This window comes from Filicampus tigris, chromosome 7 (assembly GCF_054856515.1).
Source record: "Filicampus tigris isolate MCC_2025a chromosome 7, RoL_Ftig_1.0, whole genome shotgun sequence".
In the NCBI taxonomy this organism is placed as follows: domain Eukaryota; kingdom Metazoa; phylum Chordata; class Actinopteri; order Syngnathiformes; family Syngnathidae; genus Filicampus; species Filicampus tigris.
Window position 1 is genome coordinate 12,937,498 of NC_141223.1, and position 107,918 is coordinate 13,045,415.

General features: G+C 41.0%; 4 protein-coding genes across 11 annotated transcripts in view; 2 read left to right on the top strand and 2 right to left on the bottom strand.

Annotated features, from left to right (window-relative positions):
• Positions 1 to 2,754: 2,754 nt before the first annotated feature.
• On the bottom strand, positions 2,755 to 8,030 carry mlnr (motilin receptor). Its single transcript, XM_086035159.1, has 3 exons — positions 7,998 to 8,030; positions 6,224 to 7,028; positions 2,755 to 3,634 (listed from the first exon to the last, which is right to left on the bottom strand). Exons 2-3 carry the CDS (start codon positions 7,011 to 7,013, stop codon positions 3,291 to 3,293), a joined length of 1,134 nt encoding a protein of 377 aa, XP_085891285.1. The 5' UTR covers positions 7,014 to 7,028; positions 7,998 to 8,030; the 3' UTR covers positions 2,755 to 3,290.
• A 4,958-nt stretch (positions 8,031 to 12,988) lies between these two features.
• On the bottom strand, positions 12,989 to 84,038 carry fndc3a (fibronectin type III domain containing 3A). 7 transcript variants are annotated; one of them, XM_086035154.1, is made up of 27 exons: positions 83,964 to 84,038; positions 83,348 to 83,488; positions 75,379 to 75,521; positions 57,952 to 58,027; positions 42,121 to 42,197; positions 40,229 to 40,475; positions 38,794 to 39,078; positions 36,800 to 36,858; positions 31,442 to 31,584; positions 30,770 to 30,829; positions 30,543 to 30,681; positions 29,159 to 29,212; positions 28,490 to 28,614; positions 27,066 to 27,240; positions 26,650 to 26,736; positions 25,076 to 25,214; positions 24,941 to 25,009; positions 24,737 to 24,855; positions 22,627 to 22,732; positions 21,480 to 21,655; positions 20,257 to 20,370; positions 19,761 to 19,910; positions 18,995 to 19,347; positions 17,937 to 18,149; positions 17,491 to 17,657; positions 17,251 to 17,375; positions 12,989 to 16,382 (listed from the first exon to the last, which is right to left on the bottom strand). In XM_086035154.1, exons 3-27 carry the CDS (start codon positions 75,487 to 75,489, stop codon positions 16,035 to 16,037), a joined length of 3,717 nt encoding a protein of 1,238 aa, XP_085891280.1. In that variant the 5' UTR covers positions 75,490 to 75,521; positions 83,348 to 83,488; positions 83,964 to 84,038; the 3' UTR covers positions 12,989 to 16,034. The 7 variants fall into 7 exon arrangements, with proteins under 7 accessions (XP_085891280.1, XP_085891279.1, XP_085891281.1 ...); XM_086035153.1 differs by lacking the exon at positions 83,964 to 84,038 and adding an exon at positions 83,717 to 83,834; XM_086035155.1 differs by lacking the exon at positions 83,964 to 84,038 and adding an exon at positions 83,648 to 83,834 and having other exon boundaries at positions 38,794 to 39,069.
• An 839-nt stretch (positions 84,039 to 84,877) lies between these two features.
• On the top strand, positions 84,878 to 100,762 carry rcbtb2 (regulator of chromosome condensation (RCC1) and BTB (POZ) domain containing protein 2). The gene is made up of 12 exons (XM_086036332.1): positions 84,878 to 85,115; positions 87,061 to 87,202; positions 88,395 to 88,545; positions 88,905 to 89,071; positions 89,163 to 89,321; positions 89,485 to 89,592; positions 89,664 to 89,806; positions 90,080 to 90,270; positions 91,853 to 91,979; positions 94,406 to 94,545; positions 94,618 to 94,748; positions 97,956 to 100,762. Exons 2-12 carry the CDS (start codon positions 87,077 to 87,079, stop codon positions 98,094 to 98,096), a joined length of 1,584 nt encoding a protein of 527 aa, XP_085892458.1. The 5' UTR covers positions 84,878 to 85,115; positions 87,061 to 87,076; the 3' UTR covers positions 98,097 to 100,762.
• A 1,728-nt stretch (positions 100,763 to 102,490) lies between these two features.
• The window catches only part of lpar6a (lysophosphatidic acid receptor 6a), an 8,623-nt gene continuing 3,195 nt past the window's right edge, over positions 102,491 to 107,918 (top strand). The window contains exons 1-2 of one of the 2 annotated variants that reach the window (XM_086036726.1): positions 102,491 to 105,936; positions 106,072 to 107,918. The exon at positions 106,072 to 107,918 is cut by the window's right edge and continues 3,195 nt beyond it. In XM_086036726.1, coding sequence (XP_085892852.1) covers positions 105,250 to 105,936; positions 106,072 to 106,338 — 954 coding nt within the window. In that variant the 5' untranslated portion in view covers positions 102,491 to 105,249 and the 3' untranslated portion in view covers positions 106,339 to 107,918. The other variant, XM_086036725.1, reaches the window with a different exon arrangement.

Consider the following 107,918-nt stretch of genomic DNA (forward strand, 5'->3'; position numbering starts at 1 on the left):
ATTTTATGAATCTGTCTTGTTAGTTTATGCTTCGATAAGTGTATGTGTAATTGTAAATGGACAATTCATTTATTTATAGCGTTTGTAAATGAGTGGATGGGTATTTTATTTCTTTTTATTTCTTTTTCGTGCATTTCGGTGATTCATTTTACAATGTCTATCCGTCACGTCTTGGACCGGTATTTCATTTAATTGTATTTGACTTTCCTGTCTTGCATTGGAATATTAATTGTATCACATCGACCGGTCTTCTGTCTCGTAATGGATCTGTTATCTCTAGTAAACGTACATCACCATCTGCTAGTGAAGAAGAATGTGTACATGCAACTGCATTTCTTGTGCACATCCACATACCATCTGGGAGTATCATGAGTGGATTGAATTGTTTACAACTGTTTAACCAAGATAGCGTTTAGCTGCCAAAACAGCCAGGTCGGGCACTATACCGGCGTCCGCCAGGTAGAATCACAAAAATATTTAAGATTCCTTAGTAACGCAATACTATTGCATTTTATTGCTAAACTTGTCAAGTTTTCAGTTTTTAATGTATTATTTTTACAATTAAATAATTATCGCAAAACCACTGCGAAACGAAGACTTCCACTTTCAGACCGTTCCGTTCCTGGGATGGAATGGCCATCTCTGACTAATACCCTCTAGCAAAAAAGCCTCAGCCTAATTTTTTGATGAACACTTTGGTCTACTATGCTACTGTTTTTGAATATCAGTCAAGATGGTGGTACTTGGTTTTAAAAGGTCGAGAACCACTGCTTGTATTTCACATGAAGTTAACACTTTTCAGGTGAAAACGAAAATGCACTTGCTTTGCCAGAAAAGTAGAGGACATTAGCTCACACTGGTGTGGAGCCGGTCCTGCGCTGACAAGCTGACATCATTTTACCGCTGCCCAAATGCACTTAGAGGGGCCATTACTTTGAATATGGTGATGTGGATGGGAGTCAGGGCCTCGGTAATGTGATCACCGTGTCACATTATGTGCCGTTCCAGGCACGTACGTGGCGGGCCCAAAAGGACCTCGGGGATCAGCTGGCACTGGCACACATGCTCGCAAGCCCACAAACACACACACACACACACACACACACACACTTGACTTATACAACTTGCTTTGTTTGATACACCAGACGACGGTAGCCCGACGGACTTACTGTCAGTGTCTTGAGCAAATAAACACATGGATGAGAGAGAATTTTCTACAATAATGTGAAGACAAAACTGACATTATTTTGGTTGGCAGTAAAGAGAAGGGGGTCACTATTAGTAAACATCCCGAAAAACCACCGAGCAAGTCACAAACAGCCACATCGAAGCTGTCACCGAATCAGCTTTTTACCATTTGAAAAACATCAACGGAATTAAAAGTTTTCTCTCCCAGAAAGACCAGGAGAAACTCATCCATGCGTTCATCTCTAGTAGACTGTATTACTGGAATGGCCTTTTAACAGAACTTTCCTTTCAAACCTGATCTTTGGTTCCCCGATTCATGTTACCATAAATTTGTTAATATGTGCACACACAGACACATATCTTCTGATCTGATTTATTTCAAAGCAAACCTATCACAACGTTAAGACATTGTCATCCATCATTAAAACATAATATTGCAGATCTTGTCAATTCCACAGACTTTAATATTGTGACGATAAATCCAATGAAGACAAAAGCACGTAAACAACTTTCGACGCGTGTTTGAACAATAAGATTTGAAGGATAATCATGTAACACGTCAACATAGACAAGGTCAGGCATAATATAAACACCAGGGCCACAATATTAGGTACTCAATCTACACAGGTGGGCATACCGCCTATGTGACGGACCGATCCGCCTATGACGGACGCCCATTTTGTAGGCGATAAACGATAGACGGGAAACTTCACTATATTTCCCGTTTTTTTTCCCATCTATGTAATCGTCTATTTTTGTGGCCTCCAGGGGGCGCCACAAAATCAAGGCATGCCATATTCAACTGCGTCTTTATCTTTACATCTGCTAATCAACATTTCACTGTAATGATGAAGTTGTTTATAATTTAATATATATTACACATTACTTAAAAAATTACAGTTAAAGTTGCATATTATACATGCATTGTAGACAACATGTTATCTATTAGGTTTTTCAATTTTAGATTTTAAATGATAAAACAGTGCTACCTTGAGGTGCAAGTGACTCAGTTTACAAGTTTTATTAAGCATACAAGCCGTCGTTCGGCCGACTATTTTTTCCTTGACAAAGATAATGACTTTCTAACACCCCATTTTTTATTTATTTATTTAAAAAAAAAAAAAAAAAAAAGCGCTCCCGCAGACTTGAGATGTGAGCGCTTTTCAACTCAAGTCACTAGTTTAACACACACAATAAGGAGCACTTTGGCAAATAGTCAACAAATCATAAAAAAAGAGGCTTCAAGCTGTTTGCCATCCCCAGCTGAGGTTTACTGTCAAACTAAACCTAAAACCAAGAGAATGACACTTTGTGTTCTGAAAACAATCACATATCTTAGCCTTTTAGTCAGTTAACTTGAGGCTAATTAGCAACCAAGCTGCGACGCGATAAACCTTCAAGCAACACATTGAACACAAACAGTGCAGCAACACATGTAGAAAGATAACAGTACTCACAGTCATATAGTCTTTATCCTCAATGAAGAACGACTAGTTAGCGCCTACCAACAAGCTGAGAGGAATAGAGACATCTCAATAAATAGCATATCGGTTTGTCTGTCTTATACTGCCTACAGGTGGCCAAGGTGGACACACCAGAAAAAGTAGCAACATGGATATTCAATTGATGCAATATGATAACAACTGTTAAAGTTCTTTCTTAATTGTATTTGTCATGACTGTATGCTTTTATAAAGTACAATTATATGGAGTGCTAATTTTCCTCATTAAAGTATATGTTACAATATTTGTTTGTTTCTTGGGGGGGCTTGAATTCATTAATGGCATTTCCATTCTTTTCAATGGGAAAAGATTATTTCAGATATAAGCAGCCATGGAACAAAATAAACTGTCTCAAAGGGCCACTGTAAAAAAAATATTTCAGATTTCAAATTGGGTGATGTTATTTTATTTATTTATTTTTAAATCAATGCTATTGGATTTCTTTTGTAAGTGAACGTAAATCGCCAACGTAGGGGGTGCCATTTTGAGTCTCGGCATATTGAAAAGAGCCGGCCGGCTCTGTGTTCAGTTCTTGTTTTTTTTTTTTTTCCTGCCTTAAGCAGCAAATCTCCTCGTGTGGCCTTTCGTTCGCCGTCTCCTTCAGCGCTCAATGGCGGCAAGGCGTAGACGTTGGGCGGCGGATCCGGTCAGGCTCTCAACGGTGTCGGCGGTGGTCAGATGGCTCTGGTGACCTCGGTGGTGGTCTCGGGGGCGTCCGGGCTGCCAGTGGAGGAGGAAGAGGCGCTTGGCAGCGGAGCGGTACTTGCGTGACATTAGGTTGTAGACCACTGGGTTGATGGAGGCGCTCAGGTAGCACAACACCATAGAGGCCATATTGAAGTTCTGGCTCAACATAGCTGTGTCGTAGTTGTCCACCTGGGCAAACAGGTTGCGGCCGATGTGGTAGGGAAGCCAGCAGATGATGAAGGCCAACACCACCACCACTGGGGGTTACATACAGAAAATGCTGTACCGCAAGGTTTTCTTATCTAGCCGGCCCACTGAATCGATTTAATCAGCTCATATTAATTGCTTCTTTTGAAATCTGCAAAAATCAGATGATTTTTAAAAAAAAATAAAATAAATAAATAAATAAGTCTTTATCTTTGTCATACATTGTAATGTGTTCAAAAAAATTATTTAAAAAAAAGAAAAGGAAACATGCAAAAAAATAATAATTGAAAAAAAAATTGTTGGTGATTCACTGCAGAAAATCACCTTATTTTTGTCAATTTTTTGAAAAGGATGTTTGAATGTTATCTGTCTTAAATTGTGATGTGTTAATGTGTAAAAAAAATCTGGGGGAAAAATTGGCTGATTTTAGCAGATTTTTGGGTGGAATGTTTATACGTCATCTTTGTCTTGTATATGTGTAAAAAAAAAAAAGATTTTTGCAGATTTTTTGGTGGCGATGTTTGAATGTCATTATCTTTGTCTTATACTGTAAAGTGTTAATGTGTAAATAAAATAAAATAGAATCAACAAACATCTACCGGAAAAAAAAGAAAATCAGCCGGCCAATTAATGGGTGGTGCCTTTAATGTTGATTATGTCTGATTTGTCACATCTAATTTAGAATCATTTACCTGTTGAAATGTAACTCATCCAGCGTTCCGTCACCCTTCCTAGCAGTTTACCTCCGGTATCATCATTTTTACGAATGACACGTCACCTATTCAAACTACAGTACGGGCGTCGAGAAGAAGACTAAAACCCTCATTTAAGCCGCTGACCTTGTTTACCCAAATGACATGGAAAGGTTTTTGTTTCTTCGTGTCACCCGGATGAGTGAAACGCTTTCTACAAGCTGTAAACCTTCCTTGAAAGAGATTTACTGCGCATGTGACGTTACGTGAGCGCAACGAGTGCCGGTGGATTAGATGAGAGTGAAAAGCGTCGTTAGCGCTGATTGATGATCATTCATGCGGGATGATCCAATTGGACGATCGGACGCCATCAATATTTTCATGCAAGGCGATGACAATATGCGAAGAACAAAGCAATATTGGAAAAGAATAAAGTTGCCGTCACGCTGCTTTTACAGTGAACAATTAGCGCGCGCACACACATTATTCAATGTGTGTGACAGGACAGCACAAAGTGAAAGCAGTGAGACAAAGGTTGACAAATCACTTGTGGAATCCAACAACAACAATAATAATAGCAACCAACCAACCACAAACTACAATTTTGAAACACCACCTCTGGCTTGAAACCCTAAAACTGTCTTGGAACCCTGCTTTGACCCAAACCCTTGTTTGATACCCTACCCTTAGCTTTGAACTCTAATTTGAAACTGTAACCATGGCTTGAGACCCTATTTTGAAACAATAATCCCCTCCTTGGAACCTAATTTGGTACCCTGGCCCTTCTTTTAAACCTTAACCCAAAATTGGAGCCCTAATTTGAGTTTGAGAACCTGATTTGAAAACTCTGGTTTGAAACCCTAATCCTGCCTTGAATATGTCATTTCCAAGACTAATTTGAGGTGAAACACTTGCTTCAAGCAATAATCTAGACTTGGAACCCTAATTTGAAACCCTAACCCAGTCTTGAAACCGTACTGGGATGGAAATCGACCGAAATGGAATTTTCTCTTCAAATGATAGGTTTGGCCTCATGTCCCTCAAACAGAAAATCGAGGATGTTGATGGTCTGCTTACTGCAAGCATAACTTTTTGATGTTTCATTTCTTATTTTTTAATTTGTTTTGAATTTAGTTTTTCAAATCCAGTTACTTTTAACTTGTTTTTGGATTACGTTTGCTAGTTTTGATTTTTCAAAAATGCTATGCTTTAGTTTTGATGATTGTTTTTTAAAATAAACGGAGTAGTGGCAGACCTATATGTTTTTTTCAGGGACGATACGATACGGATTACTAGTAGTCAAGGGGGCTGATAATCAATATTTGGAGCTGAGATTCATTTGCGGTAAAAGTGAAATTATTGCGGTCAAAGTTTTGAGTAATACAAACTCCCAAAACTTGAATTTGTTTAGATACCTTCAAGACATGTTTATTAACCAGCTTTTAAGATTTGCAACATGTCAACATCTTTTTTAATCTTTCAAACATGTCAACATCAACAAATAAATAGCTCCCTAAAGTTTTGTACTGTAAATTAAGATTTCGAAAAATGTAATAGAATTGACATTTTAATCAATACTTGTTATTATCTTTATTTTGAGTTCAAAAACCAAAAGTCCATCCTAAACTCAGCTACAGGTCAGCAGGTCTCCGGTGTGAAGTGCCTGCCGAGAACATAACATCTCAAAATAATCCAGTTTTGATCGCATATCGGCCGTTGGATTTTAAAAAAACGAGCGATGCTGATACGCGTCAAAATGTCGACTAGCGGCCCAATTATCGGCTCGGCCGATAATTGTTCTGCCACTAACTAACATGACGCATTTGTTGGGTTCAAGAAAAAAACACAAGGTCAATTAGGATTACATTGACTAAGTATTTGAATTTTGGGAATACCGCTGTACACCATTTTATTTCCAGGTGTGAATTCCTGAGCGCATCCACTCACCGAGGATCTTGACGGTCTGCCTGTGCGAGCGTTCCCTGGCGAGCGCGCCGGGTCCCCTCACGTCGTCCCGGCTCCTCCACAGCTTGAGTCCGATGGAGCCGTAGAGGAAGACTAGGCAGAGCATGGGGCACAGGAAGTAGCCGGTGGACACCCACAGCATGATGTGCAGCCGGCCCGAGTGGATGGCGCCGTCCGTGTGCTTGCACTGGCCTCCCGGCGCCCCCGTCCCGTTGTCGTACTCTACGCCCACCAGGAAGAGCGTGGGCGTGGAGGAGGCCAGGGCGAAGCCCCACAGGGCGGCGATGATGTAGTGGACGCGGCGTTTGGTCACCAGGACCTTCGTGCGAAGCGGGAAGCTGATGGCCAGGTAGCGCTCCACGCTTAAGGCGGCGATGTGCAAAATGGTGGCCGACGTGCAGCCTTCGAAAACGTAGTGGTAGAGGAGGCACACGGCCTCGCCGAACAGCCACGGGACGTACTTCCACAGGCGGTAGAGATCGAAGGGCAAGCACAGGAAGATCAGCAGGTCGGACACGGCCATGCTGGACAGGTAGAGGTTTGTGGTGGTCTTCATGTCCTTGAAGTGCTGGATGATGAGGATGGTCATGGTGTTGCCCGCCACGCCCACCACCAAAATGGCCACGCAGATCACCGTCACGGGGATCAGCGTGGAGGTGGGGAATAGGGAGCCCTCGTAGTGGTGGTCGCCCACGGCGCCGTCGCCCACGCCGCCCGGAGGGTCAGCCACCTCGGGCGACTGGAGCTCCACCTGGGGTCTGGTCCAGGGCATCTTCACTTCGGATGCCTACAAGAAAATACATTACTGAGGTGCAATGTGCTGACAAAAAATATTTAAAATCTTTGAGAGGAAGTTAAAATAACTCAAATAATGCATTTGCACAAGTGTGCACTCTCTCTTATAACTACAGATTATGGTTGTGTTCAGAATGAACCAATCAAATTCAAAGTCCTGTTCAATGGAAGGCAGCACACGCCTGCCACCATTTAAGAACCTATGATTAACCCCAAATCAAGTTCAGATGTTCTAGTATTTTTATTCACTGTCATCACTGGAAGTGTTTTCACAAGCAAAAACACAACTGTGAGTACAGTTGAAACATTATTTAAATAATGAAATAATAATAAATGATTTCCAACTCAAACAAAAAGAAAAGAAATACAAAAACAATACACATTTATAACAGTAATTCAAAATTAATATGAAAAATAACTAAAAAATAGCACAAAAATAAATACTGGCATCATGAAAAAAATAAGAAATAATAAAGTTAAACTCATTCAGCACCAGACTTTATTAGACCCATTGTGAAATGACAAATATGTCATTGGGATAGAATGAGTTAATGAATAACAAAAATAAAAATATACAATAGGTGAATAAAAATGAAGTAAAATAGAAGAACAAAAAATAAGCATGAAACACTAATAACAATATAAAATAAAAATAAAATAAATAAATAAAATAAAATACAGAAAAATCAGTCATAAAAATAAGGTAAAAAAGCTAAAAATATATAAATACAAAGCCATAAAAACACAAAGTAACAATGAATGTCCAATAAACAATGCATGTCCAAATAAGAATGACAGAAAATAACGAATGATAATAGTATAAATAATAATGACAAAATACAAATAAAAGTCCCCACTGGCCACACCATTAGGTACATTATAACACTGGCAAAACAGGTCACTTTATTAGGTACACTTTCACAATCTTCACAACGACGTGCTGCATAATAAATGGATTTACCTGTAAAATCGAAGAGAGGACCTCAACCTGCAGTCCGGCGATAAACGACGATTTGGATGATCTGGCGACAAGAGCGAAGAGCAGCTCCTCATCCTCTCGATTCTCCTCCTCCTCCTCGTCCTCCTCCCAAAGGGGAGCTTGTCCCCTAATTGAATGATGACAATGGGAAGAAGTTAACATGCATGTGTAGGAGGGGAATATGCTAAATCGGCTTACTAGTACGCTCTTTTTCCACACTACTAAACACAATTGAACGCACTAGTAGGATACGGAATAAAGAATTTTGAGTATTGGTTTAGTATTAATTCTTTCTGCCATTGAAATGAAGAGAGAAAAGGTCTTATCTCTTATTTCTATAATTTATCTCTGAGATAAATTATTGTCTAAATCGAGGTTTACTTTCAAATCCTTTATTGCACTCGGCACTTAACCTGATTCATCAGTGCAGCACTGGGCCAACTCCCATTTCCAAGATGGCTGCGCCCGTGAAACCAGACTAAAGCTTACCAGAAAGTGAGTTTCAGAGATCGATAGACAAATATCATCTTATTAATAATTTTCATGAAAAAAAATTATGGAATTAACCAATGTTTGGTCTTAGACCTCTAATGCACTAATGCTTCTAGGGCAACTATCTACATCGGGGATGGGCAACTTCAATGCTGGAGGGAAGCACAATTTTTCATCAGTGCTACTGGGGGGCCACGTAGGACCGTGCATTTCCTAACCAGACGCGTGACAAAAATGCCATTTTAAAATTGGATGAAAATACGTGCTCTTAATATATTTCATGTTTGATAGTACATTTCTCAATGCATGTATAAAATATCTACCATTGTAACCCATCAACAAAGGGTTTGAAGCAAACAACAAAATAAAAACACACCGTAGATTATTTTCCAGTGCAAAGGGCTCTCTTGCAGAAAAAATACCATTCAAGGGTGGCACAAAACTGCTCATCAAGAAATCAGCATTAAGTGCAAAACCCTTTGCACATTTTTTACACAAAAATCAACTCACTCAAAAATGTCATTATTATTGTGGTACTAGGTTTGTCCTGCAAACCATTCCAAATGCACAAAAAATTGATCAGGCCTACTCATGTTGTAGTACAGGGCAATATAAGAGCCAGTATAAGTGCAACTAAGACATGTCTGCCATCTAGTGGTGAATGGTACAACTTAAAACTACACAGTTCCTCCAGGATTTGGCAAAGTTGCGATTGCAACTATTAACGCAAAATCAAGAAAATCCAGCGAAATCACATATTCCAGCAACTTTGTTTGAACACCGCAACAACAACTACATTTTAAAAATGAGTATTTCATGTAAGTTGGAGGCAGGGCTGCTCGATTAAGCGATTTTGAACGTAACCGAATTTTCTGGATAAAACAATGTTAAAAACGTTCAAATCCGCACGTTCGATTTTGTTATTTTTGGTGTATCTAAACCACCGTAGTTTCCTCTGCATTTACACTTCCTCCCACGAGCGCTCAGTCCGAAACAACGACAGCATCCATGGCTACCGGCGATTCTGCTATTTGCTCAGGCAAGTGAGCGTTTAGTTAATAAATCGGGCAAAAATACATCTGTACTCTAGCGTGTGCCCCACATGTACAATACAACCCGTGAGCAAGTAACTCAACGTCTGAAAGGCGTCCCTTTTTTTTCTCCTCTACAACGGACCTCTGGCCAGCCCGGTGCTCACGTACCTAAGCTTGACAGTGCATTGTATTATTGAGTGACAGTTTTGCACTAATCATTGATTTATGTTTAAGTAAGACCAGGGAGAAAGTTGAAAGGCTAGTCACTAGCTGGTTGGCAAAATGACTTGCTTGACAGACCTGACTGTCTACCTTCTCTCATGTTGATGATTTCGTTTCAGATGGTATATGCACTTTCTTCTTTCATTATTGGTTTGATTAAGAACAGATCTGAAATCTATTGTGTAAGTAAAATGCTGTTAATCCCAATGGATTGTTCTGTGTGTATTAAGTTAAATTGACTGGCATTTTGAGTTCAAAGAAAGAAAAATTAAGTTGAAATTGAAATACATTCAAAATACGTCATTTTTCATTATTTTTTATTTTACAAAGAAATCATCACGTCACACCCTGTTTCAGACGATGAGCAACGATGACGGCAAAGAGATCGGGTGCAGAGAAAACATGAAGCATTTACCAACATAGGGCCGTGAAAACCAATATCCGGACCTCCTGCACGAAAGCAGGGGTAAACTATTTTATTCTAAATTCAGTGTAATAAGAGATTACAAAATAAAGTCATCCATCGACAAACACTTCACAACTGTGTCGTTCCAATTATACGTGAAAAGCTTTGAAAGAACACACACATTTTTTCCTCAATATTCAGGATTTTTTCTGGTTGTTCTGGGAATTTTCATCGCCATTTCCCCATTTTTGGGGTTTAAAACCAAGATTCAAAAATTAATCAAGGGGCCTGTGGGCCCCCAATTGCGCTTCCATTGATCTATTTGTTAGTCTTCATCAATGTTAAAACCTTAATCGAAATATTGACACATTTGACAATCTCTGGGGATTTGTTTTCCCAATACATTTGGCGATGTAGATAATACTGACCTGGGATCCAACCTACGGAACTGACAATGACAGCAACGATCCAACACGATCCAAGTCCAGGATCGTGATATTTGGCAACATGCCAAAATCTGAGTATACTAGTAAAAAAACAAAACAAAACTAAGCAGAAGAAGTAAACATTCGCTCTCCTGCAAAATTACCAAAAAACGAGTTTGCCCACTATAGTTCTCACAGGTCTTACTAGTGATGAAAAAGAGCGTATTAGTACATGGACCTTTAAGTAGATGTCAATCTGAGGGAAGACCAGCATCACGGTTATCCCTCCTCTTCCTCGTCATCGCCTCAGCCTGGTGACAGCTGCGTGCAAAACGACTGGGCCATTCATTAATGAACGCATCCATCAAGTGAAATGTCTTCTTGTTTGCTGGCCCTGTTACGACACCAGCTCTGTCTTTGCTACATAGTGACTAAACCGTCCTCCTTCTCAAGTCCAGCCTGTTTGGGCAAACTCCCAAAATGGGGAAAGAAAAAAGTATAGTTATATATTTTCAAGGAAAAAGATGTGTCATTTCAAAGAAAGACTAGTACCTTTTTGAAAAACAACAAAACAAACAAAAACCCCCAAAACCCCTAATTATCATATAAAAAATGAGAACAAATGTCATAAAAAAAAATCTGAAAGAGAAAAAAACAAACAAACTTAAGAACAAAGTATTTTGGGGGAGAAATATATTTTTGCTGAAAAAAATAGATCTTTTCAAGAATAAAATTTTTTTGAAAAAAAAAAAAAAAGCCCCAAGGAGACCTTAAGGCAGGGGTATCCAAACTTTTGGCAAAGAGGGCCAGTTTTGGTGTGAAAATGGGTGGGGGCCGACCATTCACCTTCAAGTTACTGACATTTTTCACGGCATTTGTTACCATTCAACTTGTTGTAGTTTGCATGTTTTGTCTGGTAGGGACTCTAAATATTGAATTTCTTGAAAACAGCTACAGTCTCTAACACAACTTTGACAGTGGTGTTTTTGGAGAGGCAAAGCGCGCTTGGAGCGTGTTTCCAAATGCACCTGAGAGGGCAGCCACAGGTCTGCTGCCATCTGGTGGTGAAATATAAACCCGCTTTTTTTTTCTTTTTCTTTTTACATTTGTATTTTGTACTGTGGTCAACACTACTGATGGGCCACTCATTAATTTTATGCCAGAGGCTGTGGGACGGTAGAAATTTGAACACAGGCCACATGTGGCCCCCGGGCAAGACTTTGGACATGTCTGCCTTAAGGGGAATTATCTCTCACGAAAAAAATATATTTAAGAAAACTTTTGTGTATTTAAAAAAAAAAAAAACAATCTGAGAAATTTTTTATCAATTTATATTTGAGAAAAAAATGCATATTTTCTCAGAAAGAAAGTCTCATCATTTTGAGAATTTTTAAAAACACTTTCAAGAAAAAAAAAGTTCTTCCTGGGATGAAAAATATTTTTTGAAAGCAGATGTGTAGTTTTTAAGGGTTTGTATATTTAAAAAGGTTATTGTGTTATATGGACCATTACGCATACCATATTAATAGGCAAAACAATCATACATAAGGCGCATGGGATTAAAAGGCACATTTTTGTGAAGCATTGAATGTTGAATAGCTAATTGTACCGGATGTTTATTTGATAGATTTAGCACCATCCTGCTAGGTTCAGACCGGTCGTAACCAATCGGGTAGGGCCGTGTCTCGCTTGCTTTTGTTCGCTGTGCAACTACACAGGAGTTCCTTCAAGCGGAGGAGGGGAACCTTCAAAAAATAGGGGCAAGGGGGGTGAGAACAAAAGAAAGAGCATGCCAATCAATCTGGTGACTTTTACTAATGCTAAATGCTACCTTGGTTGACAGCTCAACAGCTGTAAACAAGTCAGTGCCACTCACCATTATCCAACATTTTGTGCTCAGTCCCGGAAGCTGGTGTTTACTTTGTGCTGGTCCGATCCCACATTGTAACATTGGAAATACGCCACCAGAAAAGCTCAGCTTGCGTTGGACTACATTTCCCATGTTCTGGTACGAACGGCCAACGGGAAACCTTGGAACTTGGAGCGGTCATTGAAGCATCATTGCGAAAATAGACGGTAGACGATGACATAGAAAAATGGGCTTCCAACTATGCGTAATCCGTTTAAAGGTTCCCGTCTATCGCCTATGAAATGGGCATCTGCCATTGGCGGATAGACGGACCGGTCCCTCACATTGGCGGAATGCCCAGGGGCACTGTCGATTTTTTTTTTTTTTTTTTTGCCATTTTACAAAACTAAAGGATTTTAAGTGCATCTTATGGTCTGGAAAATATGGTAGAAGTCATGGTTCTACCAAGTGGTGAAAAGTGGAAAATGCCACAAATCTAGCCTTTTAAAACAGGTTTATTATTAGGGGAAAAAAAAAAAGACACATTTAAGAATAATAAATCTTTTATTGTGCATGGATTTTTTTGTTGTAGACATCATGGCTATACATATACACGTTAAATACATTTCTATGATTCCATTCCATTTCCCCGCCCACATAATCAACATTTGGAAAGTGATGTCTCGTTAGCTAAGTATGTTTCGTATAACAAATTGTCACTTTTGGAATGTATGGTGAATGAGGTATAACTGCAAAGATTAAAATGACATAAAAATGGTTGTTTCTCCATTTTTGTGCATAATTAACTTTTTTTTTGTTTTAATCTCTCCAAACTGAACAGGTAACATTTGAATGGCACACGTTGCTATCAAAAGATCATATCAAGCTAGAGAAGACATTTGAGGACATTTTTGCAAGGTACCGATGGATTTTTTTTTTTTTTCTCAATATAGCTGCAATTTTTGGACTGAAAACAAGAAAAGTCTGAAATGTTTTGATTTCAACATTGGAAGTACACAGAAGTCATAATTACAATTATGTGACGGATGGGGTACGCACGGCATATCGTTTTTCACCTCAATTTATATTATCACATATGATATAAAAAAATAGATATTATATATATACTTCACACATAACCCTGGACGAGCCAAAAGTAAAAACAAAAGTCCAACGAAACACGCATAAACGACTACTGTGTTCTTCTCTTTACTGACGGCAAATAAAAGGTAGCAACATATTAAATGAAAAGGAAAGAAAACACCTTGCTTTCTAACTAAAAAAAGGAAGGAAAAAACAAAACAAATACGAAGCCTCAACATGAAATTAATATTATTTTCCCCCCCTAAGGCCTCTGAAACAACAACTTTTGATATTTTTTAAATTTCTGACATTTGCTCAGTTGTTTCAGCGACGACGACTTTCTTAAAAAAGTGTGTGTTTGTGGCGTAAAAAGCGGAACCGGATGCAGTCAGCCAAGGTTTTTGTTTTCCATTTGCTAAAGTGCCATAAACAAAATCAAGAAAGAAAAAACCCAACAACATCAAGGAAACAAAAGAGGTGGACATTTTTTTGTGCTGAACATGATTTACGGAGTAAAGCAGCTGCTGCATGATTGTAAAAACAAGCTACATTAGGGAGTAAAAAATAGTTGGATTTGTTAGTTTCCTTTCTATTTTTTCTTCCAATTTTGAAACCCAAGCCATTTTTTTGTCATCCTCCGCCACTGTCGCTGTACAAAAATAGGGTTTCTCCTCTCACGTTTTCTTATCCTTCAACATTCCCCACATGAACGAAAACAAATCAAAAGTGCTATATCATCTTCCTACAATGTGGATTTCCTCGCCTTAAAAATCCAGCCTGGTTTTCAGTTTTGTATAGATTTTTGGGAGATTTAGATAAAAGTCCCTTCATGTGGTCCACAAGCCCTCAATGTGCAACTCACAAGGCAGGTCCTGCAGATACTAACCCCCCCAAAAAAACCTGCTTCATACGGACAGGACTGCACATATAAATAAGGGTTATACACAAACAGTACTCCCAAAAAGTTGGGGATATTGGGGTGAAATTTCACACTGAGCCTAAGATAAAAATGCACTACATTGATTGTCAGTTCAGTTGTATTTAACTTTAAAGTTCAATACATTTGCATTTGTTTTCAAAACATTTATTTAGGTGCAATCTTGATTGCTTGATGTTGGTCCTGGTGATGGAGAGACAAGTTTTTTTTTTTTAATGAAATAAAGGTTTGACAACCAGGGCACTCTAATCTCTACAGGTGAATTTAATTTGAGCATCAGTCATTATTGAACATCCACTGTCCAGTGTTTCAGTCCATTTTAAAATTCACAACAGGTGAAAGGTACCTCTTCCATGCCTTTCTTGCCCCCTCCAGTCTCTCCGTCACATGATTTTTTTTTTGTGGCTAACAAAAGCAAATCAACTAAGATTGCAGCTATCAAATATTCTTAAAATTGATTATTCTATAGAACATTCCATCAATTAATGGAATAAAAATTCAATTCACATTGAAGTTATTTGCAAAATAATCCCCCCCCTCTGCGACTACAGTTCAGCAAATTATGATTTTTTGGGTGTTGTTTAATGACTCAACAAATCGAAATAAATGACAAGCAATATAAGAAGAGATTAATGTAGTATGAGGTACTTTCTTTCTGTAATGGATTAAATTGACTTTTTACATTTTTTTTACTAGTTCGATCCATAACACGAAGTACGTGTTTTCAAATGTCTTATTTTGATTAGACACAAAGATAATAACTCTGCTTTCATGAAGTCGACAGAAATCGTAGAATATTTACAGTTGAAAGGCTGAAATCAGATGACAATTGGACAATTTAAAGTTAACGGCTCTAGGCTAAACAGTTATTCCATTAAATATCAAAGTAGATTAATTTGCAAATCAATTGTCTATTAATCTATTACTTGTTGCAACTCTACAATAAAGTGTATCTAGTACTGTCTACTTCATGTTTGTTAAATTGAATTGTTTTTTGATTTGCAATTTGGTGGGGAAAAAATCTATCTTGTATCTAATCACAATTTTTCCATGACGTGTCATTTCAAACTATTTGTTGTTAAAACACTATAACAATGAATACAGGGCAATTGTGTATATTTAACCATACAAAGATTATACATTTATACGAGTGATGAGTTTGACAATCCTGGTCAAATTTCAGTGGCCACTTAACAGAGACTGGATGAGTCACAGAAAGGCATTAAATGGACGAACTTGGAGACTACATTAAAAAACTAACAAAAAAGAAACATCCACTCGGCTCCTTGTTGGAAATAGCCAAAAGCACTGAAACTGAAAAGTTTGAAATTCAAAAGTTGAGAGGTCAAATTAAGTTACCTTTAGGTTTTGTTTGTGTGTATTATAGATTCATCCCGTTATTTCACCCAAATTCCCCAAATTTTTGGGGAGTAATGTACATACTCAGTGTCCCCCCCCCCGCTGGCCCTCTCAATGGGGAAGCAGGGGGAGAAAGTGTGAAAGGAAGGGAGGAGGAGGAAAAAAAAAAAAAGAATAAAGCTGTAATAACCATGGTGCCCTGGTGGCGGTGCTCATTTGATGACAAAGTACTGGATGATGAACGCGATGAGGATGGCGATGACGGCGAACACCATGAGCAGCAGGAAGGCGCACTGCTCGTCCGTCAGGCTGCGGCCAGACCGGCCTGACGTCGAGGAGGAGGACAACGAGGATGAGGAGGACGTGGACCTGGAGGAGGAAGAGGACGCCGAGGTGGGGCCGTCACCCCCCCGCTGGAAGGCGAGCGTCACGGTGGGGCTGTAGGGCCCGCTCAACTCGGTCGCGTCCTGGCACTGGCGGATGGCGCACACCCGGAAGCGGTAGTCGCTGTTGGGGTGAAGGTGCTGCACCGTGAAGCACGTGCCAGGACCTTTATACGCCTGCCCAGAAAGGAAGAGGAGAGCAATTAGCAACAATCACAAAGTTAACGGAGGAATTTCAAAGAGAAGATTAAAACCACAGCAGTAAAAAGAATGACATTCGGTATCCATGAATTTGCGTACTTTTCTTTGGAATCTAACCTCCATTATTTGCCGAAAATCTCAATGACTGGAGTCGAGTTGAATGTAAACATTTGTGTAACATGGGTTCAATTACTTCATCACTTAATGATCACTATCCCTACAAATAGCAGAGGTTCACTGCACCACAAAAGTTGTAAAGATAGCATGACAAAAAAAAAACAAGAGACTGCCGAAACCAAATTCAGTAAAAAAAATAAAATCTAAAAAAATTAACAAATTTGATTTTTTTTTTTTTTTTTTAATTATATTACGTCTGTTTATATATGGTACTGCAAATGTATATAACAGCAAATAGGTCTTAATAAATACAAAAAAATCTTAACTAGACTCTTACTGTGTAAAATTGTTCAATTTACAAATTCTATTTTAATACAACAATAAAAAAAGAGGAGATATTTTACCAACCAATTTTGGGGGTAAAAAAAACCCCATCTAAAATTATTGCGACATATCCCAAAAGACCACTGATACTGTAAATGCTTCCGGGTGGGTCGGATTAACGGAGGGAGCGGGTCCTATGTGTTGTCTCTGATTACGCACATGAATCCACTAAGAAGGCAAAGCCAGATGTCTAAGTCGCACTTCCGCTCGCTTATTCGATCCCACCGTGCGTTGCGTTGACAGTCGCGACAGCCATACGTCACAGAGAACATCGGCCTTTGCATAATGGGACAATTGAGTCGTGCGAGATGAATGTGAGGGTTCAGCGGAAGAGCGTGCGCACCTGCTTGAAGTCAGCGTTTCCCATCATGAACTGCAGAGTGTAGACAACTGGGTCGCCCTTCATGGGCAACAGTGCCTCCCAGCTCACCTCGCAGGAACTGTCATCCACCCGCTCCACCTTCGGGGCTACACCAGACAAAATAAGCTTAGCATGTGTGTATAAACACGCAAGAGATGCTCAGTTAGTTAAAACGTGACAGGTGGGCGATGAGGGAGTCAGCGAGAGAACAAAGGAGCTCACCTTTGAGGGGGGCCGGGGGCGAGCGCGGGGTGGTGAAGGTGTAAACAGCGGAGAAGGGCCCCGAGCCCGCCTCGTTCAAGGCCTGGATGCGGAATGTGTACGAGGTAGACTCATTTAGCCTCTGCACTTTGTAGGTGTGGCATGTTCCTTCATACAAGGAGATAAATCTGCAAGGACAACATCCATGAAGAGCATGAAACTGGGAACGCTCGCAGAAAATTGAATGTGTGGTCGTGGGGTTTTAGTGATGGGGAACAAGTGTGAAAACAACGCTAACCAACAGACACTGGAAACCACAACAGGAAAGGACTAAATCTAAATGATTAAATAATCACAATGTCTCCATCTTCTTTGATAAACCTGTTATTAGTCATGGAAAAAAGGTATAATAAGTACCTGCAACCTGTTTAAATTGGTGTGTGTCGTTGAAATGTCACCGTACAGACCTGCCACTCTTGTCCTCCATCTGCAGCTGATACTGGAGGGCGTCTGAGGCGGCGGCTTTGGCTGGACCGTCGCCCCACTTGAGCCTGAGGGTGTGGTGGCTGAAGGCCGTGCACTCCAGGCGGGGCGGCTGCGGGGGCAGTGGCTTGGTCTTCAACTTAAAGGTGTGACTAAAGGGCCCCGCGCCCAAGATGTTCAGGGCCTGGATTCGGATCCTGAACGATAAAATACAGTCGTCATATGCCATTTACTTATCTTTAAAAAAAAAAAAAAAAAAATCGAAAATATACCGAACCGAAGTTTCCAAGAAACCGAACCGAAATGTGATTTAGCGTACCGTTACACCCCGAATGCTCACCCCAAAAAAAAAAAAGGCTAAGGTTGTAGGATGAGTTTGAAATTATATTTAAAGTGGAAGTCAACCCCAAAGAATCTTTGCAATATGTTTTATGCGCCTTCACTACTTTAAACATTCTGATGAATATTGCATTTGTGGAATATGAGGGAAGCAGCAAAATCCACCCGTTTTTTTGCCATGTCAGGGGGTGGCCGTTTTGTCATTTCTGTCAATTGAAAATGACATCGCAGTTGCTCAGGGGCCAGGCAACAACCAATCATTGCTCAACTGTTTTCTGAGGCGGAGCCATGGTTGGTCGTTACCTGTTGCTCAGGGCGAGCAACTGTGATGCCGTTTTCAGTCGATAGCAAGTGGCAAAATGGCCGCAAAGAGATGGATAAAAACGGATTGATTTTTATTGCATAACTCATATTCCACAAACGCAATAATAATCAGAATGCCATGGTTCGACTAGTGGGCCTACATAGACCATACTCTTGAAAAAAAAAATTGGGGGTTGACTTCCCTTTTAAGTGTTTCTGGACTATAGTTCTTGGTATATTTCCCATTTATATCCAACTAACCAAGTCGAAATCATTGCATGTAGAAGCTCGTACCTGAATTTGCTAATATAACAAATGAAAATGTCACCATTGAATGACTTATTTGCCATTCATTTGCCCAAGCCTCCCCTCAAAAACCTCTGCCGCCAGAGAGCCCCACCTATAGCTGGTGTCGGGATGCAGGTGCTGGATGACGTGCTTTGCGACGGGGCCGACCAGGACGGGCTGCCGTTCGCCCAGGTCGATCACGTAGGACGTGATCTCCGAGCCGTTGTCGCATGGGGGGTCCCAGAAGATACCCACGCAGGTGGAAGGCGAGTAGAGAGGCGGCTGACGTACGCATTCTTCCTCATCTCCCTCCTCATCTTCATCTCCCACTTCCTCAGGAGCGCCAAACCTGGTGAGCTCAGACTCCTTCATGGCGCAGATGTTGCTGACGGCAGCGGGGACCGAGCAGGGCGTCCGGCACAAGACGGCCTCGCCGAAGGGGCCTGCGCCCGCCACATTTTGAGCCTGGGAATACGTAAGACCAATTTTGTCCACAAGATGGCGGTACAACTGAAGCGAAGCCCTATAAGGACTTTTTTTTTTTTTATGGGCAAAAGTGTTTTATAAAATAAATTTAGTCAAAGTTCTAATGATCTTTTTTTTTGCTAATCCAAAACACAATCCGATCCGTGACTCAAAACTCGTTACCAATCTGAACCGGGACTTATGGGATCCGTTGACCCACTGGTCAATCTCCTGGTACTCATGTGAGCACCCCATGAAAAAAATGATGTGCACCCCTGCCTATAAAGCTTTGTTTCCTTGCCGTTTGATGGCTTCGTTTTATAGACAATTAAGTCAACTTGCATCATTCTGCATGGCACACCTGATGATCTCCCATGGCACTATTCTATGTCAAAAATGTGCTCTCCTCGTACCTGTACCCTGCAGAAGTAATTGGTGGCGGGCAGCAGGCCCTTCACTTCGTGGCTGAGGGCTGCTCCACTGTAGCAGACCTGCATGCTGCCTTCAGCTGCCCCCCACTCCAGACGAAACTCAGTCACCGGAGACCCGTTGCAAGGTGGGGCCTGCGAGGGGAAAATGCTAATTAGTACTCAGGGTTATTCATAATCTCAAAAATATAATGTAAATATTTCATTGCAAAACCGTACAAATCAAGACACTACCATGGATGTGTTGTGTGCACATAAGACATGCAAGAATGTAATAAGAAAAAAAATGTGGTCAAATTAACTTGTCCACCCGACGTCACGATTCCACTTTATTAATTTGATGATCGCCACCTTGAGGAACTGTGGAATACTGACACAATCGTTCCAAAGTGGTCAAGGACTTCCCTGCCTATTTATTACATATCGAAATAGCGGATGAGAGGGCCACTACTTGTTGGGGAACATAGTTGTGTCACCTTACCTCCCAGTTGACTACAACACAGCTCGGTGATTTGCACATGATGGAAGGAGCCTTGCACTGCTCAGGGGCTCCGGGGCCGGTGGTGACATCATAGCGCTCGGAGAGTGGCCCAAACTAAACAAAAAAACATACTAAATATCATTTTGAATCGGATTTATCTGGGAGATGAATGACTGTACAGTGAACCTGCTTATTGTGGAGGATAAGTTCCAAAATGCGCTCCGCGCAGGCAGAGGGAAAGTGCTGGCAGCAGGGGGATCAAATCTGCTCATGCCACAAGTTGTTTTGAGAAACACTATTGACTTTATATTTGACTTTAATTTAATCCCACTTGAAACATAAAGTGGACATTTATGGTGATAGTAGTAATTCAGCCACGGTTCAGATAGATTCATTTTTTTACGCACGGTTATGACGTGACATCACCGTTAGTAGGCTTGTCTCGATACTAGAATTTCAACTTCGATACCAATACCCAGTTCAGTATCGATACTCGATACCATTATGATACCACGCGGAACTAAATCAAAGCACAGGCTTTTTAACAATTTTTTTTTTTTTTTTTTTTTCACTGTAAAACGTTTTTTATCGCCCAAAAATTAATACAATAGTTTTTTTAAGAGGTAGTGCAAAAAAAAAGTACAACTTCAGTCTTTAACTTCGACAACCCTCTGTACAGTCAATGCCGGGAACCAATGACACATTTTAAGTTGTCTGGAAAGGAAGAAGTAGTGCAAATAACAAAACACACACAAAAAAAACAATTATTCATCTGTAAATTGTCTGAACTAGTGCAAAGAAATAACCATACTGTGCAACACCAACACCAAGTTGTTTGAGGTAGTGAAAAAGAGTAACACCCACCACTTACAGTAACATAAATTAACAAAATCTGTAAGTTGTCTGAGTATCTAGACCCACATGTTTATCTATTAAGGCAAGCCAACAAGTCACAGATAATAATAATAATAATAATAATAATAATAATATAAAAATAAATAAAAGAAATTAAAATACTTCCAGTTATCGGCAAGTTTGGGTTGGCTTCCCTCTTAAATAAATGAATAAATTTTAATTGACCATTAAAAAATATAGCTATAAACTACAGATTTCCGGGATATAACAGAGATTTCCTCAACAGACAAGTACAGTAGATGCAAAAAAAAAAAAAAAAAAGTGTCATACTGTGAACCCTCGCCAATATTACTACTATTCTTCCTCACCCCCGCCTTGTTTCCCGCCTTGAGCCGGAAGCCGTAGATCCTGCCCGGCATCAAGCCACCCACAGAGCAGTCCAGCTCAGGACCCTGGTAAACCTCCCTGCTCTCCTCCGACTGCGGCCCGCTCAGCTCCACACTGTAGCAGGACACTGGGCAGCCGCCGTCAACATGTGGCGCGCCTGGGAAAAGTGAAATAGAATCATATTTTTAAAAAAGTGAAATTGTATTAACATACAGGACAAAGCATCTTGAGGCCCGAGGCAAACCAATTCATGGGACCTCCATATCCACACGCAACTAAAAACATTTCAAGTACTATACTTTAGTTCAATTTGACAAATGCCAAATATGTCATTAAGGCCACTTTGCCCTGCTTTTGAAATCTGTTATAATTATCTGAAACTGTTTTTTTCCTATTCCACCATTATAGTGAGTAATAAAGTTAACACCAACGATTTTGTTGATCATCATCAACTAAAAAGTGTGAATTTGAGAAAATCCCCCCTATTTCCTGAGCTAGATGAAGTCCTTCTTAGGGGTTATTATCTAACAAGTGAATGTTCTCCACACTTCTACAGTCAGTCAGAAGTTAAGAACATTAATCAACATTTAATATAGTTTATCATTTCGACCTCTTTAATGCTATTACATCTTCATGATGAAAAGCGTCACATTCCACTTCCTCTCTATTAATCCTCCATGGCTAACACAGACCGCAGTGCTGTAAAAGCATCTGTCTTTTGTTGTTGTCAGTTACACAGATTCGTCACCATGAAAAGGGTCGAAACCTTTCGTACTTGTGATTAAAACTATAAAAGCCGCTTTTTCATTTTCTCCATTTTGCCCCAGACTTCTTGAACCAAGTCTGCACATGCGTAGTAAGAAGATTGAGTCGTCCATTGCATGAAAAGGGAAGAGGGAACAGTCAAAACAATCACGACAGATTCATTTTGAAGTGTGTGAATTAAGATTGAAAGCTAACTGCTTGAAATTGAAGAAACCTTCATTAACTCATTGACTAGACCGTGAGGAAAAATGTGCCAACCACAAGACCACCGTGCTGCCCCTATCAGAAAGTTACCAGAGCTTAATGCAATTGATCAAGAAAGTGCAGAATTTCTCCCACGCACCAAAAAGCAAAATGACTCACCCCAGCGTAGCTGCACTTCGCGGGCTTTGGGCTTGCCCACCAGTCGGGGGGGTTGGCATGGCCCCGGGGGCACTGCGGGAGTCTGGACCTGCAGGGTCTCTGACAGCTTGCGTATGAAAACATGAAACAATTTCATTATAACAACTTCAAAATGCCAAGCAACCTTATTCAACACTTACACAGCAAATCGTAAGCATGGGTTCGGGACACGGACACTCTTCTTTTTTCCTCTCAGACAAAACGGCAAACATGCGAGCGTGATGTCACCCGCTTGCCACCGTGAGTCATGCTTGCCTGCAAGGCCACTCATGAATAAACACACGTGCTAACGGCCGACGCACAAATTAACGAGGAGCATCTGCGGAGGAGACTAATTAGGGAAAATCATCCTGGGAGGGTTCATCAATTAGCAGACTTGGTCTTGAGGAGGAGTTGTCACAGTACTAAAAATAAACAGGCTGCATTAATGGACATTTTCGTTTTGTTGGTTTCGATCAAGATGAACGCTAATGCTGATGATACTTCCTTGCCCTTTGTAAAGCAAGCATGTTAATGTGTTACTTTAAGTTTGTTTGGCCATTTTACAGTGAATCTCAGGAAATTTGTGGCTCGCCATTCACAAATTCCCCCATGGGCGCAGATGGTACTGGGAACGGCTGTGGGCATGTGGAAGCCCTTTGAGAATTTCTTGTGTTTAAAAGGGGAAATCAATCCAAACATATTTTTTTTCATGTTACCAGCAGGCCCACTCGTTGAAATACGGCATTCTGATTAAAGTAACACTTGGATGACCTTAACACTGGCACTTATATAAAAGGTTTGCATGTAAAAATGACATCAGTAGTAAGATTCCCCCCACCGCCACCCTAAAGACTCTGTAGTGATCTAAGGTTTTTTTTTTGTGATTAGATTTACGACAAATTGGCCCGCCCCCTTTTGGAGCTCGGCTTGTTATTTTCTCGGTCTCAGCGGTCTACGTCACAGGAAGGAGGCAAGATGGTAATATTGCTCGCTTTGTCAGTTCTGTTGTGTAAAACGGCGACCGATCGCCAATAAAATGCAAATGCACATTACTACTCTTGTCCGCTCCAACCTGTGAAAGTAGAACAGTGTTCTGCACAATAGTTTGCATTTATTGACATAAAACATGATCTCATCATGATCACCATCACAAAATCAAAAATACCGTGGCGATCGCTTCTCCACTTACACAGGCTGAAGCGGACAAGAGCATAAATGCGCACACGAACTCCGACTGGTTTATATTTCGGACATTTAGCTACGATAAACTCGTGTCAACTCTCAGGAGGCAGTCGCTGACTGGCAGCGGGCGAGCAATCAGGCAAGCATGGATCTTTATTTTCTATACATTGAAAATCAAATCAATTATCATCTTCAATTATTTTTAGTGGACCTAAAGCAGCGCCTTGAGCAACTCCACTCCAAAATGTGCCCGGCAGTAACTTTGGATTGATGGTGGGGTGTTGTTGTGCTATAATCGTGTTTTTAATGTATATGGACTCTTGGCTCTTCCACAGATTGTTACACTGCGTGGATGTTGGGAGTGTTTTGCCCAAGTCATGTCTGTGGAAACCTAGACACTTCTATTCAGATTAAAGTATTGGGATGCAAGACCAATCCTTGTGTCAGAAATACAAGAATAGACAATGTTGGCACCTGTTGAAATCTACTGAAATATAAATATTTCATATGTAATGGTTTAATTTGTTTTAATTCAATGTAATGTAATAATGTTATGATGTACTGATTTTATTAAGTATAACAGAGTGTTATCTTTCCCTCATTAAAAAACAAATTGCAAAAATGTGTTGGCTTTCTGGGAGGTTGGAATGGATTAATGGCATTTCCAATTCATTTCAATTGGAGAATTGAAATTAGCTGCAAAGTTGCTCCTGCAAAGGAGTTGCGATGCACAAGACTGCTCTGAAAATCCTGAGTGTATATTCAAGTGGAAGTTACAAACATGAAAATCTAATAATAGGTCCCCTGACTTGCATATCATCAAACCCTTTTCCTCACTGCCTCCATTCAAATAAGCAGACACGCAACCCTGGGAGAGTGAAAACATGTGCATTTACGAATGACTCACCGGGCTCTGCCCTCCCTGGCTCATGCAGTACACTCTCGTCTGGTAGGAACAGCCGGGCTTGAGGCCGTCGCACACGTGCTCCATGGCCGGGCCCGAATATACCAGCTCCCACGACGAACCTGAGCACACGTGATCAGGAGACAAAACTTCAAGTGGCAATAAACAGACACACCACCCCCACCAATAAAAAGGCTTCTTACTCACCACTTAAACTCTCCGACATCTCCACAACATACTTGGTAATATCTGCGCCACCATTTTCTTTTGGGGGATCTAAAACAAAAACAACAAAAATCAATCTCGTCCAACTGAGTCCACATTTTGCCAAGCGATGCGTACCCCAGGCCAACTTGAAGCTGTTGGGCAGAACTTTGCCCTTGATGACGGGCCTGGAGGGATAGCTGGGTCTGTCCGGGTTGGTGATGAACTCCACCACCGGGCTAGGGTTACTCTTGCCCTCAGAGTTGTACGCCGCCACCTGGACAGGACAGCAGGACGGATTTGAGGCACCAGGACAAAGACGGAAATCTAGTGCATTATTACGGAGCCACTAATGTGACATGGAAGAAAAAAAAAAAGGGCTCCCTTGCAATGTGAATGCAAAGTTGTGGGGGGGCGAGCAAGCGACTGTTAACTCACTCACTGCCAGACATTTTCAGACCCTCTTTTACCCTAACGTTTGAAAACATTTGAAAAAAATATGAATAAATTCCTGGGATTGAATGGCTGGACTGTGAAAAGACAAGTAAATGGCAGTGTGTAAGAGCGTATGTCAGGGATTGTGTGTGTGACAGTCAGCATGTGTGACGTGTTAGAGAATGGGTAAGAGTGTGCGTGTGAGAACGTCAGTGCCAATGAGAGAGTCAATGAGAGTGAGAGCGTGTAGCGAGAGGCTCAGTATACGCATGTGCGGAGTGTGTGTGTGAGAACCAAAGTATGTGCAAGAGTAGGGTTGGGCATCATTTGAATTTGGATGATTCCGGTTCTGATTCTTTCTGATTCAATTACGGTTCCTAACGATTCTCGATTCCGATTCTTGGCAAAAAATGTATTATGTATTATTTTTGGACAAATCTCATGAACTTCTCTGTGTGCGCGTGCTGCTCATTGGTTTCCGATGAGAGAAAAGTGTGCCCTCCCCGCATCCAACACACACACACACACACACACACACACACACAAAAACTCGTTTGTCTTCAAAAGACAGATCTGTGATCTCATATGCCTTTAAGTTTCCAGTTCCAGCACCTCTGACAGTGTAGAGACAGACCACTTGTTTGGGCAAGGCTAACAGGCGCTGTGAGCACCGAGTGGCATTTGTGCAATTCAGCGGGACGCGTGTGCACCAACATGCTAATTTGGCTGAGAGCCCGCCGAGTCCATCTCATCCCTCTCGGCATTCGGCAGCTGGATAATTGCAATGCAAAGTGTCAAGGAGGGTGCCTGGTATAGGTTTTCTGAACGTTAGCAACGACGGTGTTTGTAATAACCGCATTGTGTTGTCAGGACAGCGCCGGAACGGGTGTCATAGTATAACAACATGAGGTACACTTGTAATTCAAACAAGCCGGATGGTGCGCTCATGCTAACGAGGAGCACAGCAATGCGCTCAACTTCCCGGGACGCTAATAAAAACGGTGCTGTTGACAAGCTGGTGATGAGCAGCAGGCTACCAGCTGGATGCTCCCGTTTAGTGATGTTTAGAGGCCCACTGCCACAAATGCTGGCAAAACTAGGATGACTCACAAAGATGATGTGGGCCTGAACAGCTTCAACGCGGTAGGCTCACAGCAGCAAAAAAAAAAAAAAAAATTTCACACATGCATCTGCCGTCTCACACACACGCATCCAACAAGGGATCACCAGCGTTGCCCTTCCTCATCACTGCGATGACGAGCACAGATCTCCCTTACCCGGAACTTGTATTTGGTGCTCCTGTGGAGGTTCCTGACCATGCAGGAGAGTTCGTCACCATCGTAGCTGGGCTGAAAACCGTAACCCTGCGGAGCGGGACAAGACAGCCGTCAGGGGAGACACGGCAGCCAGCCAAGTCTTTCAAGACAACAACAATGTTTAGACAAATGATAGGAGGGTGACGGGAAGGAGGTGCGTGCGTGTGTGTGTGTGTGTGTTTCCAGGAAGCTGCTCCAAGCTGTAACTGTTAAGTGAATTAATGACAAAGCAATTTTACCTTCACTTTAGCGACTGTGGTCAATGTATTGCTTGAATGGTGGACAGAGTCAATCGGATTTTTATTTTGTAACTACCTACACTAAACTATGATCCCAAAACTCATTTCAAAACGCTAACACAACAAAACGCGTCATACCGAGCCTTCCTCTTCCATCTCCAGGATGTAGCAGACGTCGTCCTCCTTGGGTGAGCTGCCGGGCCGCTGCCACTTGAGACAGAGCCAGGTGACGCCGGCCATCTCCAGCTCGGGAGGGAACGGCGGCGATGGCACACTGCATGAGGTGAATAGCTCCACAGATTCACTGAACTTGCTGGAAAATGACAGAACGAGGGGAAGGCGGACAGGAAGGCGACAACAGAACATGAGTTGATTTCATCAACAACAGAAAGTTTGACCAAAAACTGGAGAGAAGGAGCTTTTTATTGTAAAGAGAAATGGCATGTAGAAAAAAATTCAAGCAGAACACTGGCTGATGCTAATATTTTTTGTTTTTATGACACAAACAAAAATTTAAAAATAGACATACAGGGATTTTGATGGCATTTTTTTTTTTAACGGCATACAAATATGACAGACAAATGCGCTTGAGCGTGACTCGCTGCATGGTTCGAGCTGAATGTCAGTGGCTTTAAAACTGCTGTTCGTCATTCACGACATGAAGTGCGTCATCTTTTCTTAAAGAGGAAGTCAATATGTTTTATGCAGGCCCAGTAGTTGAATCAAGGCCTGATAAATATTGTGTTTGTGGAATAAATTAATTCACCCGTTTTTCGTCATCTCTGGGGGGGGTCATTTTGTTACTTCTGTCGACTGAAAATAACAAAGTTGTTCAGGGCTCAGGTAACGACCAATCACGGCTCACCTCTTTTCTGAAGCTGAGCCAATTGGTCGTTATCTGAGCCCTGAGCATCTGTGATGTCATATTCAGTCGACAGAAGTGACAAAATGGCCACGGCCAGAGATGGTTAAAAACAGGTGGATTTTGATGCTTATCTCATATTCTACACATGCAATACTATATTAATCTGAATGTCTCGTTTCAACTAGTTGACTGCATACAACAAATTCTTGAAATAAATATGTTTAGGTTGACTTCAACTTTAAGATGGCGACACGCTGTCTTACTACCTACCATATCACATACTCTGTTCATACTACACATATTCATAGTCTGTTGGAAGTGTGAGGTGCCTAAAAATGTCTGTCTGAGTCCAGTGTTGGCATTCATCAGTCTCATAGTCGAACTGGCAAGCCGAAATTCACTCCCTCTTCTTTATCTTCAACACAAAAGCTGTGCTGCAACGCTGCCATCTACAGGAATCCGTTAGTTTTTACAGTGGTTTACAAATATGAATTTCACAGACAAGCGGGGCAAACGTCTTTTCAGATATAAGCGCTGAATCTGTACTACCACTTTCAACAAAGCCCCCGACCAGCTCCCCACCCCCCCGTTTTTGGTAACATCTGCACATTTACCTACTGTGAGCAGTGTGTGCCAACTCTGTCCACAAAGGAAGGAACACAGAAATAATGGAATCCATGTCAGGGAGATCACCTACCTGACACCCATGTCATTTTTGGCTGCGAGGCGGAAGGTGTATCTGGAGGCTGGCGACAGCTTGGTCACTCTGTACTGCTTCTGAGGTCCATAGTAGCACTGCTCAAACACACCAGTACCCTTCCCCTGCACAGCAAAAGGATTTTTTTTCCCTCTGTTACTAATAACCAAGTGCGAGTACGTAAGTAGGCTCAAGCTCAATTGAAACATGAACCCATAAAGGCCGGGAGTGCATATCCGCGTTTCTACCACTAAAGCCGGGAGCGCTGTTGCGTGTAAATCCGGGAGAGCATATACATCATTTTCTTTTTTTTTTTAATCCAACTGTCCTAGCCCAGGGGTCACCAACTCCGGTCCTCGAGGGCACCTGTCCTGCAGGTTTTCAATCTCTACCTGCGGTAACACACCTGTTAAAATGATCAGCTCATCAGCAAGCTCTTGAGAAGCCTGATAGCGATCCGGATCATTTAAACAGGTGTGTCAAAGACGACCTTAGGTTTTGGAGAGATGTTTAGAAAGGCTCTTCAGGCCTTAATGGTTTAATGGACAAAATTGACAGAAAACGGACTGCACAAAAACCAACCAAGCCATTGTTTAAACTAGAAACCATTTACACACCACTGCCATAAAAATTCTGACTTGTGTGCGTTGTATTCTAAAACACGCTTACCTCGTCCCATTGAAGAATGTAGTTGTGGACCTTGGAACCGTTGTCACATGGAGCCTAAAGGAGAACAAAAACAAACATGCCACGATGCAGCTGTGACACTCGGTACTGGATGGACAACAAGTTCCCTTGTGGCTCACCAGCTGTGTGTGTGTCGTTTTTTTAGTTGTTTTAATTAATTCGCTGAAGGTTTGCTGAGAATGCGTGCTTGTTTTTGCAAAGCCCATAAACGTACACACACTTGCTCTTTATACACACGCTCGCAAACGGACAACGCACGCGCACGTATAAATACACACATTGACACGCAGGCATGCATGCACACACACTTGGGAGGCCATCTTTACAAGCGCAAACCTTTCCCGCTGGCTAAATGAGAACGTTAATGACGCAGGAACCCCATGAAATGGGGCCCCAACAACCATCAGAAGAGAGGGCTGTTGTTTCTCCATGCTGTTCACTTCCTTCTGAAGCACATGGCCATCATCTTCTTATAAACAAAGGACTTGGATTTGGTCATTCTGTCATCATTTTTGAGCATTTCTGTCGATCCATCGGTGTTGTTTACGAAAACTGAGCACTGAGTGAATATTTCAATTGCTACATTAGCGCTACTGATTTTATTTGTGTTACTACTTCTCATGTTTGTTCCACGGTACACTGTTCCACGGTAATGAACAACTTTTTTTTTTAATGGTGTACTTTGATTAAAAGTTTCTACTTCTTTTCCCCACTTTTCCGTTTTTGCTCCAAAGTACCCATCATTGGCCAACTCTTTATGAACAACAGACTTCGATAATGGTCAAAATGTAAAGTTACTGTATGTGTGTGACTATTTAACTTATTAAATTACATCAGTACTTCCTTACTTTAGTAGTTTTTCTCCCCCCGCCCCAAAATTGACCTGTTTTTGACTAACTTTTTGGGGAAAAGAGACTGAGTCGTACATTCTGTGACTGTCGTGGTGCATTTGTGTCCATCTGATTATGCTATTTGACAAGTAGAAACAGAGCAAAGATGCAGACTATGCTACTTCACTTCTCACGCTTCCTTCTGACCGGTTATCAGCAACATGCTTATTTATTCATCTCAAGAGGTGTGTGTTTTCAACGTATTATACTGTACTGGTGCTTTTACTTTGGTTGGCTGCGCCTCTCTGTTTTTGTGCCCTACGACGCATCACTGAACAACAGTATTGTGAGCTACAGATCCTTTTGGGTGACCTGTGACCATTTGAATCCAGCTGTGATCTCCATGTGGCAGCAAACTGGTTATAATTGACTTTTATAGTTAAAGAAGGTTTTGAAAGTCAACTCAATTAGAAGTCGACACCGCACATGATGTCTGATATCCATCCCTGCACCCTGAAAAATGATTAACATGGTACCTTCCACTGGAGTACTAGAGAGTTCTTGGTCCCGCTGGCCTTCTTGGGAGCATTGGGAGGTTCCGGCTCACAGCTTAGCGTGGTGAAGCTTACGGCCTCCGACGGGCTTCCCGGTAAACAGTTACACATGGCCTGGACCCTGAAGGGGGGAGGAAACCCAAACACAGGTTACCCAAAATGTTCTGTTTTTGTGCTAACGCCTTTTTTTTTAACGCCTTATGGCTGACCTGACGTGATAGTCTGTTGCTGGTCGAAGGTTCTCTAAAGTTGCACTTAGTTCCTCGCCACTGCAATGAAAGGAAAACAAATCAGTGTAATAACGTATTTGTTAAGGACCTCTAGCATGGTCCAAATAAAAGCTTTTTGAACCATCGGTTCAAGAGTCCGACCATCATTCAGCCAGGCACGCTACAGTGTGAAACACAAGATGGGCCTGAAATCATGGTTTAATTGTTTGTCATTTTTCTGAACATCGTCAGCCTCTTAAGATAATGGCCTAAGTTTTGTTAAGTTGGCCATAGTTTGACAAAATGTGTAAACATCTCAGGATGCCGGCAACCTCTGGTAAAATCGGCTGCATACTTAAACAGATCATTCAATTTTACGCTTGAAATGAAATCATTAACACATATGAGATCGTCAAAATGTGGTTCAATTTTCTGTGTTTTCTGAAAAAATGACTTAAGTGATTATTTCAAGAGGGTGACTATATGCTTATTTTACCTTTCATTTTACCGCCCACCCCTGGAGTTTGATGCATCTCTAAAAGTCTACCTTTTACCTATTTACTGTATTTTGTTCATGAATGTTTGTCTGTACATGATATTATGCTCCATGTTGGAATTAAGCAAGTCATGAATTGTGGGCCGCCCGGTATGAATGGTGTTGACGTCACTCACCAGTACATGCTGTTGTACTTCCCATCCTTGCCACTAAATGAGACTGACACCTCATAGCTGAGGGTCCCCGTGGGGATGCTGTCATCCTCCGTTTTGGGTGCGCTCCAGCTCGCCTCAACGGCCCGGGCTTGGATGTCTGACACCTGCCATATGTACACAAACAGGAGGAAGTATCAATGATAACATGTTATCTAGCAGCCAGGTGTGTAAACAGCGCCTGTTCCAAGTGTTTACAGCTCAATGAGCGTCATACATTGACGTGCCACCTGACACCAGAACCCAGTAGAATAATCCTCTGCATATTTTTCACAATTCACAGGGGATTACTGTACTTAATGTTTTTGTTTACCACCACAGTGAGTCTGTTCACAATTTTGCCAGGAAACCTGAGCACGGTTATATATTAGAGATGGACCGATTATCAGCTGGGCCTATTATCGGGGCAGATATTTGGCATTTTGCCGATTATCGGCATCGGCTTTTTTTTTTTTTTTTTAAATGAATTTGACAGCTGATATGCGAGTAATTAAAAACTCATTTTGGCTCTCATAGCCGCAGAGCACGTCTGTGTCTCCTGAGTCGGGGGCTGTGACTCTCTCCGGCATTGACCTGCCCACAGCCCCATCTGATTGGTTGTTCGTGCAGCCAATCAGCAGTCAAAGCTGACCGAGAGTTTGACTGCTCTCAAGATTCACACATGGAGAGGGAGAGTAGAAAATATTGTGAACGGTCCAGTGAGGGAAGGTAAGTTAAGACTACAGGCTTAAGTGAAATTGTAATAAATGTCTTCTACAACTCAACTATTTGTACTTGTAACATTACTATGAGACCACAGGTGAAGTGGCAGCTCAGACTGCTCTACACATGCCTGTATTGTTTCTCAGTTGAATGTACAGCAGGTATACTGTACTTTAGTGTAAAGGCCTAGCTGGACCCAAAAGACGCTGGCCAAAAGTGACAGACGCTTACCGCCTATGGCGTCCGGCCGGCTGTCGGCACGTCACGCTGGAGGAACACACCGCAACGACAGACAGCGACGCTGACATTTATAGTACCTTCTGCACATGCATAAGATGTCATACCCTTCCATACCATCGGCGGCGGTAGTCACCTTTTCTCATGGTTAGAAAAATCCAACCGGAAAGCTGTTGGCCATGGGCGGATTATTACAACGTAAACAATGCATTTATTTTTTAAAAATCGAGGGGATAAATTACCATGTTGTGTTCTCTTACAAAGACGTTGAAATTGTCATTGTCTACGAACACATATCTAAACCATACATCACGTTTGGATGGTTTCAGGGCTGTGCCTTCATTACTCCGCGAAAAAAAATTCCGGATATCCTCCGACAACTCATGACACCGTCACATTCATATTCTGATGCATTTCATTGGCTAAGAGACTGAGAATTGGATTAAAAAACTAAAAAAAATTACGTATACGCTCTCCCGGCTTTAAAGGGAGAAACACGTAACAGCGCGTCCGGCTTTAATGGTAGAAACGCGGTTATGCGCTCCCGCCCTTAATAGCTTAAGACAGCGCTGGTGAGCTGCGTGTTTTTTTTAACACTGGTGTTTAAAAAAATGGTATCGAGCTGTTTTTGACGCCGAAAAATCTTGGTACGGTACTGGCACTGGTATCTTGTGCAACAATACATGTGCTTAAAGGCATTTAAACATCAAGAGCTGGAGTTTTTTATTATTACAAAATTTGATGCCAATTTTTTCCTTTTTTCCTGCGTTTTAATATTGGCTTCAAATACTGGTTATTGGCCTCCTTGATTACCAATAATTGGTATCAGTCCTGATAAAAACATATCGGTCTATCAATATTATATATTCATTCACTGCTGCACAAAGTAGATGCATAGCTCACCATTTGTGACACCCACTGTATTACATAACTAGGAAACAGCCCGTGAATTACACCAGTGCTTCACAACAAAAGCAACGTAGCATATTAGTGTGCTTTTATTTAATTGGTCTAAAAACGATTTATTAATTACAATTAATCTATCTTTCTTCAGCTATCTATGCCAGCGACGTATGGCAGAACTATCAAATGGCAGAAAATATCCACCTGTTGCCATTTACAAATCAGAATAATAGATTTTTGTTGAACTAAAGAGGCCCACATTTCACACTGAGTCAGTCAATATGTGCGTAAACTGAGACGAGATCAATATTTTTAATATAAGTTACTTTTGTGACATTTTTGTTTGTTGGTGTCCGTAAAAAAATTGCATAATACAGTACCTGGTAAGTATCATAGTCTGTATATTTCAACAATGCCCTCAAGCCATTTTTTTAACCACAATTTGAACAGAGAAGCACTGTGACAGTCACAAGATTGCTTCCGGTCTTTTTTGAGGAGGCTTAAAAATAGCCTCGACAGGGCCCTTTGACAGGCAGAGGAAATGTAGAGGAAATGTATCAGGTCGAGGCTCTTACTACCCCAGGGTGTCCACCTTACTCCATTACACCCCACTGTTTTGCATCACGATCCTTTAACCAAAGCTGTATGGTGGCAAAGAGAAGAGGAGGGTTGGAAAGAAATCCCTCTTTGTAACCGGCCTGAGACTTCACGGTTTATCCGGCCGCTTTGAAATGGACTCCTTTTTTGCTCCTTTTACTAAGAGCTCAGAACATTGTACTGAACATTTTATGAGGTCAAAGAAATTCTATTTCAGTGCTAATCCCCCATTCAGCACTGGCGTTTTCTCTTTTTATTTTTGTTGCTTTAGAAGGAACCCCCAGTAGGGTTGGGCATAGTTTGAATTTGGGCGATTCCGATTCCGGTTCCTCGATTCATTTCTGCTTCCAAACGATTCCTTTTTTTTTTTTTTTTGTGGAGCGGGGGGTAAACATTTGTTTCATTAACTTTTGTACTGTTTATGAATTTTCCTTTGATTTTCTCAATGGATATTTTTGACAAATATATTATTATCGAACCTATGATCTTGAATTATCCACAAGAGAACTTTATCAAAAAAACCTGTGCTTGATGTGGGCATTAAACATATTTCATTTCATTTGTACATTTAGCCGATTCATTGGTAGGACGTCTCGACGAGGAGGAAGGAATTTCAGAACACCAGTAGGTCGATGCAAAGAGTCAAACACCGGGCACTCTAACAATTCTACCCCGTGTAAACGAAGGTGTTTAATCATATTACATGTGCAACCTCCTTTGCAGGAGATACATTTTTTTTTACGTGTTACGCTGAGCAGCTGGGCCTTTTTTTATGAGGTGCATCAACTTTTGACCTGTGTCAAACATCCATAATGACCACACCCTGCGAGCATTTACTTTGTAGATTACTTAGTTTTGATGTCTTTCTAATAGGGATGTAATGACTCACTCAAGCCCTGATTCGATTCGATTTTCATTTCCTGATTTTCGATTCAATTTTTTTTATTTCATTTTATTTTTTTCAAATCGCTACCATGCTTGTCTCTGTGCGCTAGTGTGGTGCTGCAGCCATCCACAAACGCAATACGCAATGATGTTTAGAAAAGCGCTATACAAGTGACAGACCATTACCATTGCTGCAAGCGTGTCATGTAGGGCTGCCACAAACTATTATTTTGCTCGTCGACTAATCAACAGTAATTGCAATTAGCCAACTAATTGGATAGTATGTAAATCGTGGCATAATCGCGCCAGGCTCTTTATATAACCATCGGTAGCTTAGAGCTTCAGTTCTTTAAAGTATGTACAAAAGAAAAATATAGACAATTAAGATGAAAAGTACATTCAACTTGTATTAAACTTTGCAGTTTGTACCAGTATTCCTGACACATTTATAAATTGAGTAATTGAAATAGGAGGCGATACTGTGGGCTGAATTTTTTTAACTGTAAATGTTTAGTGCATTTTCTAATGGAACCAAAAACTGTACACTATGCTGAGTTGCACTGATTTTATGAAACTACCATACTTGTAAACGTATTTCACTTTTCTTGGGCACCAAGCCTTTTTTTTTTTTTTAGAAGAGACTGAAATCATGAGTAAACTTTGGAAAAAGCACTGTGCTAAATTAAACTAAACACTTGTATTGGTTTTTTATTTTGTTTTTATTTAACCTTAATCCAAAATGTTCGATCGATTCTTATATATTTTTACATTGAGGCATATTTCAAGCATTTATATCGATTTTATATCTATTTTCGATAAATCATTACATCCCTAATTTCTAAACAAAAAAAGTACCATTAAGAATATCGTTACAGTACCGGATCGCTGCGCAGTATTGTTAATAGTAGTATTGTTAAAATCTTAACGATATTCATCTCTATGCTTGTTGCATGGTTGTGCTACAACAGGGGTGTCAAACTCATTTTTTGTCGCGGGCCACATGGTAGTTATGGTGTCCCTCGGAGGGCCGTTATGAATGTGTTCCTATATAAATGTATGACCGTCTTATATGATCACATATACACAACAAATTGATAGATAGCTAGTTTTGAAATTAGAAGCCGGAAGTAATGGTTCAATTATTTTGAAGGGGAGGATTGGTAACAAATAACACATTGCAGCATCTCATATCTCAGTGTTGTGAAAAATGAAAACAATATTCAAGAAACGTGAAGTTGACGCACATGATTTGCCTTCGCAGGCCACATAAAATGAGGTTGCGGGCCGGATCTGGCACCTGTGCCTTGACTTTGACACCTGTGTTCTACAATGTTGTGTGCCGCTAGGTGTTCTGGAGAACTATGTGACTTCCAAGCATCAATTCGACCTCAGATTACAGAAGGTCTGGACATCATGTCTGTTTGGGGTCGCAAATATGTTCATGTTATGTTCCCTGCATTTTTCCACAACCGTCCGCTTTGTTTAGTTTTAAAATAGTTTCACCTGACATAAATTGTTATATACTGTTAACTTCAATCAAACCTTGCTAGCTGTTTCAACACTGAAAACTCCTAATTATGTATAAAAATTAGCAATTACTACTTTTCACGTCTGCAGTTGACCAATTCAACACACCGAACCACTATTGGCAGAATGGTATTTTCCTGAGTCTATCCATGTCCCAACATACATTGTCCATACAAGTCGAATATCATGTCATTTCACGCAGTTATCTTAAAAGGAAACCCCATTCAGTCTCATCTCAACACAACAAGGAGCAGAAAATTCCCACGGGTCTGCTCGTCAGCAGGTCGGACTCCATTAGCCGTGCGTCAGCAGGAATTCATCACCGGTGTTAATAGGACGTTTAATGATGCCACGTATTTGCATCATTAGCCCTCTCTCGCAGGCGTACTGCTGATGGTCACATAAAAACATGCAAATCCAAGCAAATTGGGCGCAAAGCTAAACATGAGATAATAGGGAGGGCATACGAACCAGTGGTTTACTGATGGTGCTCAGCAGCGCTTGCAAGGCCTGTGCTGCTGCATCCAGCTCTGGGGAGGCGAAAATATAAATGTAGGAATTAAAAAAAACATTATTTGCCACTTGAAAATTAATTTGTTGCTACCAATTTCAACAACCTTTTGGAAATACGGTGCAGTAAGCACCCCTATATTCGCGGGTCACAACTAACAAACTCACTTTTTCTTTTCCCCTTGTGGAACCTATTCGCATTACAGTATTTGGTGAAAAACTAAACGCTTTGCAATTATGCTTTCTGAAATGCTCTAAAATAGTACAAGATGACATCAAAGTCCTGGCTGAATAGGAAAGCAATACATCAACTCATCCAAGGAAGTTTGCTGAAGTGATAAATCTTGACTAAAAGGAAAGCTTCGTCGGGGACGGGCTAAATTTAGCCTGGGTTGTTAGTGGTGATTATAGATTCTTCATCACATGTAAATGTGCACTTAGAATAGATTTTTTTTTCCTCAAATCAAACTCTGTAAGCCATTTATCTTTATGGGTAATGTTGTAAAATGGGTTAAAAATTACATTAAAATGGATCATAATTTGTATATTTACACTTTTATACAATTAATCACAGGCTATATAAACATTCTTGGGGGTATCAATTTTTTTTTTTTTTCTAACCAAAGCTACACACCAAACCTCAACCAAAATGGGTTCCAAAATTTAGTTATGGAGAAGTGCTGCACAATATTGGAAAAACATACGACATCAGATATGGGTGAATATTGCGATAGATATTGCGATATTTAACGTATATTTAAAAAAGACATTTTTATGATCAAATGAAAGATTTTTTTTCATGAGGCAAAAACAGGCTCAATGTATTCCTACCTAATTAATTGTAATAGTTGTAATTTTTTAAAATGTAATTGAAATTATGCATGTTGTGTATAAAACATATAGAAAATACTGAATCCTAATAGAAAAAAGATTAAAAACCGTTGTACAGTCTAAGGCAAGCCTGAAAATACCTCTCCGACGCTTTAAACGCACTTTTTAAAAACAATGCAAACTATTTGAACACAAACCAAAAAAATATAAATAGAAAATGTATAGAAAAGACTAATTACAATGAAATAAAGATGATGACTGTAGCTTGATAAATTACAGCCTTAGAAAGTGGGTGGCACTATTTTGTAAATTAGCCACACTCTTACGTCACAATCTGGCTTAGTCACTGTCACAATTTCAGAAATTGGCAGCTCACAAAGGATTTAATCAATTATGTAATTTCACAACTATTGGATGGGCAGGCGCTCCACGGACCCAACTGTTTGTATACATGCAATTATAGTCAATTTTCCCTTACGTTTTTCCTTTAACCTTGCACAAACTGACAATAATTTTTTGGATGTCTACTAGCGGGCCAAGTTATAATGTAATCTTAATGATTAATGAATACAATCAATAAAAATGTTGGCGCCTTGCTGCTTTCACCACTAATGAGGCTCTATTTTCAGCGCCTAAACACAACAAACTCCCAAACATCCGCAAACACCACAGCCAAATGTAAACCTTCCAAACCTCCTCCCTCTTTCACGAGTGGTGGTAAGGAACAAAGTAGTCACTTGAGTATGTGTATATATATATATATATATACACATATATATATATATTTTTTTTTAACATCAAAATAGTTATCGCATATAATTGACAGTAAAATATTTATTTTTACTGTTGTATTTGAGTACATTGCAGAGTCTCTACTTTTTACTTTAGTTGAATCAGTGTTTCTACTATTACCATTTTTTAACAAGTATCTGTACTTCTACTTATCACATTCACTGCCATTGCCGAATTCGCTTGTCTTTTCACAGTCTAGCCATTCAATCCCAGGAATTTATCTATATTTTTCTCAAACGTTGGGGTAAAAGAGGGTCTGAAAATGTCTGGCAGTGAATGAGTTAAGTACAGAGTATGAGGTTTTCTGTTGCCTGTGTCTTGAACCCACTGACCTTCAGCCTCTCCGTTTTTGCCCCGGCCCGTTTGCTTGTCCACCGCATGGCCGGGCAGCTCGGCCTCGGGCCCTTTTCCTCCCACACCGTTGTGGACGTCGGGTGTCGTGGGGCTGCCGCAGGTCTTCTGAGGCGAAGGGGGAGGGCTGTCCTTCACTTGCCCTCCGCCGCTGCCTCCCTGACGGTCCTTCAGTTTTTTCTGGAGGCGCTCGTACGTTTTGCTCGTTCTGTCGTCGCGGTGGACAAATGCCGGGCGGCCGTGTTGGGTGTGTGAATCTGCAGAGACTGATTATAATAAATAAATAAAAACCAGAAATAAAAACCCAAAAAATGAAAAACAATACAGGCAATCAACATTTACAAAAATGCCAATAATGTGTGTGTATTTATTACATTTATTTTAAGTGTGTCGTTAAGGGAATCTTAGATTGGGATTGGAGAGGTTGAAATGGCATTGTAATGGGAGTGAATCGCATATTGCATCGAAATTGGAGTAAATCGTATCATACTGTAACTGAAACGTATCATAACTGGAGTCAGTTATTATACTGGGATAAATTGGACCTTTACTGCAGGGGTGCTCATTACGTCGATCGCAAAGGCATCGTGGGTAGATCATCCGCCTATCATCTGTCCTCACTACTGTATTGCTACGTTCACACCAACTGCCTTGGGAGCGTTTCTGGCAGTGCGTTTCAATTGGAGTCAATATAGTTCGCGCGGTTGCGTGCGAATGATGCGTTTGAAGCAGTCCACTTGGCGCGTGTAAACAAGTCACCTTTTTTGCCATTCCGCCTCGCGGCAGGAAGGCAGCATCGGGCATACTACGTCACACAGCGTCCTGCTGACTCGGCGGCCTCTTTTTTTTTTTAACGGTTCTTGAACTTTACAGCCAGCATTATTGATAGCATTAGCATAGTGTGCAAAAAGTTGACTTGTTTTATATAGTTGTTGCTGCAAATCTGCTTGAGGCAGCTACTGTCCGGACTATGCGTCCCTGGCTGATGCCATTCAGTGCAAGTCATCAGAGTAAGGTAATTACAAAACATTTTTGTTGTTATATTGTGCTATATAGGTTGATGCAGTCATGCAAGGTACACCAGCATATACCGTACATATAAAAATAATTCTCAATATATTTATAAATAATGTGTTTTTAGTAGGTGGTAGATCATTTTGACTCGGTCATGTCATAAGTAGCTCTCAGGCTGAAAAAGTGTGGGCACCCCTGCTTTACTGTATCGTATTTGGAGCGAATCATATTGTAGAATGAACTGTATCATATGGCAACTGTAGAGAGAATCGGATCATGTGTCCACTGAATCATATTATAATTAGAGTGAAATGTGTCAAAGTGTGAATTTAACGTATGTGCCTCAGTGACCAAGATGCACACCCACATCCGGGTGAAAACCAAAAGTGGGCGCCGTCTCACCCTGCTCTGAGTAGATGTGAGCCGGATGATATTGGGAGATGTACTGCGAGCTCATGTCGCCCACTCCGCCCACCATGCCCGTGTACAGCTGAGGGGGTGGGGGCATCATAGCCGGGTGCGGGATAAAGGCAGGCAGGTGGGCGTGGGGGGGCGGCGGAGCATGGTGGAGAGGCGAGTGGCCGCCAGGGTGGAACTCTGGTTGCTGTGGCAACACCAGCACCCGCCGCACTCCGTTCTCCTCAATGATCTGAAAGGAGGAAAACACTGTGTTAAAATGTACTCACTTGATTCATTTGGCGAGCTGCAACTGAGGATGCAGTTAATAGGGCATAATGTAGCATGTGTGCAATCATTACCTAAAGTGTAGAAAACAAATCTCAACGTTCATACACTCACACACACCATATATGTACACCCTACCATGACTTCTGACTTAGCGTTACACTACTGCCAATTCTGTATGACGATGTATAAATTACAAAACAAAAGTCAGCTTTAAAGTCAAAGCTTTAAGACGTCAAAAAAAACAAAACACAAACAAACAAACAGCACCACATGCCAAGATGAAGAACCAAAACGCCGGATTGTTCTTTACTGTGTGACCTCTTCTCTTCTTCTGTGATTGTCACGATATTTACCTCAACAACGCATGAGGATTTAAAAGATAAGAACTATGTTGTGCTAACCTGAAACAATGAATGGCAGACTGACAATTGTACTTACCATATTTTCCGGACAATAAGCCGCTACCTTTTTCCTAGGTTTTGAACCATGCGGCTTCTATAAAGATGCGGCTATTCTGTGGATTTTTCTTCCGCTAGGGGCGGTCTAACTGGAATTACAATACAATACAGGAAGTCCTCGAATTACAACGTACGCAACCTACGTTTCGAATTTGCAACGCCTGTGCCTCCTCCGCCATTTTGTCCCCAGCCCGATAGTGACTAAGTTTATATGCAGTCAATATTGGGGTTAAGGTCAAAATTCCGATTTCTGAAACATTCTGAATAACCCATTTACATGAATGAGCGGATAGAGTTGCTCCTGCCTTTGAATAACCCACTATGTGTCATGACGCTCAGCGTCAAGACTCATATGGACGTCACATCCGCTTGTTACTTTCAACTGTCAATAAAACACTTGATATTCATGTCACTCACCACAAGGAATGAAGCAGCCGCTTTCCTTCTCGCTCCAAAAGAAAGTGTGCTTTTGTGCTGCGTCTCTGAGCTTGTTTACCTCTGCTTGTGTATTTGCGGTGGGTTGCGCGCCAAACACAGCACTTCCGTGTACGAGCACTTGCAGTAATACAAAGACCAGCATTCCTTGCGGTTGAGCATGCGCAGAGTGGCTCGAGCGTGTCTGTTTGGACTGTTGCATTGGGTGGTATGCAAGTAGAGCAATAAAAGGACATTAACTAGAAAACTGGAGTCGCAGCGGGCAGTGAAATGAAGATAAGTACTTTAATTTCTCTTGATTCTGTTCCGTTTTAATCAGCAAAGTTGCTGCCGTGTTGAAACGCACTGTTAGGAAAAAATCTGTTCAGGTACATGTACATTTAAAGTTCAAAATCATTCTGCAAATGCAGTAAATATCAAATTTTTCAACATGGATAGGTGTGGCTTATATAAAGGTGCGTTTTTTTTCATTATTATTTTTTAATTTTTTAAATAGAGTGCTCCAGGTCTTCTGTTCTTCAAGGCTTACATAAAGGTGCGGCTTACAGTCCAGAAAATACAGTATTTTAACTTAATGTCAACTTTTTGTCATACCTAAAACCGAGAATGTCTGAAATGTTCCGGAAAGCATCATCACTGGCCAAGTTAGCTCCAGGACACATCTGTTTACATCACATATGTCAAATTTAAAGCCCTGATATATAGGAATCTTACCTGTGAAATGTATCCAGGAGGCACATAGATTGGAGGCACTGAACCATTTGGAGACATCATGGGAACCTGAGCAGGACCTGCAGAAAGGCACAAAAAAAAGCAACATCAAAGACCTAAAGATAAACACAGCCTTAGCGCGCATTAAAAGTAAGGTACAGGCGGCTGTTTTTATACGTTTTCATCATTATAATATCAAATTCTTTAGTGTTGCTTTTTCTTTCTTTTCTTTTGGTAGGAGGAGAACAATAATCCAGGGTCAGAGCCTGCCGGGGAATTTTGACATCATTTTGTGGCATTCCAGAAAGAGCACATAACAGTGACTAGGCATCTGGTGCCGGTCGTCATTCTCTAAGTTACTGGTGTAGCGAATGTTAGCAGAAACAGTAGTGCATAAATAAGAAATGAAATGGAAGAAAAAGAGCACAAAAAGAGGATAACTGTTAGCCGACATGTATTGTTGCGCCGGCTAACAGTGGTATTGTGCACTGCTACGCATCATTAATGAGGGGGGAAAAAACACATGAACTGAACTGAAACAGCTGAACCGAACCGTTTAAACAGTTTTCAAAAGCTGTTTCACTCTTAGTGTGTTTGTGTGCAAGTGAGTGTCAACTCGCAGAGACGTGAGCAACGTGACTGACAGGAGAATGAACAAAGCAGCAAAAAACAAAAAACAAACATTTTTCTTGAAAAATCATGTTGTGATTTAAAAAAAAAAATCATCTTTTATTTATGGAGCTATAAATCGAGATTACCGTGAAAGGCCTACATAGTCTACATTGATAATTTCTTGTAAATTAGCAACTTTACAAATATAGCAGGGAGATCAAATAACTCTTCACCCCTTCTGTAGTCTTTCATATACCCGTGACGCACAAAAGCCAAATATTTTCTTTTCTACCACAACCACCTAACTCAAGTGCTGAAGAGACGGCAAAGTTTCTTGCATAGCGATGGTCCGAGTGACGCAGCAGTTTAGAGACAGCTCAGCAGAAAGCCAGTTGTAGGACTAAGAGAACCTCAGTGCCAAGTCGCACAGAAGGACATACAGTAAACACTCTGGACCCGAGCTCCAAGTGTCACGCAAGAGGTCCAAAAGACTCAGCACATATTGATCTCCTGGCGACCCGCTTGTGGAGCAGTTCGTCTTCACTTTTAGGAGCTGGCGTATGCAGACAGCAAATGGGCAAACACACTAGTGCCACAAGTCCAAAGGCTTGGCTTTGAAAGATCACTGCCAAGCCGCATCACCGCCTTCCCTTTTCTTTAGACGTTCAAAATCATGGCTCAAACTCTACTTTAATAGGTTTGTATTGTTTTAGCTGAGTAATATTTCAATTTAGGGATCATTTTGAAGGGTTTGTCATAGTAATGAAACTTGTTAAGTGAAGCTTTTCCCTATTTAAACGGTACTAACAGCATTCCCATCTTGTGCAGTGCGTTATGTTGCAATTGCATCTAAGAACGATGAAAGGTTCAGTAGACTTGGTCATGTATATGCTTCCCCCCACTCCATTTTCCGTTCAAATGAACTACCTCTGAACACCATTTGAATTGTACATGTATTGTCCCTCAAAGTCGTTACAATCCAAGTGGCCTCAACTGCCATAATCATGAATGTGAAGCATTCAAGAAGGCACTCTGTGCCTAACTGCTTCACTCATCCAATATTAGTTTAATGCAACTGATAAACAAGCAAGGCAAAGAGTGACAAAGGTCCAGAGTTCATTACAGCCATGCCGGCAGAAATACACGTGTACAAGGCTTAAAAAAAATGTCTGCCTGTGATACACGACACTATGAGCCGTTAAATTTGTGTAAAACTGGAAGTGACGTGGTCAGTACGATTACAAACAAAAGGTGCTACCCAAATAAAACTGAGCGGTGTTCCTACAGGTGAGTGATATATATCATTATCGATATCATCGTCATTCTTGCTTTCACGATGTGTAATCTAACATTAGCGAATATTAATACTGCCTCAAAAAGCATAATGACTCGAGTCAGTCGACGGCCACAAAGTATGAGGAAATGCTGAAAATCAGGATGTATTGACTGCAGAGGAGGAAGTGATAATCAATCGCCAAAACAGTGGGCAGGACCCGGTCACGTGACGGTCTGCATTGCAGTGGAGCTGTTTCAAATATAGAGGGATGTCGAGCGGGGATTCATAGCGAGGTGGTAAACTGCCATAAAAAAGAAAGAAAGAAAGATTCATAGCGAGGCGCGACTTCACGTCGTCCGTAGTCTGTAAATGGTTTGGGGTTGACAAGACTGACGTCGGTGGGAATAACATTCTTAGGTTTGCCAAAATTGTCACTGTGAAGAGCAATTCTGTTGCACCACGAGCCATATGGATTACGAGGAAAACTTGGCGACCGCGCAAGCACGCTAAGCAAAAGCTTAAACACAAACACACTCAGAAAACAGTCGTCGAGTTGAACCAACAAATATAAACGCACGCAAGCACACACACACTCAGTACCTTATCGAACAAGTCAAACGGTACGTGACATCATGGATGATCAGTTAACCTTCAGTTTACACGCTTGTAGTCCGCATCAATCATAACTAGCCTGTATTCCCGAGGAATGTTGTTGCACAAACTATGACGGTTTATTAGTGTGACGCCAGGATACACCCAAACATGAATAAAGTCACAAGTCTACATATCACAGCGATGAATGAGTGGGAAAATGCACTTTTCGGTAAATTGCAGTTTTGGTATTCAAATTTATTCTGAATACGGTGGCCAATGTGTGTTGTCATGACGACGTCTTTTTCCCACCCTCTCGCTGGGTGACACTTTGTCACACGTCACATATCAAATACATTTTTTCTCATTCTGTTTGCTGTAGTGAACATTTTTTTCACTCTGATTGCTCTAGTAGTTGGCAGTGTACACCAGTACTGCAGCTCAAAATGTCATATTATGGAATAACAGCAGAGACATTTAACCCATTAAGGGAAAAGCACCTGTCTCAACAGCTCCCCAAAACCTAAGGTCGCCTTTGGAATTACCCTTGAAAACGCGAAGATTTCCCAGAAATCCAACACTTACAAAATGATTAATATATCAGCCCCTGTAGCAGACAGAAACATCATTCCAAAAGAATTAAAGAGCTTGGACGTGGCTTTCACACAGGCAGAATTTATTATTATTTACTGTTTCAATAGATGATTTCAAAATAATGTGTTAGTGCAAGAGAAGCACCATTTTAATTTAAAAAAAATAAAAAAATCGAGTGGTAATTACCATCCTCTATTTGGTGACAAAGACGTCTATATCGTCACTGTATACAAACCATATCATATCACGTTCGACTGGTTCGTCTATACATCACTGCCATTACTTCTCAGAGCTCCAGGCGATCGACGGCGTCCGCCATTAGCCTATCTACGGCTCAAAAAAATTCCACGACATCCCCCGTGGTCTTGCGCCACCCTCACGTGTATATTCTGATGCATTAAATTGGCTAAGAGATGGAGAATTGGATTAAAAAAAAGACACCGATGTATCCGCTCTCCCGGCTTTAAAGGTAGAATGACGCAACAGCGCTCCCGGCTCTAGTGGTAGAAAGGCGGTTATGCGCTCCCGTACTTGATGGGTTAAATGACATAAATATTCCCAAAAATCAATGTAAGTCTATACTGTACATAATTTTTTGTTCTTTGTTAAATATTGTCGTAGAATATCATTATGTTTTGCAGAACTTGTATTTAGCAATTTAAAAGAGATGTTCACAAACGCTGTCTATCCACAATTCGTCTGTGAAGCAAGTGCAGATTGAAAATATTTTTTGTAGAAGATCAAATTATCGTTAGAGTTTTTTTAAAAAACAGAGATTTTATTTTATTTTTTGCTCATATCGCCCACCCCTAGGTGTTCCACACACAAAGTAAGGTCCAGGTTAAAATAACTATGACAGACGATTACGACTGACAAGTGACAAGTAACAAAAATGAAGGATGACTATAGTCTATGACTGAAAACCATGGAAGATGACTAATATGATTGACTCTGACTAATGACTATGACAGATGACTGACTAGTAACATGGTTAACTACAACTGACCACAGTTGACTACCTAAGGTCGACTGCGGCTGATAACTGTTGAATATAGTAGACTGACAGACAGCAATGGCGGTCGGCAATGACAGATGCCATGCCCATGGCAGATGATTATGACAATCCACTATCAGTAGATATTATGGCAGACAATTGACAACTAAGACTGTCAACTACAACAGCAAACTACCCATGACAATCCACTATCAGTAGATATTATGGCAGACAATTGACAACTAAGACTGTCAACTACAACAGCAAACTACCCAAGGTCGATTACGACCTATTATAGTAAACTATAGCAGACAAGTATTAACTATGAATGACAACAGCGGCAGCTGACAATGACAGATATTACCGACGACCATGGCTGATGACTGCAATGATTGACTAGGACTAACTATTAGGGGTGTAACGGTACGCTAAATCACATTTCGGTTCGGTTTCTTGGAAACTTTGGTTCGGTATATTTTCGGTACAAAAAAATATATATATTTTTTTTGAATATGTTTATTTTGAAAAGATGACAAGTAAACTGTACATTTCTTTTAGAAAAAATAAATAAAAGTGAACAATTCGGGTGATATACTAAGAAATTACACCAGAATAAAAAATACACTAAGAATAAAGATCTCTTCATTTTGTAAAGTATTAAGACACTGAAATCTTTAAACACACAACAGCAACATTCTATGGCACATCTAAGTATTCAAGTTAAATACAAGTTGTCATTACAGTACATACAGTATATACACTTTGTGATGAAAAAAAAATACAATAAGTTACAATTATTGCTAACTATATTAAAACTATAATGAAAAAATACAGTAACATTAAAAAAAGTCTTGCTAACTGTATTAAAATTCTTTAGAATGAAATACAGTAACTAAAGTCTATGAAATTATATACACTTTTAAGGCATTGAAATCTTTGAATGTTCAACACCATGTTGTAACGAATTGGGTTATCCGTGTTGTGGTTGGATTTGTGTTTTGCTGAGTTGTGAGCGACAGCTGTTGTACATTTGAAAGAAACGATTGTTGTACTGTGTTGGCGTCGGCTGTGGCCCACAGTAGTCGGTTGGATTTAAAAAACATGATAATTAAACTACGTCTGACGGCGTGTTCCTGGAAGACGCTCCAATATGATAAATCTCGCCATTTAAGTTTGATGTTTTTGGCTAAAAAGACTGCTTGCTTCCTCATGTTAGAAACATTCAAAGTTGGATGACGCCGTTTTAAGTGCGTTATTATGTTAGACGTGCTACCTGCAACATAGCCGCCGATCTCATGTAGCAATGTCGGCACACAACTTTCGGACTTATCCACCTTTCACCATCGGCAATTTTAACAAGAAAGCCAGAATGTTCCCAAACAGGAGACTGCAGTATACGGGGGACCTTCGAGCTCTGGCTTGTTTGCGTATGCCATAATAATGCCATTTATCCATGCATTTATGATTTATCGCGGCTTCTGGCGTACTGGCTCCTCTTTTGTGCCGCCACTCTCCTGCAAGGAACAGTCAATAGCGCCTGTGTGTATAATAAAAACTCAGAAACTGTACGCAAGGTGAACCGAACCGAACATGCCATACCGAAACGTATTAATACATCCACGTGTACTGTTACACCCCTACTAACTATGGCAGATGACAACCACCGACTACAAAGACTGTCAAGACCAGAGGGCAAGGCATGATGACTATGACTAACGACTATAGTAGACAACTGATTACTAATACGGTCGACAGCAGACCACTAACAAAGGTCGACTGACCGATGTCGGCTAACTATGGCAGACAACTGACAACTATTACACCAGGTGATTATGACTGACTCCTTGTAGAAAAATGAATGTTAAACAGCATCACACCTGATTATGTCCTGTAGGTACATGTTGGATGACTGGCTAAGAAGTGTAATCTGACAAGACGCTTGTAAAACAGGTGGGGAAGAGCTTTCTGAGCCCCTCTCACAGTGCGCTAAGCCAGCATGAGTGAAAGGTGAAAAAAATGACTCAGTTCTTAAGAACACACAGCGAGGACGGTGAGAACGGAAAATCTCCACATGGGAAACTGGCCGAGTGCAGCCTGAACGAAAGCGGTTAAACTGACTCAGCCCTTATTGAAATCACATTATAAAACCAAGAGTGTTTTTTTTTTTTTCTCCATAATAAATGGCACGCTGTGGTGCACCTGTGTGAGGACGATTGATGAGAATATTCTAATTGGCTTATGTTGTATAACAAGATGTACAGTTTATGACAAGTGGCATTAGCATTCTATATGACTTTGTTCCCTAAGTGCAGAAAGGCGGCTCAATGGAGGCTGCATTTGTTAGGTAACAAGGGTTACCTTATGTTTGTTAAAACATGGTACCAGGAGAAAATGGAAGGTACTTGTTTTGCAACAGTCTGACGCACAACTTCTGAAAGAGATCAGATAGAAAGGACCCCCCCCACCAACCTCCTCTCCCCCTAAATCAACGGGAACATTGGCTGTGCTGACGTGGCCGTAGAGTGCCAGGCTTCGAGCGAGGGGGAGAATAAAAACCATCAGTCCTCCTCCGCAAAAGTGCAGACTGACACTGAGCCAAGATGAGTGGCCATTTGACCTGTGGGAGACGAGTTCAGGCGACGCAGTCATCAATCGTCAAAGTCACATAATCTGTCCGAAAGCTTCCCCTCCTACCTTCCATGTGTGAGCAGGGTACATTTATAGAAATTTTTAACTGTTTACCCGATTTCTAAAATGCTTTCGTTCTCAACCCCCATTGGCTTGATAGAATTTTAAGTCAGAAGCGGCATTGACCAGGACTCGTCAGAAAACAAGAGAGCCTTTCATCAAGGAGTCTCCATCACACCGTTGGAAATATTCCATGTAAACGATGCTGACTCAAATCCCTCAATTACATGCAAAAAGAGCAAGATTTGCTGCACTTCAATATGGCAAAATTAAAAAAGGAATCGTGATTTCACACAGGGGCTCCAAACAAAATCTCGCTGTCAAGACGCAGCAAAGGTGCTTAATAATCACTGCTAATAAATTGACTTAAAATTGATGCACATTAAAAAAAAAAAAGAGCATGGGGAATGCAGACAAATGAACCGATAAGCGGTTCATAATTGCACAGCACTGCATAAAGAGGCTAAGCACGAGACTCAATAAAAAAAGAAAAGGAGATCAAAAATTAATTCACAGCCATTTTCAAACTAGAGTTCCCCATATTACAAGCTGTTTTAGAGCATTTTGACCGATCTGTTAATTCCTACAGACGATTGTGTTATGCTGCATTTCTACCTTTTTCCATTCTTTAATCAGCAGGAGAATGTAGGTTGGCTTCTAACCAAATGTGGAAAAAATTTGCTTTTGGAGAAAATAAGCATGTCTAGCAGAACAGTGACGTTGATGCAAACTAGCGCAAACGTGTGGGGTAAACTAAATAATAATTACTAATTAATCATATATCCTACAGGCAATCCTCAAATTAAGACATACCGAAACGACGTTTCGACCTTACGACGCCCGTGCCTCCTCCTCCATTTTGTCCCCAGCACCATAGTGACTATGTTTACATGCAGTCAATGTTCGGGTGAAGGTCAACATTCAGATTTCGGAAACATTCTGAATATCCCGTTTACATGACTGAGTAGACAAGAGTTGCTCCGGCATTTGAATAAGCCACTGTGACGGCGACGCACTGCGCCATGACTCAAATGGACGTCATTTCCGCGTGTTACTTTCAACTGTCAATAAAACACTCGATATTCATGTCACTCACCACAGAATGAAACAGCCGGTTTCCTCCTAAATCCAAAAGTGTGCTTTTGTGCTGAGCTTGAATGACCTCCCATTGGATGTTAGGCAAGCCACCTCTCTGTCCACTTTTAAAACCCGGTTGGAGACACATTTCTATTCTCTGGCTTTTGATCTGACCTGAAATTTTCGCCCCTTTTCCGGTGTCTATTGTATATAGTGTATTATGTTAAATTATTGATTCAATTTTGTTGTATTATGGCTACTGGATGTAAAGTGCTTTGTTACAGCTCTATCTGTTATGAAATGCACTATACTGCATAAATAAAATTGTATTGTATTGGATTGTATAATCACACAAGGTCCACAAGCTGACATTGATGTGATACATTGTAGTCAACTATGTAGTCCACTATATAAAAAAAATCCCTATGTACAATAGTGACTAGGCAGTAGGGAAGGAGTGAATGATTCGGAACACAGCCTTTGTCTCTTGATATTTTACAGAGGCTCCTGCAGTCTTGCCGGCGTGGATGACGTTAACAGTAACCTTCATGCTTGTGCGTATTACAGTGCAGGAGCGCTCTAACTATGAGAGGAAGGCCATTGTCACAGGGACCAGGATCCCACACCACGACCCCCACCCGCCCACCCCCCAACGCGTCTGTTGTTGATGTTTACAAGCCCACACAAAAATAAAGTGGACACTCCTCAAAGACTAAACTTGGATGTGAAAACATGATCAGTTTCTTCACCGTTTCTGCCTGCCCCTCATATTGACGGAGCAGTGGGAGAATGAATCATAAGCTCAGTCATCGTTGGAGCTACTCGCTGCGGAAGCTGTTAATGAACGTGAGCAACTCCTTGAAATTGAAGGCGGGGGAGAGGTGGTGAGCATAAAAATAATGTACTAATGCGGCTAATGTGAGGTTTGCGGGGTCAATTACGTGAACCGTATGCAACGGGAGGAGCTTGGGAGAGGATGTGAAGGGAGACATGCCGGCGTGTTACATTAGTGCTTTGATCTAATAATGGGTGTGACCTTGCCAGCTCAGGCCATCTCATGCAAAGCTTACGCACAACACAAACATTGCGTACTAGAGAATGACCACCTACCTGCGTTATGACATTGGGCTTGGCCATCATTGGTTGTTTTTTTGCAATCTCTTTGTATAAAACAGGCAGAAATTACAGAACATTTTACTTTTTAATTGGTTGTACAAGTAGGGCTGCAGGTATTTAACATTTTTAGAATCAAGCACCAAATAAAATGTAAAGCAGTACGGACAACGAAGCCCATCGCCGCAGTGCAACAACGCCTCTTTTGCTAATCTGCTGGCAGCTTCTTACTCCTTCTGTCACACACGGCAACAAACTAAGGGAGTTAGCGCTGGAGAGATGTCTCCCCAGCTAGCCAGCAACCATGCAGTTGATCTGCAGCAACAAAGATCGAACTACAGCACCATCAGGTGCAAAAACTGACTCGGGCTGCATCTTTAGCCACAGTGCAGTGAGGCCAGCGTTATTTATTTTTTTACAAGACAGGTAGAAATGACAGAAAATTATAATCCCATCAATTAAGCGGATGAACACACACGCTATGGGTGTAACGGTATATGTGGGTGTATTAATACGTTTCGGTACGGCATGTTCGGTTCGGTCCACTTGCGTACAGTTTGTGATAAGTATCTATTATTAGCGCGGGCTTAGGCGCGAGTAGGCGAGTTTTCACACGGACGCTATTGAGTGTTGCACGCGTAGGAGAGTGGGAGCACAGATGAGGAGCCAGTACGCCAGAAGCCATGATAAATCATAAATGCGTGGATAAGCGGCATTATTATGGCATATGCAAACAAGCCAGAGCCCGAAGGTCCCCCTGTGCACTGCGGTCTCCTGTTTGGGAACATTTTGGCTTTCCTGTTAAAATCGCAGATGGGGAAAAAGGTATGTGGATAAGTCCCAAAGTTGTGTGTTGACATGGAGTTCGGCGGCTATGTTGCAGGTAGCACGTCTAACATAATAACAGCTTAAAACGGCATCATCCAACTGTGAATGTTTCTTCCACGACAAAGAAAGCATTCTTTTTAGCCAAAAACTTCAAACTTAAACAGCGAGATCATATGCTGTTGAACATTCTAAAGATTTCAATGCCTAAATAGTGTACATCATTTCATAAAGACTTTTTAAAGCTACTGTATTTTTTTCATTATAAAGTTTTATAATATAGTTAGCAATAATTGTAGCTGTTATTTGTATGTATTTTTTCATCACAAAAAGTGTATACACGTATGTACCGTAATGACAATGTGTCTTTAACTTGAAGACTTAGATGTGTCATAGGCTTTGTTTTACCCATATGCTATCTTGTTCATTTAATATTAGCGTTACGTGATGGAGATGCTAGCTTGTGCATTTAATATTAGCATTACCCGACGGAGACAACTTGGCTTCTTAGACATTGTATAATCTAACGTAAGCATACCGTTCAGCCTGTTGTTGCCTCTACTTTATTTTTATGTTAAATTGTTCGTCATTTAAATTTTAAATGACATGTCTGTTCTTGGTGTTGGATTTTATCAACTAAATTTCCCCCAAAAATGCAACTTATATTCCAGTGCGACTTATACTGTATATGTTTTTTCCTACTTTATTATGCATTTTATGGCTGGTGCGACTTGTACTCCGGAGCGACTTAAGTCCGTAAAATACGGTACTTACAATTCAGAATGTGAGTACTCTTCTCACCTCTGCTTCCTAGCAAGCATTGAGCTGACAAAGACCACAGGTTACTTACTGACAATAATCTAGCATTTTGATATTAAATTATAACTTCACGAAAAAAAGGCATATCCCATTGGGGAAAAAAAAAAATCCATATTGTCCTCGGCATACAATACTGTATGTGCCTTCAGCCCACACTAGGAGCTTTGTGCCACATGACATGCTGTCAGCAACAGTGACAACTCAGTGTCAGGGCTGTTAAAGAAAAGATGGTCGTGTGCTATGCTGATATTTCTTTTGGCTGAATTTCGTTTACTTTATAGTTATTGTTGTGGAGGCATTGCAACTAGTAGACTATTATGTTTTTTGTTTAGTCAAAGATAAGGTGGGTGAAAAATCCCGGGTCTTAATTTATTTTCTTTGTCTTTACGCATTTTTAATCTTTGTGAAAGAGGGTGACGTGGGATCAGGGTCTTGGACTTCAGCTTTCTCAGAAGGAAGCATTCAAACAATGAAACAAATCATAGTTTGGAGTAATGTGCGGCAAGAGCAGCTGCTTACATTGACTCAACCAGATGGGAGTTAATTTACATGCTGCTACATCTCTTAAAAATGCCAAACGGCAACCGGCACGGCGGTGTCAGATACGCCGAGGCCTGCGATGATGCGAATTTGAGAGATGTGGGGTGGTCGGCGATGTCTGTTACGGCATCAGCGAACAGGTGGAAAAATATATGTGCAACCAGGGTGTTTTTCAGGATTCAGATTTATAACAGCAAACGCAATCAGAATCCGTGTATTAGCTGTTCTTTCAATTTTCTATTGTAAGTCAGAAATCAAAAAAACAATTGCAAAACAAATTTTTCAAATTTCACATCTCTGCATACACATCGTATGCAAAGATCAAAAATACAAAACGGGATGGCCAAAGGACTGAATTTGATTTCAAAACACTACCCCAGCATTCAATTTTTGAGCCGTCGCTTGCTCCATTTTTTTGCTTTGTTACATGTCAAAATTTAAGCGATGAGCGTGCTTCAGACAAACAGCCACCTCAAAGTGGGGGGGAAAAAAAGGAGCAATTAAGGTCCTGCAATGTGCAAATACTCAGAGCTGGGCACTTGACCCTTTTTTGCCGGTCCGGCTGCGACCCTCGACCCTTGACCTGGGTACCCTTTCGGCCTCGACACCCCGCCCTTATTCATAAAAAAGATCATCACCCCCCCGCCCAGTTACTCCCCCACCCCCACCCAAAAAAAACGTGCATGACGCCGCCGCGGGAGAGATGCTAACGGCAGAGGTTTATTTAAAGTTGATTAGCCCGGCTAATTTACTATTCAAACCCGCTGCAATTTAACTTAAATTTCCATTCACTGTCCAAAATGTTTTTACTCTTCACAGTCCAGCCATTCAATCCCAAGAACTTCTTTATATTTCTTTTTTTCCAAACGTTAGGGTAAATGAGGGTCTGAAAATGTCTGGCAGTTAATGAGTTAATTAAAAAGGGGGGAAAAAAGGAATGATGACACAGATTGAAAAGGCTTTGGCGGACTCAACGGATGTCTATAAGAGACTGGCTGCTAAGTGTTGTATCAGACACTCAAGAATGTATGTCTGGCTGCTCTCTTTTAGACACCAGGGGATAGAGGGGGGGGAAAATTCCAATTTTCAGATGCATCACGATTCACACATGGACGAACCTGAATCGATGAACTAAGGTCCATATTTCGATTATTTAAATATGTTAATTAAAGTAATACAGAATGATCCAAATAATGCGGAACTAAGAAGCGCGCCAATTGTCATTTCCGGGAAACTTTTGGGATACGCAACGCCAACGCACGCACAGAGGAAAACAAACAATTTTCGCGAAATGTTCACCATAAGTTTGCCAACAATTTGTGATTTTTCTTGTCGCAAGGCAAGAAAAGTACAGGCGAACATCTGCTTAACGTCTGGTGACTATGGCGAACACTTGCGACCTAGAACGAACCCTGGCGTGAACGTGCATTTTTCCACTTTTACCAACAGTCGGAAATCCGCTCGCCCTCAGTGGGATAGGGGCTTACATTATAAAATGCAGCAATTCAATTCCATTTGGATCAAAAGCAAAACAGATTTTCCGACTCAAATGACGTTCTATTACACTACTACTAGTATCACTGCTTTTTTATAGCGAGGTATCTATACACTGTTCTAGTACCCGTGTATCGTGCAACCCTAGTGAGGACATGCCACCAACCAACCAAATAGAAGTGCACGCACTCTCTCCTCTTCTGCTTTCCTGCGACGCAAGCGGTGAGTCATTCTATTCACGTCACGATGAGTGCACCCTGTGACAGAGCAGTTAGTAGCAGCCACAGTGATCTACAGTAGGCACTTCTTTAGCTCCCATAACCCCCCCCCGACAGAGTCACTATGCATGCTCAGACCCTATTAGGATGCTTTATGCAGCTCTTAATGGGCTCGTAGTGCACAAGCGGTGCACTCGGGCATGGACTGGGGAGAAGCGAAGCACAGATTTTTTTTTTTTTTTTTGCTTCCTCCACGTCATTTTAGATCACTGCCTCAAGTCCTTTGTTATGCAAACCTGGCATGCCTGGAGCCTATTGTACAGGCTTTTTGTCTCATAATTCATTTGAGTCACAAGGAAATGGCAAAGGCAACGCACACAAGAAGAAATAGCATTCTCTGTCAACAATGACATATGAGGCACTGATCCAGAAGGTTCCCAAAGCGGGTGCGAAAGCGTGGGCCGCGGCGGTGGCGACTCTGGGCGTGCGCCAGGCCCTTCCCACAGATCACCACAGCTGCGGCGGCCGCTGAGACACTGCGGTGGCAGCAGTCGCCCTTCGCGGGTTGGGTGATCCTGCCCGGGGCGACCCGGCTGGCCCATTCGGCCGGCGCCTAGCCATAGAACTGACGCAATGCGGCTCATGACCCAAAGTCAGAATCGGCAAAGTCAGTCTAATGCCAACATTGAGCCAACAAGTTCAAGACACAAATGCACATATCCAACTAATATTTAGCTTACAGCATACACAGCTGCAGCATATAGATGCATATTGTACATATACACATATAGCATATGGTTACATAGACTGCTTAAATTACAGTAGATAGACTTTCCTTGCTTGCCCTTAAAATGCAGCGTTGTTTGTCATATATATTTTCTTTCTAAAGAAAGAAAGGTTAGCCAATCAATTGGCTCAGTATCAGTATCAGGTGCATTATTGTATTGTCTTGAACTTCTCTTGTGAAAAATAATACTAAATAATACCAAAAAACTGTATCAAAATAAATATACTGGTTAAAAACAGCCCTTTGAGTAATTCATAGTAAAGTTCACAAATAGTAAAAAGGTCATGAAATTAAAGAACACTGAAGTTCATGTGATTTGTCCCAAAAAACCTTTTTTGTTTTGTTATGAATCGGAATCGAGAATCATTAGGAACCTGAATCGAATCAAAGAACCGGAATCGGAACCCCACTCCCTAACTCTCTTTTGCATCTTTGCACCATGTTCTAAGCAAGTTGATAAGAGTGCTTCATAAATTTGGGGAACAACAACTTTTCTGCCTGACCTTTAAGAGAACAACGGGTTTAAGTTAATTTCATTTTTGAAATTACTGGTTGAAGTTTGAATGGAGGAACCTCAAGTGACGCTGAAGAAAGCCTTGTGAAGCCTTGAAAGGTTCTAATGATGCCCAGGCAGAATGGCTTGCCATTATGTATTTGGTAGGCCAACACCACTCAATTTTTTTTGTCATTTGTGTCAAAGTGCATGCGTGTGTTATGCACGTACTTGGTGCCTTGATTGACGAATGTAATCCATTCCATTACCGCACTCAGACGAGCCCTCACACACACTTGCACTGCTCACTTCGTGTAAAACAGGGAGCAGCAACTTTGTTTGGACGCTGGCCAAATTTTTTCCTAACAACCCTATCGTGGGTTGAAATTACATTTTCGTCAGACAAACCTGCTGTAATGATATCAAAAGCTCACGGTTTGGTTTTATCACGGTATTGATGTCACTGTATGATATTTATTGCAATATCGTGTCAAAGCTCACAGCACTGCACTAAACTTCACTGTTTTGCTAGAAAGTTCACAGTACACGGTCTGTTCACTAATTTAAAAGTACCATATTTCTTATTTATAGCATAAGAAATTATACTGCCTGCTGACAGTGATTTCTTTGCTTATCAAGTCAGAAACACAGAAACACTCTGAATCAAGACAACACAGGCATAGAAAAAGCCGAGTAACAAATAAAATAATCACCTTGTTAATTTCTTTTTCTGTGCTTACTGAGATCCTTAAATTTGGGGGAGTGTCTCTGATGTGTTGTCCAAGGCAAGGGATTGAAGTCGAGCAAGTGCAGGTCTCCACAACGGGCACCGCTCCCCACCAGACGACAGCATGTCGCAGTGACATGTGAGCAGTCTCGCCCGAAAATTGATTGCAAAGCCAAGCTAACACACTTGTAGCCCGGAGGGGACAGGGGCAGCTAAATGAGCTGAAAGTATCCATAATCAATGTGTGCTTCAATTCACATTAGTTCCAGTTGTTTTATTTATTTATTTATTATTTATTTATTTATTTATTTATTTATTTTTAAATCGGAAGATTAATGTACTGCAGCTCCGAGCGTTTTGTTTACATAGCTCGCGGGAAGAATGTCACATGTGCCAGTCAGCCAATCAGTCTATTTTTTCAGGTTATGCAGCTAACCTGTATTCGCAATACAGGCACCTGATTGGTTGTTTAACACGAACCCGGAAGTGAGACACTGTTATGCCACACTCGCACCATTCCAAGCTGCCCACCACTCACTGCATACACAACGAACGGGGTTGACGGCGCGCTACATCCAGCTAAGCTCATTTTTGAAAAGGGCTTCAGGAGCCGCATTAAACTGGCCAAAAAGCCAAAGGGCCAACTGAGTGATTGACAAGAGAATCGACAGATTAATCAATTTGATATTAAAAGAATTATTAGTAGCAGCCCTGTTTTGAAGTTTAAAAAAAAATGCTTGAAGCAAGTGAAATGCTCTCCGCAAAAAAATAAAACTGCCTGGTAATAAGAATTATCCCGGCAAACAAAGAACAAGCATAACTTGCCTTGGTTTGAGATATAATCTTTGTTAGATGTTTCTGTGTGAATGACATTGGCGGAAAATGCCACATCTTCTGTTATGTCAATTGTGCAGGACCTCTGTGTAAAAGTGGATCATTTGAAAGATAAAAGATACTCATTACGGACACACGGGGCACTTCCTTACCTGTGATACACTGAAACTGACCATCCTCTCGTCGAATAGTGAAGGCCTCACCTGGGTTTACCTGCACCAGGATTACCTGTGAGAGAGGGGGACGGAAAAGGGAAGCATTCAGCAAAACACCAAATAAAAACACGCTGGCTCACTCTTGCCGTTGCTAACAACGCAAGACTTGTTTGACATTCGAAAACATGGAAATTTTCGTGTTAAAAAAAAAAAAGAAAAAAAAAAGGCCATCTTATTAGAGGAGCGGGAAGAAGTTCCTGCCACAGAATACGGTGGGAAAAAAAATACAGCTGTACCTTGGCTTACTGGTTTTATAAAGTTGAATTACTTCACATACTGTAGTGTTTGTGTGCTTGATGTGTGACTTCAAGTGCTGTGCCCTCATGAGTGACATCGGGAGATGGAGTCGGTTATATTGCATTCGAGCTTCTGGAGGAGAGTTGTGGCCTTCAGCAGCTCCTTGCGAGTTTTCTCATTTTGTGTTTGTGCCTTTGCTCGGCCCCTTCATTAAAGTCTGAAGGTGAATTGGTGACTGATGCTCTCCTTGCCCACATGCGAGGGCATTAGAGTAACTTTAATTGCTCCATTTCCACCCACGTCACTTGAGCGGCAGCTCAACTAATGTAAATTTTTTGAAAAAAAAATAAAAATAAAAAAACAGGCATCAACATCAACCAGACGATGGCTGGTGCCTCAAGCGAAGGCACTCGAAGGCAAGGTGCAACTGTATCATTTGAAGCATCACAGTGGTAGCGTTGCCAAATTTTTAAGGTGTACAAGTAGTTAACACATCCAGCGGAACGTGTTTGTTTGGTACCGTTTTCCGGTCCATCTATAACTGCTAGCAGGCAACCAATAAATTCCCTCAAAATATTGAAAGGTGGCAAATCAAATTAGCACATGGAGGATATGGGAGTTCAAAACAGTCGTAGTGAGTCATCTCTGGAGCAATTTAGCGCTCATTAAGTGCTGAGAGTTATTTAACAGAGTGCAGAGGTAAACAAACATTCCATTTCCTGGGAGTGAACAAGCCAGAAAGAAGACAGCCGTCTTTTTTTTTTTTTTTCCCATTTATTGATGGAACTCTCATGTCACATGGCTTTGCCTTTAACTTCATTCTATCGAAAATCTAGGACAACAAAATTCCCCGCGCAAACTTTTAACTGTGCCACAATCAATACACAACCAATAAAAGCAGCTATTCAGGGTTACCAAAAAATAAAGACTCTTGCTTACTACAGTACAAACCTCCAAAGTTAATGAACCCTTGTGTGGTCTAAACTTGTCATACCCACTTCCGCTCGTAGCAAGGCAAGCTAATGTATGGCTTCACAGTCGCCTTCTTGTCAAAAAATTTTACGAGACCAGCCATACAAATGCCAATCAATCAAAGTTGTTTGTCAACAAAAAGTTGGTCAACACCAGTTTGACAGTCCTGGAGAACAATGGGAACAAAAAAAAAACAGGAAGTAACAACATTTTGATCAGACCTCAAAATTTCATCAAGTTTTACTGTTTCAGTTTTTGTTTCTCAAAGAATAAAGATTTTAGCAGAGTGCGTATGATGGACGCTGCGGACACGTGCACCAAGTATCGATACCATGACATCAACATCGTATTCGGATACGGCTTGTAAGGATTGATACTTTTCAAAGTATCGATACTTTTGACAACACTACACAAACAAGGAAGACGATCCAGAACTTTCACTCATAACCCAGGCAAAACTCTTCCCAGATATACAAGTTTCAAAGTAACAGATGAGCTTTGGCAATAAAAAGACATGCCCCACTTTTTCACCAAATAATGAAAATGGAAGAATTAGGGATTGGTGAACTACAAATATGAACCGGTTATTCTGTTTAGGGTAAAGGGAAACTGAAGCCTATCCCAGTTGACAGAGACTCCACCGTGGATTAGTCACCAGTCAATCACATACACAGACAACCCTTCACCACTGTCAGGCGAGTAAACCACAACAGCACAGGGGCTTGAAAAACGACAACAAATCTTTAAATGGTGTTTACTGCCACCCCTGGCACAGACAAATGCTGCCGCGAACAAATAACAGAGCAATAGATCCCTTTTAAACTCAAAATATCCCTCATGAAATGTCCATAAACCCTCCCTCTGTCGTCACTCTCTCCACTTTGAAACTCCCCAAGCCAACGCGAGCAGCTTCTTTTTTGGGTTACCTCGCTCTTGTGGAAGACGTTGTCATAGAAGCGACAGTCCCCCAGCACAGGGCTCTGGCTGCGGTTCTTGTGCCGCTCGGGAATCATCAACACCTCCATTGCCAACACTGCTTCCCATTCATGTGCTCGGCAGCAACCGGGAAAGAGCCCTTTGACTGCCACACACAGACCGTCTCGTAGGCTCATACACACCCACACGTCAGCCGGGAGGAGGAGGAGGAGGGGGGCTTAAAGGGGAGGTGGGCGAGCGGCTAAGGGAAGACTAATTGAGTCAAAGTGGGCAGGAGAGTCACAGTCAGGTGGCGTCAGCCCGAGGAAATTTATTATTTATCCAAAAACAAAAGCAAACAAACAAAAAAAAAAGCTGTTACTTACTGTCGCCCGCATCGCTTTTTCCTCATCGAGGCGTTGCTTTTTGGAGCAGTCAAGAAAAGGGGGGGGGGAGGGGGGATGGTCCCCTAGCCAGGGCCGATCCTGGTGACACTTCTACCAACTCCCTCCCCGCAAAACATCCACGAGGAGGCGAGCGGCACTTTCGGAGAGAAGGAGGGTTTGGCTTTCACGGTAGGAGTGGCGTAAATCTCACAGTCGCTAAGCCGTGGCGCTTCAGTCTGGCTCCTGCCTCCCTGTCGTCCGTAGCCACAGCAACCCGCCCCCCCCTTCAACAAATAAGCACTCGTCGGCGGCGAACCCTCAGACAATGGCTGGGAGACCTTATCAGCGCATCTTGGAGCGGGAAAAGGAGGCTGGATTAACTCTGTTAAGATGTCCAGTCTCTAGCTAGTGTGCCAGCACACTCGCAGCCAGCTGTGCCTGCTAATGGGTTTCATTGCAATAGCGCTTCGTTGGCTGAGTCGGCAAAATGTAACTGCACGGGGAGTCTTTTGTTCTGCGACTTTTTTTGTTTTGTTAAATCCACAACCAACAACGGCCTTGGCAACGACGTGGCAGAGTTGCTCAGCTTCTGAGGCTGACTTACATACACGACTACGATGTCTCTCTCACTCCTTCCCTCGTGCGCTCACCTCAACCTCCAACGCCCCCCCCCCCGCCCCCAAAAAGCCCAATATTTTTGGAAGAACACCACCAATTTCCCAATTTTCAAATGATCATTAGAAGATATGACTTCATCTAAGTATTATTATTTTTTAAACAGACAGCCTAGTTAGGCCAGTTGGAGATGATGACAAAAAATATATATACATATTAGGTGTGTAACGGTACACTAAATCACATTTCGGTTCGGTTCGTTTTTTTGGAAATTTGGTTCTGTATATTTTCGGTACAAAAAAAACCTGATTTTTAAAAAATATGTTTATTTTGAAAAGATGACAAGTAAATTTTTTAGAAAAAATAAATAAAAGCGAACCAGTCGGGTGATATTCTAAGAAATTACACCAGAATAAAAAATACATTAACAATAATAATTTAGTAAATTATTAAAACACTGAAATCTTTAAACACTCAGCAGCAAAAGTCTATGAGACACCTAAGTTCAAGTTAAAGACAAGACAGTACATGTATACACTTTTTGTGAAAAAATTATACATACAATAACAGTTACAATTATTGCTAACTGTATTAAAACTTTTTATAGTCAAATACAGTAACTTTATAAAGTCTTTATGAAATTATTTACACTTTTTAGGCGTTGACATCTTTGAATGTTCAACAGCATATTGCAACAAAATTGAGGTTCATGAATGCATCGTGCGGCTAGCGAGAGAAGCAGCGGAGAATGAAGAACAGAGCTATTGTAATTAGTTTTGGGCTAAAAATACTGCTTGCATCCTCGTCTAAGAAACATTCAAAGTCGGATATTCGAAGGTTTGTAAATAAAAGATACGCAGAGAGACCGACTACGACAACTATGAAACCCACAAACATTTAAGATAATCGAGAGCTGGTCAAACATTGACTACAAGTTAGTTTTGCGTTTCTTTGACAAGATAAAGAAATAGACAATAGGGAGGCTGGTTTGGCACCATTACAAAGCTATGATTGTGAAAGCTAACTAATGGAAGTTCAGATACTGAATGCATTAACGTGTATGGACTGAGCAAGATTGCGAAACGCGACTTATGACTTGCCTAACCCAACAAATGACTTGACTTGCTTGACCTCTCGAGAGGACTGGATCTGACTTCAATTTTCTCACAGTAACTTGTCCCAAAGTTTCTTAGGTTAGGCCATTGTTTCAGAATTAGGAGGACTTAGAAGTCAACCACAGTCACAGAGCACGTTGATTAACTTTGGATGTAGAGGCAGTGGCAGTTCAATGAGCCAGCATGTGTAAAGCGTCACAATAAAGCGAGCTCCTGTGTAGCAACTGCTGCTATAACATCTGCCCTCATTCGACCTCAACACATCATTCCTTAAAGCGACAGCCAGGAGTAGCCCGTGCCAAGTTCGCAGCGTACGTGCGTGACTAAGTGGAGAGAAGTAAACGCAATTAATTTTGGTAGCGTCTGTGCATTAATATCATTAATATAGGGTTAAACTTAAGACACAAATTAAATGTTGTGTTCCACCTGTTTCAAACCCGTTCTGCCACCACAAGCTAAAGAAGAGAAAGTGGATCAGCTAGCGTCCTCTTTTGTGGCAGTTTTTCCCCCCCTTTTTGGAGACTTGAAATATCAAGTTTTGGTGTTTTCGGCAAGGAAACATTTGAGTGTGTCCGCACAATAATTACGGAGCCATTTAAGAAGTGAGTACTGTTGTATGAATTTGACAGACTCTGAAATCGTAGCGCAAGAGACAGAGAGAGACCAAGACAGAAACTGCAGAGGTTACTTTACTCCTCACACAGATGGCTGAGCACTGATCAGCGCTCGCTTCCTGCTCTCATTTTTGGGTGTTACGGGAGCAGCGAGCAGAGGAAAGTGTGCATTAAAGCAAATGAATGATGACTAGTCGAAACAATACAGTGTGGAAGCTCCAAATGCCAAACACGATGAACCATCAATGAATTCCATGAGGCTGTGGTTGACTTGCTGTTTTAAATAGCAGTTAAAGCGTTTTTCAAGACGAAGCCTTGAAATGAGCATCAAACTTTGACGCCATTCTCTTCTTTCAGAAAAACCTTTGCAATTTAACGGAGCCCATCTGTCTTGTAAAGTGATTGCTTCTGATTGAGGCTCATTCGAGGGAATTCCCTAATAGGAGTCTGTCAAAATATGAATATAATTCGCCCTAAAATGGCTGCTTCAAGTCAAAATGGACAACTTCCTGTTCAATTTCCATGTCCACACAATTTAATGTCCCTCAGTGAAACGGGTATTGAGTGATCATTTTTCTTTACAGGGGTGCACGGAGTGAGGTGTTTTTTGGGAGAGGGGCCTACATTCAAGGACCCCTAAAATGCAGAGTGTGAAACTCGAGGACACACTTGCTTGCAAAAATTGGTATCTCACTGAGCAGTGAATGCTTGAGAACGTAGCAAATAGTAGGTTCAAAATTTCTTGTAGATATGAAAAAGTGGAACAACTAAAAACTGTCTGCGAACATCTTTACTAATCCTGACGCGTGAAAACCAAAAGCATTCAAAAGCAAGCACCGCTCAGTCAGATACCACTTTAAAGTGAAACTAAATTAAGTAAAAACAACTCACCCTTGTTGATGTTCCGGAGCAGTAACTCGGAACTCGGAAAACTCGGAACATCTATCCGAGTTTTATAGTCAAGGGTGCACCAAATTTTGCTGTGCTTCTCAAACAAGCATTAGAGGTGGTTGTTTTTGGGCCAATTTTTTCCAGACTGAAGCCTGACTAGAACCGCGTAATGGTGGAGATCCAGCAGTTATGAACAGAAATGTTGTATTATAATCAAAACTTATCTAGACAAAAATAAAGCGAGGGCTAGATTAGCAATTTAGCACACGCTCTAACACCGGCCGGAACTCTGCAACGGCATGAATAACCCGATCACAAACATTCTTGTTGTGATTTTTACATGTTTTCGTGAGCCCTCGTAGAATGTCCCGGAATTTTTTCAAGTAGTAATGGCAGACGCAGGCGATCACGGGAGCTCTTAAATAAGTGCTGGTAGTCGTATAGACGGCGCGCTTGTGGACTTTGAACCAGTGGAACCAGTCGGTCGTGATATATGGTTAAGACATATGTTTGGAGACAATGACAATATTTACGGTTTTGAAACAGAATAGAGGATAGTGATTACCACTCTCTTTTTTTGTGTTAAAAATAGTGCTTCCCTGGCTCTGACACTTTTTTTTTTTTTTTTACAATTTTGATCGAAACAGTAAATAATAACACCTCAGGCCTGTGTGAAAGCCACAGGTCTAAGCTCTCAAATTCTGTTTCTATCGGCGACAGGGGCTCCTATAATTATTTTGTTGGGCTTGAATTCCCAGGAAAACTTCAGTTTTAGAGCGTGATTCTAAAGTCGCCCTTAGGTTTTAGAGGGAAGTATCACCAGGTGCTTCAGGCCTTAACGGGTTAACTACAAAAGTAAAAAAGTATTTTTAGTGTGAATTAACACAATATCTATTTTTATAACTTGTCACAATGCTAAAAATAATATTTCTTAAACCAAGAGCTAGCTCATGTTGGCTCAGGCTTTTATGTCATCAAAGCAGTGTGTAGCTTAGTCTGTAGATGTGAAACAAAAAACGGTTTCGACCGGAAAATATATATATTTTTAAATTTATTTAAAAAGATGTGAGTGCATTCAATCAAATTGTCCAACTGAAATATATCGAGTTATGTATCGCCTCCTCTGAGAGATATACACTACTCACAAAAAGTTATATTTGGCTTTTTGGTGAAATTTCAGGACGATCCTAAAATGCATTCAAACCTTTGTGACCTTCTCTAAGCTTCTGAATGTACAGGTCCAACTGTTAAATGTTTCTGTTTTCTAACAAGGAGCTTCACAGCAAAATTCACAACAGGTGTTTGATCCTTGAATCGACCAATAAATGTCCTGGTTCAATTAGAACTGGTGTTTAAACAGTCATCCTCATCATGCTGTTCACATTTGGACATCATGAGACCAAGACGACACCTAACAATGGCTCAACAGTACCTTGCCATTGTGATGCTTCAAACAGGACGGAAGTGGCCACTGAGATTAGAGTGTCATCAGCAGTGGGATGCCATGTCTCAGCAGACAATAAATCGACTTGTGTACAGCATGAGACGTTGTTGTCAAGCTGAAAACAATGCTCAAGGGCACATGATGAGATATTGAGACATTGAAATTTGTTGTTGTTGTGGTATACCCACGTACCAACTTCAGTTTCAGTGAAACTGATGAGGAAATCACCAGTGCATCCTTTCACTTAAAAGTCCTACTTTCATGATATATCACTGTAGTGTGAACTTTTTACATTTTCAAAAATTTTTGCCTGAAAGCCCAATATCCCTAACTTTTTCTGAGTAGTGTATCTTGGCACATTTTCAGTACTGACAAGTTCATTCAAATGTATGTAACATGACAACAAAAAAGTCATTGCATCATACCGTCTCGAACTGAGCCGTAACATATTGAATCTAAATCTTACTGAATCGAACAGAATTGTTACTATTTTAAATCAAACCATATTTGAATCGTTTTACATCCCACGTTTTGTGGCGAGATACACACCCCTATTAGCTAACGTTGTAAACTGACAAACACAAAAATGCTAAATCAGCTGATGAAAAAGATTCACCTAATTATTGTTGTAAATGACAACATCCAGTGAGTCTCTTAAATATGGCCATGGATGTCAAATGTCTTGGTTCTCCGCAACTGTTATGTTATTGTCGCTGATGCTCACTGGTTCACGTTCCCTTCATGTCGCTCAGTGCTGTCCCTGCTTTTTTGCCTTTTTTGTTTTACACCATGTCATGCCCCACAGAGGTTGGAAAAAAACAATAAACCCATTTTGACAAAGTAAGGAGTTGAGAGAACAGATATTTGTATTCAGATTTAGAAGCAAAAAGAATTTACTGAAAAATCTGAAAAATCGACTTGAGTAATAAAGTACTTGGATACCTTCCACCACTGTTAACATATCTCCTGCAACACGCTTACAGTGGGTCGGGCGAGAGTGACACGCATGCGATTTCCAACCGCCGTGCATAATTTCATGACTCTGGGTGCTGACGTGTTTCTGCCACCTCTGACTCAGAGTTCAGGTTTCTCATCATTTGTTCCTCTTTGTTTACCGTGCACCGGGTGCGACAACAGCAGCTGGAGGACAGGAAGCCAGCAAAATGCCACGGGTGGGGTGGAGTGGTGGTGGGGGGGGGATTCAGGAGGAAAATAAATAAATAAATAACATTCCTGCCAGTCTTGGAACAAACCAGTGACAGTCTTACGTGTCATGAATAACGTAACAGGAAAGGAGGAATCTTTCCCAGGTGTCATAAAACCCTAGACTAAAGATATTATTAACAAACCACGGAGAGGTTGCTCCCACCAATGAGCGTGAGGACGTCAAACTGCGTCAGTCTGTGTAGCCAAGGAGAAATCACTGGTTTAATGCAGCATCATTAGACAAAATGAGCATGTTATTCACACTGGGCTACAAGTAAAGTAATGCGTATTTGCGGTTCACTTTTAATGATTTCACCTAGTCAAGTTTTTTTTTCCCCTGAGGTATCTGTACTCAGCTATTTGTGGGGGGGAGCACCTGTTTTCATACTTTGATTTTTCTGTAACCCCCTAAATTGCCCCCAAAAATTACCGTATTTTCGAGACTATAAGCCGCGACTTTTTTCCTAGATTTTGAGCCATGCGGTTTAGAGTCCGATGCGGCTATTCTGTGGATTTTTCTTCCACCGCTCGGGGCGCTCTAACCGGAATGACAGTACAATTCAATACAATACATTTCCCATTAACTGGATGTGACTGCAGGTGAAGGAGTTCAACAGGCGAGGGCGCCATAGACTAGGTTATTGCATTAGGTGCTGTAATGCTTTGATTTTATGTTTTCCTAGAGGTGCCTGAAGTGTACATGAATGCGATTGGCTGATGTTGCGTCTGTTCTGTTGTTTCGATGTGAAATGCTATTGTTGATGTAGCACGTCGTGTGTTAGATTGGCTGACTTTATTAACATAAAACAAGACAGGTGCATATGTAGAATGTAGTAGAACAATAGGTGGTGGAGTCTGGTGGACATTAGCTGACAAACTGGAGCGGCAGTCAGCAGTGAAATGAAGATAAGTACTGTTTATTTTCTCTTGGTTCTCTTCTGTTTTATTCAGCAACGTTGCTGCAGTGTTAAAATGCGTTGTTAGGAAAGAATCTGCTCAGGTACATTTACAGTTCATAATCGTTCTGTAAATGCAGCAAATATAAACGTTTTCAACATAGAGTGGGTACGGCTTACATGACGGTGCGGCTTATAGCCCGGAAATACGGTATGCCAAAAGCCCAGCCACCGCTTGCAGCCACGAGAGTAAAGCGGCGTTGTAACTAGTCCCTCCAGTGACTCCGACCGAACATGGATAAAACGGCGGGGCGCGCGGCTATTTTCCTCATTAAAAGAAGGCGGTTTTCAAGTTCTCATTTATTTCCTAATTTCTCCAAAATGAATTGATAAAATAGAAAATGACAACTCTTTTCAATTTCCTGATAAAAAAATATCTAAAATGAACTTGTTAGTGAAAACATGGCTATCCCAGCCAAACAACCATCGCTTTAAGTGTTCAATGTGCAAGGAAGAATAGGAATGAGAGTATGATGGTTGTTTTGAGAGGTTAAGTTTTAGTAGTTCAATAAATACTATGTTTTGAAATCAAGGAATAATTATTATTAATCGATCTAGGACCACATACGTAAGTGACCAAGGTCAGAATTGAGACTTTCAGAATGTCATTTATTAAAAATGATTTTTCTTAAATTAAAAAAACAAACAAAAACAAAAAAACCTCAACTACTTCCTCCTACTTCAAAGCATATGCAACGCAAGCAAATGCAAGGCTTTTTGGAAACGAAAAAAGTTTTTTTTTTTTTTTTTTTTAAATCTGTGATTTTCTTTGCTTTTCAATGTGATTTTAGAAGGCGCAAAATGCTAAATTTGACATGCAAATTGCGCTATGAATCCGCTTATTTTGAGCCTTGGGTCTTATGAGAAGAAGCTGTGAGCACAATGGTTGAAAGATAGTCAACTGTGCACCATAAACTAAATCAGAGCAACTAAGTCCACGAGCCATTAGCTAGGTTTAAACATTTACAGACAGATTCATCTGCTGCCACTTTAACTTGCAACTGAAGGAGGACCTTTCGGGGGGTGGGGGTACAGTTAATGGACGGAAGCGGTGAATCACGCTGTAAACAAAGTGATCTCTAATCATCTCAGGTAATGACCTCATGACTGTGGCTTCGTCTCTGACTCACAATAACTGTTCCAGTCAAGCGCGAATACCCGGCAGCCCAGACGGGATGCGGGAGAAAAGAGGAGAAAGTGTCCTTGCAGCTTGTCAAAGTAAAAGGTCAGTGAGGGTGGGGGGGGGATGATTGAGGAGTTGGGGGTGGATTGTTCAGCCGTCACTGATTTTCACTATCACGGCAGCCCTGCACTGCTTAGTCAGAACCAAACCGCGCTAGTTCAGTCGCCATGATATGTCGACACCTAAGACCTTAGGTGGAAACTAGTGTTGTTCCGATCCCACTTTTTGGCCCAGATATCGATTCCGCTACCTGGGCGTGCAGTATCGGCCCATGCCGATATTGTACCGATACCTTGCTGTTTGAAAAATCAAATATAAGTGCAATTTTTCTTGTACTTATAAAGAATTACATAGTCACCGTGATGTAAAATGATTCATATTTAAATAATGGACCCCGTCACGTGACTCTGTCTGCACTGCAGCCGAGCTGTTTCAAACATGGAGGAGTGTCGACGGGAATTCATAGCGAGGCGCAAGTCCACATCATTCGTAGTCTGTAAATGGTTTGGGGTTGACAAGACTGACGTCGATGGGAATAACATTGTTAGATGTGCCAAAACGGTCAGCGTGAAGAGCAATTCTGTTGCACCACGAGCCATATGGATTACGAAGAAAACTTGGCGACCGTGCAGGCACGCTAAACAAAAGCTTAAACACACACACACACTCAGAAAACAGTCGCAGAGTTGAACCAACAAATATAAACGCACGAACGCACACACGCCGAGTACTTTAGCGAGCAAGTCAAACGTGACAGCCTGGATGTTCGGTTAACATTCAGTTTACACGCTTTTAGTCCACATCATTCATAACTAGCCTGTATTCCCAAGGCATGTCGCACAAACTACGACGGCGTATTAGTGAGACGCCAGGATACACCCAAACATGAATAAAGTCACAAGTCTACATATCACAGCGATGAATGAGTGGGAAAATGCACTTTTCTGTAAATTGGAGTTTTATTATTCAACTTTGTTCTGAATACGGTGGCCAATGTATGAGAATGGGTGCTGTCATGATGTCTTTTTTGTCCTTTCTCGCTGGGTGACACTTCACACATCAAACACCTTTTTCTCATTCTGACTCCTCTAATAGTTGACAATGGTACACCAGTACTTACTGCAGCTGAAATTGTCACATTATTATGGAATAGCAGCAGAGACATTTAAATGACAAATATTCCCAAAAATCAATGTAAGTCTATACATAATTTGTTCTTCATTGTTAAATACTGTCGTAGAATATCATTATGTTTTGCAGAAGCTGTATTTAGCAATTTAAAAGAGAAGTTCTTCACAAACGCCGTCAATCCACAATTGGTCTGTGAAGCAAGTGTAGATTTAAAATATTTTTGTAGAATATCGTCAAATTAGCGTTAGAGTTTTTTGAAAAAATATCGAGATTTTTTTTTTTTTTTTTCCCATATCGCCCACCCCTACACGGGAGTCAAAGAAAGATTCCAGGCTTACGACAGCATCAAAGTCCTCCCAAGCAACTGCCTCCAATGGGGCAACGTAATGGACAGGTGTCCTAAAAGGGGTCAGTTTCACCAAACTAGATATAATTCCTCAAATAGTAATGCCTCGCCCCAATTACTTCCTGAAACAGATGCCTCCTTTAACCCCATACAGGACAAAAGTAGGAAGTAAGTGCAATTCTAAACATCTTAACTCTGATACTAACAGAACGGCAGGATGTAAACGCGTAAAAGTCAGAATTTAAGTGTGACGTTCCCTTACGTACCTTTATTTGGAGACAGTGAGAGGTGCAATGAATAATCATTTAATCAACAAATAATCGATTTATCAAATTAATCGATACTTATTGATAACTGATCAATCATTTTGAGACATTGCCGTGTTTAGAATTGTCCAAATCCTTTCAAAATTCTCTCAACAGTAAATATTTTCAGTTTTCTATAGTCCTCCATTAAAGATTTTCACACACATCTGCTTTTACTTTGGAAAACAATGAACACTTACACAGATAAAAAAAAATCAAATGAATAATTTATGTTTGTGCAGTTTTTGCACAGCTATTTTGAAATAACATATTTTTAGAAACATAACATATTTTTAGAAATGGGATGGCAATATTTTTTTTTATCAGATTCATCGACACAACTAGCAGATTAATAGATTACTAAAATAATTGATAGTTGCAGAATCAGGTTATAAACCCAAATTAAATGAAAATGCTCCACGTAAACCTCTCAATCATAATAAACAGGCCGAAACCCAATGGAATTTCATTTGGTTTAACAGTTGTGTAATTTTCTTTTGGTCAAACTGATCAAAAGTCATTTTTCATCATGAAAATTGAATCATGTCAGGTTGTCAGGCTGCGGTCTGTCTGTGCATGCCCTGTCTTGACATAGATGCGAAGTGATGTCATCGTTCACCCACTTGAAAATATGGCAGCTTCCAAACAAAGCGAACAGAACATGTCTGCGTTGGGGGCACTTGTGTTTAATACAAACGCTACAATAAAGGTGTAAAAACGACTGCAACTACTGCGGTAAAGAGATAACTGTCCTCCATCCTAATAAAATATGTGATGTGTACAGTGAACTAAGCATTTCACACGTTCCTAAAATGGCTGCTGTGATTAAAATGTAGCGACACGTGTAAACACCAGATTGGAATTGCTATGTCACATGTCAACAGCTCTTCTGAGATTTTGAAAAGATGGAATGACAATATTCCGCAGAGCTCCGTCCCTATTCCTATGCTATTTGTTTGATATAATAAAAAAAAATGACTACAACTGATTAAATTCATTCTCCTTGGCCACTGCGGAAATGTGAAAAATGTAGAGGTGGGCGATATATATCGTTATCGATATCATCGTCAATCTTGCCTACACGATGTGTAATTTTACATTATCGAGGATTAATAATGCCTCGATGCGAGTCAGCCGACGGCCGCATAGTTGGAGGAAATGCTGAAAAATCAGTGTGCTTTGACGGCAGAGGAGGAGGAAGTGATAATCATTCGCCGAATCAGCGGGCAGGGCCTGGTCACGTGATTATCCGCACTATAGCGGAGCTGTTTCCTCCTCATTCCATGGAGGAGTGTCGAGCGGGGATTTATAGCGAGGCGCGAGTCCACGTTGTCCGTAGTCTGTAAATTGTTTGGAGTTGACGCGACTGACGTAGGAGCGAATAACATTGTTAGATGTGCCAAAACGGTCATCGTGAAGAGCAATTCTGTTGCACCACGAGCCATATGGATTATGAGGAAAACTTGGCGACCGTACAAGCATGCTAAACAAAAGCTTAAACACACACACACACACACACACTCAGAAAACAGTCGCAGAGTTGAACCAACAAATATAAACGCACGCACGCACACATACGCCCAGCACTTTAGCAAGCAAGTCAAACGTGACATCCTGGATGTTCGGTTAACATTCAGTTTACACGCTTTTAGTTTGCATCATTTCGTAACTAGCCTGTATTCCCAAGGCATGTCGCACAAACTACGACGGCTTATTAGTGTTACGCCAGGATACACCCAAACATGAATAAAGTCACAAGTCTACATATCACAGCGATGAATGAGTGGGAAAATGCACTTTTCGGTAAATTGTAGTTTTGTTATTCAACTTTATTCTGAATACGTATGCCAATGTATGAGAAATGGGTGTTGTCATGACGACGTCTTTTTTTTCCTCTCGCTGGGTGACACTTCGTCACACGCCACATAAAATACTTTTTTTTTTCTCATTCTGATTGCTGTAGTAGTTGGCAGTGGTACACCAGTACCTACTGCAGCTCAAAATGCCACATCATTATGGAATAACAGCACAGACATATTCCCAAAAATCTATGTAAGTCTATCCATAATTTTTTGTTTTTTATTGTTAAATATTGTCGTAGAATATCATTATGTTTTGCAGAAGCTGTATTTAGCCATTTAAAAGAGATGTTGTTCACAAACGCTGCCTATCCACAATTGGTCTGTGAAGCAAGTGCAGATTTAAAATATTTTTTGTAGAATATCGTCAAATTAGCGTTAGAGTTTTTTGCCCATATCGCCCACCCCTAGAACAAGGTGTTTTGTTTGTCCCATTGTAAATCATTGATTTTAATATTGACGCTTCTAAGGGAGGTGATTGTACGTTAAGACAAACAGAGCCATGTTATCAGATACATGTTACGCCGTATGGGAACACGTTTCAGTGCCCTTCAGCAGTCATGCACATGCAGCGGCTCAAATTGGCCCGAACAGGAGGTGCGGCAATGACGTCAAGGGGGAAGGTAGAGCCGTGTTTTTATTCCTCTGGCTGGCTGACATAAAACGCTAAGCACACAGATGCGTGACGTGCGCAGCTAATCGGGCGACCTCTTATTTTGCGCAGACAACAAGGGAAACAAATGCCGTGAAATCACACGCGCAGCTCGGCATGATGTGTTCTCTCTTTTTTTTTTTTTTTTTTTTTTTTCCACAGTGGGAAAAGGCAGGACTGATGGAAGGGGACCGTGGCTAATATTAGCAAGCCTTATCTGAACAAATTGCACAAGATGGAAGAGAGGATGGAAAAAGAACGCAGAGATTGTGCGATTGGCACTATTTGGGAAGTCACAGAAATCAAAGCAGTCAAAAATTACAGCCCTCACGTCACGGCCGCTCTCTCTCACTTAAAGTGACATAAAAAATTGCTACACTACACAAAACTCTCTCAGGGAAGGCTAACAAACATACATCTGCTTCTCAAGAAATTTGTCATCAAATCCTGTTGAGGTGAGTAATATGCAAGTTTTTAGCATCTAAAACAATTTGCCATGCGCACCAGGTTTCACAAGATGACAAATTGAGTAACTCTCATCTGATTAGTGAGTACTGTGTATGATATGATACTTCTTCAAAAGACTTGTCACAAAGATGCATCTAATCGTAACAATTTCTAGCCTAATATATACCCTATTACGACCCACACTGCAGAACCATTTTAGAATAAAGCACACTTTGTGCGTTCAACATTCTGCAAATTGACGCATTTCCTCATGACAGAACACGTCAACCACCGCAGTACCTCAAACAGGCTTCTTACATGCAGACACCCTGCAACATTGACAGACTGGAAAAATGATGGAACATGACGACTTATGCAGAAAGTGTGAAACTGACTTATTGCAGAGACTCGAGCTGCAGCTATTGAATATTTTGGTACACTGAAAATTGTCCAAAAAATACTAATAAAATTAATAAAATACACAATTTTGCTTGGTTAAAGGACGAGACCAGTTAAAATTCATTTTCCAGCATTCGTAGTCATAAGTGCAAAACACCTATAAATATATATATATATACACATCTACACATATATACATATATACATATACACACACATATACATACATATACACATATATACATATACATATATATACATATACATACATATACATATATATATACATATACATATACATATACACATATACATATACATATATACATATACATATACATATACACATATACATATACATATATACATATACATATATACATATATACACATACATATATACACATGTACATACATACATACATACACATGTACATACATACACATATATATATATATATACATACACATGTACATACATACACATATATATATATATATATACATACACATGTACATACATACACATATATATATATATATATATATATATATATATATACATACACATGTACATACATACACATATATATATATATATATATATATATATACATACACATGTACATACATACACATATATATATATATATACATACACATGTACATACATACACATATATATATATATATATACATACACATGTACATACATACACATATATATATATATATATATACATACACATGTACATACATACACATATATATATACATACACATGTACATACATACACATATATATATATACATACACATGTACATACATACACATATATATATATACATACACATGTACATACATACACATATATATATATATATACATACACATGTACATACATACACATATATATATATATACATACACATGTACATACATACACATATATATATATACATACACATGTACATACATACACATATATATATATATACATACACATGTACATACATACACATATATATATATATACATACACATGTACATACATACACATATATACATACACATGTACATACATACACATATATACATACACATGTACATACATACACATATATACATACACATGTACATACATACACATATATACATACACATGTACATACATACACATATATACATACACATGTACATACATACACATATATATAGACACATACACACAAATATATAGACATATACACACATATATATAGACATATACACACATACATATAGACATATACACACATATATATAGACATATACACACATATATATAGACATATACATACATATACATATAGACATATACATACATATATACACAGACATATAGATATAAGGCGCATGAGGCAGATTATAACTCCCTGTTCATGTGTGTGTATATATCACCTTGCCAAAGGTGTGATCAAGTTTTTTCTTGCATGGATGCTACATTATAGAGATAGTTTAAAATCCCAAGTACCCCCGGAGTGCCTTCACGTACGCCCAAGGGGTACGCCTACCCCCATTTGAGAACCTATGGTATATGCTACACCCATTCCAATAACTCAGCTCACCAAAGGGATGGAAACAGGCAAAATGGGGGACTCTCATTGCATCGCAACAAGAAGGCAACGGAGTAAACTGTGCGTGAGAGTACCTGCTGGGGGCCCTCTCCATTGACCATGGCTGGAGGCGGCGGTGACGCCAGGATGGGGAGTTCAGGGCTGAGAAGCTGGCCGGACTCCAGAGGCGGGGTGTGGTCTGCCATGACTCCCTCATTCACACCACTAGAGGGGTCTCCTGCAACAAAGGTGCAGTTTTTACTTTGAGTTAACTTACTGCTGCATATATGTCACTTGATTGACACATAAGGTTGTATGATGTAGCGGTACTAAAAGAGTACCGCGGTACCTTATAGTCACAAATGCTAGATACCACATCATTTCAGTATTGTTTTTGTTCCAGGGTGGCGGTGTGTCCATTTTTCATTTCATTTTAATCAAAAGGAAATGTACATAACATTTTACATAATATTCTCCAATGCCTATTATTAGGGTTACTATTCTAAAGAATTTTATGTTCCATATTATGCTATCTGAGTCCACTGCTTTTAATGATATTTTAGGTTTTTGCCATAGTATCATTTCAATAATCGGTTTCAAGGGATTTTACACATGTGTAGTGTGTTTCTCAATGGCTCATTTCAACCGCCATTGAAAGGAGCAGATAAATCACCCTAATAAAAAGTACCAAAGGAAATGCACACAATGCTCAACTGAGAGGGATTACACACCAGCTCAAGGCTAGTAAGGTGAAGTCATTGAATCATGGGTAATTAAATATGATCCATCCCCCCCAAAAATAAGATGGCTTTCAGTAGGGGACAGATGATGTGAAACTTTTCAAAAAACGCCAGAGAGAGACGTATCTTATGTCCTCGAACCTAATTACAGTGCAGTATGCCCGCGCTCCTAAAACTCACAGTGATCTGGCTTATCTGTAAGCTTTGGCCCCTCCCCTTCTTAAACTGAGACAACACGGCTGCGTTTACAATGCAACGGTCAATGAACTGAGGTGCGGGGGGTGGGCGGGTGCTCGGCCCGCAGAGCGCCTCTTTGGCCACGACGCCTGCAATCAGCTGGCCCAAGGACTCGCCGATGTTACACAACGGTCCAAAAATCAATACAAGACCTGACACTGTCCCCGGATTCACGACTTCAACGTCCTGACATGCTTTGACATTGCTGCCATTTGAAAGTTGTATACCAATTAAACAGCCTCGCAATGTCGCAAAATTACATTTACGGTTACAAAGCCAGATCCAGCCAACCAGTACTAAGCTATGTAGCAGTACTGTATGCATGTTGTTTTGCTATCATACTTCACTACAGTGGAGCCTTGAGATACAAGTTTTTTGTTCTGTTGTTGATGCTCCAAATGTAAAACACTGTCTCAAACCATCTTTCCCCAGGGAAACGAGTGGCAACGCCTCCCCACCAACCCCTCCCCACCCCAAATGGAAACAGTTTGCGTGTGAATTCAATTCTGCTCATTTTGGTGTGCGTGACTTGGCCTCCAGGGGGCATGCCGTAAAATACAGACAAAGATAATCACTCCACTCAATAACCCACAGTAATGTTAGTCATTCTTCGCAGAGGATGAAGAATACATGCCTGAGTTTTATTAGATTGTCTGCCTACAATCAAATATTCATTGCTTGAAGGTTATTACACTGTGACGCTAATGATATTCATTAGTCAGGCGATGATATTCTGATAATTCATTTTGATAATTGATGATAAATATGGTTCAAAACGGTGGGTTAGAAACGGAGAAAACAAAGTAGCAATGGTTTTAAAATGGGGTATAATTCAGTTAAAAACAGAAGGTGGAATACATATGATTTAAAAATGAAATAAGTTCAAAAGAGTATATACGTGGTTTAAGCAAGGTTTTAAAATGAATTGATAAAACAAATTAATCGAAACAAATTTTCCCAGCTGCAATGAGAGCACTTGCAGTCACAGCATGAAGTGGTCAAGTCTTCTTCAGGCCATGGTGGAAGCAATATGAGGCCACATCCAGACAAGACCCTTTCAAATGCCTTATTTTTAAAATGCAACAATTTGCAAAAAGGAAATGATGGGTGTTGTCAGATATTCTGCAGACAGACCGATGTCAAACAAGCTGAAGTTGTTCGAACTTTGATTGACAACATGATGATGATTGAGACGTTACTAAATGGAGTACATCATCTGGAGATGTTACACACAAACAAAGGTTTGATGAAGTGGCCAAAATGATCCTCATCTCTCTTTATGAAGACCAGATAGGGCATTTAAGACTGTATTGATTGTGTTACTTGACAAAAAGACTAGAGCCTTGCTTGAGACTTGAATGTTAAGCCTTCAGATTTACTTGACTTGTTTACATCTTTGATTTAGCGATTGAACAAAGAGAAGCCCAGCCGAACATGTCAAACACTGGATTACCATGTGATTAATATATCATATATATTCATATATGATTAATATAATATTAGTATATCATCACTGTGGAGTGTGGAATGCAGCTGGCAGAAATAGGTCACACTGAGTCACACTCAGTTTCATAGTGCGCAGTCTCAAAGTGAAAATTATAACAAAAATAATACATATATATATACATATATGTATACATACACATATATAAATATATACATACACATATATAAATATCTATATATAATACATGCATATATATAAATATATACATACACACACATACATACATACATACATACATACATACATACATACATACATACATACATACATACGCGATTTATATATGATCCGATTAGTCAACTAATTGTGACTACCGTTGGTGATTAGTCGACGGGCAAAATAATAGTTTATGGCAGCCCTACTTGACATGCTTGCGCCAAACATCATCGCGTATTGCTTTTGCGAATGGCTGCAGCACCACACTAGCGCACAGAGACAAGCATGGTAGCAATTAAAAAAAATAGATAAAAAAATCGAATCGGATATCGGTAACTGAATATCAAAATCGAATCGAATCGGGGCTTTCATTTCTCACATTGGGACAGTCGTTCCTGGAAGCTAGACTACCGAGCGCCGGTTTCGTCTGGAACACCACACAGAGTCCTGTTGTGGTGCGTAGGGGTGGGCGATGTATATCGTCATCCATATCATCGTCAATCTTGCTTTCACGATGTGTAATTTTACATTATCGAGTATTAATACTGCCTCGAAAAGCGAGGCAGCCGACGGCCGCAAAGTATGAGGAAAAGCTGAAAATCAGGGTGCATTGACGGCAGAGGAGGAGGTAGTGATAATCATTCGCCGAATCAGCGGGCAGGACCCGGTCACGTGACTCTGTACGCACTGCAGCGGAGCTGTTTCAAACATAGAGTGTCGTGCGGGGATTCATAGCGAGGCGCGAGTCCACGGCGTCCGTAGTCTGGAAATGGTTTGGAGTTGACAAGACTGACGTCGGCGGGAATAACATTGTTAGATGTGCCAAAACGGTCAGCGTGAAGAGCAATTCTGTTGCACCACGAGCCATTACGAGCAAAACTTGGCGACCACGCAAACACGCTAAACAAAAGCTTAAACACACACAGTCAGAAAAAGTCGCCGAGTTGAACCAACAAATATAAACGCACGCACACGCCCAGTACTTCAGCCAGCAAGTCAAACGTGACAGCCTGGATGTTCGGTTAACATTCAGTTTACACGCTTTTAGTCCACATCATTCATAACTAGCCTGTATTCCCGAGGCATGTTGCACAAACTACGACGGCGTATTAGTGTGACGCCAGGATACACCCAAACATTAATAAAGTCACAAGTCGACATATCGCAGTGATGAATGTGTGGGAAAATGCACTTTTCGGTAAATTGCAGTTTTGTTTTTCAACTTTATTCTTAATACGGTGACCAACGTATGAGAATGGGTGTTGTCATGACGACATCTTTCTCTTGCTGGGTGACACTTCTGTCACACAAATCACATATCAAATAATTTTTTTTCCCATTGTGATTGCTGTAGTTGACACCCTTTTCTCATTCTGATTGCTCTAGTAAATGGCAGTGGTACATACACCAGTACTTACTGCAGCTGAAAATGTCACGTTATTATGGAATAACAGCAGAGACATTTAAATGACATAAATATTCCCAAAAATCAATGTATGTCTACACATAATTTTTTGTTCTTCATTGTTAAATATTGTCGTAGAATAGCATGATGTTCTGCAGAAGCTGTATTTAGCAATTTAAAAAAGAAGTTCTTCACAAACGCCGTCCATTTAAAATATTTTTTGTAGAATATCGTCAAATTATCGTTAGAGTTTTTTGAAAAATAGATTTTTGTTTTTTTTTGCCCATATCGCCCACCCCTAGTGGTGCGCTTACATATTGTAGCGTCTAATAGTGATTGTGGAGGGATTACTCAGCAAAGTGACGTTTATTAAAAACCCAAACACAGTTGTTGTATACCCGCGGTTGACATCAAACAGCTAGAGAGCCTCGCTTGCTGACCGTGAGTGCTTCACTGAGAGCACGTACCGATTGTTGCGTTAACAGGTTAGCACGTCCGCCTCACAGTGCAGAGGTCGTAGGTTACAATCCGGCCCCGGCCTCCCTGTGTGGAGTTTGCATGTTCGCCCCGTGCCTGCGTGGTTTTTCTCCGGGTACTCTGGTTTCCTCCCACATTCCAAAAACATGGACGGTAAGTTGATTGGACACTCTAAATTGCCCCTCGGTGTGATTGTGAGTGCAAATATTTGTTTGTCCCTGTGTGCCCTACGATTGGCTGGCAACCAGTTTAGGGTGTACCCCACCTACTGCCCGAAGACCGCTGGGATAGGCTCCAGCACGCCTGTGACCCTTCTGAGGATAAGCGGAATGGATAATGGATGGATGGAAGGATGGCTGAGCTATTTTCCACAAATCCTTAATGGCAACACCTAACAATAAAACACGTAGCTAACATAGGTCATTAGAATATAAACATTTAGAGTGCTAAAAAATGATGTTCCTCCTAATTATTCATGTTTTCATATACATTTTGAATGTGGAGATCAACTTATGCATATTAAAGAAGCAAAAGAAAACGTTTTGGATTAAGGTTCATTAAAAACAAAATTAAAAAGTGTGAAGTGTTTAGTTTTATTTAGCACTGTGCTTTTCCCAAAGTTTAGTCATGATTTCACTCTCCTATACATTAAAAACAGGCTTGGTGCCCAAGAAAAGTGAAATATGTTTACAAGTATTTCTTTTTTGTATTTATAGATAGTGAAACTCACCATTGTGAATAATTTTTGGTTCAATTTTAAAATGCACTAAACATTTACAGCTAAAAAAATTCAGGCCACATTATCACCTTCAATTTCAATTACTCCATTTAGAAATGTGTCAGGAATGCTGGCACAAGCTGCAAAGTTTAATACAAGTTGTAAGTACTTTAATCTTAATTGTCTTTATTTTTCTTTTGTACATACATACCTTAAAGAACTGTAAGATACTGATGATCATATAAGAGCCTGGTGCGATTATTCCGCGATTGACATATGATCCAATTAATTGACTAATTGCGACTACTGTTGGTAGTAAAAATAAGTAAAATAATAGTTTGTGGCATCCCTACATGACACGCTTGCACCAAACATCATTGCGTATTGTGTTTGTGGATGGCTGCAGCATCACACTAGTGCACAGAGAGAAGCATGGTAGTGATTGAAAAAAAAATTAATCTAATCGAAAATCGTGAACTGAAAACCATACAAGACTTTCTGAAATTGTCCTGCACGTCGCAAATATAGTTATGATGCGGACTACACGTGTGTAAACAGAATGTTAAGCGAATATCGAACATTCACTACAGCGCGCGTGTGCGTTTTCTGAACGTTTGTGTTTACTTAACTTTTGTTTAGCGTGCTTGGGCGGTTGCAAAGTTTTCCTCGTAATCCATATGGCTCATGGTGGAACAGAATTGCTCTTCAAGTTTTGGGACGTCTAAAGGCCTAGATCAGGGGTCGGCAACCTTATACACTCAAAGAGCCATTTCGACCCGGTTTCCACGAAAAAGAAAACACTAAGAGCCGCAAACACTTTTTGACAAGGAAAAAAATATATATATTTACGCTGTCAAGCGATTAAAATATTTTAACAAATTAATCGCAAACTTTTCCATAATTGATCACGATTAATCGTATTCAATTACAATTTTTTACGAAGCTTGAAGCCGATATTTACCTGAGCAAAATCTTGGAATTAATGTGGGAAAAAAATAAAAGTATATTCAAAGACGGTTCTAATAGCTTTCTTTGTTCCTTGAATACGATTATTTTCCTGTAAAATACAACAGTTGAACGATACACCAAAGAAGTACAGTTTTTAAATTCGGCTTTGCGAAGTGTGCAAATGATTTTGGATTTCTCCAATGAGCCGTGGAGCAACCTTTTAAAGTAAAACTACGTAAAAGTCCGTCTTACGGCAGTGCATTTACGGAAGTAAATGTGGTGCAGTGAAGCGATTCGGTCAGAGGTAGAAATACCGTATTTGGGGGAAATGATGAGGCGAGGCTTTTTTTATCTCATTTCACGGAGACATCAATAAAGATGAAGTCACGTCATTATAACCGCACGTAAAAAATGAGCCGATCGAGCCGTGGCTGAATTACTGTACTACCATCACCATAAATGTCCACTTTATGCTTCATGTTTCAAGTGGGACTAAATGAAAGTCAAATATTAAGTCAATACCTGTACTGCTACTCAAAACAACTGCACAGTCGCTGTCAAAACTGAGCCCTCTGCCCGCACAGAGCGCATTTTGGGCTCCTGACGTCAATGTCGGATGTATGAGACCTGGAGGTTCAGACTGCGGTTGCATTGCTAAAAAAAAATCTGATAGGTATCCAATATAGGACCACATATGAAAGTGGCCAAAAACTGTGACTTACTAAGAAGACATGATGTACGTTTTTGAGACAAATAACATGCACTTCTATCGGACACTGATAATTAATTTTCCCAAGCCACGCAGAGCTTCAATAAAAGGATGAAAGTGCCGCATGCGGCTCCAGAGCCGCGGGTTGCCGACCCCTGGCCTAGATACACCAATTCGACGTCAGTGCGTGCAAGTATGTGGCTGAGAAATACAAATGTCTGTGCGAATTGACGCCCTGTCATGTATTAGCAACCACAATAGTCTGATGTGTGATGCATATGTAAAATAAAACTCTGTTTACTCAAAGGGTGCTACTGAGTGGTGACATCCTCCGCTCAAACGGTCTAAAAATGGAATCACCCTGCTAAACTGTCATATATTTTAAGATAAATACATCTGTATGGAGCCATGTTTTGTTGTCTGATTTCATGAAAGGGACAGAAGACAGACTATGCTCGTCATTTAATCGATAAAGTGCAGCTACCGCCGCCGCTGCTTGTAATGCATGCAGCTGGTTTTTGAAATCGGAAAATGTTACATCAAAAGCAGATATAATCTTACTTTCCCTATACTTTAGCATGTGTGATGTAACTGGCTGGAGATCGCCAAGTTGTATTTAATTTTTTTTTAAGTAGGCTATAAGTACATTGTATTTGTTTACCGAAGTAGATAAACTCCATGTTTGAGAAGTGCAGTCCCCTTGTTTACATATCAAGTTTCATGCAAAATGAAAAGTTGGATCTGTTCAAGTGGTAAAGCCAGAGATTTGGTTGCATTATATAATCTGCGCTTCAGATTGTTTGATTTCTTACTGATTTACAGCGTAGTACATTCGAACAGTAATGTTTACATCACACCTGTGTAGCAGAATGATGTTGTCATGGTGAATGCGCACTTTTTTATTTCAAACAGTTTCGGTTTCTCACCCCTTCTTCATTTCATCCAAGCAATTATCAGATGTAGTGCTTCAACATTAGTACTTGTTTTGCCAAGACCTGTGATTATTCTAGCTACAGGTGTCACATTATTATTAGCAGGCTGCGGAATCCATAAGCAGGTGCAAACATTTTCAACGTGTCATTTAATTCCTAATGGTGCTTTAAACGATGACTCATATCAAATGCGGGAAGAGTCTTATGTCAAAAGCGAGCAGTTAATGTTACTTACTCAATTAGACGGTTGTTGGACGACGACGAGCGATGCACCGCACTCAAATTTGTCGCCTTTTCCCCCCCTCTCTTTCAGCCGTCCACGTCAGCGGGCTGCGAAGAGGAGCAGCTTCCGCCTATGTACAAACCCCCACACCCCCTGGAAGAAAGACAATAACAAAAACAGCTCTTCAAGCGTGAGCTAGCCATGACAAAACAAAAATAAGCCAAAAAAGAAGGGGGGGGGGGGACATCCTAACGTTAGCCGCCTGATGCTACGTTGCTAATAGTTAGCGAGTCGAAGGTTCTTTTAACCTACTTCTTTCTCTTTCGTCTCAAAAGGCTTCCGAGTGGAGCTGAAAGATGGTCTTATAGGGTCAAGGCTCACCTAAGTAATCAATTCTACCGAGAAAACTTTGCTTCCCAGGCTGGTCCTCCTTGCATAAAAAGCAGGAATTTCGCCATCGCTTACGGTCCGATTGTGTGCGCATGCGCGTTAAAGCAAATCATGGCGACGCTCCATATAATTAAACTAAATAAATTGAAGCGTTGACGGCACCAGTTAAATAGCGTTAAACGTACAAATGGCGTCATTCATATCGGCTCGATTTTCGTTCCGACGTTTTCCACGCTACCTTTTCTCGGAAGAGCTTTTTGTAGACGTGTCGACTGGTCGACTGTGACAATTGTGTCCGACTAGCGGCTGAAACTGGGCTGGGAAAAAACCTTTTACGTCAACGGGAATCCCAACCAGTCGACAATTCAACGAAACTTACATTTGATAAAACTGTATACAGAAAGTACACATTAAAAGACAGATTTTTTTTTATTACGTTTTGTTTGTTATGCTCCTTGTTTAGTTTCGTTTCAAACTAAGTCGAGTGCCCCAAATCATTATGTGCTTGGTATGTATGATAATTTTAGCAATGCATTATAGTATTATTTTGGATTTCTAAAAATGCACATTAAGGTAACAAACAAATTAATTAAATTGAAAAAAAAAAAAAAAAAGGGAAATCATCTTCATTTACCAGTGTTCACGACCGTTTAAGCGCCACCTGCTGGAACCTAACTGTCCACACGGTAACCTGATTACAGTATACGCCAAGACTGCAGTACAATAGTTGTAGTTTCTCATCATTAATGTACAATACATAAAGAATTTATAAATTGCCGTTACTATAATTTGTATTTGATAGATAGGGCAAATACAAGCAAACCATATATAGCTATATACATATATATCTTTATGTATTGTACATTAATGATGAGAAACTATATACATTAATGATGAGAAACTATATATATATATATATATATATATATATATATATATATATATATATATATATATATATATATATATATATATATATATATATATATATATATATATATATATATATGGTTTGCTTGTATTTGCCCTATCTATCAAATACAAAAATACAAATATATCTATATGTATATGTATATGTATATGTATATGTATATGGTTTGTTTGTTTTTACAATAGATTATTGATATGTATAAAATCCGTGATGTCTTTGAATGCACCGTCATGATGCCGGAAATACCGCCACCGGGCAGAAGCTAACGAAGCTAACGAGGCTACCACTAGCGGATGTGGAGTAGCACCATTAGATTCTGCCGAACTCTTCTAACCTTCACGATGAACCCGACGCCCACCTGACCTGCCAAACATGTTACCAGGATACGTTTACGAGCCCCACTGCCAATTACGTTGTCTCTGAAGAACTAAGTAGTTGCTTTGTGTGTCAACAAGCAAGGTAACCGTGAAGTGAAACAACGCGACACTTAACGTTAATTATTAGCTTAGCGCTTTTGGGTGGGACAGTGTTTTTAGCTTAGCATCTCGAGCTAATGGAGTGGTACTACTTGTAAAGTGCAATGTGACTCTGCATTGTGCGTTTTGTTTTTGGCAAGTTTAGCAAGTGTTGCTAAGGGTTCTTTAAAGGAAAACGTCCATATTTAGCTGACGTCATATTAACGCGATGGCGTCACAATGTTATTTTGTTCCAACTTGACATTTGTAAATACAAGTAAAACTAAGTAGAAGGATTGTGCGAAAACTTTCAAAGCTGAATTGATTTACTTGAAAACCAACATTACCCAACAGGATTTTCAAAGATGATTCCAAAGTATCGTTTTCTTGTGACGAATATTAAGAACCTGATGACTGGTTCGGAAGCAGTGAAAATGCACCAATATCTGGTCAATGCATAGTGAATGGAGGTCGATATTTAAGATGTGACCTTTCTTGTAAAACCCGCTTTTCTAACTTAACTTATCCTATTTTGAAAATACTGCTAGCAAGCCTGCTAAACACAGAAACAGACAACATATTACATTGATGTTAATTATTTCCAATTTGTTACCAATGCGTAAGTAATTACATTCACTACGCTAAACAATAGGTAAATCTAAAAAAATAACAAAATTATCATAATTTGAAAACAACAATGTAAATTACATCGACATTTTCAACAGAAAATAATCAGAAAGCCTTCTTTTATTTAAGTAATTTAACATGCAAATGTGAGGTAATATGAAAGGAGTAAAATACAATGAATAAAACAAAAATAATTACTCCTATTGCTGTACATCCTTTTTTAAAATAGGTTCCGTGTGTGGGAAAAAATAAAGAGTTGAGAATGAGCAAACATCCAGAAGAGACTGCAGACTTTCAGCTTTAATTTCAGTTTCCCAATACGGTGAACGATGTAAGAATTAAGACAGTTTGTACTGTAGATGTGCCTTCCACCAAAAGTAATGTGACAGTTGGCAGCTCAGCTGTTCAGTGGCCAGTTGTTCATTTCAAGTGTGCTTTTTGCATTTTGAATGGTTTACTGTTAACTCTTAATGTGAGATCCAAAGACTCGAGTTGTCACTACTGACTACGTTTGCATACGGTCAATATTCGGGTTGAGGTCAAAATTCAGATTTCTGAAAACATTCAGGAAAAACCTGTTTACATATCTAAGTGGACAGAGGTACGTACGCCTGCATTTGAATAAACCGAATGAAACAGTGACACACAGATGTCGTGATGCAAATAGACGTAATTTCCTCCTTTTACTTGCCACCGTCTATTAAACATATCATCGCTGTCCTGTGAAAAACACTTACGTCCATTTTTTTCAATTTGCATATTTTTACGTGAATGGTGTTTCCGCTTTACGGATATCGCATTAACGTGAACATTTAAAAAAATAAATACATTTTCACTGGACAGCGACAATATTATATTCATGTCACTCACCACTGGAATAAAGCAGTCGGTTTTAGGGTTGGGCATTGTTTGAATTTAGGCAATTCCAATTTTGATTCTGGTTCCGAATGATTCTCGATCCATGAGCTTGAATTATCCACAAGAAAGCTTCATTTTGGAGCACCTCAAGAAAATACAGGAAGTCCTCAATTTACGAACGAGTTCCGTTCCTACACTGGCGTGGAGAAGAAGGAGAGGAGGGCGAAAAAGGCTAAGTTAGTGCCGGTGCGCAAACAGACACGATCAAGACACTTTGCGCATGCTCAACCGCAAGGAATGCTGGTCTTTCTAATACAGGAATTGCTTGTACACTGAAATGCGAATTGGCCCATTCATGGATTATGACTTTAATTTTGTAGTATTGCAAGTTAAATCATCAAAATTGACAGCTGTTTATCTTGAACATATTTGTTTGTTGTTTCCTTCCTCATCTTGTGCCGCAGTGAGTGATCACGTGGCATGCTGGACGTGGGGAAGTGGCCAGTGTTTGCCCTCCTCCCGCCTGAGGAACTCGGCCTCATCCGGCAGGCGTGCGTTTTCGGAAGCGGCGCCAACGAAGCCCTCTATGTCACCGTCAACGACGAGGTAACAGCGGCGAGTCTCCGCCTCGTGTGTTCCGTGTGGAGCCAGGTTTCAGATGCATGCGACGCACAGTGGCTAGGGGGTGGGGGTTAAGCAGATGGAATGGCGCTATCTTTAGCCATCAGGACCTAATTCTAGACAGAGCTTGGAAGAGGGTGGAGGTGCGACCGGCTCATCCTTGCTCGTTTGTTTTGTCCTGACTATTGTTTTGAAAGCAATCACAGCACACTAATGCTTTGATGGGGAAGATGGCGAAACACTGAACAAATGTACAACTGTTCCTATGGGAAAGAACTGTGGTGTCATTTTTCTGTGACCATGCTCGTAACTGAACGCACATGTATGTCAAATCAACCTTCCCCATTGAACACAGCGAAAACGCCATTAATCCGTTGACAGGCACCCCACAAAAACACTAGCACTCTAATGGCAGTACTCAATTCTATAGAAATATACCGTTGTGCAGCTTTTTCTCGTGTGCCTGCTTGCTCGTGTTGCTGCTCGTGATGCTTGTTGCTTAAACATTTGTAACTACTGCAACGTTGATGCTAGTTTTGTTAGCGCTTCTTCTATCCTGTTTTGCATCGTGCGTTAAATTTAAGAAGTGGGCTTGCCTAGGGCAAAGTTACGTGGTTAGGTTAAATACACAGCACACGATTCTCTTGATTTTAGGTTTAGTTTTAACGTAAACTTCAAATGGGAGTGGCAATAAACAGCTTGAAGCAAGCACACGCTTGCTACTCAGCTATTCACTATTTAGCCTACTTACTTTAATGGTCCCTGCCTTTGGTAAAGGAGAGCCACAATCCGCAACTTTTCAGCTGTTTATTAAGCAAGCACAATACAGTAATCACATTCATACAGGGTCTGTTGTCGGCTGCAGCTCATGCCCAGACACTCGCGCACAGTAGCAGACGTCACGCGCCGACGATGCCCATGTATGTAAAATATCAAATCTTTACAACAAAGAATAAATTCAAATGCAAGAAGATAAAGTATTGAATTGTAGTTTGAGCGGTGCAAGCGCACAAAAACAAAATGAAAACGCTCACAAGAAGCATGGAGAATAACATTGTGCAAAAACCAGTAAGAAGTGCAGTCATAGTTGCTGAAGCCCCCTTAGATGTCAACGCGTGACGTCCGCTTAATTACAGCACTACATTTTGAAATGTGGTCCCTTTTTGTCTGCGTGCAGGTCTTCGGTCTGGGCACCAACTGTAGCAGCTGCTTAGGTCTCGGAGACCTGCAGAGTACTATCGAGCCGCGCAGGATCGATGTCCTCTGCGGGAAGAAGATTGTGTCCCTTAGCTACGGAACCGGACCGCACGTGGTCGTTGCCACTTCGGGTAACCTGATTGTGTCACATGTGAAAGGCTTAAACATTTATTATTGTTGACATTTTGTTGCCTTATACCGGCATGAGCAGTTTACTCTCCAACAGCCTTTAAGACTGTCTTATTAAGTTCCGCAGTGGCAAATGTGGACCTCTCGTAAAGGGCCAGCACCAATCAAAAAAATCTGCCTGTCTATGCATGGATGTTAATGACTGGCTCATTAATTGACTTATTGCTTGGATTGATACGTAGCACAGTCATTCTTTTTTCATGCTGAAATGGTTAGCGCGCTATAAAGCTGACGATAGCTAGCAAGCTAAATAACGTAAGCTCTAGAATGAATCACTGTTGTTTGCCTTCTTTCTGCGTAGAGGGCGAGGTGTACGCATGGGGCCACAACGGCTACAGTCAGCTGGGCAATGGGACCACCATTCACGGGCTTATCCCCGCCCTGGTCTCCACCAATCTGCAGAACAAGAAAATTACCGAAGTGGCCTGTGGCTCCCACCACACCATCGCCCTTACCACGGAAGGAGAGGTAATGTACCTTACCTTCCTTTTTTTTTTTTTTTCTCATCTTATTTCCAGCTATTTTTTTAACTCAGCGAACATGTCACCCCTGGCTTCAGGTGTATGCGTGGGGCTACAACAACTCAGGTCAGGTGGGTTCAGGGTCCACGGCCAACCAGCCAACGCCGCGCCGGGTCAGCAGTTGCCTGCAGAGCAAAGTGGTGGTCAACATAGCCTGTGGGCAACTGTGCTCCATGGCTGTGCTGGACAACGGGGAGGTAGTAACTTGTTGTTTTGGCCTTTCTCACTTCCAAATGCACCCACAACTGCATGTTGTCAGGGGTCAACACATCATGCATGATTATCTAAATTCCTTCGGTGAGACATGCATTTTTTCAAAATATGAATAATTTCATGATGTTTTCCTTGCCTATGTCGCAGATTTACGGCTGGGGCTACAACTGCAACGGTCAGTTAGGTTTGGGCAATACTGGCAACCAGCAGATGCCGTGCAGGGTCGCAGCTCTTCAGGGAATCAAGGTTGTCCAGGTAAGAGTGAGGCATTTGCCCCTTTAATGACATCAGCAAGCGCACCAAGGCCCTTTCTCTCCGCTTTCCAGGTGGCTTGCGGCTATGCGCACACGCTGGCGCTCACGGACGATGGCTTTGTTTACAGCTGGGGAGCAAACTCGTACGGGCAGCTGGGCACGGGCAATAAGAACAATTACTCGCTCGCCACACTCATCAGCACCGACAAGGAGAGGTGCGTAAACACCCATACACCATGGTTACTAAGTGCTTGAATTTTTAATAATAGAATGCTTCAAATGTGTATTTCATCTGAAATGTCTCAGTGAACAGTATATCCGTCTGTTTGTTTTTTAGAGGGGGAAGGCTGAAATCGAGTATTTGCATTTCCATTGACTTCAATGGGAAAAGATCATTTGAGATACAAGTGTTTTGTTGTATGAGTGTGGTCAGATAGTGAATAAAACTCGTATCTCAAGGCACCACTGTATTGTCATGTTGCTCGCAGGGTCGTGGAGGTGGCGGCGTGCCACACCAGCCACACATCTGCCGCCAAGACACAGAGCGGGCAGGTGCTGATGTGGGGCCAGTGTCGCGGTCAGGTGGTGACCAACCCGCACACCACGCATTTCAGCTGCACCGACGACGTCTTTGCCTGCTTCGCCACGCCCGCCGTCACGTGGCACCTTCTCACCGTAGGTAAGCCTTGCGGGCTGAAAGAGGAAGTCAACCCAAACATATTTTATTCCAGAATATGTTCTATGCGGGCCCACTAGTCTAAACTCGGCATTCTGATTAATATTGCGTTTGTAGAATTTGAGAAATCCACACATTTTTAGGTAGCTCCACCTGTCTCTGAAGCTGATTATCTGAGCCCTGAGCAACTTCGATGTCATCGTCACTCGACAGAAGTGAAAAAATGGCCGCCCCCTGAGATGGCTAAAAGTGGGTGCATTTTGCTGCTTACTTTATATTCCACTTATATAACTAGTGGGCCTAACTTATATAACTAGTGGGCCTGCTTAGAACATATTCTGGAAAAAAAATGTTTGGGTAGATTTCTTCTTTAAAGGCTCCATATGTGTATATGAGTCAATGTAACCGTTAATTGCCAAAAGGTGGCTTTTAGACATACCCATTTTCACAAAATACACTTAACGTTTTATTGCACACAGTGTAGATAATGGAGCAGTCTGTGAGACATGACAAAATCATGTGTACGGCCAATGAAAAATATGTATAAAAAGAGGGAAATACATACTAAGCGACTTATTGTACTGGCATGGTTCAATCGTTTTGCCCTTTTATCATGAAACCTCAGAGTTTTATTATTATTCAACATTTGCAGTTTACTGAGCAATTCTGATGATGACAGCAAATGAGTCCCTATTTTATCATTTGGCCAGGAAAGAAGCGTTCAAAACAACAATGGCGTCATGTCGAGGAATAATGAACAGTATCAGTTGTGTTGCCATGGTGACCGCAGATCACCCATTTTGTAGTAGTGTTGTTACAAGCTCGTGTTCAATGCCGATGGCTTACACATGTCTCAATGGTAGGGGACCTGTGGAGCAATAAAAATAAAATGCATTCTGCTCCGTATTACAATGCACCACATTAACGTCTTTTTGTGGTGATTGTTGTACTTATTTAATTTTTTTGCAATGGTATTACATTTTCCTTTTCATCCAAGTGTTTTGTCGTATAGGAAGTCCTCAATTTACGAATGAGTTCCGTTCCTACACTGGCGATGTAACACAAATTTCTAACTATCCTACCTATCTATCCTATCACTAATAGGAATGACTAAATGTGACGAAAACTAATAAGCATTTTCGTCCATAAGACTAAATCTAAAATGCCTGCCAAAAGCAACACTGGTCCGCTCAACCATGTAAACGGGTTATTGAGAATGTTTCGGAAATTGTAATTTTGACCTTAACCTGAATATTGGCTGCATGTAAACGTCGTCACTATGGCGCTGGAGACAAATTGGCTGATGAGGCACGGGCGTCGTAAAGTGTAATCGTCGTAGCTCACGTATGTCGGGATTAGAGGACTTCCTGTATTTTTTTCACCTTATGCATGCATTGCATATGAAGTGGGAAAAGACATTACGGAAGGGAGTCTTTATTTTTTTATGACAGCATTGTTTATGTCACGGTGCTGTCATGCCAGTCTCCTTTCTGTGACAGTGGAAGCATTCAAAGAAATGGAAATATGTTGTTTACAGGATTTCAAAAACCTTAACAGATCTTTTTTTTTGTGTCATGTGCCACAGATGGCGACGACTACCTGACTGTTGCACAGTCACTAAAAAAAGAGTTTGACAGCCCTGAGATCTCAGATCTGAAGTTCCTAGTGGACGGAAAGTGCATTCATGTGCACAAAGCGCTGCTAAAAATAAGGTACATTAATGTGTTGCATGAACAAAAGCACTTTTGGGACACAAATAAACACTCAGGGACCCCTTCCGTGTGAAGTATCATGACATTTCGGACAATAGTATGCTCTTTTGTGGGAACACTTAATTAGAACTTTAGACAGGGGCATCAAACCACATGAATGTGCCACCAAAGTCCCACAGACACTTTTTTTTTTTTTTTCAAAAACCTTTTTTACCCATGACATTGTATTTTCTTTACACAAATTGCAAACCCTTATTCATGCATGCATTGCACAGTATTTTTTTCCCCTTTTATGCGGTATTTGTATAGTTTTACTTTCTATGCAGCCATTACATAATTTTTTTTCCACTTTGTGTAGGCATAACGTAGTCGGCACTAAATTATATTCTTTGCCTTTTTATGCAAGTATTCCATAGTATTTTTCCCTTATTCGTGCAGGCATTATACAGTAATTTTTCCCTTGAGTTTTTCTTCAGGCATTACATTTTTTTTCCCTTCCTTTTCACACACATTACACAGTATATTTGTCATTTAGCTCAATAATTACACAATATATATTTTTTTCCTCTTTATGTAAGCATTGTGTAGTTTTTTTTTGTTATTTTTTTAATCCAGGCATTACATAGTACTTTAATTTTACATGTTTATGCAGTCATTACATGGCTCTCTCTCTCTCCATTGTCAATGTTCTTTTTTTTTTTCTGACCGTCACTTATGTTTTGCTCTGGTCATGATCATTTAAGCTGCGATCATTTGCACTAATTGAACTCTTTGACACCGTGACAGCCAAAACAAAACAGTTGATTGAGCGACACGTCCGTCGTCGTGGAGGGAGTGTAGAAGTTTTCCCAGTGTGTGCTGGTGAAGGAACGCCATGTGTCCACGCCGGTGTTTCCTGCTGGTGTCAAAAGGGGAAGCTAAGGCAGACGTATTGTTTCCGTGTTGGTCTTTTTATAACGGCGCTCTCTGGACACGGAGCATCTGCATTCTTCGTCGTCGGAAGGAGCCAGACAGTCTGCTGCTGCGGCGGCGTTAACCTCAGTACACGGATATGCAACACTTCAAAAACACCTATGGTGCGGAGATCTCTTGTCGAGTGAGCCGCTTGAGTTGCGCTTTAACTGAGGAAGTCTTCGTTTATTTAGCTACGTATGCTGTACAGATAAGCGGTTAGAAAAGACAGTCAAAGGCCACAGCATTATGTACACATTGTAATGAAATCCATTTTACAAGAGCTGTATCTATTAATCTACTTTCATACGTTCATTTGGAAAGTATTACTAGTAGTAGTAGTTTTTCTCTTTTTTTGTGTGAGTAATGCATTTCATTTTTTTTTTTTTTTTTTTGCCCTTTTACACAACATCACATCTTTTCCATTTTTATGCAGTCACATATGCAGCCCCGCCCCACCCCTTTGGTACGGGCATTACATGTTATGTTTTCGCCTTTTTCTGAAGGCGTCTACCAAGCATTTCTTTTCCTTTGTTATGCAGGTGTATTTTTTTTCTTTATTATGCAGGCAATACATGGCGTTGTTTTCACCCTCTGACACAATATTGTTTCACTTTTTTTGTGCAGGAATTAAAATAATACGTATTGTTAGTCCCTTTTTGTGCAATTATTCCACTGTACTTTTCCGTTTTTGTGCAGGCATTACATTATTTAGCTCCTTGTTTACCGTTAATGCAGTTTACCTTTTTATTCAGAAATTACATAGTATTTTTCCCTTTTTGCGCATGCATTTCCCCCCCATTTAAAAATATTGTTTTTTTTTTTGTGTTATGTATTTTTTTCTTCAATAAGGCATTGCATCATATTTTTTCCCCTTTTCAGTATTAATAAGGTATGATTGCCCCTTTTTGCAGAAACATTATGTACGATTACTTCTACTTTTCATGATTTTTTTTTTTTTTTTTTTTAATGCAGACATTAAAGATATATATTTTTTTTTATTTGCATAGGCATTTCATCGTTTTTTTCCCCCTTTTTATGCTGGTAGTGTGTGGAGTCGCTGATGGTGTAGTGGTGCACTCGCCTGAGTTGTCTGCGGGCAGCGTGGGATCGGTTCCCGCTCAGTGACGGCGTCTGTGTGTTCCCTGCGACTGGCTGGTGACCAGTTCAGGGTGTTATCTGCCTTTCGCCCATTGTCAGCTGGGATAGGCTCCAGCAACTCCATGCGACCCGGTACAGGATAAGCAGTGTGGAAGATAACACGTATTATACAGTGTGTTTCCCCCTTTTTTATTTAGGGAGTACCTCTGTACCTCTTTTCTTTGAGAATGCATTACATGCAAATTTTTTGAATGTATGAAACAGTAGTCTTTTATTTGACTTTGATTATACAGTCACACTGTTTTTATATGTCTACAATCCAACCACACTCATTACACAAATGATGATGGTATTTTTGCATTATTTCTTTCCAGGTGTGAACATTTCCGCGTGTTGCTGAACGAAACGGACGAGGACACCATCGAAGTCCACCAGTTTCCCTTCCTGGTGTACCGAGCCTTCCTAGAGTACCTCTACACCGATTCCATAAGCCTGCCGCCAGAGGATGCTGTGGGTAAGAACTTGGCACACGCACATTCGGCTTCACAGTGGCATCAAACACGCTCCTTCCGCTCGGCTTTCTCAGGCCTGCTTGACCTGGCCACCTTCTACGGGGAGAGCAGGCTCAAGAGGCTGTGCCAGGACACCATCAAAAGGGGCATCTCCGAGGAGAACGCCATCACTCTGCTCTCGGCCGCCGTCAAGTACGAGGCCCGGGTAAGCTCCTGGGAGACCTCTGCAAACTGTTTTCGCTTTAGAGGTAGTCGAGGAAAGTACTTGAGTTGTTCGGACGGTAACATTGTTTTATGTTTTCATGTTTATATATGAATTTGTATCATTTTATAAGTATGGACAGTGGAGCTAAAAAGTCTACACACCCCTGTTCAAATGCCAGTTTTCTTGTGATATTAAAAACAAAGAGCGAGAGACCAAGATAAGTCATTTCAAAACGTTTTCCACCGATAATGTAAACTATAACGTGTACAATTCAATTGAGAACTTTGTTTCATCTTTTGTAGAAGTGAAGTTAAAACAAAAACTGAAGTGTGAGTATTCTATAACATGTACAACTCAGTTGAAAACTTCTTTTCCCATCTTTTGTAAAGAAAAAACGATAACTGAAGTAATCTGTGTGCTCCTGTTTAATTGGGATGTAGTTGAGTTCATATTAAACCAATCTCATTCAAACTCATAGTTGTAAGCAACACACATGCCACCATATAAAGTGCCCGTGATAAACCTTAAATTAATTTCAGACGTTTTAGTCTGGACATTTTTTTTCTTTCTAGTAGAAGTCTAGAGGTTTTGCACAAACACAGGCTGCTTTTGTGAACTGTTAATAATATATTCATCCTAGTAAAAAAAATCTCCCAAAAATGGGAAAATGTGTTATGATACACTGAAACCAATTTTGAGTTTAGCATAAACACAACCATCGTGCTAGGTTTGTAGACAAGATGGAGGGATTTATGAACAGTTTGAGAAAGAGTCACTTTTAGGACAAAATGTTTAGGATTCTGTTAGGAAGAAAAAACACTAAACAAAAAAAGCAAGGAAAAGCCCCCTAAAATAAGTGAATGTTATTTGGGGTCATTCAGAGACACTTGAAAGTAGGGATGTCACAATATTGGTGATATCGCAATATTAAAATTGCCACGACATCGTCAATATTAATAGTTGCACATTTGTTTAAAAAACAAAAAAAAAAGTTTTTTTTCCCATTTGTGCAGTTGCAGCACCCTCTGGTGGTTAGTTTATTAGTGCAGTTTAATTTGATGCATGTTTTTGCCACCTAACCCATGCTGATTGGCAGATGAAGGGGAACATAACACATTTGAGTTCCTCTACAAATTCATCCGATTCACAATGTGTGCGTGCATTAGCCAGTAAGTGCCTCAATATTAGGTGTTCGGTCATTGTAGATCATTTACTGTATATATGAGGTTAAGGTTAACTGTACAATTTGAACTATTTGTATAATTAGGACCACGGCTAATTAGCATTGTAGAGACATTTACATACAACTGCTGTTTTACTTTATTTGTATTTATATTTTGTGCTCTACAGAAACCATACACACACTCACACAAGCAAACTATACAGAAATTAAAACAGATTATTGCTCACATAAACAATAAAAGGTCCATAAATCAGTCATACCAGCAAATATTTTTCAGCATCTCCGTCGGCCCGCTTCAGCTGAACACAGCATTGTGAACTACTTAGACCAGGGGTCAGCAGACTTTTAACAGTGAAAGAGCCATTTTGACCTGGTTTCCACAGAAAATAACGCACTGGGAGCCGCAAACACTTTTTGACATTAACCTCCAAAAAACGTCACTGTTTTTTGAGTTGCCCGGCACCGCTAACTTGAAATTGTATAATACCTTACATTGCTATTGCACACTCACGACCTCATAATACTACATACAAAATGTATTTAATCGGTAGTTTGACACTTGAATTGATTAAAAGATTCCAAAAATCAAGCCATGCAGCGACAACCGCGTACTTCAAAGTCCGCGCTCATGTGAAGCCCCCATCGTGCCCTAGCCTTTGAAACGTCATACCAGCAAACACACCTGCCCAATACAATACATCTTAATTTTGGCTCCAACGCCTTCACAAAACGCCTTCTTTCAGGTTTGAAGCTATGAGTGATGCAATAAACAAAACAAAAATCCAACTAACCGCATCTAAGGTGCATATTAAAATGAAAAGGAGACTTACCTCATGACACACGTGAGGGTGTGGTGTTTTTGCAACGAAGCATCTCATCGATCCATATTAAACAGGCCAACGTAATCGAACGAACCTTACTATTTTCTTTATTCTCCCAAGCCACACAGAGCCGTAACGTAAGGATGAAAGAGCCGCGGCTTGCCGACCTCTGACTTAGACCATGATACTTTGCGCTGCTGAGCCAATAGGAGCGAATGACTGGCCAAGCCTATTTCTTTGTGAATGCTGCATTATGTACAAAAACAGAATATTGTGTTGTTGTTGTTTTTTTTTTATGAGGTTTTTTTTTTGTTTTTTGTTTTTTATTACAATATCGTGAGCTTTTTGTATACTGCCAACCTCTCCACTATATCGTGATAATTGTCGTATCGTGAGGTACATATTATACTTGGTTATCGCGACATTTGGGTATCATGACATCCCACCTTGAAAGGGTGGCAGGTGCATCCTGATTCCTGACTCCCATTTAACATGAGTTTGAATGTGATTGGTTCATTACAAACACAGCACATCCCTATTATAACGGAGTGGGGTGTGCACACTTTGTTTATTTTTTACTTCCCCTCTTGTATAGATTTTTTTCAATGGGCTTATACAGATTGTACAGTAGGCCCCACAAAAATCTGGCATTTGAACGAGGGTGTGTAGACTTTTGTTGGCATACCTCTGTTGCGCTCCCATTTTTAACCACTTTTTGGGGGAGGCTAACGTCTGCCCTCGTGTATCCCCGAGCTCCACGTCCCCCTTAAAGGGGAGTCAACCCTAACGTTTTGTCACTTCTGTCGACTGAAGATGACATCATAACTGCACAGGGCTCAGCTAACGACCAATCGTGGCTCACCTGTTTTCTGAACCTGAACCATGATTGGTCATTATCTGAGCCCTAAACAACTTTGATGTCATCTTCAGTCGGCAGAAGTGACATAATGGCCGCCCCCTGATGGCTAAAAGTGGGTGCATTTTGCTGCTTAACTTATATTCCACAAACGGAATATTAATCAGAATGACGTATTTCAACTAGTTGGCCTTCATAGAACATATTCTGGAAAAAAATATGTTTGGGTTGCCTTCCGCTTTAACTACTCGAGGCTCATTTAAGATGCTCGAGATTCTCCCAAAACTCAGCAGAGTGACCAGGCTTTCCTTCCGGCTGACCAGACTCGACCATCTTGATCGTTTTAGGACCTTGAGGAGTTCTGTTTCAAGTTCTGCGTCAACCACCTGACATCGGTCACACAGACCCAGGCCTTCGCCGAGATGGACCACGACCTGCTCAAAAACTTTATTGGCAAAGCCAGCCGCCATGGGGCCTTCAGAAACTGACATCTCCACAAAACTTGACCCCACCCCTTTAATCACGATGATGCCACTAGCTTTCCATGTTCGGCAGTCCAACACAGACCAAGGTAAACGAAGCGTTATCATTTTTCAAAGACAGAAGACCACAAAGACCAAAGGTTGCACCTGTTTAGTTGACTGTGGCTACTTGCGGGTGGCAAAAAGGGCTGAAAACAATGACAAGAACTTGTTGTATTTGGAGTTGCACCACCACGTATGCCTCAAAAGGTTTAGGTTTTTATTCCTATTTGAAAATAATAATTATCTAGCAGTACCTGTGGGTGAGGGGGATAAATTGAGTAGATGGCGAATCTGTGTAGAAGCATAGCAGGCACTTGGAATGGGACCAAAACCTCCATCATCAGGTTTGCGGAAGACATTTTCTCACTTGTATGTATCAAATATTTGCTTGGCAAAACATACTGCAGAGAAACTAACTCACGTCAGCAGAACACCAAGATATCCATTTCAGTGTCAAAAGACTGGAAAGGAAAAGTCCGTGAATTAGCCAGTCGCTCAATGGTTTATGGATCACCACTCGGAAGTATGTCACATCATGGTGAAAAGTTAGACCTGATCAGGTTTGTACCACAAAATGTCCACCAATCGTTGTATAGCACAAGCTCCACCCTCCGCAAGTGTAACAACGCGTAACACTGCTACCGACATACCAATGAAGTGCCACTGAACTGCAGGACTGGTCGGGTGTGATTTTATTTAATTTTTTTTCCCCGCCCTTGACACTTTACTGCAGGAATTCTGGCTTTGGAGCCATTTTGTCCCAGTCATCTCACCAACCAACCTGCGAAATGCATCACAAAAATTTGCACTCCCTTTCCAACACAAACAAAGAGCCCCCAGTCTGTTCCACAAACCTGTTTTCTTGTTTTACTTTACCATCCATCACTAGTCAGGATGAAACAGTGTCCCTCATAGTCAGTGCAGGCACCCTCCCCCAATTTACGAACAAGTTATGTTCCAGAAGCCTGTTGGTAACTTGAATTGTGTTTTTCTATTGTCACTATGTGGCTAACAGAAATTAGCATCAACGGTAAAGTAATTACCAAACTTTCAACCAACTGCTGTAACCTTCACATAAAACTAAAGAGTTAAACAAATATTCAAACACTACAACGGTCAACCCAAACCATTGCTTAATCTAACAAAAGTTTGATATCTTAATGTGAATATATCATTTGAAACACCATAGATGGGCTACCTGAAATTAGCATCGATGTTACGGTCATAATAATCCTTCAAAGAGCTCCTACTGTGACACAAACAGAACAGCAACACATATACACAGCATACCATAATAGTTAGAACAAATGTTAAAATTACCAAATGTAATTTTCTTTATTTCTTCCATTATTTTCTTAAACTGAAGTGGTATTAGCATCATGTTGGTCTCCACTATGCTGCATTTCTCCAGTGAAGCACTTCTGCTTATCAAGACATTGTGTTGTTACACTCTTCCGAATGTTCCTATACGTCTTTTTGCACTTGTTACATTTTATTGCAGTCTGTAGAGTAGGTCAAATTAGCATTATTAGTAGCCTCTTTCACACACAGATTCCCCAAAACTGCAAAAAAAATTATTTGGCTTTAGCTTTTACAAAGAACCTCTTAGAAAAAAAGAGGATTTTGGTATACACAGTATAACCAGAATCCTGTGCGATTTCACATTAATACGACATTCCACAGTTAGCTCCAAGGCACAAATCCTCTCTCCCCATTAAAATGAATAGAAATGCAATTAATCCGTTGCAGCCCCACCAAAACACCAAAATTAGTGGCTTCGGATGTGTGTGCGTGTGTATGCGTGTGCTTGTGGGTGTGTAGTGTGCATGTCTGTTCTGTAATAAGAAAATTTGCACTGAACAGTATTTTGTATTAAAACTCACAGCAGTCGCTGTCCACGTGAGCTGCAAACACAGGAATTGTGACCCCAAAACGCAATTACACCAGATGTCTTGTCCGTCCTCGTTTTTCTGTGGTGTCTATTGGCAGTTGGCAAACCGTCTTTAAGGTGCTTCACTGCCACCAACTGATAATCGGCCTTCCACTGCGATGAAACCAGTGTGAATTGATGGTGACTAGATATTGTGAAGTTTGCTGCCGGCGTCTAGCAGTGGGGGTTTGAAGTGTACTCTGATCTCAAGGCACTCCTGTATTTGTTTGTAAGATACATTTACGGGAATTGTGAAACGAGCTATTGACTTCACGCAAAGTGGGAACATTTTACATGAACATCATATCCATGTGCACAACCACGTCCCAGGCATCAACTGTGCTTTGCATGCCAATGTGCAATGTTGGCACATCAGAGGTGTAACAATAGTAATCAAGGCATTCATAGCTTTTCTGGAATCCCCCCCTTTTTTCGTCAACAGTGGGCAAAGGCAGTCGTGTGAAAGGGGCTATAATGTCCACCTACACACACTCAACTGATTGTTGCAGCGGTTCCCTTCCCCTTCATGGTGTTGCTCGCAGCCCTTTGTGTTGTTTATGTCGCATGTATTTTTTTTTGTGGATCTCGGCTTGAAAACAAAATCACGTGGTAGGACTGCAAACGTTACTGAATAGTTACACTTTTATACAAGTTGCACTATATTATCTCATATAATCAATATTAAAAAAAGCAAAAAACATTGACTGTGCAAATGTGTCTTTCTTGCGGTCATTTCAACAATTCGAACAACTGCAGCTTTAAATGTTTTCATTAGAATGAGCATGCACACAATGTGCTGTGGGTTTCACACTTTTCACTTGCGTTTATTTCCTACCAAGCACACACGCACACACATACTCACCACACAAACAATATGTTTGCTCATCACAAAACCTACTCACGCATCGACACAGAAATGAGGAAGTCTAAACTGTTTAGCCGAAATGTCACATGAACTAATAAACTCAGAGAATGCAAGACAGCGGTGACCTGCTGCTTTTGAAGCTATATACTGTATACTGTATGTACATGTGTATATCTATACACACGCACACACACACGCACACACACAATGAAATCACAACTACCCAGGGCTCAGGTAACGACAAATTACGGCTCGGTTTCAGACAACAGGTCAGGCGTGATTGATCGTTACCTGAGCCCTGGGTAGTTGTGATGTCATTTTCAGTCGACAGAAATGACAAAATGGCCGCCCCCACCAATGTCTTAAAACGGGTGGATTAACTCTTATTTCAGAGACGCAATATTGATCAGAATGCAGTGTTTCAACTAGTGGGCCTGCTGGGAATATATTCTTGAAAAAAAATGTTTGGATTGATTTCCACTTCAAAAATCATTTGGGTCCTTGCTATTTAAAATCCATTTTACATTGTGGTTGCCAGTGTTTGGTCCCAAAATAATATGACCTGGCATGCTTTGACAACATTTCCTGTTAGTTTGTACTTTGTTCAGTTATTGTTGTGTTGTATCTATGCGCGCCTTTTCAAAAACCACACAAGAAATGTTTCCGTTGTTACAGTTTAAATCTGTTAGTGAGGTTGTTTGCACAGATGTGGGGGTGGGGCAGGTGGGTTGGAGTGGCCTTATTTGTTTTACCAAGCAAGCCAAACATGGAGCTGCAAGCCAAACATGGAGCTGCACGCTAACGTGCTAAATGTTGGAACTAGGTATTCAATCCTTGCGTGTAATTCGCAGAAATTCCAACGTGATGCCGTTGAAGCATGATGTCACCTGACCGCTCCCCATTCAAGGCCTCAGTCTTGGCCTTGTGGAGGGCCAGGGGCCCAAGGGAGGGGGGGCGACATGCTTCCTGGCATTGTGAGAGCTTCAGCAGTCTTTGAATTTGGAGCACGTTTCTTTTGTTTGTTTGTTTTTGTTCGGCCTGTGTCTGTTTGCATGTCAGGAGATTGTTTTAAGGCAAAAGACAATAGCTGAGGTTGCTTACGTAAATGTTTTCTAGAAGTGTCACTTCAGGTGTTTTTCTCTGCCAAAATACACAAAGCGACTCTTGAATTTAATTTCAAAGCTCTTGGATTTGAACATAGCATGTCATATATGAGTAACTAAAATGTATGTTTAATTTGATTGTAGTCCTCGTAAAAAACTGTATACAATTTGAAGATTAAAACCATTCGAATATATCAAAATAAAAACTGCGCTTAATGTTCAATTACAATGTATTGCACATAAGATAAATAAATATTGTACATAATTGAGAAGCAAACACTTGTAAAAGATTATATGATAAGATTATGTCGATTATTAAATACGACTAAAGTGTACCTAACGTGCTGTACTGGAAAAAAAACATCACATGTACCACTGGAGGGAGCCCGCGTACCACTTTCTCAGAGTTAAACAAGTAAAGTCGCGGAGGCAAGGCAATTTAGCAACAATTTTTTTTTTTGCGCTTGTCATACAAGCGTAAAAACTGGTGAAACAAAATACAGTCAATAGCAAAAATCTGAAAGCTATTGACACCCACCCAAAATTGTAATTGCCTGTAGGTGCCACAAAATGGTGGCAGAGGACATTTTTTAATGAGACAACGCTAAAGACTGTAGTCCCTCCTCTTCACTTCTACAGTCCGTTGGCACCAAGATGCCACCAGATGGCACCAAGGCAATATTTTTATATTAGACGTGGCTTTGGCCTGAGCACAAAAACAGCAAATGTGAGTTTTACCGCAAAAATATAGGAGAGGTGAACTCGCCATTTAAATAAATGAAATACATAAGACCGTCACTCTGTGAGGTCCTTTTTATTTCATTTTTGTCAGTTTCATCCTTCGCTCCTGCCGCCCACTTGCTGGCAGCGACGAGGAATGAGACATTCCTTGCCGTTGTTGTAACATACGACTCTCCACAGATTTTGATGCATGCTCCTTACATTTCATCTTATAATTTAAATCTTCATTGCACAGCATTCAATTCAGTCGATTCCAATTTATACTTCATCATAAAGGTTTGCGTTCGTACTTGTTTATTAATGCGAAGGCCGAAGAATGAATTCTTGTCATGGTGTATATTATTTTTCTCGTTCCAAAAATTCCCAGTTTTCCCAAAATTCTACGTTTTCAACCTAAAATGTCCCATTAATTTCCACAAGGACTTGCAGTACAACACATTCACATCGTTCTAATTTGAAATTCAAAACATTCAGCTCATTCAATTCACCTTGGGAATGATTTTCAACATGGCAAAAATTCCCATGCACCGAAAAGCCAACATTTCCAACAATTAAATCCCCCCCCACAAAAATCCTGATTGTTTATATTTTAAATTGTTTCATACATCTTCTGCAAAACATTATACAATGATATTCTATGGCAATATTTAACAATGAAAAACGTAAAATTATGTCTAGACTTACATTGATTTTGGGGAATATTTATGTCACTTAAATGAATGATTATTGCATAATGACAGATATCATCACAGTTTGAGCTGCAGTAAGTACTGGTGTACCACTGCCAACTACCATCAGAGCCATCAGAATGAGAAAACATTTTTACTACAGCAGCTAGAATGAAAAATAAATCTTTTATTCGATGTAAGGTGAAAATGTTTTTTTTTAATTGCCTGTCTTAATAGTTTAACATTTTATGAACTATATTTTTTAACTCCAAAAAGTTGTCAAAAATATGTGACATCACTGTAAAATAAAATGTAAAAGGAAGCATATCCCTTGAGTTAGTTAGTTTGTTAGTCCTGTGGGAGCAGACAAAGAGAAAAGGGGGGAGGGTCCAGGAGGCGGGGAAATGGACCGAGTCCCAGCCCAGTCAAAGTACAAAAGTGTGTGTGTGAGTGTGAGAGCGAGAGCGGCACAAAGGAGAAGTGGGCAGCAGCTCCTCACTGAGATTACTTGAAACCTGCCAGAGTAGAAAAGAATATATGAGCGCGGACTGACATTTTTAATTTTTTACTCTTTGGAGGGAAGAAGAAGACAAGTATACAGGACTTAAGCCCCGACTTTGTTGCTGTCTATTCTCCTCATCTTGAGGATATACCAGCCTTCCCTTTGTGCGACTTCCCAGCCTAGAGGTGCACGGTGCGGGGGAGGAAGGGGGACACCGGCTTTACCCCACGGCTCTCCTCACCATGAGCTAACTCCTGGACTTCCGCAAGGATTCCAAGGATGGGGATCACGTTGGAGACAAGTCGAGAGGTTTGAATCCTTGGGACCAAGTGTCCTTACCCCTTTACCTCTCGCCCACTTGTTCCTTCTTTAATCCCTTTCTCTCCAAACTGGTTTATCAGAGACATTACCGTAAAGACTGCGGGGCAATGCATGTTACATAGTACTTGGGAACTACCTCGAAGCCTGGAAAATTTGGAATTTTTCGCTCAGAATATCCTCGGGACCCCACACCAACCCTGACGTCCATGCCAGTGTCTGCTGTAAAGCACTTGCTAGACATAACAATTTCTTTGGTCCCCCATCCCACTTCAAAAACTGACAAATTTGATTCCCTTCACACAGGGTATCTGAGTGTCCCCCAATTTACCCACTTCCACTTTGTACTTCTTATCCCCATTCATTGCCTTTGCGCTAAATTGGCCCACAAGAAACATTACACACACTTACACGGTGTGGTGCTACCCAGTAAATTTGGCACCTTTTCACAAGGCAGGATCGACTACTTCTTTAGCCCCTTTGAAGCGTTGCACTAAATAGGTGGAGAAGTCCGCACCAGTGTCTGGAATAAAATACAAACTGACCGGTTGCTTTGGGCGAAGTGAGACTCTGGTGTTAAACTTGACACCCCGGGAGCTGCCACCTCTCCTCGGAGGCTAGCAAATTTGGCACCTCGGGGCCAAGCATCGGAGACGTTTGGCCGGTGACTGGTATAAACTTTGCATTGTGGAATCCCCCTTTCGCGCAGCTGCCGTCCCACCTTGCACGTTTTCGGATTGACTCCCAAAACAAAGTAGCTCCTTTCACTCTGCCAAAGGCACATAAGTAGAACTGCTGAGCCAGTGTCTGGAATAAAAGACTTCTTGGTCCAGGACTCCCCAACCCGCCTCAGGGACTACCTGGGAAGCAAGTATCTTTGGCACCGTTCACACAGGATATCATCAGAACTGATCATCAGCGATGTAACCCATACATCCACGCCAGTGTCTCGAATAAAAGACTCGGTGGACAGTTGCTAAAGTGTCCAAGATGTTCAACACTATGCCGCCACTGGTATCGGGCAACGTCTCGGCGGGCAACTGGAGCTGCAGCAAGACCGACGGCTTCAAGTACCCGCTGTACAGCACCGTGTTCAGCGTGGTGTTCGTAGTGGGCCTCATCACCAACGTGGTGGCCATCTACATCTTTACCTGCTCGCTCAAGCTGCGTAACGAGACCACCACGTACATGATGAACCTAGTGGCGTCCGATCTGCTCTTTGTCTTCACGCTGCCCCTGCGCGTCTTCTACTTCATCAACCGGAGTTGGCCCTTCGGCAGCGTGCTGTGCAAGGTGTCCGTGTCGCTCTTCTACACCAACATGTACGGCAGCATTCTCTTCCTCACGTGCATCAGCGTGGATCGTTTCCTGGCCATCGTGCACCCCTTCCGCTCGCGGACGCTGCGCACCAAGCGCAACGCCAAGCTGGTGTGCGCCGCCGTGTGGGCGCTGGTGCTGTCGGGCAGCCTGCCCTCCGGCTTCCTGCTGGACACCACGTCGCGCCAGCGGCAGCGGGCCAACGCCACCTTCTGCTTCGAGAACTTCTCCTCCAGCCAGTGGAAGTCGCACCTGTCCAAGGTGGTCATCTTCATCGAGACGGTGGGCTTCGTCATCCCTCTGCTGCTCAACGTGGGCTGCTCCGTCAGGGTGCTGCAGACTCTGCGGCGCCCCCACAAGGTGAGCCGGGGCGGCGGCGCCAAGCTGAACAAGACCAAGATCCTGCGCATGATCGCTGTGCACCTCACCACCTTCTGCTTCTGCTTCATCCCCTACAACGTCAACCTGGTCTTCTACTCGCTGGTGCGCACCAAGACCCTGAAGGGCTGCTTCGCCGAATCAGTGGTGCGCACCATCTACCCGGTAGCGCTGTGCATCGCTGTCTCCAACTGCTGCTTTGACCCCATCGTCTACTACTTCACCTCGGAGACCATCCAGAACTCCATCAAGAGAAAGTCGCTGGCGGGGCGGCCGTGCGACATCAAGTTGTCCGAGGCGCTGCAGTCGGAATCCAGCTCCAACCTGCAGTGCAGTTTGAGGAACCTCAAAGCCAAAATGCTGCACAACGAGTCTTCGGTGTGACACTCTTTGACTTTTTTTTTTTTTTCTCTTAATGAGCTCTAAAATCCAAAGAACAAGGCGGCATGGTGGTCGACTGGTTGGAACGTCTGCCTCAAGTCCTGGATTCGATCCCGGCCCGGCCTCCCTGTGTGGAGTTTGCATGTTCTCCCCATGCCTGTGTGGGTTTTCTCCGGGTACTCCGGTTTCCTCCCACATTCCAAAAACATTCTTGGTAGGTTAATTGGGCACTCTAAATTCCCCGTAGTTGTGATTGTGAGTGCGGATGTTTGTTTGTCTCTGTGTGCCCTGCGATTGCCTGGCAACCAATTCGGTGGTCCCCCGCCTACTGCCCGAAGACTGCTGGGATAGGCTCCAGCACTGCCCGCGTCCCTTGTGAGGATAAGCGGCATTGATAATAGATAGATGGATGGATGGATAAAATCCAACATCGAATTCGGGGAACCTACCTCTCTGGATTTATGAGGCCCGATGCACCCTCCCTAATATCCTTCAGCTGTGGATTTTACTGACAGTGCAACCGCCTGGAAGGGAGTCAGAACACTTGGAAGTGCATATGCTTGTGTATCTGTTGCTAACTTGAGTACACTTAAATTAACATACATAATTACACGGAGCTAAAGGTCCGGCAGGGGTTTTTATGCACAGCAATGGATGAAAGTCTTAAATAAACCCATTTCCACCAGAAAAAAAACCCCACTGGTTTCTTTTAAATGTCTAAAAATATACTTAGACGTACACAATGGAGATGGGGGACTCGTCACATGTCTGGTTTGGGACCATTAAAAAAAATACAGTCTGTGATCGTGAATGTGTACAAAGAGGCTAATGTGTGAATACATGTTGTGACTGAGCAGAATGCAAGACTTGACTTATGACTTGTTAACTTGACTTTCTGAAAATTTAGCAGGGATTCCACTCGAACTGCTTGATGTTTGCCACACTAACTTGGGACTTGCTTGAAACTGTAAGGTTAAAACTTGAGACGGCAGATCCACTGTACAAGGCTTTACTCCCACCTCTGATGCTTTAGCCAGATTGAGGAAGTGAGCGTCTAGCTCTAGTCGGGCGGGGAGTGCCCAGTTCCTGTGTGGAAGGTTTGTGCAACCGTTGAGTGAGAACACGCACGCTTGCGGGCACTCTATGCGGTACTCACATTTACTTTTTCATAGCGCAGCATGACTTGCTGGGCACGTGTTCTCCCATCATATCATACAGTATAAACTGTTAGATAAATTCCCTGCGAACTCCATTTTTGTCAATTGGAAATGACCTGCGCTTTTTTTGGGTGAGGTTAAATGAGGTGTGATTGGGTTTGTATATATGTGTGTGCCATCCATTTATCTTGTGTATGAAATGAGTGTGTAAAGTTTAAAAATAGCAAAAATAAGGGCAGCAGTAAGGTTGATCTTTTTTTAAATTTACAAATATATTTTCGTGATTTTCTTTTACAAGACTTAAACATGGGTCCATTTTAGCTGCAACATACAAGGGCTTGTAGCAGTGTTTGCATTAAAAAAAAGTGTAATTTCCAAATATATAGTGAGGAAAAAAATAATAATGGCAACTGAAGGCACTTTATC

Bases quoted from the DNA above. Each gene is read 5' to 3' on its own strand.
- mlnr (XM_086035159.1), bottom strand. From the start codon at position 7,013: ATGCCCTGGACCAGACCCCAGGTGGAGCTCCAGTCGCCCGAGGTGGCT. The intron at 3,635-6,223 runs GTGAGTGGATGC...TGTAACCCCCAG, and splicing joins GCAGACCGTCAAGATCCTCG to TGGTGGTGGTGTTGGCCTTC.
- fndc3a (XM_086035154.1), bottom strand. From the start codon at position 75,489: ATGGCAGACCACACCCCGCCTCTGGAGTCCGGCCAGCTTCTCAGCCCT. The intron at 28,615-29,158 runs GTAAGCGTGTTT...TTTGCTGTGCAG, and splicing joins ACATTCTTCAATGGGACGAG to GGGAAGGGTACTGGTGTGTT. The intron at 19,911-20,256 runs GTAAGGTGACAC...TTCCCCTCGCAG, and splicing joins GTGTTGTAGTCAACTGGGAG to GCCCCACCTTGCAACGGGTC.
- rcbtb2 (XM_086036332.1), top strand. From the start codon at position 87,077: ATGCTGGACGTGGGGAAGTGGCCAGTGTTTGCCCTCCTCCCGCCTGAG. The intron at 89,807-90,079 runs GTGCGTAAACAC...TGTTGCTCGCAG, and splicing joins ATCAGCACCGACAAGGAGAG to GGTCGTGGAGGTGGCGGCGT. The intron at 94,749-97,955 runs GTAAGCTCCTGG...TGATCGTTTTAG, and splicing joins CCGTCAAGTACGAGGCCCGG to GACCTTGAGGAGTTCTGTTT.